Raw genomic sequence first — 144,179 nt, 5'->3', positions numbered from 1 at the left:
ACGGACGGATGCGCTTCCTGACGCCAGTCTTGTGTGGACGGATAAATTTGATATTGTGCGTTTCTGTGGCCTGGGGTAGTGAGGTGTGTTGTTTGTCTGAATATAACGAGGAGAGTTGTGGGACAAATACATACACTCATCCCTGAGCCAGAAGAACGAATCGAAAGCGATTAAAATCTCCCACCCTGTCGGGAATCGAATTCGGGACCCTTTGAATCGAAGGCCTCAACACTGATTATACAGCCAAGGAGTCGGATATTCAATACCTCTGCAACTACTATTGTTCCAATTTAGCCCACATGTGCACTGTTATGGAGTGTTTTGTACGATGTGAAGAGAACATTTTTATGTGCTTGGGGTTTCAAAATTCTGTTCCTATTTTTTAAACAATGTCCTTAAAAGAATGGCTAAGTATTTTTTTCACTTTTGAAAGCGGAGGTTTTTATCTAAAGTTTACCCTACCACGAAATTAATATATAATATTTTAAATATACCCGCCCCTTCTCTTCGTGTTCTTTTGATCAGGCTTCCACTCATGTCGAAGATAACATGGTGCTTACCCCATGGGTGTGGTGCGATCAATGGATAGTGGGAATATTCGCATTTTCGTTTTTAGGCATTGCCTAAATATAATAACGTCGGATTAACAAAAGTGAAGTAGGATGGGTAGAAACGAACTAGTTAAAATAAATTATAAGACAAAGATTAGATGTATTTGGAAAGATTTTCCCACATTCACTCAATGTTCAGGAGTAATATAATGAATATTACAGCGTGGGTGGACATGTGGAATTACAATAATGATTATGATAAGGACTAATAACAATAGAAAGATTGATTTGTTGTTCTCAACAGTCGCCATTTCCGAGGCCGGCTTCATGGCTGAATGGTTAGCGTGCTGGCTTTTGGTCACAGGGGTCCCGGGTTCGATTCTCGGCAGGGTCAGGAATTTTAACCATCATTGGTTAATTTCGCTGGAATGGGGCTGGGTGTACGTGTTGTCTTCATCATTATTTCATCCTCATCACGACACGCAAGTCGCCTACGGATGTCAACTTAAAAGACCTGCACCAGGCGAGCCGAACATGTCTTCGGACACTCCCGGCACAAAAAGCCATACGCCATTCCATTCCATTGCCATTTCCGAACTACATACCATGTTCAATAATGCGTGTGAACCTAACAATGGAGATTGTAGAATACCACATTTCTTCTAATTGTAAACATGGAAATAACTAACTTTCAAGTATTTAAATCCATCAAATTCTAATTAACATTGCCAATCACAAAAAAATACAATTTACTAGTATGTACAATACAAGCATTATCGTGGTATTCGGTTAAATGTTTTCTTTGCTTTGTTGTGCGAAATTGTACATAAATGGCCGCTCTTACGTCCCTTCATATTATTCCTCCGTTTTAAGTAACCTAGGGAGAGTCTCTACGATCATCTTTAGACGCTGGCAAAATGGGGGTGTGATGCGAATATAAGAACTCAACAAGAGACTCCGTGGTGCCCTACAGCCAGGGAAATTTTGCAATAATAGAAAGAGAAATGAATTCACATGATGTGGATATCCTTGGCCTTAGTAAGACTCATTGGAAAGGACATGGACATTTTGTAACTCATGGAAGGAATACTGTACACTTTTCGGGAACCGATGGTATGAGTCGAAATGGTGTTGCAATTGTTGTTCCTGTAAACTGAACAATACTGTCCTAGGCTATGAACCCATCAGTGATAGAATCATTACAATCAAAATGAATGCTTCTCCTTGCAGGATTAATATTATCCAGGTCTATGTTCCCACAGCTGCAGCATCAGATGCTGAGATAGAGGAGTTCTATGAACTAGAACATACCATCTATCTGTTTGCAAATAGGGAAATAGTAATAATCCAATGTGACTTCAGTGCTAGGTTGGGGAAACTACTAGAGACAATGACACCAGATCTGTGATTGGTCGTTATGGCATAGGCGAAAGGAATGAACGAGGAAACCAGCTACTGGAGTTTTGTGTTGACAATGACATGGTAGTTTGCAACACCCTCTTCTGGCATCACCCAAGGTGTCTGTGCACTTGGATATCGCCTGGTGATAGAGTCAGGAATCAGATTGATTTCATCTTCGAGAGACAACGTTGGAAGACATATGTTCTAGATTGTAAGACCTTTCCTGGAGCGCAATGTGGCAGTGACCATAATCTGTTGTCCATGAAAATACGGCTAGAACTAAACGTCACCAGAAAGATAAGAGCAAGACAGTTTAGACTCACTAACCACGAATCTCTTGCACGCTTCGGGCAACTTGTACGGCCAAAGCTCCCAGATTTGCTACTAAAGGAAGAAGAATTACACGTGATCAGACGTGGGACAGAATAAAAGAGATTGCCTTCTTCATCTCTCCCAGAGCCAGCTAGGAGGACATCGAGTGCAAAACATCCCTGGATATCAGACAAGACTTTGAAACATTGAAGAAGTAGTCTGAAGAAAGATGGTATCCAATCCATTCGGGATGAAAATAGATACAGGATCCTGTGTAGAGAGATAAAGCGTAATTGTAGGAATGATAAATCACAGTTCATTCACAGCGTTTGCGAGGAAATAGAACAAAACCAAACAAAGGATCTCTTCAACAAAATCAATAGTATTACTCGTCAATTTAAACCACACACATGGTGTATAGAAGACGAGAATAGACGCCTAATTAGAGACAAAAAAGAAGCGCTAGAGAGGTGGAAACAATATTGTGAGAAGCTGTACTCTGGAAGAAATGATGATGTAGAAGTCCAGAAACCAGGAAGACCTTCTGCGTTGGAAGCTTCCATTCGACAAAGTGAAATCAAGAACGCCATTAACCATTTGAAAAGAAACAAATCCCCTTGACTGGATGGTATTCTGGAGAGATGCTTAAAGAAATGGGTGAAGAAGGCTTATACGTGATGCATTCATTGTATAATGGTATATGGACGACAAGAGAATGGCCAAAAGATTGGACAAGCTGTATCTTAACCCCTTGCACAAGAAAGCGTTAGTCAGGAAGTGTTCCAACTATCGTACAATTGCTCTGATATTTCATGCAAGTAAGATTTTATGGTACATCATAAACCAGTGCTTCAATTCTTACATAATGCCTCACTTATCTGTTGAGCAAGCAGGATTTGTTGCAGGAAAAGGAACACGGGAACATATCTTTAATATGAGGCAAATAATTGAAAAATATCGTGAGTTCTGTGTTCCTGTGCTGATATGCTTCCTTGACTAAAATAAAGCTTTTGATTGTGTTGTCTGGAATAAACTGTCGCAGGTTCTTGGTGTATTTGGCATTCCACAACATCTAATATCATTACTGAAAAGTATGTATGGAAACAATATTGCAACTATAAATGTAGATGGCGACATTTCAGAATTTTTCAGTATTTCGCAGGGTGTCCGACAGGGCTGCATATTATATCCTATTCTATATAATATCTATGCTGAATATGTGATGAAGAAAGCCCTCAATAACTGGACTGGAGGCATATCAATTGGTGGACGAAAAATCAGAAACCTGCGCTTTGCCGATGACACCACTCTCCTTGCCAGCAGTGAAGATGAAGTTGCAGAATTACTGGCAACGGTAAGCGATGCAAGTTTAGAATATGGGCTAGAGATCAACGTGAGCAAGTCCAAACTAATGGTAATTGACAGAGTGGCACACATACAGCTGACAGGTCAATTAAGGGAACTGGAAATGGTAAATGACTTTATATACCTTGGGTCGACCATCTGTGATACTGGAAGTTCTGCCATGAGCAAACTCACAAAAATATGGCAGAGCAGAGCACTCACAAACGGTACAAAGATTAGATTAGTTGATTCTCTTGCGTTATCTGTCTTCCTTTATGGTTCCGAGACCTGAACCCTCCAGGCAAGATATAAGTACCATATCGACGCCTTTCAGACGTGGTGTTGGATAAGGACTCTCCGCGTACCTTGGACGGAAAGAAGAACTAATGCATCTATTATTCAAGAACTTAATATCTCCGAACGTCTCTCCTCTCGCGTCATAAGGAGAATCGTTCAATTCTTCGGACATATTGTAAGACGGGATTGTGAGAATCTGGAGAAGTGTATCATGGAAGGCAAAGTTGTCGGCAGAAGACCACGAGGAAGAACATCGAGCAGGTGAATTGATCAGGTTTTGCGTACCCCCGGTCTGAACATCGTCAAAGGTGGCGCCGCTTAATCAAGAATATTGTGTGAAGTCAAATGGGGTCACGACGCTCAGCAATGAGTTACACGACTCATGATGATGAAGTAAAATGAAATCAAATCCTATTAAACAATAAAAAATATCAACTTAATGGCCTGAGTGGATAAAGCAACCAAGAAATCAAACATCAACAACGTAGAAAGTCAGAAACAACAACATATCACAAACATGCTTCGAAACTCCAAATCGGTCCATTTCACCAATCTCTCGTGGTTGAAGCTGCAAAGAACATACATCTACGTATACCAAATCACAGATTCCCTTACGTAACATGCAAGTAAGTATCTACAGTAGGGCAGCAAGTAACTATCTCATCATATAATCGATTTGAAGAAATATGACACTAGCTGAAGTACCCGTGCTTCGCTACGGAATTCTACATTGAATACAGAATTCTGGTTAGGTAGTGCACACGTTGTTAGCAAGATTGAATTACATTGCATAGCTCTTAACGTTACCCTAGAAATGCGACGTGGAAGTCACCAAACGTCTTTTCTCATATGAAGACTGGGTTAGAGAATATTTCATTGTAATGGTAGGCCACTTGCCTGCCATCAGTCACAATCAGGTTGGAGAGTTTTCATTATAATGGCAGGCACTCACTCTCCATCTGCCTTTTTACTTCCTCAGTAAAACTATCTTCGTGGTTTTCTCAACTGAAGTGAACATAGGCCATTTCAATGACGTCAGTAGGAATGGCGCGATAAAGCAATGCTTTCATATGAAATACTTGATCAATTGAAAAACCACACATTTTCTCACTTTTAACGAACAGTACTACACTGCCGATTTAACAGTCCAAAGGTCCAGAGCTGGAATGACCAGGCCGGAGAGAGCCGTAATTCGTGAACACTCTTCGTCTTTCTTCGGCGGGGCGGGGAGTGGAGGAGAGTCGAATAGTGGAGAGTCCCAGGACGAAAACTATGCCCTTAGAATCTGTTTCTCAGGAGTACCCGATGAGTAGAAAATTCTCAATACGCAACACTGGCGGCGGAACAATCTATCTGACTTGGAGGCAAATTTTTCCTCCAGGGCAGAAGAGAAACGCCCTCTTCACTGCTAATGTGGAATAAAATGAATGTAGAATTGAATGAAAGTTCATAGAAAGGAGCTTTTCTTAAGAAACGGCTCTATTGAAGGTTGAAGTTTAAGTTATTTGGTGAACTGTGGTGCAATAATTTGGATTAGGCCTAAATAGTAATTCCAGACCAGTTCATACTACTACGCCTACTACTACTACTACTAACTGAGCCTCTGACTTAAGTGCGTACACTGCTCATTCAAAACAGCACGTCAGAGTAGGGATCGAATAGCTGGAATACTATGATGAACCAGTGTGTTACGTAGCAGCAGTATCAGAAAATGTATGAACCAGAGGATAGGCATGCTAAAGAAGAAAGTTTTCTAACTCCCCAGCTATTTCCCGCCAATATTCAGTCACGCTGTTATACTCGGTACACAACAGTAATCCCATCTATCGGAGTTGAGTGGCAGCATAAGTATATGTCGGGCCCATCCTGCTGTATGGTTGTGCGGCCTGGAGCTATGTTCCTAAAACTCCTCTTTCTAAATTATAAACCTTTCAGAATAAAACACTCAGAATGACATCTAATAGGTGGATACGAAATAAACTTCGCATCACGCTTATTAGGACTCAGAAAATAGTTAGTATGATCAAATCTAGAATCCTCCATAGTCACTCAACCGACCTTGGCATCATACTTTTAAAATGGGTCGTACGGAATAAGAAGACGAACACACGCTTGAAGCACCACGGCCCTTGCCCCACTTACGACCTGTTTTAATAGGAAATCGAAATTCTTTCGGCTTTTTCCCGTTTCAAACATATCTCTCACAATATGTCTCAAAATTAAACTCCTGAAAGGGGTCGTTTCTTAAGAAGGGAGGCACTTCCCCTCATACCTCACAGTAGCTCACCGACTCAAAATCTTAACGCAATGCTCAGCCAAGAGGGAGTTTCTTCTCTGACGAGAGGCAAATACCGCCCCTTAGCCAGGTTGATTTCCTCCCGCCAGTACAAATCAGTAGTTTTTCCGACTCATCGGCACTTCTCGGAAACAGACGAGTAAAAGGGCATAGTTTTCTCCCTGAGACTCTCACTTACTCGCCTTCAACAAAAATATAAAAAATGGAGGAATGAAAACATTTGAACAGTAATTCATAAAGTAATAAATTCACTTGCACCGCATCTTTCTAATAATATATTTTTGGGAGGCTGAATGAGATGATACCACGATTTTTATGAAACGAAGGCGTAGGTAAGCAGACGCAGCGTTCGGGAGACCATTGAAGTGCCGTCTACGTAACAGTGACATGACCTTGGTTCGAGACTATTTAGAGTCGTGATGGTAATTGTCACGTACAGTTTCAAGTCGTCCTTTTGTAATTTTCATTCATTTCTCACAAAATATTTCTTTAAAAGTTTACAAATGTTAATTACCAAATTAATCTCGACTTCTGTGTTATGTCATTCGAAGTATGCGGCATAGAAGTCGGAACTGCCGGATTCAATTACTGGTTCGTTACACAGAGTCTACCCATTTAGAATAATCAGGACGAATTTATTATCTCTTGAGTTTAATGTTTTTAAAATATAGCTCTGATTGTTACTTCATCCGTACATTTGCTAAGATATACCCTAGAATTTGCACGCAAATAAGACTGTCAATTTAGTACTTTATGACTGGGGTCCGGATTCTTATGTAATTACTAGCTGACGTACCCGTGCTTCGCTACGGAACTCTACATTGCATACAGAATTCTAAGTTAGGTAGTGTACACGTTGTGAGTAAGATTGTATTAAATTACATAGCTCTTAACGTTACCCCAGACATGTGACGGGAAAGTCTCCATACGTCTTTTCTCATGTGAAGGCAGGGTTAGGGAATTTTCAATTGTAACGGTAGGTCCTCTCGCCTACCATCGGTTACAATCAAGTTGGGGAGTTTTCATTATAACAGCAGACACTCACTCTCCACCTGCACTTTTTACATCCTCAGAAAGACTGTCGCAGTGGTTTTCTCAACTGAAGTCAACACATGTCACTACAATGGCGTCAGTAGGAATGTCGCGATTAAAAGCAATGCAATCATATGAAATACTCGATCAAATGATAAACCCCACATTTTCTCACTTTTTTACGAATAGTACTACGTTGCCAATATAACAGTCTACAGTTCCAGAGCTGGTATGACCAGACCACAGGCAGCCGTGAACACGCCTCTACTACTACTTCTCCTAAATGTTTTCATTCCTCCCTGCCATTACTTCATTAAGTTTGCACACTGCTCATTCCAATCAGCTCCTCAGATTAGGAATCGAACAGCTGAACCAGTGTGTTACGTATCAGTAGTATCAGAAAATGTATGAACGAGAGGAATGATATGCTAAAGAAGAAAGCTATCTAATTCCCCAGCTATTTCCCACCAATATTTACGGAGGCTTTTATACTCGGTACGCAGTAGTAATCCCATCTATCGGAGATTTAGTGGCCCTACAGGAATTACTCCTCTTGGTTATTAATTTGAATAAAACCATTCCATGGTCACGATGTAAAGAACAAAATAACAAAGAACATCACAACAAATAATGGTCAATGCAATGTTATTGTTGATCAGTTTTATGAGCTTTCGATATTGTAGGCCTTGACATGTAATTTTGATCTGACTCTGAAGTACTACTCTTATAATAGTCGGTAGGGCAAAACTGAATAAAACATAAATGAACGGAAATAGTTTCCTCCACAGCTCTTGTTATGTAGTACTTTTGGATAGGATCAATACATAGGCATTTAAAATTAAATTCTAGTCACCTTCCCCTAAATTACCTTTTTATCCCGGGTGAATACAATTATTTATAGCCTATACTATAGTTCCTGATTCTCCGACTCTACATACCAATTTTCATTAAATTCTGTTTACCCATTTGCTCGTGGCTCGGCGTTGATATGGATTTAGCAACAACAATACTAATTCATGAACATCTCTCTTATCATAGCTGGTACGGTAAAACTGTATAAGATATAAAAAATCGGAAATTTAATTCTTTATAATTTTAGTTATGTAGTATTTATCGAGAGGACCACTAATAACATAAATATTTCAGAATTCAACTTTAGACCTTCCCCTAAACGACCATTTCACTCTGCAAGAATAAAATAATGTATAGCCTAGATTGTAGTGGCTCATTCCCTGACTTTACAAACCGATTTTCATTAAATTTTCTTCAGGCATGTTCTCGAGATTCGCGCACGTACAGACAGACAGACAGACAGACAGACAGACAGACAGACAGACAGACAGACAGCTGACGTAAAATTAAAAAGTACGTTTCCTTGTAATTATGGAGACAACCGATAAAGAAATACCATTCTATTTAAATTCTGAGCAATGTACAGACAAAACTCTTTTATTTTACATGTATAGATATATTCCATCCTTTTACCTGTACACAGCTGAAAGTGAAAAATATCGGGGAATTTTGGTTGTGATATGGTTATACACTTACGAAAATGGAAATTGCAACATCATGAAGGCATTGGTCGTTTGTGTTGAGTTTCAAGATATGGAACGACGCCATGGAGTTATGTAAACGATCAAAGTTTCAGACCCATTGGATTGTTGCTACAGGTCTACCCACGTGATTGGTCGCGGAGGAATCAACTCCAGTATACGGACTCTGGTGTAGCGTAGTTGACTTGCGGTCTGTGCAGTGAAGTGTTCCCCATCAAACATGCCTCGACGACAGAGAAGAGCACGCTATCAACAACTGTCGCCGTTTGAGAGGGCTCGGATAATTGGGCTGTGTGAGGCTGGATTATCGCTAAGAACTGTCGCTGCACGTGTTGGTCGACAGGCATCTACGGTATAACGTGTATGGCAGCAGGATTCTGTCCAAACTTGGTGATTCATTCATGGGATGGAGACGTTAAGCCTTGAGCAGACCCTTCGGTGCTATTTGACAGGAGCAGGCTATGTGCAGGCACCGGGCTTCACCCGCTCCCTTTCTACAAACCTATCTCACGTCATTCATTTCATCTCATTAACTCCTCCACCCTAGGGGTGGGGCCGGTAGAATAAATCCACGGAATCCCTGCCTGTCGCAAGAAGTGACTAAAAGGGGACCCAGGGGCTCTTAACTTCGGAGCGTGGGTCGGTGTCGGTGACCACGGTGCCCTTAGCTGAGTCCTGGCATAGCTTCCAATTACTCCTGCCAGGCTCCTCACTTTCATCTATCCTACTGGCCTTCCTTGGTCAACTCTTGTTCTTTTCCGACCCCGACGGTATTCATTCGAGCATTCATTTCCACGCCCTTGGTAGCCCTTCTCTTTTTTGGCCGATATCTTCATTTTTCGACGTGTCGAACATTTTTTTCCTTCTGATAAGTGTTGATAGAGAATGGCTGTCCAGTTGTACTTTCTATTAAAACAGAAATCATCACCACCACCTCTAACAAGGAAGGAATGGCATTCGGCGGTAAAAACTCGCTACGAAGATTCATCCGACTTCATACCCCGACCCCGTAGAAAAACCAGTCAAAGGTTGGACAAACGCCAAACACTGATATTTACTACATTTTTATGTACATATTTCGCACTTTAATATTACATATAGGCCTAAATCCGGGCCCTAATTATGACACAAGACGTCTGTTTTGGCCTAATGTGACTATTCCGTATGCATTTTCCTTTACTCGTATGCGTTCCAGTCTAAGTAAAGATCTTGTGGTCCGCCATTTTCTGTCCAGTAATAAGCGATACTTCACTATTTTTCGTCGACAAAATAAAATTGTATATCCTCAAAACAGTATTTGATAATCTTGCATCCAGAAATCGATGAGCGTTTATCATTTCACGTCACATACACATGCACACACACACACATATCTGGCGGCCATGATCGTTCATCTATATGGTCTGAGCCGGTTCGAGTCTCGTTGGTGGAAAGAAATTCTCACCATCAGAATGTTGACCGGCAGGGTAGGAGTGGTGGTGGTGGTGGTGGTTTAACCCTTTCAGACTGAGTACGCACAATTGTGCGGGTTCGTATTTTAGTTATCCTTGACCGTATTTGATGTTTTTTCGGCGCTACACCGGACTGCAGTGATTGTGCAGGACACGTGGCATGTATTTCAATTGATTTTAGTATGCGCTTGACCGCCAGGGGGAAGGAAGAAGAGTTTAAAAAGCACAGTTGATCGGCGAGATGGCAGGAAGCAGTAGTGCCGAAAGTAAGTATTTATTTACTGCGTTTATATTAATCTAGAAGCTTTACTGAATACCGGAATATATTCAATGAAGTGTGTACATTGGTTAGTGAACGTAAATTTTGAAGCTACACCATCGTACGTGATACAACGAGGTTTTGAATTTTGATACGCACAATTGTGTGGGTCCTGTTTTTAGGATGTTAGTTTTTATTTTGTAAAATAAACTATTAATATGTGTATTGAGCAGCATTTTAGTCAGTTCTTGACGTACAAACAAAAATTCACACCTCCAGTTTTCTTTCAGGTCTGAAAGGGATACAATTTTTAATCACTGGATTGCGTGCCAAAAGCCTGTATTTAATTCAAAACATCTCCGTAGTGGTCATATGTAGTGGGAATATGGTGTTGTTGATGGTGATTCGTCCGTCGGATGGAGACGTTAAGCCTTGAGCAGATCCCTTGATGTTATTTGACAGGAGAACGCACAGCAGCCTGTTTGCAACATTGCGGTTTACCTGGAACGGCCCACATGTCACAAAGGTAGTCACGTAACGCCACGTTCATCATGGCAACGATAATTTTACACTGATGGACTATAGGGAGTGTGAAAGGCCGCTCCTAGTGCCTCTAGCGGAAGAAATCGGCAGGTTCCGGATGATCTAGTATTTAGCGGTCAGTCCAGGCGGTGTAACTGTGGAAGTGGAATTGTGATCGTATGCCTAAATCAAATGTACAATTTTATGCAGTGAATTTCCACAACGCTCAAATAAGCACATGAATATAGAACTACAATTCATAGATTTCTTGGTCGTCCACAATGGAAATTTACAGAACATGAAGTGTTACAAAATCAGAGTGTCGAAAGTGTGTTAATTCATGCTGAAGGCTGCGTAGAGAGAGTGAATATTTTTCAAAGTCTTGAAACACATTCCTAGAGATCTGTTCCCGTATATCAACGGAATTATTTACGTAGCTTGTGAAATAGTTAATTTCTTACCACGAGTAATATAGAACTTAGAACTGTAACCCTTGTACACAATACACTCATATACATCTAGCTTCTCAGTACTTCACTTAGCAATATGATGAAAGAGTCCTCTACTTATTTCAACTGACTGAATTCCTGTTTATACGCTTACCAGATGTTGCCTGTCAAAAGCACACTCAATTCCACCGGAAATCTCACTCGCAAAATTTAAGTTTCCACAAGCGTTGCTTTCTTACATAGATTTGAGGTAGCTCCAATGGTCTTTAATTTCTTCTTCGTCTTTTTCTCCTTCTTCTTTGAGTAATTAAGTGTAATGACTGGTTTGCCCCTACGATGAGTCTTCTCCAGCTGGGTCGATCCTGTGCAGTACTGGTACGTTTTTCGTCTGCATAGCTCCTGCATCCTGAGTTCACAAGAAATGCCGTCATGAATATCTTTCTAGGTCTTCCACGAGGGCGTTTCCCTGGTATTTTGTCTTACAAAATTTCTATCAACACATTCCTATGTCGAAGCCTGTATCCCATCCAAGAAAGTTATCTCTTCCTAATCTGACTCAACAGCTGTTTCTTTTCTTGGACAATATTCAATATATCAATGCTGGTCTTCCTCTCCACCCGACTTATCCGTTGCACCCGACGCCAACACCGCATCTCAAAGGCTTCTAGAGTCCTGGTTAACGTCCACGTCTCAGCACAATACAGCGCAACAGACCTAACATAAGATTTCATTATTCTTTTACGTAAGGTGAGGTACATTGTTTTCTGACATAGAAGGGACTATTTATCTCTGAAGGCTTGCTTTGCTATTGCTATTCAAGTTTTTATTTCAGTGACACTGACAGATTTCTGTTATGATCTGGCCAAGGTATTTGAACTGTGCTGCATGTTGTACAGGCGCACTACTGATTATCACGTGCAATGGACGTGGAATCCTACTATACATTACGACTTTTGCTTTATTAATATTGATTTTCATGCCAAATTCCTTAGCTTTTTCATTCAACTTTTGCACCATTTTGGATACAGTTCTTGGACTACCCACAACTAGGCTAGAGCTTGATCATCGGCAAATTTGATGGTCTGCATTAGTCTTCCTCCTATTTTCACCCCAAGCTTGGTTTTTGTTATAGATTCATTGATGATTTTCTCAGCAGAGACATTAAACAGAAATGTTTGAAAGCAGACAGTCTTGTCTCCGCCTTTCACTATCTGTACAGGGGCTGTTAATTCGTTGCCAAACCTGATAACACTCCTTTTGATGTTTATATAAATTGTATAACAGCTGTATGTGACAACAATATCAGGTATAAAAGTTTATTTTTGTATGTTCACTACCTTTTGCTACCTAAGTTACAATGTATTATTATATTTTGACTTTCACTCTTCATGTTTGTTGCACTGTTAATTCAACAGTAATTTACTAATCTTATGGTTTCATCTTTTGCACAGTACCTGCCACTGACTGTGATATATCTGGCTATTTTTCAGTCTCAAATTACCACCTTAGTCTCTCTGCAAATATTTACGGTGTCAAGAGGTTCAATTATTGATCTGACATTTCATGAAACCGGACACTTGATTTTTAGAACCTTGGAAATACGTCCATCCTTTCCCAGAACCAACCCATCCGGAGTAGCATAAACACAGGGTGCGTACGGTTCATTACCTCCGAGGTTAGACTTTCCAATGTTGTTAAAGCGGTGTTACTGATTCAGCTCCTTTCTAATAATTTTATCCCAAGGCGAATTATAGAGATCAGATTTTTCCACTTCATCTATGGTAATAACAGTACTCTTATTAATTCTCGCCTTCTTGAGAAAGCGATATTCACCTTTCTTCCGTTTTACGGACCCTGGAACATATAAAATCCACACCGTATTAATCATATTGTGACCATTTCAATTTATTACATAATTAACAGGGACAATATTAAGCTACATACCAGCTATTTTCAAATATGGTTTCCCTCATACTAAATCCTGAATCAGAACTGCAATATTGTATAATGGACATGGTACATACATGCTTACAGTGCCCTCCGGCACCAAGCCATACACAAACTATTTGAATCAATACAGTTTCGTTGATTGTCTAGGTGTAAAAGAAAATCGAAATCTTTAGATTTCACAGATTCACATAAAATTGAAATGTAAAATATACTACGTTTAACATAAGTGAGCTAACATAATTACCTAAATCTTAATCTTGTAAGGGTTGTCCTTGGACACTCCCGGCACTAAAAGCCATACGCCATTTCATTTCGTTTCACAAGTACCGTGCTCGCTCCCTAGGCCATCATTTCCCTAGGTCAAATGGCATTACTGCTGAAGGTATTATGTAAATGCGTTACCTAAAACTACACAAAGGTACCCATTCAATTGCTAGTAAATAAATAAAAAAATATACATTTACCATATAGATACACAGTTTTCTTCAATTGAACTAGCATTTCACTTTTTTTTTCATATAACTCTCCCAGATCATTCAGCCAGAGACTGAGCGTTCTACCGCCTTACCGACTATCAGCAGTAGAAGTTAAACATGGACAAGAAAATTAAGTCAATAGACACCAAAATCATTAATGTTAAACACTTACCGTTACATAGGTTTACCCAACAGTTACCCAGAGACCATGAACCGAAAACTACCCTTGGTATGGCAATAAGTTGTTTCAACACTACTAAAGAAAACAAGATGTTCTTTGAGAACAAGATACCAAATATTTTATTTAATAAATAAATAAGGGTAAAAGTAGTCATAATTAGTATAACCTGAATAGATGAACGCCCTCGAAAAGAAACTATAATCTACATAAAACGCAAGGGTGAAGTTAAAATATAAAATGTTCGGCCGAACGAAAAGAAAATAATATACCTTCAATATTCCATAAAAACCTCCCAGAAATTGAGGACTTAGTAACCAGTTCACACTTCAACAGAGACCATTTCTTTGCCTAAATTATCCTCTTAATAGTTTCCAATAATTTAATTTTCTTTCATTATAATAATTATTATCAATTTGAATAGCACCAACTACAATCCAGAGATTCCACCAGAAATCAGTACATATCTCACTGCCCGAAAAGGTAATAAATCATACCACCCAGGGAGAGCGTAGAATAAAACAATTCCCAGAGAAAAATAAGAAGGGAAATAAAGAAGGAAAAGGCAAGTAAAACAAGATAATACCCCACCAGGATGTAGAGTCAACCCAAGACATATAATTAGAAAACGACGTAAGGACAGAAACCCACCCGTGAAAATAATAATAAAACAGCAGCAGAGAACAACCCAACCGGTTACTATGGAAACGTAAACATACCATGCGTCCATAGCAACCACCAAAAACAAACCAGAGCAACAATGGTACAAATACAGGAGGGAAAGAAACCCCAAAAACATAATTAAAAAGAACCCAGGAGAATAAATAAAATTAACCAGAATTAGAAGGTGGCAGAAAAACATTTCACTGAAATTCAGGTGAAACCTCTCGTGCTCTATAGTTTATAAACAGCGTAGTTACCTTTCCAATTACACATAACTTTCCGAAAACGTTAGATAAATATAAACCAATTTGCCTTTACAAATTAGAAGAAATATGAAAACATAATTCTTTTTGGAAGTAACCTTAAATTTCACTACCCACGCCTTTCAGAAATAGATAGGCGACATTACCAAAATACAATAGGGAACCCGAATTAAAGAATGCCCTAACTAAAATCAAAGAAGATGAGGATGGACGGTTTTAGAAGTTTCACACACCAGGAATCTTGAGACACACAGTTTGTACACCACCTTCGATAGAATCCAGAGGCCAAAGGAAAAGAATTTATGAAGAGACTTACATGTTGGTTGAAGCTGCAGAAACACGTTACTTACATAGAGGTTCAAGTACATTACACATTATTAGAAAACTAAATAGCTCAGAGGACGTTCAGTAGAAAAGTGGTTGAGAAGATTTTTGAGGGCAAGCCCTCAATACCAAGCCATCTATCCAGGCTTCATGTCGTTTTCAGAAACCAAATGCCGGAGCGGAGTAAACACACGTCCTTCCTCCATCATACTCAAGGCAAGACTCCTGGCGGACCACACCGATAATAAGCATGGCCCCACAGAACGGAAAGCGAAAGTCATAGACTCGCCCACCAACTTAGGGCGCGTAATTTTACCAGACCAAAATTAAGGATTGCAAGAGAAAACATTACAGCAACATAATCTCATGATGACAATGACGAAGATGGTATCAATTAAATAAAGTGGGCAAGGCCACGTAGAAGGTACTTGTAGAATACAAGATTGAAATAATTTTGATTGACACAATTTTAAAGAAACACAAATGCAGGTTTCGAAATATGGTTGGGGAGAGCTAATACTCGTCACCAACGTCACAGCGTAACCTTCTAAGTAGCCTTCAGCCTTAATTTGGAAATGCAGTAATTTCATGTGATATTCGCTGGGCAAATTTTAAAAATCTGGTTTAATTTCCTCCAAATGGGAGAATTTTGATGAAACTGAAGACAGTTTAGAACTGACGAGCCCACTGCTACACTGGGGCGAAAAGCTGGTTGGAAAGCCCCAAAGAGCTTGAATGTTTTGGAGTTTAAAACTTGATCGTTTTCTAATCAGCGACCGGGCGAGTTGGCTGCGCGCGTAGAGGCGCGCGGCTGTGACCTTGCATCCGGGAGATAGTAGGTTCGAATCCCACTATCGGCAGCCCTGAAGATGGTTTTCCGTGGTTTCCCATTTTCACACCAGGCAAATGCTGGGGCTGTACCTTAATTAAGGCCACGGCCGCTTCCTTCCAACTCCTAGGCCTTTCCTATCCCATCGTCGCCATAAGACCTATCTGTGTCGGTGCGACGTAAAGCCCCTAGCAAATAAAAAAAACCTAATCAGCGAGATAGTTAATATGTTTCTTGTCTTTACGTGAAGGTTGGTGGTAAATACCCATAACATATTTTACGCTTTCTTTCAAAGCGGAAGAGAAACTTATGAAAAATATATCTTGTTAAGTGTCGTAAAAGTACATTTTATGAAGCAAGTCGTGTAAGACTTTCTACATCAGTTATGTAATAATAAATAATTGTACAGCAGTAAATCTTAAGTTACGTCTACCCAAGAAGTGCAAGATCGTTGGAGTTAAATCGTTAACGCTGAATGCAACCCACTTTGATCGCTCAGAGCCGCCAGTTAAGCACTTTACTGCACCCCATATGACGTGAAATAAAGAGGAGTATTAGATAGCCATGATTCCTTTTGTTCTCTGCAATCAACGATCCTTTTCTCGGAAAGTTTCGTATATGATAAAAGATGTGTTACCTTCTTTCATTACCAAGAAATTAAATTTGCTCCAAGATGATACCTTTGAGGTTCGAATCTCAGCGATAACAGAAGATGTTCTGGTAGGCATTCTTTTCTCAAGGTATTTTGCCTCAAACTTCACAGGGAAAATACCTCATACTAAGATCGATACAAATGCCCTATTGTTAAATAATTCGATTTATGCATAATACAAAAATTTTCACAACAGCATAGGCTATCAACGGCTCTGGTTCCGACTGAGATGACAGAATAGAAAACATGTATGAAACCCCTGAAGTAAGTCAAAAATGTGGCAATGAGACCAAAATCCTTGAGGGAATGGAAAAGTAAAGTAGTGTTGTATCCACAACCATGACACGCTAAGGGATTGACCTAACCGCTTTTTCTCCACGAAATAATATGTTATTCATTTCTGTTGTAGGTAGGTAGGTTGTAGGCAGTGGTTATTCCGAAATGACAGTTATGTCACTAATTTCCCTGAACGTCCCGGAAGGGAATAGAAATAGTTCACAACAAGAAGTGCCAACTGTATCTCTGCCATCCGACTAGTCAGTCCTTCAAATGTGGTTGATAAAATAAACCCCACTGATCCGTTTTATAGGAGCTTATCGTAACGACACAGCTCCATGTTTACCATTATATTAGATACAGACATCTGAAATTAAAATTCTGTGTACTGAAGTATTACAATGAGACACATGGGATGAATTATTATCTGGTAGGTCATACGGACAGCTAAGGGAAGATGCATTCTTACACCTCCTTGGAGTAAATTTTACCTCTAATTATTTCATAAACCAGGGTAGCTTTTCGGTTATAATTCCTATCCCGTTTCCAGTCTATAAGAGTCCACAAAGTGTGCAGTAGGGAATATTTACAACTGGATTAGCAACAGCTGAAACTATATAGCTAGTTCTACTCAGATGACGACAAGGTTTTATATTTTGAATAAAATGTATATATTGAACAAACAAAAGTTATTGCAAAAGGAATAACCTGTTAATAATGTTTGATACACAAGACAACTCCATTGCCTATATCACATATTCTAAAACTGGACTTAAAAATTAAAGAGTCGCAAATGAACTTGTAAAAATTCCTTTCATCCTCCATTATTAGGTCATTTTAAGTTTTCATCGCAGAAGACGGTTTTCCGTAGTTTCCAAGTTTCGCACCAAGCAAATAATGGGGCTGTCCACCCGTTCGTCACAGAAAAACTATCTTAGTGTGACATTAAATTGTTAGGAGCTGGGGCTGTACTTTAGTTACGGCCACGGCCGCCTCCTTCCCACTCCTAGCCCTTTCCTGTCCCATCGTCACCATAAGACCTATCTGTGTCGGTGCAACGTATAGAAACTTGTAAAACCAAAACAAAAAATCTTGGGAAAAGAACAAAATATATTTCATCTTTTCCAATATCGAGTAACAATTCAAATGTTTAAAAGCAAACTTGTAGTTTTATAGGAGTGTCAATATTGTGATCATAACCACAGGACCCCCGTTTTTACGTGGAGGAACCATAAAGATAAATACAGTCAACTGATTCGGTTTTTTTTAAATAATAAACTCAATATTGATAATTTATTCATGGTCAATTTGTCAACAGATTACTGTATAATATTCTCACACTATTTGCTTTACGACGATGAGATAGGAAAGGCTTAGGAATGGGAAGGAAGCGGCCGTGGCCTTAATTAAGGTACAGCTGCAGGATTTTCCTGGTGTGAGAATAGGAAACCATGGAAAATCATCTTCAGGGCTGCTGGTAGTGGGGTTCGAACCATTAGTAGGTACTGTTCGAAACCACTATCTCCGGTACGTAAGCTCACAGCTGCGCGATCCTAACCTCACGGCCAATAACATTCTACTTACTTCTTACATAATTCCAGCAAAATTCAGTTGATATAGATATACCTTTTAATTAATCACACACCGGGCGAGTTAGCCGAGCAGTTAGGGGCGCGCAGCTGTGAGCTTGCATTCGGGAGATAGTGAGTTTGAGCCCCACTGTCGGCAGCTCTGAAGATGGTTTTCCGTGGTGTATAGCGTTCATTCAAATCTACAACAGAAACAAGACGAGTTTTCTACAGATTATCTTCAAATGATTTCCATAACCATTTATATCATGTTACACGCTTAAATTTGATTAGGGTTCATTCATTCATTCATTCATTCATTCATTAATTCATTCATTCATTCATTTCGTTTCAGCCAACTAAATACCACGTTATTTCAACTATCTCCTTGCCAGGGCTTTAACATTTGAATGAAAATGAAAATCCACAGCCTGTTTCAAGTCATTCGACCGGGTCAGGAAAGGAATGAATGAAGCCCCCATCTAGCGACGAGGATAGGAAATGTTGCCGGCTATCGAAGCCTGTTGCACTCCAGTGGGTCAAAGATTAATGACTGACTGATGAAATGAAATGATATTGGAGAGCGTTGCTGGAATGAAAGATGGCAGGGAAAACCGGAGTACCATGAGAAAAACCTGTCCCACACAAATCTCACTTGGAGTGACCAGGATTTGAACTACGGAAGCCGGTTGTGAGAGGCCGGCGTGCTGCCATTTGGCTCATGGAGGCTTTAACATTTGATTAAGGTTATTAATTCATATGTGGGAACGAAGAAGTTTCAAAATATATACTAAGCCTATTCCATGAATGTCTATGAATCGTGTAAATTATTTTATTTGGATTCTACCAGTAAGCTAAAGCTAGCCGTTGCGAAGATTCAATACCGTTAATGTGAGCAATGAATCAATCAGGAAAATGAAATGTCGTATGGCTTTTAGTGCCGGGATATCCCAGGACGGGTTCGGCTCGCCAGGTGCGGGCCATTGGAATTAACCAATTAAGGTTAAAATCCCCGACTCGGCCGGGAATCGAACCCGGGACCCTCTGAACCGAAGGCCAGTACGCTGACCGTTCAGCCAACGAGTCGGACAATCAATCAGGTGATCTCATTTAATCCTGATGTGGTACTAAATGTGCAGATTTAGAAAGGTCCTCTAACCTTGATCATGGTTTTCGCTACAATAAACTCTTCGCAGAGAGTTTTTTTTTTTTTTTTTTTTTTTTTTTTTTTTTTTTTTTTTTTTTTTTGCTATTTGCTTTACGTCGCACCGACACAGATATGTCTTATGGCGACGATGGGATAGGAAAGGCCTAGGAATTGGAAGGAAGCGGCCGTGGCCTTAATTAAGGTACAGCCCCGGCATTTGCCTGGTGTGAAAATGGGAAACCATGGAAAACCATCTTCAGGGCTGCCGACAGTGGGGCTCGAACCCACGATCTCCCGATTACTGGATACTGGCCGCACTTAAGCGACTGCAGCTATCGAGCTCGGTCGCAGAGAGTTTATTCTCCTGTAAATATTTAATTTATTATGTATCTATTTCCTAGTATTAATAGAAATGAGATTGTGTACCGGGTGAGTTGGTCATGCGGTTAGGGGCGCGCAGCTGTGAGCTTGCATGTGGGAGATAGCGGGCTCGAATCCCACTGTCAGCAGCCCTGAAGATGGTTTTCCGTGGTTCCCCATTTTACCAGGAGAATGCTGATGCTGTACCTTAATTAAGGCCACGGCCCCTTCCTTCCCATTATTAAGCTTTTGCTATCCCATCGTCGCCATAAGATCTATTTGTGTCGGTGCGACGCAAAGCAAATTTTAAAAAAATTGGTGTCGAATAGTTTGTTCCTGAAAGGCTCGAAATCTACTGGACCGACTGATATGAAATTTGGTAAGGATGTGGCTTGACATCCCGAATTACGCAAGGGACACTTTTGATTCTGGTATATTGCACCGTATTATACCGCATTATAAGCCAAATTTGGACAATTTTCGTAATACATAAATTAAAATAACGGGTAAACGATTTTCCCTATCGGAAAAATGAAGTGCACTATGTGGCCTTAAAATTAAATTCTACAAGAAAATTCATAAGCAGTTTTTTGTAAAACTAACAGTTCGAGAAAATTCATCATGATGTGAGATTTGATCTTCATCATCATTACTATTATTATTGCCGCTGCAAGGCTTAGGCATAATACAACCTTCACTAATTTCACGTGTTTATAGGGGTCACGTTGTAACCGTCCAGGCTTCTCGAGCCCTACTAATCTATATATATAAAATAACTTGTCCTGGCTGACTGACTGACTGACTGACTGACTGACTGACTGACTGACTGATTCATCATCGCCGAGCCAAAACTACTGGACATAAAGAAATGAAATTTTGGGGATATATTCATATTAAGATGTAGGTGCTCGCTAAGAGAGGACTTTTTGATATTCCGTCGCTAAGGGGGTGAAAAGGGGGGTGAAATTTTAAAAAGAGTGTATCTATATCTCAAAACTTTAAAAGTTTACAGATGTAAAAATTGGTATTTAGAATCTTCTTTTAAAATAAGGATACACGTATTTTTTTGTTTTCTGAAAACCCCAGTAGGAGGGGTGAAAAAGGGTGAAAATGGGGACAAATGGGTTGAATGCCTTCAGTCAGGATACCGGTACTTATATCTCAGAAACTGAAGACATTACAGACCTGAAAATTGGTACTTTTGATCTCTTTTAAAAATAAAGAAATACGTATTATTTTGTTTTTGGAAAATCCAATTAATGGGAGGGTGAAAAGGGGGTGAATTTTTAAAATGAGTGAATCTCTATCTCCAAACTTTTAAAGTTTCCAGATGTAAAAACTGGTATTTAGAATCTTCATTAAAAATAAAGAAACACGTATTTTTCTGTTTTCGGAAAATCGCAATAGAAGGAGTGAAAAGGGGTGGAAAATGGGTTGAATGCCTTTAATGAGGTTACTTATATCTCAGAAACTGAAGATATTACAGACCTGAAAATCGGTGTTTGGGATCTCCTTTAAAAATAAAGAAACACGTATGTTTTTGTTTCTGGAAAATCCAATTAAGGGAGGGGGTGAAAAGGGGGTAATATTTTAAAATGAGTGTATCTATATCTCAAAACTTTTAAAGGTTATAGATGTGAAAATTGGTATTTAGAATCTCCTTTAAAAATAAAGAAACACGTATATTTTGTTTTCGGAAAATCCAATTAATGGCGGTTAAACAGGAGTGACAAATTGGGGTGAATTTTTGAAAGACTATATCTACAGAATATCTTGGAAACGTAAAATGTTACAGACGTAAAAAGTGGGTGTTTGGAATCTCCTGTAAATGTAAAGAAACATAGGTGATTTGTTTTTGGAAACTCCACTTAAGGGGAACTCAAAAGGGGTGAAATTTTGAAATGAGAATGTTTACAGTATATCTAAAAAACTCAACATGTTACAGAAGTGAAAAATGGTATTTTTTATCTCTATTAAATATAAAGAAACGTGTATTTTTAGTTTTTGGAAATATCACCTGGGTGGAGGGGGGGGGGTTAAAGTGACTGAAAATGGTGTTGAATTCTTTTAATTAGGCTACTGATATATCAAAAATGAAGATTTTACAGACGTGAAATTTGATATTTTCAATCTGCTTTAAAAGTAAAAATAAAATCCAATGAAGCGGGAGGGGGGGGGGGGGTGAAAGAATTGAAAAATAAATTGGCTTAATTGTATGAGAATACATACATCTAATAAAAACTAAAGTTATTACAGATGTGAAAATTCGTATTTGGATCTCCTTTAAAAACAAAGAAAAACGCGGTTTGGGCGGGAGTGTAAAGGAGTTGAATTCCTTTCATGAGGACACATAAATAAAAAACTGAAGAAGTTAGAGTCGTGATAATTGGTATTTAGAAGATCCTTTACTATTAAAGAAACAAGTATTTTTTTCGGGAAAGTTCATTTAGGGGGGGGGGAGTGTGAAATGAAGTGAAAAAAGTAAATTACTTTTATGGGGATACTTATATCTCAAAACTGAAGGTAAGAGACGTGAACATTGGTGTTTGGAATCTCCCTTAAACATAAAGAAACACGCCTTCTTTTCATTTCTTTTTGTGGGGGGGGGGGGGGTTGGCGGTAAATAAACTTAACGGCGGTGGGGTGTAGAAGGAGGTGAGACCAATTGATTTTACTGTTATTAATGTTCTTACAAGGATCCTCCGTTGCTCAGGCGGCACCGCGCCGGCCTCTCAAAGCTGGGTTCCGTGGTTCAAATCCCGGTCACTCCATGTGACATTCGTGCTGGACAAAACGGAGGCGGGACAGGTTTTTCTCCGGATACTCCGGTTTTCCCTGTCATCAGCCATTCCAGCAACACATAATAATAATAATAATAATAATAATAATAATAATAATAATAATAATAATAATAATAATAATAATAATAATAATAATAATAATAATAATAATAATAATAATAATGTTCCGGACCGTCGTCAAATGTGCGGACCGCGCTGGCAACGGCTCCTGGACGGGTAATGACTAAGAATGCAGTCCGGCCGCGGGTTCAGTGCCGCCATATCACCCAATATGACACCACGCCGGATCTCCTGAAGGATTTTATCCACATTAAAAATGATTAAAGGAAAAGATGGCAAAGATTTACGGACCCAACTGACCAGGAGGAATACCTGAGCCTAGCCCGGGAAGTACGAAATCGATTGCTGGAAAGGAATATTGAAAAATGGGAGGAAACGTGCTGTAAAATAATAGAAAACTAGTCAGATCGCGAATTTCGGCGGATTATATATCTAAAACAATAAGCATTCAATTATAAATTTCAGTATAATACCGTAGCGAAGCACGGGTATCTTGCTAGTTTGATATAATATAATTTTACGCGATATCATTTGATATCAAGTTTATCCGCCATCGGCAATTATTCGTAATAACATATTTATTCTACGTCAAGCATTTGTAAATAAGGTTTTAGCAATCATATATATATATTATAACATCATTTATTATTTATTATTATATTATGAAAGATAGGAATTTATTATGTATTGGATTTGGTTGATATGTTGAAATATAGTTGTTGTCATTTCATCTCATATTTGTGTTTACGGAAAAGGTTATTCTTGAGCGTGGAAAGTTACATGACTCACTGGGTTTAACTCATGAGCCAAGGCTAGTAAACAGCGACCCGCGCGAGGCTTGGAAGCTGGTCAGCTACATCATCGCCATGCCTACTGGACTTGTCAAGAAAGAAGAGAAGGGGAGTTGATAACTCGATCTACAAATCAGATAGTTCGTTGTAGGCCTATATGAGTTTTGAGATTGAACTGTTACCAAGAGTGGGGGTGAGCCCGGATATATAGAGATTCTCACCACGAGAACGGGATCCTAACTACCACTTCTACTGTGATCCTAACTACTATTAGAACTTCTACTGTGAACATCTACTTTGAACGACGTTATTGATTTTGAGACGGTATGTGCTCGCTTCGAGACATTGAGTGGTCGCTTCGCGACATAATTATTTTTGTACAATGTGTTATCGCTTCGATACAGTACTTAGCTGCGGTTATGTTATCGGTTCTGCGTGAGACGAAACAAGCTTACGGCTTGTGTTATATTTAGTAAATCTTCTGGACGAAGAACTATGTTTAGTTCAAGTCTACGGAATTTGGTACAAGTCTGTACCGTATAAATAGTATAGCTCAGTTGGATTGAGATTTCTACTAATATGGAAAAATTCATATCTCTGAATTTTCTCCTCTTACGATCAACGCTGATCAGTTTTTACAAGTATAGGGCCAATGTATAATTTAATGACTAGGCAATTAGGGAGTGCTAGTCCAGATAGCCCGTACCACATCAGAGAAGGAAGGAAGGAAGGATGTCCATGGAGCCAATTCTACATCGAGAAGAAGAGAACGAGTAACCACGGAAACCCGATGACTTCAACGAAAGCTGCAATTGGTGAGCTTCAGTTAGATAAAGCAAGCAATTTGTAAATTCAATAACGTAAATTCTAAATCCCTCCACGCTTTAAGGAACTTTTCCGATTCATCTCATATTATTTGTATAATAAATTCATTTGTATTTTATATTGCGTTAATTTTCTTTCTTAAAAGATACTTAATGGTTAATTATTTAAAATCCTACCCCTGTGATTTAAGTATAAGTCTCTATGCTAGTAAATATAAATTTTGGTTTACAGTTTTGTTTAAAACTGTAACCCTGGCGCCCAAACATCACATAGAGAAATGGAAAACCATGGAATGTTAATTGTTTCTATTTGCGTGGCAATTTGCGGGCAAGCCACAAATAGTTTATTTGATATTCATGTGTCCCAAGTAATCTTTCATCTCCCCAAGTATCTTGATGAGGGGAGCGAACAGTTACAACGTGAAGTCGTGTTAAGTCGTCGCGAGCTGAAGAATGCAGAAAACGATTGGAGGCTACAGTTATCTTTTTGAGCATGCTAAGCGTGCTTATCCATATTTGAGAACTGCTGTGGGCAGTAGTTCATTTATTCGGCCATTTTCATTATCATTGTACTACATTTATATTCCGCGTTTTTATCTTTTTAATATTGTGTAGGTTTACCTGAAGGTAGTAGGACTGCTTCTACTGTAGATAACTAGTGCTTAAGTCACGGCCAGCTTTACGTGGCATGCTCTCGACGGTCGAGTCGGCATAACCTATTATATTTACTGTATCCGATGACTAGGACGTAAATATTGTCTACAAGAAATTGTTGTAAGACACGCATGCACTTGCGGGCCACCTTAATTTAACCACGTTAATACTTTCCTATAAATCCGAACGAAGAACGAGTAAACTCTCTCCGCAATAGTTACAGGCTGCCCAAGGACAAAGAGTGCCTGGAGAACAAGAGAATGGTTGAGTATGGCATATATGAGATTGCATGCAGTTACAAATGCCGATAAATCTAATGAAGCACGTCAAACGCTTACTTGAAGTCCATAGGTATGATTCTTGAAGATCATGATGGAATTCTTGAGAGTAGTCATGGCAACCTTCTTCTTCTTCTTCTACTTCTTTTTCTGCCCCTTTTCTCCACATCTGTGGGGTCGTAGGTGCGATCTGTGTCGCACATGTGGATTTGGCCCTGTCTTACAACCAGATGCCCTTCCTGACGTCAACCCTATATAGAGGGATGTAATCACGATTGCTTGTTTCTGTGGTGGTTGGTAGTGTGGTGTGTTGTCTGAATATGAAGAGGAAATTGTTGGAACAAACACAAACACCCAGTCTCCGGGTCAAAAGAATTAATCAGATGCAATTAAAATCCCCGACCCGGCCGGGAATCGAACCCGGGACTCTCTGAACAGAAGGCCTCAACGCTGACCATTCAGCGATTGAGTCGGACAGAGTACTTATGGCAATGTTGTTGATGAAATTTCTAATAAATCCAGAGGTGTTGCAAAAGTTAACAAAAAAGAAAATAGGCAAGAAGCCTCGGACACCTAACATCAACCCAACTGCTGAGATCGATGTGAGCTTTTATTTTTGCTTGTAGTAGTCTTCTTTTTCCCCTTCGTCGATCACTTCTGGCTTATTTTCGGTGGTTTAAAATCTAATGGTGGGATCCAGACCTTCAGAACGGGATGGCTTAAAAGCAATAATGTCAGTACTTCAGTTGCTGCCATTGTTGGTGAGACCGTACTTCCTCAAGAGCATTATAACCTCGTGTACTTAATGTGGTAGCTATCACTGATCTGGTTGCATGATGGTGTGGGTTGCGTAGAAAATCACCATGAGGACAGGCTCTCAGAACTTGTGAAACATATTCGAAATCTCTCTGGCAACTGTGGCCCTGTGATCTGCCAGGTACAGCACTTAACGCAGAGACAATGCCATTCAACTTTATTGTCTCACGCTATATTGGAAGACAAGCTTTTATGATTACGAATCAATGTATTCTCTGGGGTATACTGTTTAAACGGGACTACATGTTTGCCCTTATGATATTTGTTGCTCCAATATTCAAAAACTCTTCTTTTCAATTCGAGTCAAGCTTTTCATGTATCTACAAAACAATGGCCTTTATTTCGAATAGATTCAGTTTCTGGTATAGGGCCTATTCAATGTAGCTAGTCTCGAGCTGATTTCTTGAGTGAAGTTTATCGTCAAGTGTAAGTAGGCATTATTCGAGTAGTACAAAATATTCCATGTGTTAATGTGCTGCAAATAGATATCCCTTGACACACACAATAAAATCAGACCTTACGATCGACTACTTACGGAACTGAAGCAGAAAAGAGAAGACATTTGGTTAGATTTCTATGCAACAGATGCTATGACAACGCGGGGATGGATGGAAGCGAACTACGAATTAAGACATATTGTAATTAGATTGGCTGTTCATGGCTTTCACTTTAAGCTTTGCAAAACCAAAACATTTCATGAACCTGAATTCGGATGCATGTGTAAATTGTGCGATTGCGAATGTGATAGATACCACGTCTTAACATGTCCTAATAGAGGGAAAGCATTGACTAAATTCTCTTCAGAAGAATGAGACCTATGTGGCTTGGAAATGTTAGAATTAATGGACTTACATGGCCATTTGGCTGCAATAAAACTCTTATTATTATTAAATTTAATATCAGCATATCATTCGGAACATCCATGAGAAGTTGTAAAATTTCTTTAATTCCCCAATAACCATAACAACGGCGTCATTTATTTGTCTGGATCTTTTGTGGTGGTAGTTTCTGAAATGTTTATAGACCTACTAAACTGGAACAGATTGATTGTGTTCATGATTACAAACTTTAGGTCAGATTGCAAAAGCGGCGAAAAAGTGAGAAGCTGCAGGGTGGTTTATAGCTTATTTCAGACCTCGACGAACCAGAAAGAAATCTTTCGAGAAAATTAAAGCCAGATAATTAATAAGTTCTCGTTTCTTCAGACACGATATATGTCTTTCATTTGCAATAATAGCTTTTCTTATGATACGTGTCCATGTTTAATGAATATTCCTTCATATTTGTCAATAATGATGTTCAGATCAGTTTCTTGGAATTGATGTACCGTGGCATGAACATGTAATAAAGATGAGTAGATTTTTTCCGATAACTAAATCATCAGCAAAACTTAACACTCGTATGCGCTAATGCGACTATCAGCACTCTCGAAATCCCCCTCCGTAGTACCTGGAAGGGATGAGGAAGTCAAGCTAGGGAGCACCCGACCGGCCTGCGGACATGTAACAGCCCCTGCTTCTGTTGTTCGTTTCGTCTGGTGTCACCGTGATTTTTTCTGGAAGGCCGCACCCCGGAGATACTAGATCTTTGTAACCAAGTGCATAAAAGCAGGCTCATCTCGAACAAGAGAAACTTAGTTGGTGCTTTGTTGTGTTATGTGGAGTGTTGAGTAGTCAGTCACGCGTCGTGAGCTGAGAGTTCTGTGCGTGGAGTGATCATGTGAGTCGATTTTGAGAGTTATCAGTCTTATCTGGAGTCGATAATTTTGGTAACAGTCAGTAATTAGTGAAGTGTTGTCATTCATTGTCGAGTAATATTCTGTGTTCCTACTGGGTCATCCTATGTTAAATGAGTTCAATACAGCTGTTTTATTCGTAGCAATACTGTTAGAACTTTAGATTCGGATTCAATTGAAAGCCATACTGAGTAGATTTCGATGTTTCGCTGAGGTCCTACAGAATATGGTTGATGGCGAGATTAAGTAGGGTTGGTGATAGAGGAGAAACTTGCACAATTCCCCAAGTTATCTAGAGATATTTCGTTTTGCTTCTATGCGTCTGAATTTCTGTGATATTTTCTGTTTGTTAATTTACCAAGTGAGATATTTGATAACTATCCAACTTCTTTGAAATTATTTAAGAAAAGACTAATTAAACAACTGATAGGGAATCTGTCACCTGGGTGAAAACCCTAAATGCAAATCAGTGAAGATTGACAGATCATGAAAAGAATCGTGAGTTTAGTTGTTATTGATTACACCTTGTGTGTCTCGCTTAAATGGGCATCCAACGTCGTCAAAAGCTTTCTGTATATCTAAAAAAATAGAAGTCTGATTTCACCTTCACGGAAAATTATTTTTATTATTATTATTATTATTATTATTATTATTATTATTATTATTATTATTATTATTATTATTAGATGCGAAAAAGACCAGAAAACTGATCACGCAAAGCTCACCTTTGCCAGGCAGATTTTTCTCTCATCGTGTTCTTCGTTCTTCTGTCCACTTAGCTCCTGTCTCCTTCTTGTAGTTTGTCTCTGACTCTACTTCCCACTTGTTGATTTTCGTTCTGTAGCAGGTTCGGTCAGCGATGTCGGCCACTTTGATTCCTGATTTTTCCGGGTCTTGGCAGATTTCCATTGTCCACCTATTTGTTTTGATGTTTTCTGTTGCCTCAAGCAAGATTCTTGTCAGTCTGTTTTCTGGAAGGCGTTTGATGTGTCCGTAAAATTTCAGGCGTCTTTTTCTGATGTCGGTCGCAAGGTTTGAGAGCTCCTCGGTTTTTTTTACGAGATTGCAGTCTATATTCTTCGTCAGTCAGTTTTGGGCCGAGAATTTTTCTGATGATTTTACGTTCCTCTTTCAGGAAGTCTTCGAGTACTGTTTTTCTGTGGAGATCCAGTGTTTCACTCGCGTATAGTATTCCAGGATTGATCACAGTGTTGTAATGTCGAATTTTGGTGAAGACTGAAAGGCTTTGTTGTAAATGTTTTGCGTTCGGCCGAGGGCTCTCTTCATTTTCTGGATGCGGACCTCGAGTGCCTTCTGCTCTTTTCCTGTTGGTACTATAATTTCTCCGTAATGTCGGAACTCAGTTACTTTTCGATTGTGCCAAATTTCGTGTTCAAATTCTGGAGGCTGCAGTGGTTGCACATGACCTTGGTTTTTGAGAAGGAGATTTGTAGGCCGATTTTTTCTGAGCATTTCTTGAGGGTTTCGATTTGGCTGATTACCTGTTGTTCGTTTGTTGCGAGGATCGCGAGATCATCTGCGAAAGCGAGACAGGAGATTTTTACATGTTTTCTTGGTTGCTAATTTCCTTGAGCTTTTAGAGCTTGTTCCCAATCTCTCATGATTTTGTGCAGGGCTATGTTAAAGAGTATTGGAGAAAGTCCATCTCCTTGTCGGACACCGGTTTTTATTTGAAATTTTTCAGATATATTTCCCATGAATTTTACTTTGGGGGTTGTGTTGGTGAGAGTTAGTCTGATGATTTTTTGAGTTTTGTTGTCCAGTCCGTATTCACTCAGTGTTTGGAAGAGGGATTGGCGGTCAATGGAGTCGTATGCTTTCTGGAAGTCTACGAAGGTGTAGATTGTGGGTTGTTTTCTTGTGTGTCGTAGTTTCAAGATGGTTTTCAGATTGAGTATCTGTTCTGCACAGGATCTGTGGGGCCTGAAGCCCTCTTGGTATTCGCCTATGAGTTGTTCTAGTTGTTCCTGTGTTCTATGGAGGAGGGCTGCGGGGAAGATTTTGTATGTGACTTGCACCAGGGAAATTCCCCTGTAATTGTTCACATCTGTTCGGTCACCCTTTTTGTAAAGTGGAGCAAGGAGGGCGTTTGGGCGTTTGTCAAATTTTCTGGTAGTATTTCCGTTGTCCAAATTTATTGTATTATTTGTGTGAGTTCTTGGAGAGAATTCTTTCCTAGATGTTTAAGAAGCTCTGCTACGATGCCGTCGTCTCCGGATGCCTTGTTGTATTTCAGTCGTTGTATGTGTCGGTGTATTTCCTCTTGTGTAGGTGGGGATGAGTCTGGGTTTGGGTTCGGGTGGGGTTTATGTGGAAACCTTTACATTGGTTCTGGGCACTTGAGTAGTGACTCGAAGTATCTCGCGAGTTCCTTGGCGTTTTCGTCATCTGTGAGTGCCAATTTTCCTTTTTGTTTTCTGAAGCAGAGGTTCTTGGGCGTGTACCCATTTAATCTGTTGCGGAAGACGCTGTAAAAATCTCTTGTGCTGTAGTTGCGGAAGTCCTATTCGGCCGATTTCAGTTGGTCCTCCAGGTATTTCCTCTTGGTTTGCCTGATGAGTTTAGAGGTCTGTCGGCGGACTTCGCGGAATTTTTCTTCGTTTTCAGGTGTACGGTTGCTGATGAACTTCTGTTATGAGTTTTTTCTATTCAATATGGCTTGGTCACATTCGGTGTTCCAAAACGGGTGTCTGCTCTTTTACTGTAGTAGGATTTGCTCTGATGCACTCTTCGTGATTTTGTCGTGGAATTCGTTCCAAGTTTTGGGTGGGATTTTTCCCACGTTTCCCTGAGATTTGATGTTTTTATTTGTGTTCTGTCCAATTTTTTGTTTGCCTTGGATTCCTGGTATAAGTGTTTTGGGGTAAATTTCACTTTGATTCTCGTTAGATGATGGTCCGAGTCAATGTTGGCTCCTCTGCGGACTTGGACGTTGTGTACTTCTTTTTGTGGTGGGAAGGAGACGGCGACATGATCGATCTGGTGTTTGCCGTAGCAGGTGTTGGGTGATTCCCATGTGAAGAGCTTATTGGGGTTTTTCCTTAGGGATGTTGACATGATTTTTAGGTCGTGTTGTCGACAGAGCTCGATGAGGCGTTTGCCGTTTTTGTTGGTCTTTTCGTGTGCTGAGAATCTTCCTGCGGTTTTTCTGTAGCACTTTTCTGTACCAATTTTACCGTTGAAATCGCCGAGGAGAATGATTGTGTCTTTTTCAGGCATTTTGAATAATAATAATTATAAACTACAGGGACGTGATGAGCTCAGTGGCTTAGCTGCTGTCTTTCTGCCCAGAAGGCCGAGGTTTGAATCCCGGTCGATCCGGACTTGAGATCTTCATCTCAAAAATTAAGTGGTGTCATGAAGGACAATTGGCTTTAAAACTAAAACCAAAACAAGCCTGCTAAACTGAAGAAAGTTTAATTATTATAATAATGAAATGCTGCTTTCAGTGTGATTAAATAAAATCACCATAATTACCATAGGCATTTATTCACTGGCGAGTTTAACAATTTTGTCATCCAAAAATACATCAGTACTGACGAGTATGTGCTCTTAGATGGTGAATGAACCTGCTTTTTTTTGCTAGTTGCTTTACATCCCACCGACACAGATAGGTCTTATGGCGACGATGGGAGAGGAAAGGAAGGAAGCGGTCGTGGCCTTATTTAAGGCATAGCCCCAGCATTTGCCTGGTGTGAAAATGGGAAACCACGGAAAACCATCTTCAGGGCTGCAGACAGTGGGGTTCGAACCTACTATCTTCCGAATACTGGATATTTAACCTTTTTCTTGAACCACAAGTTATTCCGCAATGCTGGCACATCAAATCTACTAAAACTCATTGTATTTTAGAGCATGAAGGTTGTTTCTTTTCTGATTTTCTCACTTCTTCTACGAATCCTTTTACCTGAACCGTGTCTTCGTCGCGTTGTTCAAAATGCTGTGGACCTTCGTGGACACAATGGCCGATCAGTCACGTCATCACTTGCCATTTCCAATTTAGCACTTCTATATTATATTCGAATTTAGAATGAATTTGTTATCGTTGGTGCTGTCCTCCCTGTTTACGTTGTCCATCCTTGAAATGAGAAACGTCGCTCCCTTAGAAAGGAATGTGTTGAGCATGCAGTTGACGTGGCCAGCCCCACAAAGTTGATGCTTTATAAGGATAATCCCAATCCTTGTAGTATTGGCCTCTTCAGAGATACTGACGTTTGTACTACATAGAATTTTCCAAACACTTTACGTAGCATTTGTAAGTTGTTCAAATCTCGCGGTGATGTCACTGTGGCACTGTAAACATAATAATTGGCGAAAAACCATTTTAAGGAGATGACCAAATGCCGCACTGCCGAATCCGACGCGATAATGTATTTGAACGCCTAGGAGTTCGGTGCAGGTTGGTAAAACAGTTGTGTTTCGTTAATGTTTTAATCCGATACTATACACTTGGCTAAATAAATTCAAAATAATAATTACGTTGGTCACATGAGCATACGAATAAAGATGCTAGTTTAAGCATAATTCCATCGCATCATTACCTCGTCGCGTCATCTCTGTCTCCACAATTAATAAATAACATTATCAGGATTATTAACTGAGTGCTAAGCAAACATTTTATGGTTACAGGGAAAGCTATTACGTATTAAGGAGCGATCGTCTTTATGTCTCCATATCGTTCTCCAAATGCTTTGATGGGCCTTATGCAAATGCGTTGTAAAGCTATGAGTCCGTGATTATTACTTCATGATATAATAAAGTTCATGTTCTGCTTTTATCTAAATAAGAATTTCTTGACAATAAAATTATGATTATTATAACGTTAGTATTTAAATGAAAACTCATCACGGAATGCATAGGAAAAGGAGGATATGCATATGTAATATATGTCAAGAGACTTCCGACGGAGGATAGGCTCAGGAACTTACAAGAAACGTCTACAACATTCCGAGAAGAAGCTATGGAAGAACAAAGAGTGCAAGGTTACGCTTTCATGAAGAAGGAATCTAAATCCTCCCTGGGAAAAAAGTGTACTCCTGTAAATCATGTAACAGTGCGTTTTCGCGATATATTTATATCTCGAAAAACACAATTGCATCCACTCAGGGGAGAGACTACACAAATGTGCAATATGCAGTGGTACGTTTTCATGAAACAAACTAGGAATTAACCAACATAATAATGCTCTTCAGGACCAGTTCACCTGATGAGTTAAACTGAGCACTGTCCCTGCATTGCAGGAGGCCATAGCCGTTAGGGGATTCACACGGCTTATTTATTTATTTATTTATTTATTTATTTATTTATTTATTTATTTATTTATTTATTTATTTATGAATTTATTTATTTATTTATGAATTTATTTATTTATTTATTTATTTACTTATTTATTTATTTATTTATTTATTTAAAAGATAATTGAGGGCCTCGTGCATAAATCATGGTAAATATTTTTACTTGCCAGTTATGTCTTAACGTACTGTAGTAGGCCCTACGTGCTATTTTCATAAGCTCCACGCCCGACTGTGTGGTTCAGACGATTGAGTGCTGGTTTACTGACCCAAACATGGCAGATTCGATCCCGTTTCAGTCCAGTGGTATTTGCAGTTGCTTAAATATGGTCAGACTCGTGTCTGTAGATTTACTAGCACGTAAAAGAGCTTCTGTACGACAAAATTCTGGCACCTTGCTGGCTCCTAAAACCGTTAGTTACTGAGATGTTAACAAGGATTTTTTGCTAGAGATGTAACGTCGCACTAACACATCAAAGGTTTTCGGCGACGCAAGGATGAAAAAGAGCTACGATTGGGAAGGAAGAGGCCTTGGCCTTAATTAAGGTACAGTCCCAGCATTTGCCTGGCGTGAAAATGGGGAACCATGGTAAACCATCTTCAAAGCTGCCGACAGTGCAATTCGAACCCACCATCTCCGCAATGCAAGCTCACAGCTACGCGACCCTAACCGCTTGGCAAATTCGCTCGGTCAACGAAGAAATGATGATAATGATGATGATGATGATGATGATGATGATGATGATGATGATGATGATGCATGGTTTTTAAAGGGGCCTAAAATCTAGGTCATCGACATAAGACGAAATGTAATGAAAAATTAAAGTCCAAAATCCTACACTGATCAGAATTCAAAACGCGAGGACGAAGAATGAATGGATGGGAATGAATTTAAAACTATCAGTGGATGCGACCCACAGTGCCACACATTCACACAAACTGGCATAAAACAAAAGTATTACTGACCAAGGGACTGCTTCTATAGCATATTACTGAATCGATGATGCTTGCAGTCTAATGGGGTCCAAAATCCAAGTCATCGGCCCCTCATAATGGTACTTATCACTAGGAAAGTAGAACCATGGTATTTGTCATGTTGCGGTACTAATCAAAAGAAGCGTAGACTCGCGGTATTCCACACATTGTGGTACTACTCACAGGTAATGAAATTCGCACATGTAACACAGACCTATGGTGTTTCGCACATTGCGGCGCCATTTACAGGCAACCCAAACCTATGGTATTCATCACAGAAGTGGACTAACCACAGGGATTCGTACTATCCCGTGGTGTTCCTCATAGAGTGGTTACTAATCATAGCAAGCCAGAACCATGGTGTTGCCCACCCATGGTATCGCTCATATATTGGTACTAATCACAGGTACTGTAAAAGCCGGAAGCGCACTCTGTTGCTACTAATCACAAACCTATTGTGTACCTAACATAGTGGTACGACGCGCAAGTAAAAGCGACCCATGGTGTTCCCCGCGTGGTGGTATTAATTACAAGTAGTCTCATGGTTCTAATTCGATCACCACTTGGTCGCCTCTTTTAGTCACCTCTTACGACAAGCAGGGAATACCGTGGGTGTATTCTTCGTCTGCGTCCCCCAACGAAGTAAAGATGATCTACGAACCCAACAACCCTTTCTACCAACAGAAGTACGGATTAGGAAATATCGAAGTGACTCGGCCGATTGAAGCAAAGGGAACGATACCGTAAAACCTTGTGCTTTTCTGACAACAAATTGACCTGCATCTGTCCATAATACAGAAATGAATCCTGTAAGTTATTCTTGGGAAAGATCACTGTCCATTCTGCGACATCATCTATCTTCGTAGTGTCAACTATACCTAATAAACAAGCATTATATATTATTGTGTAGTTGACCTGTAAATATTTAGATGTTCCTGGCTTGGCAGATATGCCTTTAGTTCAGTTCTGAATACATTTATATGTAATAACATTATAAGCTACATCAGTTAAATTTACGAAGTCGCAGGATAGAGCATCAGTGTATGGATATGAAATACCTGGTGAGTGCTGTCAGTTGCTGTACAACAGTGTACGAGGGTGAAAATGAAGCGTTGTTTAGATTTTGAAAGGAATATAGAATCAAATAACATTTTTTCTTGGAGAGCGTGATAAACTGATGGTTATTGTGAGGACTTTATTGAAGATCCAGATTACCAGACAGATAAAGATCACTAACTATAAAAACTCCAATGTAAATAATTAAAATGTGATTAAAATATTCTAACCTTAAACCAATTTAATCACGTATAACTTGGAGTTACCATATTTTACTTGCTATGCATGTGAAATTAATAATTAATGTCACTTTTTCTACGTCCCACTAACTACTATTGATGATTTTTGGAGACGTCGAGGTGCCGGAATGTTGTTCCACAGGAGTTCTCTTACGTGCCATAAATCTACCAACACGAGGCTGAAGTATTTCAGCACCTTCAAATACCATCGGAATGAGCCAGGATCGAACCTACTAAGTTGGGTTCAGAAAGCCAGAGCTAAACCGTCTGAGCCTTTCAGCCCGGCACATCTGAAATTTTTAACTTCAAGCTGCAAGAGTACTTAATAACAGGTAAATAATTTACATTCAGCTTACGTTAATGACCTCAGTTTGTAACAATAGGTTGTAACAATAATAATGCCGCGTGGCCTCTGCTTAATAAGTGAAAGACTTAAGTTGTGTTCTGAAAGGATTTCGTGATAAGTAAACATAATTGACATCAGCTGTGTTACAGTAATGGAAAATAATTTATATGTAGCGTTAAGTATTCTTGACTCACAAACACAGTACATTACCACTACATCCTAGTTTCTCAAGTATTGTCTTACAACTCATTAAAAAGCATGGTTGTAGGGTTATATTTTCTATGTGGGTTCCTACACAAGCAGATCGCCATGGAAATAGCTACTAAGCAGGTTACTTCATTAAATAATTTTGGACAAAGGAGGAGTACTATCACAATACTGTACTTCGTACAAGAAATATAAGCTTTGTACCACTTGACAAAACTACGAGATAATTGCGTAGCAGTTTCTCATAGCTCATAATTCCGAGAATCTTAATATATTTTATTTAGGTGTCCTTTTGTACCAAGATATACAGAACAAGAGCATAACGACAGTTACCGTTTGTTCTAGGTGTGTATGTGTGGTCCTTTCATGGCGGTTTAAACTGTACACAAACTGCTACGGTATCTCAGGTGAGAGATCTCGCTTTGTGTTTTATGTACCGTGAAATAACCTGCTTGTTTCGTAATTACAACTGTAAAGTTCCTCCATTTCATAATTATACCTTTATGTCTGAATGTTGTACGAAATGGTGTCAGGCGTCGCACGAGTTGTGTTGACATAACTTTCAGCGACGGATTATGAACTACTTAAACCTGCACCTTACATGTGCTAGTGGAAATTCACATATCAAAATGAACGCATTTCTTAGTTATTGCTAAATCGATTATAAAATGCTTTCGGGAATAGTTACAAGTATGGTTAATAATACAGTAGAGAGATCCCACTGCCCATTTAAATAGACTGCCAATTCTATCTGCCGGCCCCATGGTGTAGGGGTAGCGTGCCTGCCTCTTACCCGGACGCCCCGGGTTCGATTCCCGGCCAGGTCAGGGATTTTTACCTGGACCTGAGGGCTGGTTCCAGGTCCACTCAGCCTACGTGATTAGAATTGAGGAGCTATCTGACGGTGAGATGGCGGCCCCGGTCTAGAAAGCCAAGAATAACGGCCGAGAGGATTCGTCGTGCTGACCACACGACACCTCGTAATCTACAGGCGTTCGGGCTGAGCAGCGGTCGCTTGATAGGCCAAGGCCCTTCAAGGGCTGTAGTGCCATGGGGTTTGGTTTGGTTTGGCCAACTCTCTCTAAAACAACTTCCGAAACCTTTGCATAGTTCACGGTGGCGTTACTAAAAAAGATTGAGAACGAGATTAAAACATGCGTAATAGGTAATTATATCTTGCTAGTGTCCGCCTCTGTGGTGTAGTGGTTAGCGTGATTAGCTGCCACCCCCGGAGGCCCGGGTTCGATTCCCGCCACTGGCACGAAATTTGAAAAGTTGTGCGAGGGCTGGAACGGGGCCCACTCAGCCTCGGGAAGTCACTGAGTAGAGGGGCTTCGATTCCCACCTCAGCCATCCTTGATGTGGTTTTCCGTGGTTTCCCACTTCTCCTCCAGGCACCTGCCGGGATGATACAGTACCTAACTTAAGACCATGACCTCTTCCTTGTCAGTCCCTTCCGATCTATCCACCCCCTACGAGGCCCCTGTTCATTATAGCAGCTGCGGCCGTCTGAGCGAGGTACTGATCCTTCTTCTCAGTTGTATCCCTTCGACTCAAAGTCGCACGCTCCAGGACACTGGAGGTGGGATCCCCTCGCTGAGTCCGAGAGATAAACCTACTCTGGAGTGCAAACGGATTAATAAAGAAGAAGAAAGAATATATTCCTAGTGCGATTAGATAACTTCGATACAAATTACTGGAACCACACTGAACGATTGCACCATCGAACAAATTCAACTAACCAATATTTATGGAGCAGATGAACCTGTTTTTAACTGGCGATTTTCTCAAATTATTCAAACTGAACACAGCCATTCTCTTGTTCTTCTCTATATTGACATTTACTCTGTATCATCGCGACCACCAATGCCTAGCTTCGTACAAATAAGCAGTCGTAAATTGAATTGAAATTCGTTGGTCTTTACTTCTTAGAAAGGAACATTCATCTGTTATTAATGAAGAACTACAGTACATTTCAAACAACAACTACCATACGTTCACGATATTTATGGCTCTTCGCGAAATGCTCATTGGTTGACGACGTTCCCTCCTTATGTCACTATCACAACAATTATTACTGCTCAATAATAAACAGTCCATTTTAATAATAAACATAAACATCCTCAAGATTTATTTAGCTAGATATTTAATAAAAAACATCACCCAGTTGATTTGATGTCCGAACACTAACTCTTTTTTTGCAAGTTGCTTTACGTCGCACCGACACAGAAAGGTCTTATGGCGACGATGGGACAGGAAAGGGCTAGGAATGCGAAGGAAGCGGCCGTGGCCTTAATTAAGGTACAGCCCCAGTATTTGCCTGGTGTGAAAATGGGAAACCACGGAAAACCATCTTCAGGGCTGCCGACAGTGGGGTTCGAACCCACTATCTCCCGAATACTGGATACTGGCCGCACTTAAGCGACTGCAGCTATCGAGCTCGGTAACACTAACTCTAAACCGCGCGAAACTGACATGACAAACACAACGAACATGTATAGAATTATATTTTATACTAGCTGATGTACCTGCGCTTCGCTACAGAATTCTACATTGTATACAACATTCTAGGTTATGTAGTGTATACGTTGTGAGCAAGATTGTAATAGATTGCATAGCTCTTAATGTTACCTTAGTAACGTGATGGGGAAGTCACCAAACGTCCTTTTTATGTGAAGACTGGGTTAGGGAATTTTCATTATAAAGGTAGGCCATCTTGCCTACCATCAGTCACAATCAATATGGGGAACTTTTATTATAATGGCAGACTCTCAATCTCCACCTGCCTTTTTACATCCACAGAAAGACTGCCTTGTTGATTTTCCCAACTGAAATCAACATAGGTCGTTACAATGACGCCAGTAGGAATGTCGCGATTGAAAGCTGCAACCTTACCAATTAGTAAACCAAACATTCAAAAGAAAAGCACAAACATCAAGAAGAAAACAAGCACAATACTTACCGAAAGGCAGTAGCATAAAATATGAAGCGTGGAGGGCAAAAGCGAGAATAAAAAGGCCAGGGTCTTACATAACTTTGACAGGTTGCCAGGTAAATATTGCTAGCTACTAAATGACACACCAGATAAATTTAAAATGAAGAAAATTTACTAAGCAAATGTAATTTGAAAATGGTATAAAATAAGAACAATATATATATATATATCTTTTTCTAAAATTTAAAAATGCAATCAAACTAGATGAGAAAAACAGTATTTTAAAATAAAGTTGAAATTAAGGAGAAATGAAGCTCACATTAACATAGGCTTCCGTCGAAATTAAGGTTTGAAAATTCATTAATAACTCATTACCTTACATGCAGAAAATAATATTATTTAAAAATTGGTTGCAACCGATATGCGGGCCCGCGATATAAAATCACTTTAAAATTGAAATTTGCTACACTACTAAAATACTAAATTACAAGACGCACACAAGGACACACGAAAAAGAAGAAAAATTAGTGGCTCCAACCGCGAATAAACATTACACCAAAGAAACGAGCTAGATGAAAACACAATAAAATAATAGCGCACAGCAACCCCAACAAAATGAAGTATATTAAAGGAAATTTACAATTAACGGTGCGCTCATAAAAATAATTAAAGAACACTGAAGCACCCAACAGGAGCTACCCGTTACCGACGCGAAGCCAAGATCCCATAATAATCACCAAAGCCACCCAAAAAATAGCGTATCTTCAAATTAGATAAGAAGGGGTGACATGACGTAATAAAGACAAAAGCAAGGAACCCAAACAAAGGGAGACACGTAATAAGACAACCAAAGAAAGCCCCCAAATTAAACTTAATTTCGACCAGCAAATTTCAATTTTAAGATTTTAAGTTATTAAAATAATAATTATTATTATTATTTATCCAAGAGGTGATAGTACCAGTTTACATTAGCTTTAGTTAATCAATTTACCAGCGGTTTACATACTTTAGAACAGAGGGGGCCTTGGAATGCGCTACGATGCGAATATGAGGTGTCATTAACGCCCGTAACAATGCAATAATAATCACGTACAAATAATCAGCCACGAAGGCAATAGGACAAAATCAGACACCAAATACCACAGACCAGGAAAAAAATTAAGGGAGAAAACACGCACCGAAATGAATTACAAAAATAAAAGTAATAATAATAATAATAATATTCATCATCATTATGAACATCAAGAAAAACAGTTGGCAATAATGCACACCGACAAAAACGTAAGATAAAATCACTTACACAAAATACCACCTCATAGATGCATAACTAGCGATCCCGAGCTCCCTACATTACATTAATTTTCTTTTTCCAACGGATTCAGTTCAAATATATATCAAATTTTGCTTACAAGGTTACACTATACCAAAATTGCCGTTTATAATGTTGCTTATGTCCACGATGAAATTACTCACACTAGTGCCTGAACGAACGGGATCCCTTCAATAAGTTATAATTTTCAGTACTTACTTGGAGTTAAGATATCCAACTTACGAGACACTTGAAACTTTTCATACCGATAACGGTTAACTCATAGCACCAAGTTTACATGTTACATTAAGAAAATATTAAGGTTGGAGCACACTGGGTAACTTTCAAAGGATAACAGGGCCTAGCCCTCACATTATTCTTTAACCGCCGGAGTCAAGCTCCATTATAATAGCTTTCCCTTCTTGCCAAGCCGTCCACTTGGGAGCTTCACACAACACAGCCATCTTGGAGAGTAACGGCGAGCAGACTGCTACAGACTACTGAGCTCACACCGAGCTAGGCGAGTAGCCAGTCCCATAATTCAACGCGTGCACCGCGAAGGTGCGCAGAAGTTACAAATGATAATTCACCGCATCACATAGTCCAGTCAAATGCCTGACAATAATGGATAGATAACTTGAATTAAATTGGTCTGGTAACTTCCACAGTTAGGAAACAGTTCCAACAATAGCCGATAATATAGATAACGGCTGGATACACAAGTCGACATGACAGATGAATAAATAAATACTCTTAGATGCTTTGATGTAATAATTCAGTTATGTCCAGTAAATATTAGTTCCCATTTTCACATTACAAAAGCAATGCTACTGTTACGTGCTCAAGCGACCGTCAGCCTTGTCGGAGCCCTTTCGGTATTGCCTGAAAGGGGATGACTAAGGTAGCTCGGGGAACTTTCCAGCCCGCCCGAAGACATGCCGCGGTCCTTCCTCTATTGTTCTCTTCATCTAGATTCTCCATGTGATTTCTGGAAGATAGGACGGGAAGGTTCGATCTCCAGCCGAACCCTGAATGTTCTAGTTGCCCAACATCCATGTATAAATACATGGCCCCTGAGAGCAAGTGAGTGTGAGGATAATTGGACGTGTGTTAATATTCGCTGTTGTGAGTATCGTCCTGCTGTTGGATACTGTTGAGCTGTTGCTGATTGTTGTTCACTTCATCTGACTGTGTGAAGTAGGCCTACCGGACTATCATTGGAGTTGAACCGACGAACCGTCGTCCTGTGTTGTATAGCCAGGGGCACTGTGTTCAAATCCAGCTGTCTACACACAGCGTCTGTATGAGTTGATTGACTGAACTTGGGCAAGTGAAAGTGAGGCTTAGGCGTCCGCAGGTAGACGAGTGGGCTGGACCTCCTACGGTGTGTACAGAAGAGAGATTTGTAAATAGACTGGTAATTAATATTGTGGCCATTCATAACTGGTTAGGATTGCTTATGTTTAAATATATGTGTGTGTGTGTGTGTATTTATTTGGCCATCCTGAAATAAATTAGAGTTATGAAACAGATGGAATTTTATTCGTAACACTAGCATATGAAATACTCTATAAAATGAAAAACCACACATTTTCTCATTATTAACAACAATAGTACGCTGCCGATCTAACAGTCCAAAGTTCCAGAGCTGGAATGACCAGGGCGCAGACAGCCGGGAGCTGCGAAGAGCTTTTATTTTTGAGGGGGAGAGGGGAGGGGGCAAATAGTGTAGAGTCCCAGGGAAAAACTATGCTCTTTTACTCTCTGTTTCCTAGGAGTACCCGATGAGTTGGAAAATCTCAATTCACTACACTGGTGGAGGAAATTTATTTGACTTGGAGGAGAAACCCTCTCTTGGCTGCTAATTTGGAATAAAATTAATGTAGAATTTAATAAAAGTGAAGAGGAAGAAGATTTTCTTAAGAAACGGCTATTTTCAGGGTTGAATTTTGAGTTATTTAGTGAATTGTAGTGCTATAATTTGGAATAGGCCTAAATTGTTATTCTAGACCAGGTACTACTACTACTACTACTACTACTACTAATGAGAGCCTCTGCCTTAAGGTTGCACACTGCTCATTCAAAACAGAGCGTCGGAGTAGGGATCGAATAAATGGAATACTGTGACGAACCATTGTGTTACATACCAGCAGTATCAGAAAATGTATGAACCAGGGGAATGGCATGCTAAAGAAGAATGTTTTCTAACTCCCAGCTATTTTCCGCCAATATTCAGTCAGGCTATTATACTCGGTACGCAGCAGTAATCACATCTATCGGAGTTGGGAGGCAGCATAAGAGACAAACAACATCACAATAAACAATGGTCAATGCAATGTTATTATTGATCAATGTTATGCGCTTTCGATATTGTAGGCCTTCGCATTTAATTTTCTTCCGATTCTGAAATACCACTCATCTTAATCGGTACGGTAAAACTGAATAGAACATAAATGATCAGAAATTGTATTCTGTGTAAATTTTGTTATGTAGTACATTTCGACAGGACCAAAAACATAGGTACGGTATTGAAAAATTACATTTTAGGCGCCTTCCCCTAAATTACAATTTCATCCAGGGTGAATCAAATTGTTCATAGCTTAGACTGTAGTTTCTTATTCCTCGACTCTATATACCGATTTTCATTAAATTCTGTTTACCCATTTTCTCGTGGCTAGGCGCCGATGTGGACTTAGCAACAAAAATACAAATTCATGAATATCTCTGTTATCATAGCCGGCACGGTAAAAATGTATAAGTAATAAAAGGTCGGAAATTTAATTCTATATAACTTTGGTTATGTAGTATTTATCGATACGACCACTTATAATATAAATATTTGAGGATTAAATTTTAGGCCTTCTCCTAAACTGCCATTTCGTTCAGCGTGAATAAAATGATTTATAGCCTAGATTGTAGTGACTCATACTCCAAATTTGTATACCAGTTTTCAATGGGGCAGGATCACTAATGACGTAAATATTTAAAAATTAAATTTTAGGCATACCCCTGTACTACCATCTCATTCAGCGTGAATAAAATGATTTATAGCCTAGATTGTAATGACTTATTCCTCGACTTTGTATACCAATTTTTATTAAGATAGGACCGCTAATAAATATTTGAAAATTAAATTTTAGGCCTTCCCCTAAACTACCATTTCCATCAACGTGAATAAAACTAATTATGGCTTAGATTTTAGTGACTTATTCCCCGACTTTGCATACAGATTTTCATTAAATTCTCTTCAGTCGTTTTCTAGTGATGCGTGTACATACATACATACATACATACATACATACATACATACATACATACATTACGAAAAAATAAAAAGTGCATTTCCTTGTTAATGTGGACATGGCCGATACAGAAATACCATTTTTCTTTCAAATTCTGATCAATGGACAGGCAAAACTGCTATTATATATATATATATATATATAGATTATATTTACTTTTAATTTTAAAGAGTTACAGTGTTCAATATATTCTGTTTATGGAGGTGTATAATTATATTGTTTGGTATAACACCAGGCTTCATAGGTGGAGCCCGCCATGTATAGAAAGGAATAAATAAATAAATAAATAAATAAATAAATAAATAAACTGATGAAATAAATATTATGAATACAAGGGTCGACAGCCATAATTACTACAGCAGAGGATGTTAACGTTGTTACTTGTATCAAAACAACAATTTTACCTCATTACACTAAATAACATACATTTTACTGAGAAGGAATCAATCGTGCAGAATTCCACCTTAAAAACTAACCCCATGGTACGACAGCCCTGAAGGGCCTTGGCCTATCAAGCGACCGCTGCTCCACCTTGACGAATCATATTTCTACCTACAACGAAACATCTACGATCAATATTGGTCAGGTACCGTTCCCCAAACTCCGCGGTAGAAATTCTATCTCGTGGTTATAGAAAAACGTAATGTCGCTTCGTACGGCAGAACGGTGAGGATTCAATCACTACACTGATAAAGGGTATATCACTGAAGTGTTCAAATAAGGTAAATCCGGGACAGATGCCGCCCCGGTAGAGATGCCGCATACACTGTAGCTAAAGGTTCCCATCGTTACAGCTAGATGGCAATATGTGTGGTTTTTCAGTTTCTAAGGAAGAACTACTGTCTGCGAGTGTGACGAAATTTGCTCGTATATTACGCCAATTATAGCCGATATCATGAGGCGAGTACATGTTTCCTCCTGACAAAGTTTTTGCGTGTATTAATTTATTGTATATTAAGTTGGCTTCAAATGCTTAAATCAGACGTTTTTAGTACAGTAGACGTCAGAAACATAACTGTAGTTGAGAGTAAGCTAATTTTGGGCCATGATAGCCTTGAGGTATGAAAACAGCAGGGTGCGGCGTCTCTCCCTGATAGTTGGGAGAGTTACCGCACAACAATCCGGCTGAGATGCCTCATTGCTATCAGATTCTACAAGCGATCTGGAAACATTCAATACTATTCAGAGTGTACCGGTATTTTATTCGAATATTTTATCGTCTCACGATTCTTGATATACATAATCTATTTTTATTAATTTCATCGGTAACATTATTTTATTATATAAAATTATATTATTTTTAGCAATAAAAATTTGCGACATGCCTGCTCAGTATAAAAGTAAGGGCACTGTTAAAAGACCTCAATGGACACAGGAAAATTTAAGAGAGGCTGTTAAAAGACTGAAAGCCAAGGAAATACTGATCAGGGAGGCAGAATGATACTACAGAATTCCGGAACGAACACTGAAACTTAGAATGCAGTCACGAAATCTGGAAAAGGGCTCTCTGGGTCCAGCAGGTATAGCTACTTCAATAATCACCGAAGTCAAAATGATATTCAAAAAGGGATAACTGTATCCAGTGTTTGAGTTACAAACAGTGACTACAAGAATCTTGCTCTACATATAACGACTGTTGCAGCAAAATTGCTCGAGAACAAAGTTTTAAGAAACAATCTGTAAAAACTTGTAAGAGGATAAACATCAGTTTTTGATTCAAGAATCCTGCCTTAGACATGTTTCCAAATTACTGTGTCAGGACAGAATTATATTCATTATGATTTTGATGTTTCCTTTATATAACACGAGGGTCCCGTGGTGTGGGGATAGCGTGCCTGTCTCTCGCCCGGAGGCTCCGGGTTCGATTCCCGGACAGGTCAGGGTTTTTCTCTCGACCTGAGGGCTGGTTCGAGGTCCACTCAGCCTACTTGATTGGAATTGAGAATCTATCTGACGGTGACATGGCGGCCCCGGTCTCGGAAGCCCACAATAACGGCCGGGAGGATGCGTCGTGATGACCACACGGCTCCTCGTAATCTGCAGGCCTTCGGGCTGAGCAGCGGTCGCTGTGCAAGCCAGAGCCCTTTCCAGGGTGTTAAGTGCAGTGGGTTTTTATATAACACAGTGAAGAATCTATTGCACATGCACATTTATAGTAAATCGAAATTAAAATGTGATTAATTTAATGTTGTAAATTATCAGATAGATTTTTTCCATTGAATGATTATATTATGTGGATATAATTGTCTTGTAGTACGTTCTAGTGTTCAGTTATATTAAAGTTGAAGAAATTGGCTTAAATTTGATTTTGTCATTAATTATTTTACTTGCGGCATCTCTCCCGACCAAAGTCGGCATCTATACCGGGATCCAGGGAGAGACGCCGCAGATGCAACAATTCCTTTGTTCCCTCCGTTCTCCCATTTACTTTCAATTGCCAATATTTTGTTCATCCCTGATCAAATGTACATGTTTTCAAGTTATGCTCTATGAATTTGCAACAATTTTTAAAGTAAATATACCGAGATATAACAAAAGACATAAAAAGTGCGGCAACTCTCCCGGAATTACCCTACATTGTAGTGTTTTTGTAACCTACAGTATATCTGGTGCCAATATCAGTTAGCGTCATTCTAGATGTAGTTCTATTATAGTTGGCCGTGCTCAGAGATTCTCGTTCGAACATGACAATAATAATAATAATAATCGTATGGCCTCAGCTACCGTGTGCAGACATTTCAATTTGACGATAGAAGGAGATATGCAGAGCTATCAACGTCAAAATGGCGAAGATGATACAATCACTTCGCTCACAGAAACGTATTTTTTCTTTAAAAATAGTTACCACTTTCTTGTAAAGGCGTGGTAAACTATATCTGGTGGTAACTTCAGCTGTTGAAACGTTCCCGTGTTATCAGTATCCCTGCGAAAGACAAGACAGGAATATATGGATAGAAGAAGATAGACTGAAGAAAATGTGCTTTGAAAAATAAGAGTATTTGCAAATTAAAGGGAAAATCACGAGAGGGAGTTAAAATTTAAGTTGTGTCTTGGTCTAATAAAATGAATAATACTGGTATCCATGGAAGAAAACAGGAGAAGATTTTAGCAACAATAAATGTTTAGATATATATCAAGTAGGTTTTAAATGCATTTTTGAAATGAGAAAATACAATCCTAAATTTTAGCACGAGAGACAAAAATGAGGGGAATGCAATTGTGTTGTCAAAAGCCTCATGGGTATGACGTGGGTCTGTAGTTTGTCGGCAGTTACTGAAAGCCCCGGTGTACAACAATCTACTATGAGTCGTAACTGAAATAATCACTTATTTGTAGACATGATACTGAATAGGCTTTTGGGCTTATGCCGCGTCAAGAAAAAGAAGGTGAGATTCTTTACGTTTCGCAGAGAACTATGCTCGACTGTTCACGAAAAAGGCTTCTTATACAGTTCTCTGCGAAGAAGTACGGGCAGTGAAAGCATCAGTGGCAACAATAACTTATTTGTTGGCGATAAAGATACCCAAATTTTAGAATTCTTCTGATACGGTGACATTGTTTTCACTGTGTCAATTAAATATTTATTGAATTGTTAGTTCGTAGTAATGGCGTAGTTCCCAGAGCATATTAATTAACAGCACGCCTGGTGGCCATGATCGTTTAGGCTTCATATCTCTATGGTCTGACACCGTGATTAGCCCGTTCGAGCACCGTTGGTTGAAACAAAAAATCAGCATCAGAATGTTGGCTTGCAGGGTAGGGGAGATGGTGGTATACAATTTCTAAACACTAGAATGCGTAGCAAAATCCTGGAATCAATTCCAAATCTCTCCGCAGTGTTCATATGGAGTGAGGGCATGTGGCGCTGTTGATGGTGATTCGTCTGTCGGATGGGGGGGTTAAGCCTTAAGCAGACTCTTTGGTGTTATTCGACAGGAGTAGGCCTAGCTATGTGCCGAATGCATGTTTCAACCTCTTCCTTCCTTCTGTCATATATCACGTCATTCATTTCATCTCATTAACTCCCCTGATGAGGTTGATATCAGAAGGGCATCCGGTCGTAAAAACTCGCTACAAAGATTCATCTCACTTTATACGCGACCCCGTGCAGCAAGGGAATACGTGTTGGGCATACATATATTTGATTGTGAATTAACGCCTGAATTAATATTGTCAAGTTTAATGGAATACTGTGTTCTAAGATAGGATTTTATTTTAGTGGAAGGTTATGGCTGTTTCTCGTTTATGTGACCCATATTTTTTCATTTATATGCAATGCTTAATTGTAAATAAACAATTATTTTGGATTCTAATGTAATATTTCATATTTGCTTTAACAGAGCTGAGATTTTTATCGCCATTGGACACTGTTATCTTCAACTTCGTGTGTATGTGTATGCATTTTTTTAAAAATATCCGTGAAAAATTGTGCTATTGCGGTTTATATACTGTCTGCTGTCACTCGGAGACAGCGTATACGGTAGGAGTTTGTGAGTCGGTAATTCGGACGTTGAAAACTATTCTCTACAGAGCGTTCAAATTCAGTGGTATATTTTGAAATTATACAACTTTCAGTAAGCAAATATCAAGACATCTTTCTTCAGCTCTATACTGCTTGTGTGCCTATATTTACTTATTACGAAAAGTGCAGTATTTAATGTCTGCGATGTTTCGTAGTAGAAACAAAAATTCCCTGAGATATTGAGGAATTTCCCCCGAAAGATACTGTGAACTATTTGAATAATTCTCACTTATTTTTCTTTCCCTTAAAACATTGATCAGTACCACCACAAATCATCACCTATATCCACTAGAAATAATTATAAATAAGTTCCTACTTGTAAATTATGTTATCACTTTTTAAGATAGGTTTTATTCCAGAATTATTTAGGACTTATGAAGGATTAACAGATGGTCATTTAAATGGGTAATGAGTAACTATATTATGATCCATGATCGTTGAATTTGCTTTCACCTAATTGTTTTGTACATCAGCACTAATCAAATTGACATAGTATATTTTATTGGAAATTAAATAAATCAAAAAGCAACCCTATTTTATTTCCTGGGAAGCAATATAGTGTTTTCTTCTTCATAGCCTTCTTCCTGTTGTGGTCGGCTACAGCAATGACGGCCCCTGGCCGCGCAGAGAGCGAGCGATGATACGGAACACAGCATTGCCACAAACGGCAGTCATTTCCGCCACTTGTAACACCCAACATCAAGTATCACGAGCACTCGGATAAGTTTTTACAGTAGACACACTGCATGGGGTTAGGGTGAAAGCAAACGTTTTATGAATTTATACAAACAAAAATCACACCTCTACCCAATCTTGTTCGCGTTTTATGGTCTGTTAACAAGCTTGAGCCTTAACGATAAATAACTCATGATATAGCATTTTAGGCTCTCCTAACCACCCACAGAATCCGGATATGATGGTCCGTCCAATGTTAAGATATAGGGAAAATTGTATGAACATCGGTGAACCTGAAATTATGATAAGTTAGACTAAGCTTCTAGCTTGACGTGACTCTTGATATCGTGATTACAGCCAGGAGACCTCCAGTTTTACGTAGAATCCGAACCACAGGGACGTGGCTTTTTCATTTCAAAAATCCCACATGCATTACCCGGGATTCGAACCGCGGCCATCTCAGCACGAAGCCAGTAGCTACGACACTCGGCTACAGCGTCCTTGTAATTATGACCCCGTTCCTCCTATCACCTAAACACAATAATGAACCAAATGAAATTAAATAAAAAACTTTTTCTTTGTAGACGAAATTCATGCCTTTCAACGTAACATATGTAAGTCTAAACCCAAACTCCATGTTGCGAAAGCCCCGAAAGACCATAGCCTACCAAACGACCGCTGATCAATTCGAAGGCGTTTCGTTTTGTCAGCACGACGAATACTCTCGGCCATTATTCTTGGCTTTCTAGACCGGGGCCGCTATATCACGGTCAGATAGAACCTAATTTGTACCCATGTAACTGAGTGGACCTCGAACCCGCCCTCAGATACAGGTAAAAGTCCGTGACCAGCCCGGGAATGGAACCCGAGGCCTCAGGTTAAGAAGCAGGCACGCTATCCCTATATCGCAAGGCCGCCATAAGTAAATCTACCATACACAATAGGCCTGGATCGCTCTTTCACACACTCTTCCACTCCCTAACATCAACAACTTCGTAGTGTAACGGTCAGTAGCTACGTGTTAGGCTCGTAGTATTTAGATTTTACTTCTTATACAGAAGTGAGCATATCGTCATATATATTGTAAAACGGAGTCATGGTAACCTAACACTTTAGTTCAAAAATGTTCTAATCTATGTCAGGGTATGCAGGCATTCTTTTTACATTTATATTTGTGAATATTTCGCTTTTAACTTTTAACCTACACATATACATACGCATCATGATATGTACTATGCGATGGGTAATATATATTATTGAACAACTTAATCAACATAAATACGTGCCTGGTTCCTTCGAAGTCATAACTGTCAGAATCATTGAATTCAGGACCAGAACTTGAACTGCCGGATGTTCCCGCCACATTGATGATTATCGACTCTATTAATTGTCTTCCTCTAGTTCTTCACGAAAATTGTCCTCCTGCAATTTATCCGTGCGACGTAGTAGGCTTCCCAATCTGCAGGGTATCGTTTCGTCAGTTATCCTTTTAGTATTTTAAATGTGATGTTCTTGTCTGCCATATACCCGTTCACTTGTCCCTATAAAAACACAATAGGGTTATATTGACAGTGGTAAGGTGGTAATCGTAACCCTGTGACGTTTTTGCTGAGCTATGGTGCCAAGTTCATATGTTTTTCCATTGCCTCCTGCCTTCTTCTTACGTGTGAACTTTAGTGTTAATTGGACATAAAATATATAGTATTGACTAGGAGGATTAAATAGCTTTTTGTACAATTTTGTAAGAAACTCATCTCTCTCATAAAACTCGAATATTTTAGGTGGTTAAAACATTTTAATCAAAATCTTCAGTTTCTGTTTCTCGTTACCATGTGTGTTTTCCCTGGAGATCGAAACTGAACACTTCCATTAGCCCGCTCAGATAATTTGGCCTCTTGAACTATTCATTTCGCATTCCGTACTTCTATACCACCGAATGTAAGTTTCGTGCACTTCTGAGCCTTGGCAACGTCGCACGATGGAATCCCAGCGTCTGTTTCCCGTTTGAAGAACGAGTACACTTCGTAAAATAACTCTCTGACTTTCTTTTTTTTTTTTATGAAATACTTCCTGCCGTTTCACTGGTTCAGCCATTGTACAAACACACTAGATATACACAAAAGTGCACAATAATAATTCTAATACAATATTATGATTATTATGTAAATAAACACACTCGCATTGCAGTGAGGTTCGTACAGCTACGAACGGCAAAGCGCGACTGGTTGATTGGTTGCGACGTGGGTAGGCTGTTGCTCATCTATGGCCAAGGCAGCATTAACGTTGTTTCCGAGCATAGCAATAACGGTAGCCAAGGTCATATTTTTAAAATAGTGATATTCTGCTGTTGGATTTTACTCAGACAGATCATATAACGACGATGGCATAAGTAGGGCTAGGAATGGGAAGGAAGCAACCGTGGACTTGACCAAGGTGCAGCTCCAGCTTTTGCCTGTTGAGAAACTACGGAAAGTTTAATTTCAGGGCTACCGACAGTGGGGTTCAAACCGATCATGCCCTGAATACAAGCTAACAGCTACACGGCCCGAACTCCACAGTCAACTCGTACGATTTTTATTACTCCTACTACTATTTCATTCAGCCGAACTGTGAGAAAGCTTGGAGTGACAATGAACGAAACATTCAATTTAAGTCTGAATATATTCAAAGTGTTTATAAAAAATATGTTCGATTCTTCATTCTCATAAAAGAAATAGCAATATTTTGTCATGTAATCTGAGAATCAAACTCATACAATTACTAGTGCTTCCCATCCTCGACTACTGTGACGTTATTTTTGTAGTCGCAACAAAAGAGCAGACTTCGAAACTACACAGAGCGCTTAAGTGTTTCCTTATGTTTATTTATAGTCTGAATTATGAATTATAATCATTATAAAATATCAAAGCCATTTTAGTTATTTTATTATTATTATTGTTATTATTATTTATTATATACAGTCGTGTGTGCTGATACGACTGTATATAATTAATAATAATAATAATAATAATAATAATAATAATAATAATAATAATATTAATAATAATAAAATCTGAATTATGATGCACATGTCACCCCGTACTGTCATACAATTTCGTGGCTGAAACCTGATAAACGACGAACGTATCACATACTGATACGGGTATACCGACTGCCCACTGAAGGCAGACCACTATACATCTCATCCCAGCTTAAGTATTTGTCCTCCTTTCACAGCAGTAATATCCACTCTGGTTCCTTACTCTCTGTTCCTATTCACCGATCCTCTATACATAACAATTTTGTTGTTGTGACGGGTTCCAGACTTTGGAATTCCCTGCCTGTCAATGTCAGAAATACTACTTCATTACTTAAATTTAAGACTGCTTTCCGAGACTACCTGCTGAATACAGCTGACTAATTTGTATGACTGGATTAGTGAATGACTGTTAGTTAGAAGAGTGGAATGTATTATTGTGTAGATTTTTATTTACTACTAGCTGTAATACCTGGCGTTGCCCGGATAGTTCCTGAATGTTTACCTTAAAGATGTATTTACTAGCTAGTTATGTGTGAAGAGAATTTTTATAGAATTCCTTTTTGACACGTTGATTGTTATATCTATTATGTAGTTTTAGAGTTATTTAGATGTGTTTGATTTCAAGTTTTAAATTATTTAAACATCGAGTGGTAGCTTCAACTGACTGGGAAGTATTTGATCCTGTCAGAAAAATAATGTGAAACTGTGTGTACTTATCCGTCCCACTATATATGTGATGTATACGCTTTCAAATGTCATTGAGACTGTCACCAATCGGCCGTGTGACCCCAAAAGCAGTGCCTCAACACTAATCTAGGTTATTTTAGACTATTTACTTTTAAAACCATTTCAGCCCCACGTCCCAATTGGGGGCTGAATGTGGACTTAAACGGTATCCAGAGCGTCACAATTCATCTCAGCGACACAGAAACATTGGATTCAATTTTTTTTTTTTTTTTTTTTGGTAGCTGCTTAACGTCGCACCGACATAGATAGGTCTTATGGTGACGATGGGACAGGAAAGGCCTAGGAATGGGAAGGAAGCGGCCGTGGCCTTAATTAAGGTACAGCCCCAGCAATTGCCTGGTGTGAAAATGGGAAACCACGGAAAACCATCTTCAGGTCTGCCGACAGTGGGGTTCGAACCCACTATCTCCCGGATGCGAGCTCACAGCTGCGCGCTCCTTACCGCACGGCCAACTCGCCCGGTGGATTCTATATTAATATAGGTTACTTTCCATTATTTTTACATGTCAACCCCTCTCATTCCCCACCCCGTTGAGGGGTTGGGATGTTCCATCTTCATAGTATTTCTTTTTCCAGACTGTAAGTGATATGTGTACCAGGTTTCATTGAGAGCTATTCTAGAACATACCCACACAATCCATAACCTCGTGCATTTCCCCTTCTCTACCTCCATTCCGATTGAGGCTGAAGTATGACTTAACCAGCATCCAGTGTGTCACAGTTCAATTCAGCGACCTCGCAAAAATTGATTCGACATTAATATCAGTCGTTTTCGTTTATTTTTATATCTCACCCCCTCCCCTAAGAATGCTAGGTGTATCTTACCCCACGCGGTTAGTCTCCCGATAGTAAGTCATAAGTGTACCAAGATTGGTTCAAATCGCGTGGTAGTCCTAAAACTATGGATTCGACACTACTATTGGTCGATTTTAGTTAAATTGATATTTCGCTCCCTCCCCTATAGGGTTTTAGAGGCGTCTTGCGCTCACAGCGTTCTTCACACATAGTAAGTAATATTTGTGCCAAATTTAGTTGACAGCTATGCTGGAAAATACGCACATACGAGTACATCCATATTCTCAGTCATTTTATTTTTTTCACCCTTTCTCACCCAAGGTGCCAAAGGGGGCTGAAATTTGATTTTAAAAATATCCGGAGTGTTATTATTCATCTCAGCGAGCCCAAAAACTATGGATTCGACACTATTTTCGATTATTTTTATATCTCACCCCTTCACCCCCCACCACTAAGGGTGCTAAGGGTGTCTTAACCCTCGCGATGTTAGTCCTCTAATAGAAAGTCATATGCGTACCACGTTTGGCAATATCACGGTTTCGGTTTCGTATAAACCCTCAGTAAATTAAGGTATTCAGAAATAATATTGGCCCTAAAACCTACCCGAGGCCAGGTGGATTCTAAATTTCAAGGTTGGTAGAAACATATCGCGTAGTTTTCACGTTATAAGAATTCAAACAAACAAACAAACAGACAGACACCAAAGCAAAAAAAAACATGTAGGTGGTCATTACTACACCTGAAATGGATAAATGAACGAAAATTTCGCAAAAATATACAGTGTACAGACACACGGTCGTTACGATTTTATTTATGTTGATAGATATATTATTATGTACTCTTCAGCTTTGCTCCCAATGATGTATCACTGTAGTGGGTAACTGAAAGAGAGGGCCAAGAGCCCTAAACTTCGCCACCTGCAAAGTAATAAATAAATAAATAAATAAATAAATAAATAAATAAATAAATAAATAAATAAATAAATAAATAAATAAATAAATAAATAAATACTGGGCATACTACTACTACTACTACTACTACTACTACTACTACTACTACTAATAATAATAATAATAATAATAATAATAATAATAATAATAATAATAATAATAATAATAATAATAATAATAATAATAATAATAATAATAATAATAATAATAATAATAATAATAATAATAACTAACCGAGGAACACGGTGTTGAACTATATGCATCTCAATATCAGACAAAAACAGCAGCAAGAAAAAGACTTTCCCCAAGATTTATATAGTGTATTTTGTTACCACTGTGGTGCTCCGAAGTTTCACTGCAATAGAACTACGCGGTCAGAGTCTGAAGTCGTCCTCGAGCACATTGCTATTGGTAAGTGGAGGTCCAGTGACTGACAAGGACAGTTTTCAGTACTGTAACAAAAGGGTCAAGCAGGGGGCACATTAGTAGATTAGTGAGGTGTAGTCAGTACCTACTACATTAGCAGATTAGCAAAGTGTCGCCGGGCTAAACCAGGGGGGAGTGCTACGTGCGGTTGCTATGACACTTTGTTGTCTCCACGCGAACTCACACTCTTGTGTACAAGTGTGTGTGTGTGTGTGTGTGTGTGTGTGTGTGTGTGTGTGTGTGTGTGTGTGTGTGTGTGGCGCTAGCATTAGCATAGCCGCTGGTCGATACCAGCGGTCCACTCACCTCTGCCTGCCAACTCACACTACCTTCCATTTAAGAATCCACCACCCAACTTCGATTTCGAAAGTTAGGTGGAGTGAGGAATAGCTTGTGCTGGTTTCCACCCAACGCAGTTTAACCGCTGAACTGAGTGACAATGGAACTGTAGAACAATTACAAACCGATGCTAAGACAATAAAAAGAACTGCTTACTAGATGGTAAGCCGGCCCCGTGGTGTAGGGGTAACGTGCCTGCCTTTTTACCCGGAGGCCCCGGGTTCGATTCCCGGCCAGGCCAGGGATTTTTACCTGGATCTGAGGGCTAGTTCGAGGTCCACTCAGCCTACATGATTACAATTGAGGAGCTATACGACGGTGATATAGCGGCTCCGGTCTCGAGAGCCAAGAATAACGGCCGAGAGGATTTGTCGTGCTGACCACATGACACCTCGTAATCTGCAGGCCTTCGGGTTGAGCAGCGGTCGCTTGGTAGGCTAAGGCCCTCCCAGGGCTGTTGTGCTATGGGGTTTGGTTTGGTTTTGCTTACTAGATGGCGGTACTATTTTTTATAATTACAATTTATTTTCTTTACTCAGATAGGTCTTACGGTAGCGCTGGGACAGGAAAGGGCTAGAGTGGGAAAGGACTCGACCATGGCCTTAATTGAGGTACATCCGCAGTATCTGTCTGGTGTGAAAATGGAAAATCACGGGAAACCATCTCCGAATGTTGGTACTATTAGTGCTGGATATTATAATAATAATGATATTTGTAACTCATAACGATACTGCTGAATCGGAAGATAGCGCGGACAGACTTGCTCTACTTTATTCTCCCAGTCTGTCTTGTAATTAGTGCTTCATCATCTGCTCTGGCTAAATAAAATTATCTTCTGTACAGGGAAAGAATGACCCTGGAGAAGTGATGTCCATGGGGAAGTGACGTCCATGCGCGTACCGCCATGTTTAGGGCACTTCTGAGCTCGCCGAGGAGATCGTAGTGCGAAATACATGCATGACCTACATTTACACACGCATGAAAACACCTGTCGATGTTGTTATTTCTATGGCACGAGATAATACTGTAAAAACGAATGTTAATGAGGTACATCGAACATATTTTAAAACGGGACCGCAATAGGAAACAGAAGATCCCTACGGATACTCTCATCAGTTCGCAAATCAAAAAACACTGTGCTGCTCATTTTAAATCGAATGCCAGCCAGGTAAGTAATCCGAGGTCTGAAGTGGTAAAAGTGGACCGTGAAATATGAAAGTCTGTGTGTTCTTTCACACTGATTCTTGGTAAATGTCCGACAATATCAATCAATCAATCAATCAATCAATCAATCAATCAATCAATCAATCAATCAATCAATCAATCAATCAATACTGACCTGCACTTAGAGCAGTCGCCCAGGTGGCAGATTCCCTATCTGTTGTTATCCTAGCCATTTCTTAAATGATTTCAAAAAATTGGAAATTTATTAAACATTTCCCTTGGTAAGTTATTCCAATCCCTCACTCCCCTTCCCATAAATGAATACTTGCCCCAATTTGTCCTCCTGAATTCCAACTTTATCTTCATATTGTGATCTTTCCTACTTTTAAAGACGACACTCAAACTTATTCGTCTACTAATATCATTCCACGCCATCTCTCCACTGACAGCTCGGAACATAGGCCTACCACTTAGTCGAACAGCTCGTCTTCTTTCTCTCCGTTCTTCCCAGCCCAACCTTTGCAACATTTTTGTAACGCTACTCTTTTGTCGGAAATCACCCAGAACAAGTCGAGCTGCTTTTCTTTGGATTTTTCCAGTTCTTGAATCCGGTAATCCTGGTGAGGGTCCCATACACTGGAACCATACTCTAGTTGGGGTCTTATCAGAGACGTATATGCCCTCTCCTTTACATCCTTATTACAATTGTAAGGTAAGGAAAGATCGTTACATAAAAGAGTTCGACACGAGATGCTTTCGAATGAGCTGAAACGAAATGGATGGGCCTTTCTGGGAGTCAAAGATGAGGTCGCAACCACTGCTCACCCTGCTCAACATGCAGGAGTCTGGTGCTATCAGGGGGTGCCACATTCGCTTTCCTGCTCCAATATTACTCTCGTAACGAGTTTCGGCCTATGACCTCACCGAGAATACACTCCTCTCTCGTGTTCCAGGCGATAACGTGAGGGACTGGTCTCTGGTCGGCTGTTTCAGTGTTCATTACGTGTTTTTAAAGTAAATTAGTCATTTAAGGCGGTAATACGTGCTGACTTTTAATGCAAGCAGCATGCAAATTGAGTAAAAGCTGGAGTAATTACTGTTGCGGAGTATAAAAATGAGTCCTATGAAACTGAGAATATCACTGAGAATCACAGCTTTCTGGCATAAAGGGTATTGCGGTGTAAAAGACTGATAAAAACCAACGTTAATCACGAAATAATTTGTTTCGCGAATTTTCTCCCACATGACTCTGAAGGAGACTTGAAAAAATATATATTTCTGAGCTTGCCATTAAAAAGAAAATTAAAAGCAGATCCTGTAACTTCCCAAAATATTCCTTTCTGGAATAAAATGGCATCGGTGCTACACGTTTTCAAAAAAATAATAGTGTCCATATAACCAAGTTTGAACCATTATTATTACCATTATTTTTATTATTATTATTATTATTATTATTATTATTATTATTATTATTATTATTATTATTATTATTATTATTATTATTAAACATGAGTATTGATATTCTGAACGATTTTTTCTTCTGCGGTGATTGTCAACAGGTTATTCCTGTCCTGTCTCCATGTTTGCATGTTTTTAAACAGAAAATATGAGTATGATTTTTTACTTTACGTCTACACGGAAATTAATACATCCTTATTATTATTGCTATTATTATCTATAGGCAATGCGAGACCGACATCGGAGAGGTCAGAACATAATCGTCCTCAAAAATGGCATTCTTTACAATGGCAAAACTGTTTCTCAAGAAACTAAAACTTCAATCCAATTAGTGTTTTATTTCATGAGCGGAATATATTAGAATTATGTTAGATTAATTCAAAGAATACTTGGCTAACTGTTACTTATAAAACTCAAGCTGTTTGATCTGTCGGTAGTACCACTGCCTTCGTGATGTACAAGCCGTACTGTAGCTCTGATGACGTCACGCTTTGGGTGGGTTTTTGAAGGCGATACGCATCCGCTTCGCTTGAATAACATACTCGTTTAAATTACTTAAGAAACTGTTAACACCTTATAAAACCAAAAAAAAAAATACTCATAAATGTTTAATAATTCTGACATACAATGCATATCCTTCCCCGTAACATTCTATTTCTCGCGTATATCCGTTCGTTTTCGTGAGTACAGGCTAACACTTGAGACATATTCTTGCGATTTCTATTCATTTTCTAGTCAGCTGGAACATCACATCATACACACTGATAGAAAACATACAACCAGTACAATACAATACAATACAATACAATACAATACAATACAATACAATACAATACAATACAATACAATACAATACAATACAATACAATACAATACAATATACAAATGTAAATTATTTCTGTACTACCAATTCAGTACCTACAAGAAGGATTACGAGTAAGCTAACCTCCAACAATAACAAAACATTTACTATTTTACTGTCACTGTCATGAAATTCATTTATCGTAAAAAAAATTAAACAGCAAATAATGCCTATACAATTATTTTCAAATGAATTTTTCAAGGAATACCCCAGTTCCATTGCCTATGATATGAAGTTGATAGGAAAAATCTCAGCAGTCTTATTTCACAATACATTTCTAAAACACATAAATTGGACTTGAATATTTAAATAGACCGAATTTAAATAAGCCGTAAGTCTGATTACATAAAAATATACTTAATGTTACCCATGTTTGACAAAAGAAGTTTTAGTTTACCATCTGAATGAGATACTGTTATTTCCCTCAGGATTTAGTCTTCAGGAAAGTGGTTGATACAACTGTGTGGTGATTACCTATTAATTTCTCCCTAGGAATAGCCTTCTTCCATAAGTTCTCTCTTTGTTCGTCAGAAGGAAACACAAATACTGGAGTGTACTCTCCTCGTTCATAATTGGCTTTGCAGCCAGGCACACAGCAACAGCATGGAGATTTATCTCGCTGATAACCTTAATTCAAGTATATACACATAATAAAAGACTGAATATACTCAATTAATTTTACACTATGGATATAACATTTCACCAGTAAACTACAACATTAATGCAGAGCGATATTACACGCTCACACTGTTTTCTTCACTAATTAAGGACTTTTCACTTAATAGTGTAGTCGATGACGACTCATTCTGATATACGAACTGAGTAAACATGCAGCTAGCGTTAAACATTTCAATAAAACAGCGAAGAATTGACATGTAACTCAACTAACTAACGTGCTGAATTTCTCCCATAACGATCACTGATTGCTTTCCCGCGCTCGCTACAGTACGGCCTGTACATCACGAAGGCACTGTATTCGCGGTGACGTCCGGTGCATCAGCCATTGACAGTTCAACTTTCGGGAATAGTATGCCTGTGAGTTATTCTAGCTACATTGACTGCTGTATTCTCGGAAATACATGAGTAAAAGCGTTGCCTACGAGATATACAAGGCCGGGACATAGCTACTAATTTGCCGCTGAAAAGATGGCCCGACCGTGTTCACGGTTTGGCCGCTAGATGTCAGGTTTCTGTTCTGCCCTTGGCGGACTTTAACATTGTGATGTTGTGATGTACGGAGTAATTGTGATGTTATGTTGATTTTATGCAATTTATTGTGCGTATTGTTTCTTTCGGTGAGTGTCCGTGAGGTTGAAAAGCATGGTGCACTGTTGTGTATCTCTATGTACTTCGGATACAGCTGAAAAGCAAGAAAATGTGACTTCCATAATTTTCCTTCGGAGTGCGGTTTAAGAGAGAAATGCATGCAAGCTATTTCGAGGCACGAGTATGTAGCTTGCATTTTAATACATCAGATTTCAGTGTAAGCATATCAATCAAACGAAATCTCCCCAACGAAGTTCCTTCTGTTTTAGTGTATATCCTATTCACAACAGAAAAGTGTCAAACGCAGGAAGGCTCCATCTCCAAGAAATGACGTATTGCCATCAAAATTTAGTCAAATTTCCGATTCAGATATCGGTGAACATACCATATCTTCAGCATATAAATGATCTACGTCACCCACAAACAAAAAAGAAGTACCTACAAGAATCGTTTCCATGTCAAGGAAAGGCTACGAGTATCTATGTTAAATCTAAATATATATTGATGAGATTTCAGATGCCAGATTACTGAAAACAGCCTTTATATTGAGAAGTAGGATACGGTAATGAAATCAAAAAAATGATTTAAGGTATCTGAACTTGACCAAAATGTAAACCAAATTGAAAATAATTGTATAAATGATCATTTAGGAGCTTTATTCCTGTTAGAACAAACTGAATCTTTCGGGAAGAAAGAGCGAAATACGGAGAAACGACGCTAAAAATTTGCGTCCTCTGGCATAGGAAAGCACCTACCGGCTACAGAGTTGAGATCCTTGCACTGCCTAACTGTACCACATCAGAAGATGCAGAAAAATGATATAGGAATTTCTAGTGGTGAAACGGGCACAACATCGTTCTCCAAACAGCGGCTTCAATACGAATGTCGCAACATCAGATATGTGGAAGAAAAGGTACAATAGTTGATAATTTATAAGATGGTGATTAAACCCAAAGTTATTTATGACCGCAATCTCGATCAGTTTATCGGATACACTGAGGCAAAATTGAAGTAAACGGAGAGAAGTGACGAACTCGCTAATAGACTTCTCTGCTTATTTCTTGAATTATTTCGTTTAAGCAAAGTGTAAGAAATACGTTGTAGAATGTAAGTCATACAACTGCTCTTGGTCTGTTTTTTAATTTCACATCTCTTTGGTGTCTTGTGAAATTGCTACTTTTAATACATTTTTATACGTTTTCGTACTGGAACGTGTTGCAATGAGCGGACGAGACAGCTCAGTAAAGAGAACTTCAGCAGCGCTTGTCGAAATTATCTCGAGGCTGAGTCTAGTGTGCTGTATTTTCCGGCCTTATGTATCTCGTAGGCAACGGTTGAAGGGCATAGTTTTCACCCTGAAACTCTCATGTAGGGCCTACTTGTTGTCAAAAACAACAAAAAACTTTAGAAAATGTCTGTGGATGGGTGAAGGACCGAAGAACTCGAAGATCCTACAGCACATGCTTAAAATGGATATGTCCAGAACACACCAATGCTACGAGCTACCATTGTCTGACTAACCAAGTGGAAAACACCCCCGACCTCTCCCGATTTCATATCACGAATGGGCCGTAATAACTGAAATAAAGTTATAGTAATTATATACAGTAGAAGTCCGATAGTCCGGCACGTTCGGGAGCGGCCCGGTGCCGGATTACCGAAAGTGCCGGACTATCGAGCGGTACCTCTTACTACGATATAGGTTAAGGCGTACAGCGAATACAGCTGTAACACGGCGTTTTGCAGTCAAATGTTGATCAGCAGAATCATTAGTTTAATAACACACTCCGCTTTTCAAACGTGTTATTCTTATTGCCATTTCATAATAATGCCAGAATTCATCGATGTTTTTATCTGTAAGTCTTCCTTTAACATTTAGAGTCTTTCCATCTACAACTTTTCTTTTCCTTCTGTCCGCTTCAATTTTTGAATGTATGTTCCTACCCTTTTTTGAACGTGACCCATACATTCAAATTTTTAAATGTGTTTTTTATCATATGGTTGGCTTTCCATTACTCAGTATAGCACACAGCCTTCTAGGCTGAATATTTCCAGAGATACTGTAGATGCATAACAAATGGATTGTATCAGATACATTTGCACTATTAACTTAGAAATAATAAAAAATACACTTCGATTGGTTTTGACAAATAATGCATCAAATTGTTCACGAGAGATCATTATTAAGAGATAACAACATTTAAGAATCCTGGAATGGTGCCGGACCATCGGGCGTTCCGGACTGTTGGATGCCGGACTAATGGAATTCTACTGTAGTTTTCCTATTTCACATTCTTCTTGCCGTTGACTGTATAATTTTTTTCGAAAAATGAAGCTGATGTCCTGGAAACTACAGAATAGTTATTCACGCAATAACCACAGAACGTGACGAGTTAGGTGTTTACGCCTGAGTGAATTTACTTATTCTAAATCAACTTAATTATAAATCATTTTGATTCGTCACGACGCAAATCGTCCATGTTTGATCCATGCATAGACGTTTTCGTGTCTTGTCGTTCGTGTTTTGCTATGAAAGGTACAAGAGGTGTGTAAATGAGGTTATGTTGTAATAAAACATACAAATTAATTTGAAACAACGAACAGTCCACTAAGCTACCAGAGTCTTAATTAAACATGGTCCTCTGGTCCTGGATTAACTTTATGACATAGTATGATATATGCGATATTTATCTGTTGAAAATGGATTAACTGATACATGTCATTATTGTGATGGCGGCAGATTACTTGAGCTGGAAATGCAGAAACGCCATTTTAGTGCAGATGAGTACGGAACCACAGTGCTGCAATCAGGCGGAGAAACAATGCAACAGGGTTAAATTTGGTGTTCTTTGATTCATGATCCCTCTGACTATCCGTGTTTACATTACTGTAAAGCGGAGCTCAACCAGTGAGAGGCGATTTGTAATAAAACAGTACGGTAAAGTGTCATTTTCCATACTCTTTTGAGTACGGGAAGGCAATTACGTCATACTATGAAATAAAGTACGATTCTGTAACACTTTCACAACCTTTAATCCACGACGGTGACCTGTAGTTAGCTCCTTTACCGGCCTTCACAAACGGCTCCCCGCATTGTAATTAGACTATTTTCATAGCTCGCCACGAGGTGCTGTACGCCAAGGATTGTGCAGGGGGAAGCGAATATTCCACTTTGGAAAATATATTGACTTTGATTTTCGTTTTATTATAATTTACAGCTATAGCGTTTGTTGTACAGGTTAATATTTTTTTTTGAAAAAATGACTTGTAAAGCCTACTTTAATTAGTATAGGCTCAAATGCTAAGACATCGGGACTATACGTAGCAGTCTAGCTAACATTCCACCGGCGAGTTGGCCGTGCGGTTAGGGGCGCGCAGCTGTTAGCTCACATCCGGGAGATAGTGGTTCGAACCCCATTGTCGGCAGCCCTGAAGATGGTTTTCCGTGTTTTCCCAAATGCTGGGGCTGTACCTTGATTAAGGCCATGGCCGGTTCCTTCCTTTTCCTAGGCCTTTCCTGTCGCATCGTCGTCCTAAGACATATCTGTGTCTGTTCGACGTAAAACAATTAGCAAAAAAAAAAAAAAAAAAAAGAAAAGAAGCTTTCCTGAACTGTGATTAGCAATAGCAATCACTTAATTACCTACAGTACGTAGATAAATAATATAATTAACCATAAAGATATTGCTCAATACGTTTCTAGGTCTTCTCACTTCCTCAATATTTGAGGCATAAGTCAGGATGTACATGTGGCTTATGTTAATTTTAGACTGAAAATTGACTGTACTCATTGTTGGATGTTGAATAACTTGCAACGAGCTTTCTAAAATCATAAGCAGCTTCAACGTTTTGCGTTTCTTGCGTTAGGATGGTGCGTTATTTTTAATTATTCTCCGGGGACTCTTGGTTCTAGTCACATTATATCTAGAATGGTTAGGAAACGATGTTACAGACAAATTTTGTGTCCCTTAAGTTTTCCTGTAATTAAATAAAAATAAATCTTTTTTGAAAGCAGAAGAAGGACAATTACTGCTTGGGACAAATTTATAGTTTAACTAACAACTGAAGAGCCCAACTTAGCACATGAGGGCGAAACGCAGGCAACCAAGAATGAGTTAGCTGGAAAATTTATAATGTCCAGTAACGGACCATTATATTGGTATTAACAACTCTCAACAGAAAATAAAATTATGGTTATGAACCCATAACTTTAAATAATAATAATAATGAGTGCCGCAAGGAGGTGCGGTTGAAAACGTGTCCTGAAGTGGGGAAAATTGCCATGAAAAATAGATAGAGTAATAGAGAATGTCATTTATTCTACAGAACAGAAATTCAATTTATAAATTTAATTCTAATGATTTATTTATTTACTTTTATTGTTTATTTGGCAAGTGGCTTTTAGTCCTTGTCCTTTCCTTTTATGATTGTTGCTAAAAGACCTAACTGAATCGCTGTGACGTTAAAAATCACCAGAAATAAAAATTAAAAGTGAGTATTCTGAGGCCGTAGGTTATCTCTATTGAGAGACAGCAGCATAGAAACTGTTTTTAGCTATACCTCCTGTTTTGACAGACAATCCACTCTGACGTGTACCGTTACTTGATATCTTAAGTACAACTATAGAACTAGGCCACAGTGGCTAAGAAGTAGAGATGAAGTCGTCGGGACGGCTATGTTTCATGTCCGACTTGACCCCGCCCCCGTACTGCGGTCGGTATGCGTCCCACCTCCTCCCTGTCGCCACTTTGCAATTTACTGCTCGTAGGGGACGGGGTGTGCAGCCGCAACTACGTCCAGCGTTCCGATACAGCGACCAAAGCAACATCCTCCATTTTATTTCACCAGACTTACCGACGCCGACTACATGCAATTGCTCTTTAAGGATGTGGAAAAAAACTTTTGAAAAACCTTCGGAACGGATCGAAATCATTAGAATTATAATAATTGGTTTGTTCCTCTAACTTTGGTCATTAGAACTTCACGTGGACATAATATAGTGCAATTGAATCCTTCCTGTAACTATATTCACATCAGTGGTATAGCCTACACGGATCACAGGGAGATATTGTTTCCGGTAAGCTCTCAGCTTTTAGTTATCCGACTCTGTTATTCTTAATGAGGACAGTCAAGTCACTCCACAGTAGAAAACTGTCACGCTGATCTATTCAATTCTTATACGTTCTAGAATATCTAGTGTTTTCTGGAACCCGTTAAGTATAAGCAGATGATTGAAACTGACCAGAGATGATTTCAGAAATGTATACATAACAAAATAAATAGTAGTTACCCCTATCTATATATATAAAATAAGAGTTTTGTCTGTACATTGCTCAGAATTTGAAAAAAATGGTATTTCTGTCTGTCTGTCTGTCTGTCTGTCTGTCTGTCTGTCTGTACACGCATCACGAGAAAACGGTTGAAGAGAATTTAATGAAAATCGGTATGTGAAGTCGGGGGATGAGCCTCTACCATCTAGGCTATAAATCATTTTGCTCACGCTGAGTGAAATGGTAGTTTAGGGGAAGGCCTAAAATTGAATTCTCAACTATTAATGTTATTAGTGGTCTAATGAAAATCGGTATGTGAAGTCGGGGGATGAGCCTCTACAATCTAGGCTATAAATCATTTTACTCACGCTGAGTGAATGGTAGTTTAGGGGAAGGCCTAAAATTGAATTCTCAACTATTTATGTTATTAGTGGTCGTATTTTAAACAAAGTGGGTATGCAAAGTTGGGGAATAAGTTGCTATAATCTAGGCTATCAATAATTGTATTCACGCTGAGAAAAATGGTAGTTTAGTGGAAGGCCTAAAATTTAATTCCCAAATATTGTTGTTATTAGTAGTCCTATCTTGATGAAAATCGGTATGCAAAATCAGGAAATAAGTCGCTATAGTCAAGGCTGTAAATTATTTTATTCACGCTGAGTGAAATGGTAATTTAGGGGAAGGCCTAAAATGTAATTCTGAAATATTTCTTATTAGAGGTGTAATCGATGAATGCTACATAACTACGGTTATATAGTATCAAATTTCCTATTATTCATGTCTTATACATTGTTACCGTACTGGCTATGATCACAAAGATATTTATGAATTTGGAGTTTTGTTACTAAGTCCATATCAGCGCCGAGTAATGAGAAAATGGGTAAACAGCATTTAATGAAAATCGGTATGTAAAGTCGGAGAATAAGAAACTACAATTTATGGTTTACAAATCAAAGGGTCGAAAGAAAACTGAATGTGAAGGCCTACAATATAGAAAGCTCATAACATTGATCAACAATAACATTACATTGACCATTGTTTGTCGTGATGTGCTTTGTGTCTTCTGTTGCCCCTCATCTCCGGTAGATAGGATTACTGCTGCGTACAGAGTATTTTTATTTGATTTACGTTTCACCGACATAGATAGGTTTTATGGCGACGATGGGATAGGAAAGGGCTAGGAGTGCTTTAGGCCTTAATTAAGGTACAGGCCCAGCATTTGACTGGTGTGAAAGTGGGAAACCACGGAATACCATCTTCAGCGCTGCCGACAATGGGGTTCGAATCCACTATCTCACGGATGAAAGCTCACAGCTGCGCACCGCTAACCACACGGTAAACTCGCCCAGTCGTACAGAGTGTAACAACCTGTCTGAATATTGATGGGAAGTAGCTGGGGAGTTAGATAACTTTCTTCTTTAGCATGCCATTCCCCTGGTTTATAAATTTTCTGATACAACTGGTACGTAACACACTGGATCATCATAGCATTCGGGCTATTCAATCCCTAATCTGAGGCACTGATTGGAATGAACAGTGTGCATATTTAGCGGAATAATGGCAGATGAGTGTTCATGGCAGTCTGCGGCCTGGTCATCCCAGCTCTAGAACTTTGGACTATTAGTTTGGCACCGCAATCTAACCACAGCTCTATTCGTTAAAAGTGATAAAACGTGCGGCTTTCCATTTGATCGAGTATTTTATATGATAGCATTGCTTTTAATCGCTACATTCATACTTACGTTTTTGTAATGACCTATGTTGATTTCAGGTTAGGAAAACCACAAAGTCAGTCTTTCTGAGAATCCCGTAGCGAAGCACGGGTACATCAGCTAGTATAATATAATTTTATAGATTACTGATAGATTTTGGATCTGACACGCTGAAATACAAGTGGATTTTTTTTTTTTTTTTTTTTGCTACTTGCTTTACGTCGCACCGACACAGATAGGTCTTATGGCGACGATGGGAGGGGAAAGGGCTAGGAGTGGGAAGGATTCGGCCGTGGCCTTAATTAAGGTACAGCCCCAGCATTTGCCTGGTGTGAAAATGGGAAACCAAGGAAAACCGTCTTCAGGGCAGCCGACAGTGGGGTTCGAACCCACTATCTCCCGGATGCAAGTTCACAGCTGCGCGCTCCTAACCGCACGGTCAACTCGCCCGATGGGAAAATTAGTGATATCAAATTTCTACCCGAAATAAGTAATAACTCATGTGGAGAGTTCTGAGTTTAAATTCAATGTACCATATACTAATTCCTTACAACATCCGAATTTCAGGAATAATTGTGTAGAAAGAGTAAAGTGCATTAATTCACAGCTTATCACAATGTGTAATACAAACAATGCTACTGACGCACAGGTAAGAGAGAAAGTTTTTCGCTAATAGCTTCATAACTTTATTTTAAATGATGTCATGATTACCTTGTTATAGAAATGTATGTATTTAGTATATTTTTATAAGAAACTTGTATATGCATGCTGTAACTGGGGCACGTCCCTGATGTATACTACATTAAACAATTAAATACATATATAAAAATAAATTATTCCTCTTCCCAAGCTTTATACTCTAAATATACCGCACAAGTGAATTTCTAATCTGAAACCGAGCGAGTTATCTATGCGTGTAGCTGTAAGCTTGCATTTAAGATGTGATGGGTTTGAGCCCTACAATCGGCACCTTTGAAAGTAGATTTCCGTGGTTTCCCATTTTCACAGTTGGCAAGTGTCGGAGCTGTTCCTTTAATAACATCACTGCTGCTACCTTCTTAGTTCTAGTTCTTTCCTCTTGCAGCGTCACTGGAGACCTACTTGCTTTAGGGAGACTTTACACGTATAGTAGAAGAACATACAAGCTCACTTACGTGAGATCAGCTGTCATTTCCTATGAACTACACGACTAAAGAGTGCGCACAAAGTGCGTATGCCCCTAATTATCATTTACTTCTATTGTCAGATACCCATTGTTATCGCCTTCGATTGTTGACAGCAGTTGTGCCAAGATATTGAAAGAATGGCTGATACAAGTGATTATACGATTGAGGAACGTTTGTTAGCCGCTGTATGGATTCATAAGCATAAAATCAATTAAAAATGTGAGGGACGATTTCGTTACGCGGTTTGTGAAAGGAGCACCGACAAAGAAGACGTTGTTAGCATGGGAAAATAAAATCTTTTTAACGGGCAGTGTTTGCGACGCGCTGAGAAGTGGATGACCATCCACCAGACTTGAACTTTGTGCTGACGTAGAAAAATCTATCGAAAAATCTCCGGTCAAATCCATACGGAAACGTGAGTCAGAGTTGGAGATACTGGAATCAATCATAAGGAAACGCACCAAAGAGGATCTGAAAATGAGGTGTTGGCGTCCAGTGAGTGCCAGTGAATTATCAGATGATGATTTGAAGAGACGTGTTAATGCTTGTGGTCGGATGCTGCAACAATTTCAAACAATGGCTCAGAAGGCAGAAGTCATGTTCACTGACGAATGCGTGTTCTATCGCAGCTCCTGTAATCGCAATATTTACTTTTGGGGAAAATAAAATCAACATTTTCTTCCAAGAAATCGAGCAAAAACAAGCTCACGTCATGACACAAACATATCTGTTTCACCCATATTTTTTTGATCGTTCTGTTAATCAGAACAGTTACCTCTAGATGATTAATGACGGGCTCATCCCGCAGCTGCAAAATGCATGAATCTTAGACGTTGTTTGGTTTCAGCACAATAGGGCGCCGCCTCACTTCACAGTGGTTGTTCTTCCACGGCCACCTGATCGAGTAACACCCGATAACGCACTCTGGGGTTACATCAAGGAACAGGTGAGGAAGCAGCAGTATATTGGAACTGATGATCTGAAAAATGCGGTGCGCGAAGCTTTCCCGACAGTGACCCCTAGGATGTTGCTTAAAATGAGCATTAGAACATGGCAGCGTATTCAGCTGTGCAGAGACCATGGGGCGACACATACGGATCTTTCAGATTCCTAAGACGTAAGATGTAAGGTAAGGGTGTATTCTGCCCGAAGGCAGGTCCGAACCTCCGCAGAGGTGTGCCTGAGCCGGAGTTTACGTACGGTAGGGTGGCCAGTTCCTTTCCGCTCCTTCATTTCCTTACCCCCACCAACAGCGCGTGGCAACCCATCCAAATCTTGACCACGTCCAATGTTCCTTAACTTCGGAGATCTCACGGGATCCGGTGTTTCAACACGGGTACGGCCGTACGTAAGATGTAAGTAGAAATAAATAATGAGTATATGTAATTTTATATCATGTCAGTTTGAATTTAGTTTAAAGTTTAATATAAGGGTATACGGACTTTGTACGCATCCTGTACTTGTACGCCACTATGTACACAACTGGTGAAGCAGCGGGTGTGAAAATTGTCGCACATTTGATCCTCTTTTACGGTGGATGCCTCATCTAACATCTACCCTATGCTGAGGGATGTATTCTCAATTATGTTTTTCTGTGATGGTTGATAGTGCGGTGTGAACGTTGTGTATGGGTAAAGAAGTCACGACCTTGATTATAAAGTTAAGCTAGTATTAATTATATTCCAAATTAACCTATAATTAAGTTCCAGCTGCCTAAAAATATGAAGCTTCACTTTCTGTATGAACGTCTGACTTTTGAATCAACCTGTGATGCATGTACAATATTGTCAAGAGCAAGGAATGCAAGCAAATTATCGAATCCGTTTTGTCAGAGATTATAAAACACCCTCAAGTTGACGGTGCTCATAATGGGATCGTGTCGACTCTAAATTGAACGCGGAGCGAGCAATTTGCAATACAGATTTAATAAAAGGAATGCCATATATCACGGGCGCCGGGGAAGCGAGAGAGTCGCAGATAGATGGCTCTGCCATCACTCCCGCACCGTCTGTATGCTATATTGTTATTTCATCGGGTTAAGACTTTCTAGCAATGCTATGTACCAGCTTGACGACGTCGGAAACAGGGACCCTTCTCATTAACCCCACGGAATTAAACGTGATAAATAAATAAATAAATAAATAAATAAATAAATAAATAAATAAATAAATAAATAATAAGAGTTTTGTCTATACATTGCTCAGAATTTAAAAAAGAAGGTATTTATCTATCGGTCAAGTCCACGGTAACAAGGAAACTTTTTACTGTTCCGTAATTTCTGTCTGTCTTTCTGTCTGTCTGTCTGTCTGTATGTATGTATGTATGTATGTATGTATGTATGTATGTATGTACGTCACGAAAAAACGGCTGAAGAGAATTTAATGAAAATCGATATTTACTGTAAAGTCGGGGAATGTGTCACTACAATCTAGGTTAAAAATTATTTTATTCACGCTGAGTGAAATGGTAGTTTAGGCAATAACTAAATTTTAATTCTCAGATATTTATGTTATTAGTGGTCCTATTGGTAAATACTACATAACTAAAGTTATATAGAATAAAATTTCCGATCATTCATCCCTTATACATTTTTGCCGTACCGGCTATAACAGTGATATTCATGAATTTGTATTTTTCTCGCGTAAGTCCACATCGACGCCGAGCCACGAGAAAATGGGTAAAAAGAATTTAATAAAAATCGGTATATAGAGCCGGGGAATAAGAAACAACAGCCTAACTATAAGCAATTTTATTCACCATGGATGAAATGGTAGTTTATGGGAAGGCGCCTAAAATTTAATTTTTAAATATATGTGTTATTGGTCCTATCGGAAAGTACTTCGTAACAAAAGTTATAGGGAATACAATTTCCATTAACTTATGACCAAAATACGGCTTCCGATTGAGATTGAAATACCACTCTTATCATAGTCGGTAGTCTGAGTCGGAAGGAAACTAAATGTGAAGGCCTACAATATCAAAACCTCACAAAATTATTTGCTGTGATTTTCTTTGTCTCTTATACTTATGCTGGCAGAAAATAGCTGGAAAGTTAGATAACTGTCATCTTTAGCATGCCATTCCTCTGGTTCATATATTTTCTGATACTGCTGGTACGTAACACACTGATTCATCATAGTATTCCAACTATTCGACCCCTACTCTGGCACGCTGATTGGAATGATCAGTGTGCACACTTAGCAGCTCGTTTTGTTCTGGGTGATTTCCGACAAAAGAGTAGTGTTACAAAAATTTTGCAAAGTTTGGGCTGGGAAGACTTGGGAGAAAGGAGACGCGCTCCTCGATTTAGTGGTATGTTCTGAGCTGTCAGTGGAGAGATCGCGTGGAATGACATCAATATATGAATACATTTGAGTGGTGTCTTTAAAAGTAGGAAAGATCACAATATTATGATAAAGCTGGAATTCAAGAGGACAAATTGGGGCAAATATTCGTTTATAGGAAGGGAAGTTATGGATTGGAATAACTTACCAACGGAGATGTTCAATAAATTTCCGATTTCTTTGAAATCATTTAAGAAAATGCTAGGAAAACAACAGATAGGTAATCTGCCACCTGGGCGACTGCCCTAAATGCACATCAGTAGTGATTGATTGATAATGCCATTTACGTCATCATTCCTGTAAACTCATGGCTGTTCGTTGAGCAGAAGGCGAGAGAGGCGCCAAGCTGCACTTTAGCGGGATATTTGCCGAACCGTTGGAGGTTACAATCATCTTCGAATAGTGCTGTGCGTGATTGTTAATATTTCAACATAAATGCGGGGTCCAGTCCATTATTTCACACTGTAAGTTGCTTTTCCGTCATTTGCTATAGGCCTACTGTAGTTTTCTTCTAATTCCGTTTCCTGCTTTAATGTCTTGCCTCTGCCTTGCATCTTTAAGCTTAAGTGATTTCATCTGAATACTTAATATTCCCTGTTCGCCATAAGACCTATCTGTGTCGGTGCGACGTAAAGCAAAATTGCAAAAAAAAAATAAAATATATATATATATATATATATATATTCCCTGCGGCTAAATTTCTCCTGTGTTAGGTCTTTCAAAAATCCGTAACTCATATGATCAGAATTTAGTGAGGGACATTTCATTTTTCCAATACATCCACGTGGTATTTACCTATTTGTCCTATCCGGCTGTCTTCAAACATGATCCTGTCTCCAATTATTGTCAACTTTCTTAACTGCTTTAATTTCTCCTTGTGTATGGTAGTGCAATCCCAAAATCTGGAAACTCCTCTCTTTGATATTATGCACTATTTCTTTCGTGTGTTTTTCCTTCGGAATCTGTGGTTTCGCTGATTAAGTCGCATAACGGTAACGTTAACTGAAACTTAAGAGTCAGTTGATAGGTTAGTCCGACTAGTTGACTGAATGGTCCAGGGGCTGGGTGTTTGTGCTGTCGCCAACATCCCTGAAACTCACACACCACACATACCACTATCGTCCACAACAAGAAGGCCGGCCGCAAAATGAGACGCAGGTCCGTGAGGTGACGCAGGGTGACTCACGTCGAATTCTTCACGGCAGAGTGAGTCACGGCGACAATCGTCGCAAGTTGGATCGCAGTTTCAGTACGCAGTTTATGACCTGTCTGTGTCGGTGCGACGTAAGGCAACTTGTAAAAAGAAAAAAAAATACTCGTAATTACTTCCTTCTCTCATACCCCCTCGTCTTGACTTCGTCACATTATTTCTTACTTATTTTCCTCACTAAAACGCACTTTTTGGTGTATGGAAAAAAAGTTGTTTTCAATGTGTATATCTCAGCTTAGCCATTACAAATAATTTGTATTTGTCACATGAGTTTATTTTTGGAATTTCTCATTTCAAAACAATTATTTTTGCATTCATCAATAGATAAAACATTTAACTGCAATAAATTGGTATCCTGTTGCTTTATATTGTACATTAATTCTTCCTCAAAACACAGTATATAGTTTATGGTGGTTTAGATAAAAAAAATACATTTCATATGATATTTCAGAAAGAATTCCTGAGTCAGAAAAATGGTTTATCAATAATATGAACAACCAAAATCACCGTGAGTCTTGCAGGAAACTGCGGAAGAGAGACTGCGTTCCGCAAGGTCACCACGGGCAGCAATGTGCCGTAACATGCGCGGGTCCAGTCAGTTCTGTGGTTCGTAGAAACTCACCGTGAGTCATCCTGCGTCACCTCACGGACCTGCGTCTCATTTTGCGGCCGGCCTAACACGCAGTTACCCACACATGACAGATGCCGCCCACATTCATCGGAGGGTCTGCCTTACAAGGGCAGCACTCGGCTAGAAATAGCCACACGAAATTATTCTTAGTGGGTGGGTTGTGACACTTTTGAGATGGTGTCTTTTACTATGGCAACCGAAAACGAGATTTCCTTGTAAAGTCATCGTCCAAAGTTTTAAAGCAACAGTCCACGTCTAGGAAGTCCGAAAATGCTTTAGAACGTGGGGCCGATTTGCATGATGATACAATGAGGTAGACATTGGGAAAGTGATGGTGATGGCTGAGAACGTCACTGTAAATTTAGGGCGTCTGTCTGTCTGTCTGTCTGTCTGTCTGTCTGTCTGTCTGTCTGTCTGTCTGTCTGTCTGTCTGTCTGTCTGTCTGTCTGTTAGGTCATCAGCCCGGAGGCTGGTTGGATCCTCAAACAGCACCACCAAAGGTTATGCGGTTATAAGGAAACCCCAAAAACCAATGGCAGCACCAAAATGAGGCGTACTAGGCAAGATGAGGAGTGAGGTAGTTTGCCATTGCTTTCCTCACTGGGTCAGAAAGTACTATTGCAGCACGACTGAGCCTATGAGCAGCACCTTTCATAACACTCAGATGCACTAGTCATGCTCTGAATGTCATTACTCAGCACTACCCATACCCCAGCAACTTCCATATTGTCACAGCCATGGATGTTGACTGGGACTTCGGTGGAAGCTACACAATACTTTACTCTGGCCTGTGCCAAGAGATGGATGCAAAAGTACTGTATCCACCAAGAAATGACAGCAGGCTTTAGGGCGTCTGATGCTACATTTAATAATGTTGTTTTAAGTCCCAAGGTTCTCGAAGATGCCGAGAAGCCGGATGTTTTGTGCCGCAAGAGTTCATTTATGTACAGGTAAATCTACCGACGCGAGGTTAGCAAATTTCAATCTTTCTACGAGTGCCACCTCTTCACTCACCATCGAACTGAGGCGGGATAAAACTCGTGACCTTGGGACAGTTAGCCAGCGCTCTACTATCTTACCCATTCAGCACAGCAAGACTGCTTAGCGCGAGGCCAGGCTTTCGGCCCAGAGATTTAAGATGAATGCTTCTCGATATTCAATATATGGTGCTGATCGTGAGCTAAAGTTCTTCTCTCAGAGTATTAGATAACACCATTTAAGTGAAACATCGCTGGAAGATCCAATAAAACTGGTAGAATGGTCATTTCGTTTAGACGAGAAAACACAACCCCTGAGGAATATTTACAGACGTCGGCAAAATGATGAACTTACTATACGTCGTCAACGAAATATGGATTGCTCAGTAGAAACAGGAAAGCCGGCCAGCTGACTAACACAGATCAGAGACAACTGATGATCACAAACGCTTAAAAAGATTAAAGCAAGACTTACAATTGTTAGAGAATTAAGCTCAACCTCAACTGAAACTAGATATTGTACTGTTCCATGAAGTAAAAGGCAGCAAAGTGCATTAGCATATAACCCTCTTGACGATTGTATTCAGTACCTCAAAGTAGATCTCAAATGGAAATGCAAATGAGAAGAAATTTCCTATTGAAAAGGAAAAAAATGAAAACCTACAACCTGTTTTCCAGTCATTGACCGGGTCAGGGATGTAATGAATGAACCATATATAGGCTGTTATTACAATGGGGTCGCCACTCCCAAGGTGATTTATTAATGAGTGATGAATGCTATGAAATGATAATGGAGAGTGTTGCTGGAATGAAAGATGACTGGGAAAACCGGAGTACCCGGAGAAAAACCTGTCCCGCCTCCGCTTTGTCCAGCACAAATCTCACATGGAGTGACCGGGATTTGAACCACGGTATCCAGCTGTGAGGCGCCGACGCGCTGCCGTCTGAGCCACAGAGGCTCTTAAATTTCCTATTCGTATGACAAAATTAATTGAACCCATGGTTTATTCATCAGAATCTCACATTTCTCTATCTAAACGGACACATGCCAACTTGGAACATTTCGTTTAGTCTATGAGATCTTGTAATTGTACTTTCCAGTCCACTGACTGTCCGCATATGAAGGAGCTCAGAATGGACTAGAAGGCATGCTGGATCCTCAAGATTGTTATTGAGGCTACTATAACCAGTCGACAACGGACAATGAAAGTCGTATCGCTGGCGTGAAAGGAATGTGACAAGCTAGACTTTCCAGAGAGCGAAAACGAATCTAAAGAAATTATATGTTCTTACAAATTATGTTAAGGCAAAGAGAAAGGAACTACTGCCATTATTTTGAACTGTCTGATCAGTTATGAGAATATGTGTTTACGAAGATAGAGACACTAAGGTACTGAAAGAACTCACGAAAATGACCCTCACCTTATACATATCATAATTTAGGACAAGACAGCTTTTTTTTCAAGACGGTAGAATATCTCCACGGTATCCTCAGCCTGTCGTAAGAGGAAACTAAAAGAAAACCGAGGGACTCTTAACTTGGGAGCGTGGGTTGGTGACCACGGGACTCTTAGCCGATTCCTGGCATAGCTTCCACTTACTTGCGACAGGCTCCTCACTTTCATCTATCCTATCCGACCTTTCTTGTCAAAACTTGTTCTTTTCCAACTCCGACGGTATAACGTATTCGTAGCCTAGGGAGTCTTTCATATTCACGCTTTGCGGGGCCCTTTTCTTTTTTTGTCCGATACTATCATTATTTAAAATGTTGGATCCCTTCCACTTTTCCCCTCCGATTAGTGTTAATAGAGGGTAGTTCCCTAGTTGTATTTCCCCATAAAGTAATAATCAGCACCACCATTCAATTATCGAATATGACAAGCAATTCTGATATCAAATATTGTTCCGTTTAGACCCTACATGAAAGTAGGGAGCTTCCATGGACCGAGCTCGATACCTGCAGTCGCTTAAGTGCGGCCAGTATCCAGTATTCGGGAGACAGTAGGTTCGAACCCCACTGTCGGTAGCCCTGAAAATGGTTTTCCGCGGTTTCCCATTTTCACACCAGGCAAATGCTGGGGCTGTACCGTAATTAAGGCCACAGCCGCTTCCTTCCCACTCCTAGCCCTTTCCTATCCCATCGTCGTCGTAAGACCTATCTGTGTCGGTGCGACGTAAAACAAGTAGCAAAAAAAAAAAAAAGAGCTTCCATGGCTCAGGCGGCAGCGCACCGGCTTCTCATTACTGGTCCCGCTATAGGTGGAAGCGTAGAATAACATGCATGGTATCCCCTGCCTGTCATAAGAGGTGACTAAAAGGAGCCCCAGGGGCTCTGAACTTGGGAGCGTAGGTTGGCGACCATGGGACTCTTAGATGAGTCATTACTTCAAATTACTTGTGCCAGGCTCGTCACTTTCATCTGTCCCATCTGACCTCCCTTGGTCAATTTACGGAGGCTAGGGAGGAGTCTCGTTTTCACACCCTTCGTGGCCCTCGTCTTTCTTTGGCCGATAGCTTCATTTTTTGAAGTCTCGGATCCCTTCAATTTTTCCTCTCTGATTAGTGTTGTATAGATGATGGTTAACTAGTTGTACTTCCTCTAACAAAAATCACCACCACCACCACCACCACCTCTCACCAGTGGATTACGTGGTTCAAATCCCGGTCACTCCATGTGAGATTTGTGCTGGACAAAGCGGAGGAGGGACAGGTTTTTCTCCGGCTATTCCAGTTTTCCCAGTCATCTTTCATTCCAGAAACACTCTCCAATATCATTTCATTTCATCTGTCAACCGGCAACCGGCACAGATCCTATCCTGGCCAATGGATGGCGCTTCATTCATTCCATTCCTGACCCGGTCAAATTACTGGAAACCTGCTGTTAATTTTCATACAAAGAGGTATTGTAAATTGTTCACATTAATTAACTCTCTTTGGTATTTTGTGTATACACTTTGCTGAGTATTCAATTTCAACGGACTAAATTCCTTTTTTGTGGGGGAGGAGGGGGGGGGGGAGGTGCATGGAAGTGTTGAATGTGCGAAATCTTAGCACGGGTTTACTGGTCGTGTTTAAATACAGTTCCAAACTGTACAAAAGTTAACATGGGCGCCCGCAGAATCTTTTCCAGGGGGGGGGGGGCACATTAACAATTTTCTTGAATATAAAAACAAATATAACGTCAGCAACATTAAATTGTTTACAGAAACTTGCAGTTATAACATATGCTAGATGACTGTCAGTAATTTCAGTTTATGAAATAATCTGGTATGATATTAAACAATTGAACATCAACATCTTTAGAATTCCAGGGGGGGCAAGTGCCCCCCTTGCCCCCCCCCCCTTGCGGGCGCCCATGAAAGTTAACTAAGTGGAAATGGATGGGAAGATTGAAAGTGAGGAATTTGCTGTAAGTAAGAAGAAGAATTCCTATGATCTGCTAGGAACCCCTTAGTCGTTACTTCTTGCTCCCAATGTTACACATGACGTTTCTTGCTTATTTATGGTAATATATTCTGACCCAGGTCGTTCGTTGTGATGTCTTGTAGGACTCTCCTTCATAAAATGTCTGATTATATATTTGCCAGTTCGTATTTTGACTTGTATGTTACGGTCTTTTATGTTCTGTGTAATACAAGTGTAGCAAAATTACGGGGCACAATTTCAGCAATGGATTCTGATGTAACAGCCCTTGAACTTCAATGTTAGTGTTTTTCAATATATAGTTATTTGCTGGAATTATGTTACACTCTGTTATATTACTGTACTTCAAATGGAATGTTCATAAGGTGAAAATAGTACCTAAATGCAGGCTCAGGTCGTCGTATCGTATAGTTACGAACACATTCCAACATTACTGTATGTTATCTGAGAGTTTCTGTAACATTGCTCAGTTTAGCCAAGCTTGGCTCACACTTATTTTGTATCATACAGTCGTTTGTTTTATTAAATTGGACTGCATATAGAGTGGCGCTAAAATCACACATGGATTTGAAACATTTGTAACTCCTATTTAAATAAATATCCGTTGCAGCATTTCAATTAGGACAAGTCCTCTTTTTAAAATGACCAGCTTTTGTTTCCTCACAAGGACGGACCCATTTCAGATGATTTTTCATAACTTTCTCAAAAGTTTCTGACCGTAAATTATTAATTTACGCAGGAATATTGTCTTTCAGCTCCTCAACGGTTGACATAGGCACATTGTTTGAAATGACCCTACAGAAATAACTAGAGCTCTCAAATCTGGGGATAAGTGGGAAATAATGAACTGCTGATTTGCAATCAATCCATTTCATCCACTGATGTAACAGACCTTCAACTTCAGTCTTAGCGTATTCCAATACGTGGTGCTCCATATCTCCATGGTCAATTTTCCGAAGTCCTTTAGATATCCGCAGAAGGAAAAGAGAATATCATTGTAGTAACGGAAGTATTTCAACCAATGCTTGACACCTGCGCCACCCTGTATATACAAATGTGTGTTAACCATTGAAATTACCGGGAAGACGAAAGGCTTCTTACATCAATAGTTTTCAACCCTAGAGTTCTATTTGCACAGCGAAAGTCTACTGCATATGAGACTAATGCCATCTTGAAAGGTATAGTTAAATATGCACTCGACGGTTAGTATGTGTTTGATTGGCTCTCGAGTAAGTTTTATTTATTGTATCACCTGGTCTTTGTAGGTGGGATATGGCGACTCATTCTAGAGCAATTTAAAGCTTTAAAAACAGTCTTATCAATTTCAAACTACCAGCAAAATCAAGCAAGCTTCTAGTTTTACGAAACTTGATAGCGCGATCGAAGCAACTGGACCTTCAAATTTAGGCGGAATCCTAACCACAGACACGCGACGTTTTTCAAAATTTCGTTATCATTGTCTTGGATACGAACGGAAGACGCCTTGGTAAAAAGCCAGTGATGACACTATTCGTCTATCACGCCCTCTTCCAGCGACTACAGATATTTGAAACCCAGATCGTGCTTGGACCTACGTGCTTTACGCAGGGATAGTTATGGTATTTCTTATTAGGTCATCTAAAAAACAGTATTATTTTCGAGAAGGACCTTTGACTATTTGCCAATTTCTGCCCATTTCTTAATTTGTTAAGAAGGAAGCCAAACTTTCCAGTTTGTTCACATTTGTTCATAGTTTTTTTCTTTTGGTAATATCTCTCTTTTCAGTTCAGACACAGTTAATTTCTAACTGTTAGATTCTTCAGTCTGCCGAATCTAATTATGAGTAGTAAATTTATAAACAACCTGAAAAATAAAACATTTGGTAACAGCATTATACTTGCAAAATTAAGTTGCTTATTTTTCAAGTATAGGTTAATACTGTTACTGTATGTTTTATTTTGCAGGTGCTTGTTTTTGATGTCAAATATAATACTGTTATAATATAAGTTACTTCCTTTTCAGATGGTTTATATATTTATTACTCAAAATTAGTTTCGGCAGACTGAAGAATCTAACAGATATAAAAATAACTTTATGCTCGACGATGCCGAAATATAAATATTATATGCCAGAAAACTGAATCTTAATCAGGCTCATTATAGTTCAAGTTTCATTATGATACAGGTTCTCCAACAATCATAGTTCAGATTTTCATAATGCTACAGGTTCCCCACCTATCAGAGTTCAGATTTTCATTATGATACAACTGTTTGACCAATTAGGTTAGAATAGCATCGCACCTACGCTCAACGCACTAGCTTCGCACTTGTTTCCAAAATCAAACATGTCGGACACACATATTAACATTGTAATAGTTTTCCTAAGTCGCTGACTAACTTTACAAATATTATAAAACTGCATTTAACTTGAAAAATCTGAATATCTGCATTTAAAATGGAAAATCTGAAAATTAACATTCATTAAATAAAATACACACTGGTCGTACCTTGTACTCACACTTACTTGTTACCTGCTTACTTACACATACGTTATTTGAAGGGCGCCAGCTGCCACTCAGTACAGCAATAATAGAATGAGACTCTTGACTATCTCTAGGGTGTGGGGTAATAAGCTTACTTTTGACAACATACCATATAAGTTCTGGGAAAAGGAGATTGGCGTTCGGTTTCCCCATTAATTTTGAGGTTAAGACATTTTACTGTCATTGAAATAAAACTATGAATTCGTTTGATAGAAAAAAATATATTCTTTAAATAACATATAAAAAATAGTGAGTCTTGTTGCGATAAAACAGATGAGAACATGAAATTATGACATTGCAACTGAAAGAAATTAGGCATGAATTTGAATTCTTCTTGACCGGACATTTAAAAATTTATACGAAATATTTCCCTCACTGATTCACTTGACTGTACCTTTAACACTTTTAGTGTAATTACGACGTATTCGTTTGATCTGGTGTTTACTGTAGATGTGTCACGCCTAACTTGGTGATACATCCTTGTGACTGCTTCTTCTCCATATCATCTGACTTCTTTGTAAGTCAATATGGTATTACCTCTTGGCAGGTCCAGGGTTGCCCTCTCTGACTCCATGGTAAGCCCTTGCGTCCGTGTCTTCAACTAAGTGACCGACCAACCTTTGGCCTCACTCTCTCAATGACCAATGATTAATGGCTCACTGAGTCTTCTCCATCTCTCGTTCACACTCGTTGACTGACCGACTGAGGCCTCTTCATCTAGTAGACTACTTCACTGTTCAGCTTCCGTTTAACTAATGACTTATGACCGACTGAGGCCTCTCCTTCCAGTAGACTGACGCTATAAGGCGCTGGTCCTCGTATTTATAACCATTGGTTGACACACCGACGCAATCTCCAGAAATAACAATGACATACTCCCACAACGCCTCAAACCGTTGCATGTAATGGTGAAATCCCCTGGGGCGGCTGAGCCTCTGAGCCAAATTTCTAAAAGCTCAGGATGACGTAGCCATGACGTGGCAATGACTTGGCAGAATCGCCAGTAGTGCAATATAACGACGTCACATCCACATCTGATACATCAAAACTCTCACTGTACAGGTATTTAATGTTAATCTACATATACGTATATATGCATACACTCAATTACAAATACGCATACGAGAAGCATGGCATAATGGAATTGAATAATAATTATAACAAAATAATAGTAATCTCATAGATAAAATAATAATAATAATAATAATAATAATAATAATAATATACATATTATCTTGTAACGGGATTTGAACCGTTACAACAGCAATGCACCTTCTACTTCCAATATTCTACAACCACACGGCACATTCCCGCAAATTCACTTCACCTACTGTACAATAAATAATTTGTATTTGAAATAAAGCTAGGTTACGATAACCTTCTAGCAAAGCTTTGAAAGCAAATGACATTGTCAAGGTCTCTGATCCACTCACGGAAAATCAATAACCCAGCGCATGCGCTCTGCACTCTGTTCAGTAAACTTAACTGTCAAGCGACATCTCGACAGGAATTAATGAATATTAAAAAATAGAGTTATTATTATCGTCGAGCGTAAACAGTCGTATGCAACTCGCTTATAATGGCAAGTAAGATACTCGCATGGAAATAATAAAACTCGCTTCGCTCGTTTTATAAACATACTCTTGTCTTAATTATTGCCATTATAGGCATGTTGCATAATGTACTAAGAACACATTAATGCAATAGCATCACCAATTCATAATCGTTGACTAGTTTATAGTGTTACCGTACATAGGCCTATTATATTTTGAACTTGCGTGTTCGGGAGACTGAAAAGCTTTCAAGTTACAATTTCTACCCATTAATGGTCCCTTAGGTTAAATACTTTATTGTGATACCATACTTTGAATAGCCGAGCTGAGAGATTGGATGGTAGAGAGCTGGTTTTCTGAGCCATAGTTGCTGGTTTCGATCCTTGTTCAGCCCCGTGGTCTCATGTGGATATTTTACCGATATGTAATAGAACTCCTGTGGAGCGGAATTTCCGACATCTCCGCAAACCGCAAAAAGTAGTTGGAATGTAAAACCAATAACACTAATTAATCTTCCACCTTTGTTGTTCATAGTTTATGTGGATCATCTACTGAAAGGTATAAAGTGGCAGGGAGGGATTCAGTTAGGTGGAAATGTAGTAAGCAATTCGGCCTATGCCGAAGACTTTGTCTTCATGGCAGACTGTGCTTAAAGTTTGCAGTTTTAATGTGAAAATAGGTGCAATATATATGATATGAAAATTAGCCTTTCGAAGACTAAATTGATGTCAGTAAGTAAGAAATCTAAGAGAACTGAATGTCAGGTAGGGAATACAAAGCTGGAACAGGTGGATAATTTCAAGTATTATCATGTGCATTCTCCCAGGATGGTAGTATTGTGAGATTGAATCAGGGTGCAGCAAAGCTACTATAGTGAGCTCGCAGTTGCGATCAACACCATTCTGTAAGAAGGAAGTCAGCTCCCAAACGAAACTATGTTTACACTGGCCTGTTTATAGACCAGCTTTGCTTTACGGGAGTGAAACCAGGGTGGACTCACGTTATCTTATGTATAGGTTAGAAGTAACACGAATTTAAGTAGCGAGAATGATCGCTGGTACAAATGAGTAGGAACAATAACAGTAGGTAGGCCTACTCGGAATAAGGAGATAAAGGCTAAGATAAGAACTCGATTGATGAAGCTGTACGCATAAACCAGCTTTGGTGGTGGGGTCAAGTGCCGCGAATGAAGACGGATATGTTACCTAGTAGAATAATGGGCTCGGTCATTGAGGGTAAGAGAAGTAGAGGGAGACCGAGGCGGCGATGATTAGACTCAGTTTGTAGTGATTTAAGATAAGAGGTATATTACTAAACAACGCCACAGAGCTACTTACAAATAGAGGATTGTGGCGGCGTTTAATAAATTCACAGTGGCTTGCAGACTGAATGCTAAAAAGGCATAACAGTCTAGTCTATAATGAAGGTGTATGTATGTATGTATGTATGTATGTATGTATGTATGTATGTATGTATGTATGTATGTATGTATGTATGTGTGTGTGTATGTATGTATGTATGTATGTATGTATGTATGTATGTATGCATTATTTTTACTTAATAAGCTCAATGTGCCCACAGTCACACACTAATTTAACACTTATATGTACAGGTTTAATCAGGTCGTGCTATAACCACAAAGCGTCCGGCTCCATGGCTAAATGGATAGCGTGATCGACTCTAGGCCGGGTCGGGGATTTTAAAATTCATTGGTTAATTCCGATGGTTCGGGGGCTGGATGTGTGTGCCGGCTTTAACATTATAATTCATCATAGGGCCCCAACTCACACACGCGCAGATCGCCTATAGACGTCAACTCAAAAGACCTTTGCTAGGCCTCTCCGGAGGCCACACTCCACTATTATACCACAAAGTGGTAGTATCCCGTTCACACAGTCTTTGAGGGAGTTGACCCTTGTAGGTACCGCTTGGATGTGATAGCGAGTTGATGTGGAACCTGTGAGCAGCGAGGGATGTGATAGCGAGTTGATGTGGAACCTGTGAGCAGTGAGGGATGTGATAGCGAGTTGATGTGGAACCTGTGAGCAGTGAGGGGTGTGTCAGCGAGTTGATGTGGAACCTGTGAGCAGTGAGGGATGTGATAGCGAGTTGATGTGGAACCTGTGAGCAGTGAGGGGTGTGATAGCGAGTTGATGTGGAACCTGTGAGCAGTGAGGGATATGACAGCGAGTTGATGTGGAACCTGTGAGCAGCGAGGGGTGTGATAGCGAGTTGATGTGGAACCTGTGAGCAGTGAACCCTGTACTAATGTGGTGCAGTTGGATGCTGGGGCCTGTCCATATGTTTTTCCTGGCTTTGGTGACCCATATACCGGTATTTGGTCTACTTTATTCTCCTTCCGTTTAATACTTTGCGGGATGCCATGTTGTCTTGAAGGTCAAAGGTTGACTTCCAGGGAAAATGTTATGTTGGTCCTTATGCCAGCCTTCATTCAATGAATTTAAATGTCTAAAGGATTCTCTTTAGATATCGTGCTTTTATACGTTTTCTAATTTGCTTTGATTTGCCTGGGATAGTTTGTACCAGATAAGCTGTATGTCATACGTTGCAACTGGTGCTGCCCTCATATTCATAAGAACAAGATAGATACATTCTGTATTACATCTGATAAATTTGGAATGGATATTGGAAGTTGGAGATACTTGTTCCCTTCCACTTAAACAAGTCCATTGTTCCGCCTGAGTTCATCCGATCATCTGATATCGAACGTTGACCCGGCTAAGATGAAAGGAGATTATTACACTTCCCGATCTCCTAACTTGAAGATATAATTCTGTCGGTCAGGCGAAAGGTCATATAAGAGGTATGTGTTCTGAGTTCTGAGACCGGTAGCACCGCCTAGCGGCGGCTGCCGTCGTTACTCAACGCTCCGACGGGGCGTGAAATTGAACGCGAGTTTCGGCTTCCCCTTTCCCTCTCTCCTCCCGTCCACCCAGCTCCTTCAGTTTATCTTAAAGCTGTAGCATTATATTGCTCGAATGGCCCTCCTTAACCAACCAGCCCGCTAGTCGAGCTACAGAAAAAGAAGAGAGAAGGTATTGACGATAACAAGCAAAGTGATCAATTGACAGACAACCTTAATGCAATGCCGATACAAAATAGAAGATGTGGCTCTAACATTACTCCCTCAGTCAACCTGTCAATGGTGCAGAACACACCAGCGGGTGGTAAAGAGTTGTACTACGCTTCTTGGATTCACATCAGTGAAAACTTGAGATGATGGGAAATTGATACAATATGTGGATCATCAAACAGACTTAGGATCATTACACTCATCCAGACTGAGGAAATAACAATTGTAATATTGTGGTTACTTCCAGAAACCTCACGTAACCAAGCCGATTGCCGTACATTACATGGATTAGTGCATCTGCCAACCTCGGCTTTTAGGCAAGGGCTGCAACAACAGCTCTTTTAAATCACCTTCCTAAAATTATTAAGTATGTATGTCTGAAGTTCTAAATCAATATTCTTAGGTTAAAATGATAAAGTAATTGAGCAATACAAATAAATACACCAAGAAGCATTCCTATTCTTATTTCGCTCATAAAAATGCATTTTAAGTGAGTTTTGACCGAAAACATCGGCTAAAAATAAAACAAGTTCACAAGACATTTGTGTTGATTTATGGAACACATTCCCTTTCCTCATTAGTATTCATTGAAAATAATTTCATATTTGTAATATTAATATTTGTCCGTCAGTCCTCGAATTAGCAGTATCATGCGACACAATGGCAATATAATTCTGATATTTCTCCCGTACCTTCTCCTTACAACAGCGGTAAGCATTTTTTTAAAAATAAAATCTTTACCACACGGAAGATCACCACCTCCCACAGCGCGATGGCGTAACCATTCCATGAAGGCAAGGAAATATGTTCTGTCAACTCGAATGTCGTTTTTGGTTGCAAAATACATTTTAGCGGTCTATAAACAATCAAAATCAAATACATGAAAATTATACATTTCTGTGTCTCACTACTTGTAGGCCAAAGCATATATTAATTAAGAGCCTTCTCCTACCGGTCTTAAAAGTGATTGGATACTATACTTCATCAATGTTACAATTGAATTAGGTAGGCATTATGCATATGGTTAACCAATTTTTATTTTCCGAAGTATGGATAATACGAGATCGAATGTTGTTATAAATTTTTCAGCCACATTTTCAAACATTTAAAGTTTAGTTAACACTCAGATGTCATGTCACGTAATCACAAGCATTGATAATACAACACATAACGGCGTATAAGTAAGTTTATATACTTTAGGCTAATTCTGAACCTTTAGAAATTCTTAGAGCAGAGTTGATTATGTATTTATTACGTCATTTTACTTTTTGCCTTTGTATGTGAATAAGTTAGAGCTCACAGTCCTCTATTATATTTAACGAGATAACTGGTGAGGTAATTTGAAAATTATTATATAAGACTGTATACAGTATCTACAAAACACTTAAAATAACGGAATAAAATAGTATTAAAATAGTTGTTTTTTGAATGCTCAATATTCTCTATCTACATTTTAACGTAACGATAGCTCTACAACTTTCACATTACCAATCATACAAGCTGTTCACGTATTCACGAGGAAAATACTGCTTAAATGAGGCTACTGAAGAGCTATTTCGTGTAGTGACAGGGAGAGAATTCCATAGCCTTGACACCTGTAAGGAGTGGCTGTTTATCATTTAAGTTAACTGAATTAAAATTATGTACAATTTATAGTTCAACTAATTGTAAGATCAAAGTTGTATTTTCTACTAGAAGGCATGTTTAGGGAAATAATATTACGTGTGTATAATTCAAGAACTAGGGGACTGTTTACTATGATTTTAGTTTTATTGCTTGCGTTAATTATTATAACTTCCGTAAATCTTGGACTATTACCAGCTTAGTACTTGTACTTCGTTACAGGGACAAATTACGCTGAAAATATCAAATGCTAGAAACTGAGATCGAAGTAATTTAAGATGAAAGCTCATGCAGCCATGCCCTGAATTACGAACCAAATAACCAACTCTATGTAGCCATACTTGTGATATCAATGCTACCAAAATAATTAATGGAATATTCTGCACAAGTCGTGTGGTTTTGGAAACACTTAAATTTTATTAGAAATTCGTCAACAAGAAATTCCCTTCTCTTAATAAAGGTCAAAAAGAAATCACGATTCATAAATGAGTTTCATAATAAGTTGCATCAGAACAGTTTTAAATTATTTTCTTTAGTGGAAATGGAAAATAAATTTAAATGTTTTTATTTTCAGCACTAAAACTCACCGTAAGAGATGGCTGAAAAGCATAATTTCACTCTCAATAGGGTTCGTTATTGTGTCAGTAAATCTGATTACATGTATTTCCCACATTTCTTAGACGAAAATCGGCAGTGCCAGGATTGGGCTCCTCAGTCTTGAACACAGAAGGTGAAACCAACATTTCTACACAGATTGTTATACTGATATAGTTGACAACACAGTGCTTAAACAAATGATAACAGAAAATGCAAGGAACAAATGTTTTCGTTCTGTGTAAGTGAGGCTACTGGTATCAGAAAGTGCTACCTCCTGTTACCTAAAATTTCAGAACGGATACGTTTATTTTACTGCATTTCTAAATACAATAAACTTATAATTCTAAACGTTGAGTTAATATATTGCATGAAAATAGCCAAACATGAAAATAGCCAAGCCTTGTTAATGTAGCATTAATGGTTTCTTTGTTAGTTGAGATATCAGGTTCGAGTTTCTTATTCTTCACATTAAATGTTACAATTTTGTGGATATTGCGTCTCATCTCAATTGAATGCTTGACAACAACGGTGGCAAGTACATTGAAGTACATTGATTCTGCAAGCATATACAGATATCATTTATACATTCGAGAAATTTTTCTAAACTATCATGCGTGTCGTATTCTGAATATGCCATAGATATTTTAATCAAATAAAGAAATGTAAACCACATCGAGTAAATCTTTTCTACCTGCCTGGCTGCTGGGTTCCTTTCTAAGGTTTTGTACTGTAGGAGAGACTTGTATTAAATTGTTGAAATGCTGTACCCATAACTGAGATGTTTAAGGAAAATAACCACTTGTGCTAATATAAATATATATCACCCCTCTTATCACAATTAATTTGACTGAAAATATATTACCAACTGAATATTTTTTTAAATCAGTGGTTACACGACGAGAATGGGAGCAGATTTTTAGATTATTATCTTACGAAATTATTTTGTTTGATTTCAACAGAGTAAGGAGATTGTGTTATTTAAATCCAACTGAAATTTTAAAGCTTTAAAAATAGTGAGATTTTGTCTTCTTTGAAACCAATACACAAAAAAGATTTGTGGAGGGCTTTTAGTGGGATTCAAATCTGTTAACGTCTTAATTTAGGAAACAAGTGTATTTTTTTCCTTTTGATACAAACAGCCACAATTATTATATTTTTGTTTCACTAGGTTATATCTTATAACTAAAGCTCCACGCAGTTTTTAGCGCATAACTTTGCACTAAATTTGGAAGTCCTGCGGACAACGTTATCAGCATATGAGAATATCAGGAGACTAAATGTAAACCTTTGTTATCATTATAAAGATCTAGAGATGTGCTGTTGGAAGTCTTTGTTCGTGGAGTTCACGGAACGGTTAGTGCTGGCACCATAACACTTTCTTGAAACTAATGACGCTGTTAAGTTGACAAGTCTGCAGGAAGGAAACTGACCCGAGCAGTGGAAGTCAAGTATCTAGTGTAACATCTGCAAGATAAGCAAGTGCTCTCCGTTATTACTCTAGAGAGCTAAAGAACATGTCCAGAACCGAGAAGAATTCTGTAAAGGAATCTTACTTCTGAGGCAGTACGTATAAATACTTTCAAACATGTATAGACTAAATAAAAATTAGACAGTTATTCAGCTTCTGTATCATTTGTACGCACTCTGAAGACTTGAAATATTAATGAAAGGGTCTACGCCATCAGTTTCATGAGCGTACGTTAATTACTGTATCGAAAGAGCACTGGCAAAATGGAAACGAAATTGTAGGAATCCATGGCATGGCGACCTTTGGTTGACGTTCTGAATTTAACACTGTTTCTTTTCAACACCGTAGATTATAAGGAATAGAAAATATAATTTCAAATTTGCGGTCACACCTGGAAACCACTCCAGTGTTTAGGAATTACTCGGATGTTATGTCACAAAGTCACGGGAATTTGTATCACAACACACACTGGTTTTTAATGAAAGGTTTCACGTATTTCGTGTGCAATAAGTTATGATCAGTGATAATATGCAGCTCCTATAATTAAGTAACCGTTCAGGTACGTATTTTTGCTTACTAATGGAACTGTCACTTTCCTTTACCTTCCACGATGACTCAATGGCAAAAGTTTTAGCTTGCCAGTCTATGCCTGTTATAACTCACATTTGTTCCTAAATGAGTATTGGCGGGAATTTCTCCAACAGAAGAGTCACCTTCAGTAATAGTAGGTTCAGAAGCAATGTTAACAACACTCCCTCTGCGCCGAAAGTCCTTTAAGAGAGGAGTCTTCCTCCAAGTTTCATCGGTAAGCAAATTTCTATTTTCGCCTGTGGGGATTTTCCCTGGCTGTTCATCACCGTCACCTGCGAACACTTAGGCTGATTCTCCACGAGCAGGTAAAACGCCGCTGTTCGCCCGCTACAAAACCGCATGCGGAACAGAACTATGGGGTATTTGCAGAGCTGTCTACACGGGCGGTTTGCACGCCGCGGGTGGACGCGTCCATGAGCGGGCAGGCGGGTATAACGCCAGCAGAGGCGTCATTCCCGCTAGCGGTAGAACAGCGAGTCATACTCCACGAGGCGGCAATGAGCAGTTCACCCGCCTCTGTCGCACGATAGGAACTGCCTGAAGTGTAGTATATTCTTTACTAGCTGATGTACCTGTGCTTCGCTACGGAATTCTACATATACAGAAGTATAGGTTAGGTAGTGTACACGTTGTGAGCAAGATTGTATCAAATTCCATAGCTCCTAACGTTACCCTAGAAACGCGACGGGAAAGTCACCAAACGTCTTTTCTCATATGAAGGCTCGGTTAGGGAATATTCATTGTAACGATAGGCCCGCTTGCCTACCATCAGTCACAATCAGGTTGGGGAGTTTAGATTATAATGGCAGACACTGCCTTTTTACATCCTCAGAAAGACTGTCTTAGTCATTTTCCCAACTGAAATGAACATAGGTCATTACAATGATGTCAGTAGGAATGGCGCGATTAAAAGCAATGTTTTCATATGAAATACTCGATCAAATGAAAAACCACGCATTTTCTCACTTTTAACGAACAGTACTACGCTGCCGATCAAACAATCCAAATTTTCAGAGCCTGAATGACCAAGCCGCAGACAGCCGTGATCCGTGAACACTCTTCGTCTTTTTTTCGGCGGGGATGGGGGAGGGTCGAATAGTGGAGAGTTCCAGGGCAAAAACTATGCCCTTTAACTAATCTGTTTCCTAGGAATACACGATGAATCGGAAAATCTTAATTCATTACACTGGCGGGGGAAGAAGCTATCCGACTTGGAGGCAAATTCTTCCTCAAAGCCAGAGGAGAAAGCCGCTCTTCACGGCTAATTTGGAATAAAATGAATATAGTTTTAATAAAAGTGAAGCAGAAGAAGCTTTTCTTACGAAACGGCTCTTTTCAGGGTTGAATTTTGAATTATTTAGTGAATTGTGGTTCTATAATTTGGAGTAGGCCTAAACTGTAATTCTTTGCTTTTGTTTTTGTTTTGCAAGTTGCTTTACGTCGCACCGACACAGATAGGTTTTATGGCGACGATGGGACAGGAAAGGGCTAGGAGTGGGAAGGAAGCGGCCGTGGCCTTAATTAAAGTACAGCCCCAGCAAATTGTAATCCTAGACCAGGTCATACTACTACTACTACTACTACTACTACTACTACTACTACTACTACTACTACTAAGTGAGCCTCTAACTTAAATTGTCGAGTGGTGAGCCGATTCGATAACTCAGGTTGAGTCCACCAACGTCTTTTCTTACAGGTTCATTTTTTAATATTGCTAATAACTGTAGGTGAACAGCTCCGACAACACAACCTATTCGTACGACATCCATCATTATAGTATGGCAGGTTTATCGCTGGTGGAGAATGGCTGCGTGTGTCGCCGGCGTTTTTGGCGCTGTTTACAGGCGTCAATTCAACCGCTCGTGTAGAATAGGCAAAAAGTTTGAGCGGTCAGGCGGGCGAACAGCGGCGTTTTACCTGCTCGTGGAGAATCAGCCTAATTCCTGCCTGGTAACTTGATTAGCATGAGAACAGGGGTATAATGCTTCAAAAAAGCACGAACATCTTTCACTCTCAGATGTCTTTAATCTTAAAACTAACGGCACATACGAGGCGGTATAGATTGTGTATACCACCACGCGGGGACTGTGGCCTCGAGGACTTCCCCGATAAAGAATTATTATCTCCTAGAATAGTGCGCCATCTACTATTTTCAAATAAAAATTGCCAGTAGTATCATACTCAAATCTTGAGATTAGACTTCCTGCGAAAAAAGTATTCATAAAATCTTTTGAAGTGTGAGGTGCAGTTCGAAGTCTGACCATTTCGGAATCACGACTCTCGAACTGACTGTCTCTGGGCCCTTGTTGAAGTTAGTCATATTTGTTACGTATCTGAAGAGGACAGAAGTAAAGCATCATGCAATACGTGGGGGAAGAAGACTATGAGCGGACAGTCTTCTATCTCTCCATTATTATTATTATTATTATTATTATTATTATTATTATTATTAACGAATACATTGCAATTAGGATAGCAATGATCACTTACGATGGTGTGATAACAAAGCATAAAGTTTAAACACAATTACACAACAACAACAACAACAACAACAACAACAACAACAACAACTATTACTACTACTACTACTACTACTACTACTACTACTACTACTACTACTACTACTACTACTACTACAAGAGTACAACAAGCAATTCCATGGAAAGAAAATATTGCAAGAAATACTAGAAATTAAATATTCTAAATCCAGCATCATCACATACAAATTCACACACAATTCAAGTATTTCCAGGGCTTGACACTACGGCTTACGATACTATAGGTTCAGCTGAGTACTAGCTTAACATTACAACACCGTCACATACAAATTCACACTTAGTTTAAGTATTTCAAAATTTTACACTATGACTTAAGTAGATAGAGCGGTCCAATTACTATTATCTTAGCATTGTAAATACAGTACGTTCATATACAAATTCATACATACCTTTAATAATTCAGATGCCTTAATACTACAATTTACATTGGGTTGAGCGTTGCATTGAAATATGACACCACCGGGCGAGTTGGCTGTGCGGTTAGTGGCGCACAGCTGTGAGTTTACAACCGGGAGATAGTAGGTTCGAAACCCACTGTCGCCTCGCTGAAAATGGTTTTCCGCAATTTCCCGTTTTCACACGAGACAAATGCTGAGGCTGTACCTTAATTAAGGCCACGGCCGCTTCCTTCCAACTCCTAGGTCTTTCCTATCCCATCGTCGCCATAAGACCTATCTGTGTCGGTGCGACGTAAAGCCCCTAGCAAAAAAAAAAAAAAAAAACTTCCCACTACTATTCTATCTCATCGTCGCCATAAGACCTATCTGTGTCCTGCGACGTAAAGCAAATTAAAAAATGAAGACAACATGACATAGTGGCTCAGACGGTTGAGGCGCTGGCCTTCTGACCCCAACTTGGCAGGTTCAATCCTGGCTCAGTCCGGTGCTTAAATATGTCAGCCTCGTGTCTGGCACGTAAAATTTCGGCACCTCGGCGTCTGCAAAAACCGTAAAACTAGTTAGTGGGACCTAAAGCAAATAACGTTATGATTATTAATGCTGGAGTATATTCATGAAGCATCTTATATTTTTAGGAAAATGCTCTAAGACTTCTGCACTGCAGCAGCAGTTCTGGAGAAAGATTTCATATTTCGTAAGTCACCGTATTAAGGTGTTGATTCATGTCGGACTTAGTTACTTCCTTATTCTGCTGGGAGCTCTGATGAACGACTGAGCTAGGACTTAATAAATAAAGTAAGCTGTTGGCAGGAGAGCAAGTGAATTACTTGTTCACGTTCGTTCTCTGCGTCACGCTTTGAATGTGACATAATACGCATGCCAGGAAACAACATGACTATTTTACTCCGTAAAACAAAATACAAACAGTAAGGGTTGCAGGTACATTTTAAAATTGAAGTGTAGGTACCTACTTTCTGCTATAAACTTACTGTTTGTTTATTTAATAGCTAGTATCGTAGAAGTATTCATCGCTGTGTACTGTACTGGGAAAATCAAATGCAAATTTCTAAATATTTCTGCGTTAGTATTTCGAAAAGCCCACGATATATCTTAGATTTGAAGCTTCCCACGGTCTGTTAATTTACTATTCACTCCTTTCTTTCCTGGTTGAATCGTGTGGGGTTTTGTTTTGTACCTTATGAACTGTTTGCTGAAATTTTGAATAAATTGTTATACAAGTCAATGGCAGAGTTATAGCGGAGATGGGGTGAGGAAAGTACAACTTAATCCTGCAAAAGTTCATGGATAACAAATTTCTATGGCTTAATCATAGGAGACAATTCCTAGTCTGTAAAGTTATCATAACATTCCTACGTTTTCTTGTTAAAAAACTTTAAACAACTTTGAAAATATTTGAAGAGTGCAGCTGCAAGGTAACAATCTCAACCTTAGACACATTAATCCTTACACATCAGAAAAAGCACTATGATTTTGATACTGACCATGTAGATAAAGTGATCCAGTTCACGGCGACTGTCCTAAAATTTGACTAATACGAAGATTATTCAACACACTTTAAATATACTTCGAATTTATAGGATTCGATATCATAGAACTTTCAGTGTGGGTAAATTTTGAATGGAACAATATTTGTGCATAGTTTAATAAACATAATAATTATAATTTTGTGTGGCTATTTCTAGCCGAGTGCACCGCTTGTAAGGCAGACCCTCTGATGAGGGTGGGCGGCATCTGCTATGTATATGTAACTGCGTGTTATTGTGGTGGAGGATAGTGCTTTTATGTGTGAGTTTCAGGGATGTTTGGGACAGTACAAACACCCCACTCCCGAGCCAATAGAATTAACCAATGAAGGTTAAAGTCCCCGACCCGGACGGGAATCGAACCAGGGACCCTCTGAACCGAAGGCCAGTACGCTGACCATTCAGCCAACGGGTCGGCAATTGATTTGATGATCTTAAAAGATATTCAGGTGAGATTTATTGACAAGAATTACTTGTCTCACTATCGATAGCATAGTCGACTAGTGAGTTATTCGTTAAGATTTAAGGACTTTTTACGACATTCTAGAAATACATTCAATGAGGTTTAGTTACGATCTGATGGAGAGATAATACGGTGGACGATATTACCTATGAAATTTCAAGTTACCACTACTGTATTTCCTGTTTTACGAAGACGACATTCTATTAGACATTGAAATGCACAATCGTATGATTCCGTTTTTAATTAATTAAAGAAATTTACACACAAAGCCATGACCAACTTCATAAGTGTTAAATTTCAGAAATATAAAAATCGACAGAAAATAATATGAATGTGTGCTGAGTACGGTTGAATACTGATCGGATTTCTCAAGCTGATCACGAGACACTCAGTGCAGCCATCTGCCTGTTGAGCATGGTTATAGGACCATCAGTTCATAATCCTTCGATTCACACAGGATAAAATAATAATGCGGTTTTTTCATAACTAAGATCCATATAACCAACTTTTGGGCAATAAATAGAGACAGATAGGCAGTACACACGGATATATGTAAAAACTATCATTGTCTGAATAATTCAAAATTTGACTCATAACTGCATCGTAGTTGAAAGTAGGTTACGTTCATTTTTTTCCGTCTGCCTCTTTATTTGGTTGGTTTGTTGGTAGGTTGTAACATGAAATCACCCTATAATGATAGGTCACGGTACGCTGGTTCTTTCCTTTTACAATAAATTGTTGGAACATCATCGTGACGCGTATTGTCTGGAATTTATTTTAAAACTTTCATGTTTCTGTAACGCTTAGGGGCCCAATACTGTTCTTAACTATAGGTTTATACTATAACATAGAAGATATAACCCGTCAACAATGGGTACAACAGCTGGTAATTAATTAAATTCAAGTCTTGGCAAAACACATTATTTTCTCATATTTGCACGGTACAATGGCCATTTGTCCTAGAAAGCATGCCAGGCATTGCACATGGACACAGCACGAGATTTGTTGGGCAGATACCAAGAGCAGGGCGATGGGACTGAATTAGTGTATCAAGAACCATGGAGAAAGGATGTGACGATGCAAGAACAGAGTGGGACGTACTGGAAAACCCGCCATACTCACCGGACCTGTCTCAGTGCGACTTTGATCTCATCTAGAAAGTGACATTGTCACATTGTCAACATTGTCAAAGCTGTAAAATATAACAATGCAAAATTCACACATGATGAGGCGACTGATATCCGACGTCCCCCGCATCGTTGGCAACGTGTTGTAGAAAATATAGGGGATTACCTTGAGAGTTTACTGTAAAAGTTACTATACTCTCTGAGAATAAACACTATATAGCACGAGGATTTCATTGCAGAGAGTTTCGACATTATCCATCCATTCCACAGCACCTTACGCTCCGCATTACCATCTGTACATTTCCATTTGCCGGTAGATTCCGCATTCGTAAGACAAAAAACGTTGCCATGACTTATGCCCCAGTCCTCGTAATTTCAAATTTATTTATTTATTTATTTATTTATTTATTTATTTATTTATTTATTTACTCTTCTTCTTCTTCCTCTTTCGAATGGGCCACCAGAGGACCACGTGCCAATTTCAATTCCTTCTTCTTTGTTCTTTCCTTTCCTTCCAGTACGTTTTCATCTGTTCACTATGTTTCTTCTTTCTGTCCTCAGACCACTTTGAACCAGTCTTTTTTACTTTCCTACCTTGGAATCCTTCTATTTTCAATACTTTTTCCCGAAAGCCTTCTCTATTATTTATTTCTTCTGTTGTTATATTGTTTATATTTATTTATTTATTTATTTATTTATTTATTTATTTATTTATTTATTTATTTATTTATTTATTTATTTATTTATTTGGGATCAACAAGAGCATAACACTGAATTAGAGAGATCCGTAATATGTACAATAGTTACTAATCTAAAATGAAAACTATACAAATATTTTAATTTACTTCCATGATAAAAGAAGCAGAGAAATATTTTTGCAAGGTAGGTTCCAAGATAATAATTATTGTTGAATTCGGAGTTTGCAGGCTTAATGTATACCATTTCAGGTGCCCCTAACTATTGAGTAAAGTACCAATGATTCCAATAGTTGAGTTACTTTTGTTCTCCCACTCTGTGGTAGTGATTTTTAATTTCTCTGCAGAATAATTTGAGCCTGTTGTAATAATTGAGCTTCACTCATGCCAGTATTGTAATTGCAAATAATACCGGGGAAATCAGCGCAATTCATTGAACTCATTAGAAGAAGATTAATTCAGAACTTATATATGGCATGATCATATTATTGTATTTAGCGTTTAATCAGTTACCGAGGTTGATCCAAGCTCTCCGCTATACCAATGTACATAACGAGATGGAATTATGTGGAGAAAATAGGTTTCGAGGTAATCACCGTTGAAAGCTGCGGTTGGTTATCATACTGACGCAAAGGTTAAAGTGTGTGTGTGTGAGAGAGATCAAATTTTATATGTTCTATGGAACGAAATTGTTCAAAATGTGGTCAGATTACTCGGCTTTAAACTTGTGCTAAAGGACAATGAAGCTTCGAAGGGTGTATTGCATATCTCATATATCTCATAGAGGAGAAAGGGTATTTTAGAAGCATAATATCCAGTTTTATATCGCTCAAATTCTGAATAAATTCCATTTACAACGGTCAGTGTGGTAATTCGGTTCTCAGATACCCTTCGTGGGTAATTAAATTAATAATGTTAAATATTCTGGGAAATTAGAGAATAAAGCGTAATGTAAAATTAAGTTTGTACTTACACACTTCTCGTAATGGACGAAGTAAATTAATGCTGATGAGCATCAGCTAGAAGACCACAATCTGCATTGTATGAAGAGTCGATTTCTTTACGCTTTGTTCCCTAGGAGGGGACAAATCGGGGCGTGTTTTGAAACCAGTGCAGTGCTGTGGATGCCACTGGCTTTCCGACCTCATTAATCATAGTTCATCAGATTTTAGCACAGCAGAGTTTAAAAGAGACGGTTCACTTTCGATATCATCCAATCAAGAATATTTGCAAAATGAATGGCGGTCGTGAAAATAAGAAACTGAACAATTTCTAGGATTACGCAACAAGTATTATTCCTACGTTGACTGAGCTACATGAAGATGAGTTAGAGAACGAACAGAAGCGGATGTTGATAAGAAAATGAGTGTTACTTATGGAGGCTCAACTGCACTTCAACGAGAATTGGAAGGTGATAATTTCAAGAAATATAGCATGCTCATGAAAATGCTATTTTCTTTTTTTTTGCTAGTGGCTTTACGTCTCACAAACACGGATAGGTCTTATGGCGATGATGGGAGGGGAAAAGGCTAGGAGTTGGAAGGAAGCAGCCGTGGCCTTAATTAAGGTACAGCCCCAGCATTTGCCTGGTGTGAAAATGGAGAACCACAGAAAACCTTCTTCAGGGCTTCTGACAGTGGGATTCTAACCCACTATCTCCCGAATGCAAGCTCACAGCTGCGCTGTCCTAACCGCACGGCCAACTCGCCCGATCTCATGAAAATTAATAGGGAACAATTTGATGTGTTGTTTAAAAATGTAGGTAAAAAAGTTCAACGACGAGACATCGTTAAGAGAGAAGATGTAACAGCGAGAGTGAGGTTACAAGTGAATCTTTACTTTTGTAACCGTTGTTACGCAGTCCCACTTCGAGGCTATTTACGTGCCCACTTCAAAAATCTACCACGAAACACACGAAATATTTTGCACACGGTCTTGGCATTTGCCAACAAGCAACTGTTCGGACAGGCCAAAGACACCAACAAGAGTTGGGAATGGTGGGACTATCGACTCCCCCCCCCCCCAAAAAAAAGGTATGAACTCTATTCACTTACTAGCTAATTTTCTTTCACACTGAAGATATGTTCGGCCGAGTTCAGTATTTCATCAGGTGTAAAGTAGGCTTGAGATTTCTCTTTAGCTCAGGTCATCTTTTTTTTTTTTTTGCTAGGGGCTTTACGTCGCACCGACACAGATAGGTCTTATGGCGACGACAGGTCATCTTCAGTGATGTCCTTTGAACATCCCTCTGTCCTGGATGCTGCCCCCAAAATGGCCTGTGTTGTATCCTGTTTCCTGTTCTCGTCTATACCGCAAACATGGATAAATCATTCCAATATCTTCATCAATATTACTTCTCAAATTGTTGGCTAGTCATCTCGTTGTTTCTGGGTGGCTTGACGGAAGAATCTCATCTGGAGGGCTTCCAAATTTTCATTTCGAAAGGGTCCGTATCTCGAAACCATACAGCAGGACAGGTAGAATATGCGTACGAAAGAGGAGGCTCTTAGTATTAAGCCTGATGTTCTTCCAAAACCACCACCTCGTGAAGTGAATGCTCCCATTGCCTGCTCAATAATAATAATAATAATAATAATAATAATAATAATAATAATAATAATAATAATAATAATAATAATAATAATTTCCACAAGAGTGAAAATCATGGGAGAAATCTCAGACTATTTCCTGATAAAAAATGGTGTCACCCCTCCTCTTCAACCTCGTCCTAGATAAGGTGATGAAGGAATGGGAAAAAGAACTGAAAGTGCAAAATACCTGGAACCTAGTAAATATTGGGACACAAAATTCAAGCTTGAAACTCCATGTTTAGCCTTCACGGATGACCTGGCCCTTTTGTCTAGCGGTGAAGTCACAGCGATAAAGCAAGTTGAAATCAAGCCAAAAAGGTCGGACTTCATATCTCCTTCCAGAAAACTGATGTTTTTCTGTTCATTATTAGACATCCATAGTCTCAATACGAAATGCGGACAAATCAACAGAGTCCCTCACTGGGCAAAACAACCGGACAAGAAAAAATAGCTCAAAACAACAGTGTCCACAAACTCAGAAGAGCATATGGGATAACATGAGAAATCTACAACAAAAATGTATGCATCTCTATGTTAAGATTAAACATTACAATACTGTAATCAAACCTGTGGCTTTACGTGCAGGGGAAACTCTAATGCTTCATAAAAAGGGCTAGCTCGAAAATATCCTAAAAGAAGAGTGAAAAATCACGAGGAGAATTTTAGGACCACGACACACGGAAGAAGGTTACAGCCTCCAATCCCAGAAATCCACAGAAAATTTTCTAGTATTGCGGCAGACCTCAAGAAAATAAGGCTAAACTTGTATAGACATGTTAAGAGGTTTCCAGAAACCAGACTAACCCACCAAATTCTTGAAAGAGTTGATAAACTGAAGAATTTCCCTTGAACACAACAAACAAAAGTGGACATGAAGAACGCACAAATTCAACCTGAAGACATTTTGAATCGAAATATATATAGAAAAAATTGACAAGTTGGAAGCTACTCCAGAGAATGAAGTACCAAAAAGAGCAGGTGGACGGAAGAAAGAAGAGAATCGTTAGTGAACATATGAAATTATCCTGGATAATCTGCAAACGAAATCATAAATAAAGCTCCGTGTGTTCCGAAAGGGACCCTCCACGCATAATAATGATGATAATAATAGTAATAATAATAATAATAATTTCCAAATTGGAAAGGACGAGGTGATACCAGTGAGTGTCTGAACTAGACTGATTCGTTTATAAAACCATACCATGAGGATCTTTGAGCGTACACTGGACTCACGCATCTTTAAAATAGTCTAATCAATGCTTTTTACAATTCAATTTGAAATTTTGAATCGAAATATATATCGCACGGCCGCGGAACAATTGATGCACCTTTACACCTTTACAATACATATCTTTATTTCCACCATAGCACATACCATCGGTTATGTAATGAAGATAAAAACAACTACTGCCCCCTAAGTTTATTATCTATTAAATGTACTGTACTCTGTAACATCCCACACATGCACGGATATCCAGCATCACATTTAAGATGCTACCTTAAATACAAGCTACACTAACATCCTAACTAGCTTATTGTACTGCCTAAGACTAAATTAAAAGAACTGGGTGGCCGTGGTATCCCCCCTGGTAAGGAAAATAACAACTGATGCCATTCATTCTGCTCGCAGTTTGATAGGAAGACACTATTAAAAGAGGCAAATGGTACACATGGCACTTTTAGATGTTGAAAAATCCTTCGATAGAGTGCCTCATGATCTCACATGGTATCATTAAGATCTCATAATGTGCCAGAGGTATATGTCAGGCGGAGTCAGCTTGTCTATATCTACCTTAATGCCAGCAGTTCGGTTCGCTGTGTAGCAGGAAACTCTCATCTATTCAATAACCATGTGGTTGCCCAACAAGACTATGCCTTATCACCTTATTCATGGACACGGTCACCAAAGATTTACAAACACTGCATCCCTAGTTCTTGTTGTACGCTGACGTGATCGTGGGATCCCAGTTAAGACCTACATTTGAGCGATTAGCTCATACGTGGAAAGACCACCTTAATGAATATGGATTGTGTACACACATCAAGAAGACAGAATATTTTGAGTGTAAATAGAAAACAGAGGGAACATTATATATTAATGGTTGCGAAATTAGCGAAATGTCTGGTTTTCGCCATTTTGGCTCGCATTTCACATATGACTTTAGAACCTTGACGGACACCCAGCATAGGATCACTTTCACGTCGATGAAATGGCGTAAGTTACAGAGGTTCTGTGTGACCACATTATGCCTGTTTACCCCAAGTCTTAGACTTACCAGAGCGTGGTGCGACTTGTGCTGCTGTATGGTACTGCATATTGGCCCACTGCTGGAAAGCAAGAACAGAATATTCGTGTCGACGAAATGACGATACTACGTTGGAAATTTGACCACATAAGATACAAAGAGATTCGGAAGAAAACGCGAGAAAAACGCGTACGATCCATGTAATCCGAATGCTCGTCAATTATTCTGTTATTAAAGCTGTGCTCAATCTCTCTCCTCCAGGGTACCGACATAGTGCACAGCCATACAAACGAAGGATGGATATTATCAAAGACGATATGATCAGATTCAGAGTGACACCTGAAGACACTGAAGATCATGTGAAGATCGTCGTCATCATCATCATCATCATCATCATCATCATCATCATCATCAACATCAACATGCTTTCGTCACGATGGTTCAGGCTTTCTGAAGTAATGCCTCTTAGGTGGTCTGTGTTCTAATCTCGATGTTCTGATAGCATTTCCATCGAGCACATATTACACGGCTTTAAGAACTTATTTAGTTCTGTTGAGTGGACACCGTGATTAATAACATGCCAACAATTTTGTCATAGAATGCCAAACTGCTTGCCCATCCTTCAAGGTTTACGATAATCGACCCTGCGATCTTGGAATCATGAGTCAGACACTTTATGTCTCATTCCCTGAAGAAATGTATTTAAACAGAGAAGTGTAGAGACGAAGAGGGCATGAAATTAGGTTTCAAGATCCGATGTCAAAGACATGTAGCCTATCAGTATCCAGCAGATTATTAACATGTTCCCATGCGTTTGCAGCAACTTTGCTAGCCTGTTTGTTACTATTGTGTGACTTAATGTCCAAACAAATAACTCCTTCCCTAACTCCTGAGAGTTCCAGCGCACATTCATTATAATTAAATTTGGCTTCTCTGTTGGAATTGGTAACAAACTGACACTGCACGGGAGTTCCTGACTAGAAGTTAGATTGAAGTATCCCTCGATCGTGACCAGATTAGAATTCCATTTACCACGTGCAGTCTTGGAAAGTCTTGAAACTTCCGTAAGTTCACGTCTTAGCTATCAGTACGTGATAATCACATGCTGTACCTATGTTCAGAAATTAGTCCTTTGTACTTGGATATGCACTCATCTGACTGCAAAAAGCCCTTTGACTGTACGCTGTGGACGTGTGTTCTGGAAGAAACGGGTATACTGACAGTTCACTTACCCGAGTTCAGTGATAAATGACGCCATGTGACAGTGGAAAAGTGAAGGGAAGACGAATTCAGCTAGGATATGCGGCCATGGAAAAAATAAAGTGAGTGTGGCAAAACAAAGCAATAACCGTAAGCATAAACAATTAGTCAATTCACTTATCTTTTCACTTTATCAGTATGGTTGTGAAACGTCAACAGTGAAGGATAAAGCCAACTCCATACAGGCCATGGAGGTTCTTAGAGAAGCGGAAAGTAAAGCCTTCCATTATCCATAATCCCAACACTAAGATAGAATGGTTAGCTTGATACTCACCTTTGGTGTAGAGTGAGTGAACCTCATGGCCATGTGGTGCCTCTTTAGACTGGGAACAGAACCGAGTAGAGGCAGCCCTTCAAGTCACACCAAAGATAGCGTAAAATGGCGTTGAAAGATGCCAACCGCGGTTCCGGTACCAGCGGGAATACCCTAGGAGAAAGGGAGAGGAAGAGGAGGTGAAGGAGAAGGAGGAAGAGGAGCAAAAACGTTTTCAGTTTCTAAGAAATTGCACCGATAATTTAATGGCCCGGCAGGCCATACACCTTTCAAGTTACGCCCATAGGTGACCTGCTGATCAGTGAAGATAGAGCCCTACCTACCTACGATGAGATTTTGATGACGGCACACACACCCTGTCACCGAGCCAGAGTAATCAACCAATGGAGGATGAAAGTGGTGGTGGTGGTGGTGATAATTGTTTTAAGCGGGAGTACAACTAGGCAGCCATCCTCTATACAACACAAATCACAGAGAGAAAATGGAAGAGATCCGACACTTTGAAGAATGGTATCGGCCAAAGAAAGACAAGGGACACGAAGGGCGTGAAAACGAAAGACACCCTAGCCCTTGAATGCTCTACTAACGCCGGGGTCAGAAAAGAACAAGAGTTGACCGAGGGAGGTCAGATAGGATGTATGAGAGTGAGGAGCCTGGCACAAGTAAGTGGAAGCTATGCGAGGACTCAGCCCACGTTTCGAATTTAAGAGCTCCTGGCCCCCTTTTAGTCGCCTCTTACGACAGGCAGGGTATACAGTGGGAGTTATACTACCGCCGACACCCACAGGAGATTGAAGGTTGAAATCACCGACCCAGCCGGAATCGAACCCAGAACTTCTTAGACCAAAGGTTAGCATGTTAGCCAGTTAGCCACAGAGCCGGAAAAAATCATGTCTTCGTCGTCAGGTGGTACAGCTCTTTCAAGGTACGTCTCCAATAGAGGCGAGCTCCAGCTGCCTTCTTGACCACATACTAGCCCTCCTGTCATTCTTTAATTTCTGAGGGTACCGGGAATAGGACCCAGGCCTCCGAGGACGGCAGCTAATAGCTAATCGTTACGCTACGGAGGTGGACGTTGTACAGATTAGTGCCGTCGATGAAGCTTTTCCTTGGCACAAACGGTCCCCAACTTACTAACATATTCGTCAGTGAGAGGTATGGTAGCTTCTTACGACATAACATCTTCAAGCAGTAAAGTTGGTTCACATTTATTGTCTTCTTCAGTCCTTCAGTGGATGGGTTATTATGGAATAACTCACGGCACAATAACTCAGGGAGACGTTATTCATATCCAAGTACGAGTTGAACATTGAAATAAAATTTAATGAAGAGTCTGTTGATTACAGAGCGTACAGCTATCACTAGCATGCTCAAAGAAGAAAGTTGAGAGGGGAAATTGAACTCATCTTCCATGAGTGCACTAGATCCTGAGGAGAAGTGAAGGCTTTGATAACTCGCTGGGGGGCGTTAGTTATGAAAGACGACAGCTGAGTCACAATCGATTCGAACTCCGCAGCTTCCTCTTTCTGAAAGTCTTGTTCTCCACAAAACTTTGACTTAAATTGAATGCTGCTGTCTGATCTCTTAAGACCGGCACCAATACATATGCCCACGTCATGCTTATGTGAAGAATAGCGAATAAAGCCACGGTAAGTTAGCAGCTGCAGGATATGTTCTTCCTCATTTGCTTTGAGGTCGTTTCTATGGCATGAACGGTGCCTGCTTTACGAAATGCATATGTAAAAGGTGAAATGAAAGCTTGAAGACATCTGATATTCAATATACTTTCAAATATAAAGCGGAAATTCTTTCGTTTCTGAGAAAATTCACTTCACTTGTGACACAGTCGGGAAGGGCAAATGTTGGAAGCTTCGTGTTCTTTTGTCAACAGACATCACTGGATTATTTAAAACTGGATTGATGAAGTTAAGGAAGATTCAATTTCAACATGAGTTGTTGATGATGATGATAACAACAAAACAATCCATATATCTTCACTATAGCCTGTTAAGCCTTCCAAGGTTCAATCTGTTCGTCCCCGTCACAAAGTGCCTTCACAATCCTCAGTTTGAGACTAAGACATTGGATTCAGTTTCACATTAACTGACAAATTGAATGCTGCTGCCTGATATCTAAAGACCAGCACCAATATACATGCCCACATCATACCAAATACGAGCCACTTCGCGAAAAAACGCTAGACTTTGTTTGCCAGCGCACCTAGCGTGACGACCTTGAAACTGAGTGCAGTACACTATACACCAGTGGTCCTTTAAGTGGGGGTCACGCCCCCTTAGGGGGGCGCTAGCTCTAATTGAAATATTTATATTTCATATCCTGTAACAAGAGTCTCCGTGGCTCAGACGGTAGCGCGTCGGCCTCTCACCACTGGATACCGTGGTTCAAATCCCGGTCACTCCATGTGAGATTTATGCTGGACAAAGCGGAGGCGGGACAGGCTTTTCTCCGAGTACTCTGGTTTTCCCTGTCATCTTTCATTCCAGCAACACTCTCCATTCTCATTTCATAGCATCCATCAGTCATTAATAAATCACTTTGGGAGTGGCGACCCCATCGTACTAATAGCCTATATCTGCTTCATTCATTCCATCCCTGACCCGGTCAATGACTGGAAAACAGGTTGTAGGCTTTCATCCTGTAACAAATATTGCTATCCTCAGATTCTCACATCCATGAACGTAGGCAAGAAGCTCTCCACAGCTATTCAAGACTAATAAACTCGTACTTTTGCTGTCTTATTTCACAAGAACTGACCGGTAGATCCTGCCAGCACGTATTCTGAGATATTCCTCATTTGGGTCCGAATAATATGAATTTTGATGGAATATACTTATATACTATTATTTCGTACAAATTGTTTACAGCGGTATATTTCTTAAACATATCGGTACAGGCAGGTAGTAATTTCAGAGTTCAGTATAATATAATAGTTCTTCCAAATGCAATAGTTACATTTTGCACTGCAAGTTACATTTTCTGGAAGTTCCGTTGCCATTCTCATTACTTTATGGCTAAGGTTGTGTGGAAGACACTGAGTTATGGGTGCTCCTACGTACCGAAGTCCAGAACACGACTAGTGCATCTGCTTGCCATGAATAGAGTTACTCATGCTTAAACAGCACATTCTGTCTCAGTGAGGAGAGGAATGGCGAAATACCTCAGTCCTCAGTTTGTCTGGTATTACACATTCAAAATACTATAGCACTTGAGCGAAGTGTGCTAGTGTTTGTTTAGCGCACTTGGTACAGGACAGCGGGGCGAACAATGGGTACGTTTGTGGACCGAGTACAGCACCGCACAATTTTTGAACAAGATGAATTATAGAGAAGAATTTGTGGGTGTTACAAATGCAAAAGCAATGAGGCGAACTCAGAATGGAATGTATGTTGATCGTTCAGAGTCTAGCGACGTTAGAGCTAAAGGAACCAATGTACCGCCAATGACTGCCCGACTAATTATTTATCTGAGCTGACTTAGATTTAGTACACTACTTTACGTGGTGAGAGAGCCGGATGACAGATTAGTGATAGAGGGTGGTTGCCAAGATGTACTTCCTCTTGAAACAACAATCACCACCACCACTATCACCACCACCATCACCACCACCACCACCATCACTTTCATAATGCTTTTTATAATTTCACATGCAAGATAGTGATACGACCGTGTTCCAAACAATAGGTACAGTCGCCCCAAAAAAAATAGCGCATGCTATTGTGCAGGTTCCTCGAAGGCATACTTTCTTCATAAACAATTGAACCTATAGATATAATCTTTGTTGTAGATATCCATAGAGTTTGTATCTACATGTAGGTAAATTATATTTTGATAATAATTAAATCTGATAAATTGTTAGATCCGAGGAACATGCAATACGATACGCTCATCCTTTTCTTGAGTGTCTATATATTTATAGTGAGCACAGTGAACAAGACGTGTCACCTTTGGAGTACTGTTATGAGGTATTCACCGGCCACACATTTTGGTCACTGTGTGACGGATTAGCAGTATTCATATGTGCTGCATTTTTGGAAGGTGCCCTTGTGATATTTTACTGGAAGCCACACTTTATTCTTGCATGTGCCAAAATAATGCATCCATCATAAAATAGCAATAGGTGAATCATTTCGGCAAGTTTGATGTCTTCTAGTGTGTAATGATGCTCGGATTTATATTGATAGCTCTGTGATAGTTGAAAAAGAAGTATATTGCCTGGATAAATAATCCTTAAGTCATTACCGGGGAGAGGCTGAACGTATGAAACATCTTCTTCTTCTTCTTCTTCTTCTTCTCAATTAACAATACACGTTCCTCGGATTTAATAATTTATCAGATTTAATTATTGTTTATTGTTTTTGTTTTTCTTCTCAACATTTGTTGAGCTTCCCTCCTTGCGCAATAGTTCTTCATTTTCATCGTTTTTTGCAATTTCTGTTCATGCGATCAAGTACGTCGAGTTGGTTTCCTCTCGTCTCCCTCAAATCCCCTTGTGTGAACAAATTTTCTGATTACATTTCTATCCTGCAGAACTGGTGATCCTAATTCAGTGAGGTATTTCTCCTGATGTTTGTACCATTTTGATCTCGTACGTTTGATTTGCAAATAATTGTGTATTTGATAAGTAAGTCTGTTGTTATTTATTCTTTCCAAAATGGCTTATAAATTGAATTCGCTGAAGTCTCATTGTATTAGTAAGTTTAGATATTTTAAAATATATTTCCGAGTTGGGTTTGGGGTAATGTATTCTATTTTCAATTCTTGGTCTTTTCTTATGATTTTCCTTTCCTTATTCTCTAATTGTTCCTTTAAATATTTATGATGAAAATTGAGCGTGATTTTATAGTGGTATAATGAGGAAGTTGAGTATAATACGATTGTCCTATTTTGGATAAAGTGTTCGCAACAAATTTGGAGAAATAAAACTGTCCTTTAATTCGCCCTGCAAGTTACAACCACTAAAATAGAAAGCGCGTTGTCAATTATCGATTAGTGTCCGCTCACACAGTCTGCTTGATGTGGCTGTCCTGGCTTTTGATATTTAGCGGTCGGCAAGAATCACTCTGATGAAGAATCTAACATGCCATTACCTTTTTTATTAGAAGCAGACACACGTCGATAAAAGTTTTAAGCTTTTGAAGTGAATCGTTTCGTTTGACTTGAGCCCCATAAAAGGGTAATCGCTTCCTTTGATAGCTCTATAGCTGTTTCGCTTCGACTTGTGTGCTCTAGCCTGTAAGTGCTGCCTATGAATCAATGCCTGGACAGGTTAAGAGGTTATAATACCATAATAACATGAATAGGATATACATTTAATTTAAGCCAATCTCTCTCATTAATTCATGAAATGGTTTGCGGATCCAGAAAATACGTTTCGAGGACGCCGAGGTGTTGGAGTTTTGACCCATAGGAGTTCTTTAATATTCCAGAAAATCTACTGATACCCTGTGGGTAATGACTTTAGAATACATAAAATAATATGGTATTCCCTGCCTGTCGTAGGAGTAAGCTCAGGGCCTCACAAGTTGGAAGCCTGGCTTGGTAACCAGGGGCCCCTAGCGTAGTTCTGCATTCTTGCCACTTACCTCTGGTACGCTTCTCACTCATTCCTTTACCGACCTCCTTTCGTCGGCTCAGGTATTAAATTTGCGAGGCCTGGAGAGTATTTCATTTTCGTATCGTTCGTTGCCCCTCCCTTTATTTTGGCGATACATTCATTGTTCAAAGTGTCGCACCTCTTCCCAATGTTGCAATAAATTGGTTACCCAGTTGTACTAATTCCTAAAACAATAACCACTATCACCACCACCTGATATACAGTATTTGGACACCTTCAAATGCCATTGGACCGACCCGTGATCAAACCTGCCAACTTGTGTTCCTAAGGCCAGTGTTCTACCCTCTGAGTCACTCATCCTGGCCAATTTATGGGAGAAATTATACTGAGGACGTGGTTTTGGCTCTAATCACTGCTATTTGGAACAGATATTGTCAGAATAAGACAAGATGCGGCTTGAAATACAAAATATTCATCACTGAAACAAAGGCTATGATTTGATTCAAACGATGATTTCCTTTAAGAGGAAACCTGCGTCCAGTTTTATTCGATAAAACAGAAGGCCGAATGTTAACTCCCTAGGATTTTAAATTATCCTTCTTGCTATTAATATTAAGGCCATAAGCGACCACGTCAAGTGCCTGGTAATACACTTACGGAAGCCTTTTTCGCATGCCAGATTTGCTGCATTTTTCCTCCGTGTCAATCCGCAACTCTTCTTGTGCCTTATAGAAGTCCTTGAAGTTTACCCGCAATCTATATGGTATCATTAAGCGGCTGACATATCAAACAAGGATCAAACAAAAACTGCAAATACAAAATACTCGTAAGTACATGATTTTCCAAAGAAAAAGAAATACTTAGGCTTGTTATGCGTAGAGAGAACACAGATCTAGATTCACTTGATCATATATTTCAACCTCTCTACAAACAGTGATCAAGTTTCGGCATGGTGGTCCTGAGTAGCATAATATGCGCGAGACGTTATTCGGTCGAGATGTGGCAAATTATTTGGAACTCTACTTCATAATCACATACTGAAGAAATTTTAAATCCTCTATGATGGAATATGAAGGCACATATTCCACAGTTATTGCTGAACGTGTTTAGAGACGTTCACGCTTTTCTTGGAAGCTCAAGACCAACTGGAACGCAGTTTGGATCGAAGAGATTGGATAACTGAGAAGCTTCATGATTCCACTGCTGTCTCCATTTTGCCGTTAGATAGAAACTAGATGAAACTGTTTTCATGGGAGATGTATTCAAATTGTTGGGCTTCAAACATTGTATGAACTATATCTGACGTAGTCGGTCGCGGTTTACTCCAGTTTGTCTCGTTCCTCGGGCCAATAATTCAAACGACTATCATGTCTGTTACTCTGGATAATTAAAGCATCAATTAATGTTTGTATTAGTGATTCACTTTTCACTAAAGCTCTCCGTAAGTCTACGCAAGTTGCAAGCAAACATTTAGATCGCCTTCCTTTCATACTTCGTCACTTCATGCAGAACAAGACAACTTGTTCCCAGGCATATTGAAACCCCACTCTAACGGTTACTAACACAGCGCATTTACACAGGATCAGTGAATAAATGGTGAACTTCTTGTCACTTTAATGGTGTGCTGAAATATCGTCCCTTCCCTTTACAGTCCAATGTAACATTTTCTAGGACACCGTGAAATGTAAATAATAACGTAAATATAATTTGTTCGTAATTAATAAACTGTCCTGACTAGATGTCAACTTTTACCGAGCTCGATAGATGCAGTCGCGTAAGTGCGGCCAGTATCCAGTATTCGGGAGATAGTAGGTTCGAACCCCACTGTCGGCAGCCCTGAAAATGGTCTTCCGTGGTTCCCCATTTTCACACGAGGCAAATGCTGGGGCTGTACCTTAATTAAGGCCATGGACGCTTCCTTCCCACTCCTAGCCCTTTCCTGTCCCATCATCGCCGTAAGACCTATTTGTGTCGGTGCGACGTAAAACAACTAGCAAAAAAAAAAAAAGATGTCCACTTTTCACATTCTTGCGCGTAGTATTTTAATACCACGTAGTATAGCAATGATTTGTGACAACTTTGATTCTTTCTCATCCCCGGCGTATAGTATGCTTGATTCAGAGCGGTTATGACTACTAGAGGGATAGTTAACAAATTAGTAAATGCAAGATTGTTCTTCGATATCTCCCCTCCCGTTACAGAATATTGCAGCTGTTTATATGCTGAAGCAATGCTACTCAGCTTTCCCTTTAATGCCGTTTATCTGAGTAAATCATTAAATCCGGAGTGACACTGGAAGGGATAATATCTGCTTTAACATACTCTTAACAAGATATCAGCATCTTACAAGAACCACCGTGGTATTTTTCCTGTAGGAATGCACAGGAAATGGTAAGTCAACGTAGAACAAAATGAATAAATTAGAACTGAAAATTTCTGATCCAGATGAAGCCAGGAACAGGATGATAATTAAGTGAGTTTCTGCTAAAGGAGTGCCTTTGTTTTCTTGGCATCGAATGATATAGTATCTGCATAATTGACCCCTAAGTATTTGACATATACGTCCCTCCATACCTTCTTCGACTGTAATGATCCCTTCGTTTATTTCTCCTTTATTGATATTAGCTTTAAGTCCGGTTCCATTGGTGAATGGTTAGCGTGCTGGCCTTTGGTCATAGGAGTCCCGGGTTCGATTCCCGGCAGAGTTGGGAATTTTAACCATAATTGGTTAATTTTCCTGGCACGGGGTCTGGATGGATGTGCGGTCTTCATCATCATTTCATCCTCATCACGACGCGCTGGTCGCCTACCGGCGTCAAATCAAAAGACCTGCACCAGGCCTCTCCGGAGGCCACAGGACATTAAAAATATTATTAATATTAGCTTTAGACTCGTCTGGGTTTACGACTAGATTAAGTTCACGAAATCTTTGTAAAGCTGGTTTAATTAGTTCTACTCCTGGGTCTAGAATTTTTCCTGCAATAAATGTGCCAATGCCAAATATTGCTAGAGTTTGAAGTCCGTCTGCAAAGAGAATAATCATGTATGTCGCATAATTCCTTCTCGAAAAATGTGGTCTGTGAGATTGTATAAAGCTATGACAATGGAGATCCTTGCATTACACCATGGTGTAATTCAATGTGGTTACTTTTCTTGAAATTTGCCTGGATTTGAGTTGCATTATTCTCCTGGCGCTTGTACCTATATTGCCCGGCTTACTTGGCGGAGTTGACACAGCTACCGGTAACGTTTTCCTTAAGCGCCAATGACCCACGTTGTCGAAAGCCTTGCTTATAAAAATGCCTAGGAAAACCAGGGTAACACCTTGTTTGTTGTGTTTTGCTGAGCTTAACACGTAGGCCTATCTCAGTAAAGCTGTGTTTATGATGGTGTCAGGTGATTTTATGAATCTCCTTTGATGTTTGCTAAATTGGATGTGAATCCGTTATTTTGCGTCCAAGACATTCTCAACGACATGACGAAGGACTGAACATGTAGTGATTGGCCTTGATTTTGACAATTCAGTAGGATTTCCATTTTTAGGTGATAAAATGGTGCGCACCTTTGTGAACAATTATGGAACATACCCAGACTTTAACAACATTATCGTAGCCATTCTGACTATGATAGTTGATGCAGTATCGTCTTCGATAGCCCTGACTAGAACTCTGTCGGGTCCGGCTGATGTGTCCACAGCAATTTTTTTCACAGCCAGGATTTCCTAGTCTTTGTACACTGTAATATCAAAGGTTTCGTCCTGTACAGCACGTTCGCTTTCGGTCAGTAGGTCGACGTTGTATCTTGTGCTCCGTGAAAAAACTATCGCGTTCACAGTTGTAAGATGTAGCAAAATCGGATGAAAAATGATTCTCAATATCCTCGATATTAGCTTTACAGTGAGTCGTTTGATCGTCCAGGGTGTTCTTGGCGGCTTTTATTCGCTGGGAGTAATAGAAATACTGCATTTGTTCATATCGGTGTTTATTATCTTTTCCTTTATCTCTGTTTTTTGCTCTGTGAGAATTTGAGAGCTGTTAGCTTTGCATCTCATTCTTTTCCTTGCTTCGAAGTATTTTATGCCGGGTGTTTAGGACCTGGTAGGAGATCAATGGGTTCTGCAAAACAAAAATATAGCAATTGAGTTTCACATAACGCTTACCGCAGTGGGGACAGCAGGCAGTGGGGGGGGGGGTAATTGTGGTGGTGGTGGTGGTTATTATTCTTTAAAGACGAAGTACAACTAGGCAACCATACTCTATTAACACTAATCAGAGGAGAAATAAATCGGAGTACACCACTTCGAAAAATGAAGGTATCGAAGAAAGATAAAGGCCACACAGGTCGTGAAAATGAAAAACTCCCTAGGATTCACAAACCTAATATCGTCGGGGTTAGAAAAGAACAAGAGTTCACCAAGGAAGGTTCGATGGGATAGATGAAAGTCAGGAGCCTGGCAAAAGAAAGTGGAAGCAATGTCAGAACTCAGCTGAGGAACTCGTGGCAGCCAACCCACTCTCCCAAATTAAAAGCCTCTGGGGCCCATTTTAGTCGTCTCTTACGACATGCAGGGGATACCGTGGGTGTAATTCTACCGCCCCTACCCTCAGGGGTGCAGTGGGGACAGGGTATTCGTGTTTTTCCATTCGAACTTAAGTTGTTACCGGAGCTGTTCGTTGCAATGTGATCTAAAACACTCGTAGAATCTGCTGCTTCTCTACTGGCTTTCGCGGATTTCATCTCTATATCATGACATATAATGCGATGTTAATAATCTTACTGAATCTTACATTTACATACGATTTATCTAATAATCTAAATTTGAGGGTGTGTCATAACTTCTTGAAGCCCATCTTCCAGTACGCTCTTTTCGATAGCTTTAGTTTATTTCTGTAATTTCATCCGGGTAGAGTTCCAGGAACATATGGACTCCGGTACAAATGCTTTGTGTTACTTCTGTGATGTGATGTGATGTGATGTGATGCGATGCGATGCGATGCGATGCGATGCGATGCGATGCGATGCGATGCGATGTGATGCGATGCGATGTGATGTGATGTGATGTGATGTGATGTGATGTGATGTGATGTGATGTGATGTGATGTGATGTGATGTGATGTGATATGATGTGATGTGATGTGATGTGATGTGATGTGATGTGATGTGTTTATAGGGAGTTTTAATGTGGCCAAATACAATATATAAGCAGACAGATTTTTGTTGGAGGAATCCTTATTAGTGCTACTGAATCGTATACAGTGCACATATCCAATAATCCTAACTGATCTGAATGCATTAGACATGCGGATAACCGATATGGTACAGTCACACCAACTCGAAGTAATGTGAACTGAGAGAGTGTCTTGTTACAAAAATGTCGAGTTTTACGGACTCATGGAAAGGTTACATAAAATTAATTTTACACTATAAAAGCTTTTAACTGATATAAACTATAAGCCTAATCAGAAGCAATTTAAAAATATAATAAGAAGACTGACATATACATTGAATTTTTATTCTTTAACGCATCAAGTTTCATTTCCATATTCATGTTGTTCTGTTTCCCCGTCTTCTCCCTCGACATTCACCCTCGTAAAACAACACAGCATTCAACTCGAAAACTTTCCCGTACAATGATTCAATTAGAAATGACAAGTCCAATCCAAGGAATGTTCTACTGAAAGAAATCCGTGGAGGTGCTGCATGCCATTCAATCTTTACGGTTTGTTTTTCAGTGGAAAGTTCGTCCCCATATATTAACCGGAATATAACAGAAAGAAATGGAATGAGTGATGAGTAATTGACGCGAGTTATTCAGAAGATTCTACCAGAGGAAAGGTAGGAATTTTGATGTACAAGTCACTTGTCACCAGAAGAATTTTTATACATTACAGAATGTTCGAAATATTACTGTCCCTAGTCATAACGTTCGACCAGTGTAAGTACAGAAATAAAATAGTAAAAAATAATTGAATGATTTATCCACAATGATAAAAGACAGAAACTTACGCGCACGTCGAATTTAAAGGAATGTTGAGTTGAGTTGAGTTCAGTTGAGTTCAGATGAGTTGAGTTGAGTTTCAAGAATTCTACTGTATTTAAGTAAAAAAATTGGCCATTTTTCTGATGTTAATCTGAAATTGCAATGCATTGTTTTAAATTACATTCAAGTTTACAGTTACAGATTTACAAGTTAGCTACACAAACATCAAAATTATTTGAATCTGCTTCCCCATGTTCGTTTCAACGACCATTGTTATATATGGGAGCTAATGAACTCAAAATGTATTGTTCATCACTCTAAACGTCTATTTATCCAGGATGAGAATAAAACAACCCTACTATTTAATGATATAATTTACTTGAGATACTATCGTGGAGAGTGTTATCCAGAAAACATTGCAATTTAGCACACAGCCCTTCGTTTTGACTGATTAATTATCTACTGGTTCCAGCACGATTAAATCCAGACATCCATCTTCTGCACCTCACAGGACTAATACAAGACTTTATAAAACACTACCTGTACGCACCCGGCGTTGCCCGGATAGTTTTTAATTTTACCTTTAAGATTTTTATTACTAGTTAGTTATGTGTGAAGTGTATTTTTATAGAATTCCTTCTGGAGATGTTGATTAATATTTTACGGGTCTATTATGTAGTTTTAGAGCTATTTACATGTGTTTGATTTCAAGTTTCAGATTATTTAATTTTCGAATAAAACTTTGTCCTTGTGGGAGCTCGAATTTACTGGGAAGTGTTTGGTCACTTAAAAAACAAACGTGGTACTTACATGTTGGCCTATTTACCCGTTGCGCTATTGATATGATGTACACGATTTCAACTGTCATTGAGACTGCCACCAATCAGCCTTGTTACCCCATAAGCAGTGGATTCAACACAAATCTCAATCATTTTAGACTATTGACTTTTAAACCCCTCTCGGCCCAACGTCACAATGGAGGCTGTACGTGGACTTAAACGGGTATCCAGAGTGTCACAATTCGGATCAGTGACACATAAACGACAGATTAGACATAAATATCAGTTATTTTCCATTATTTTTACACGTCATCCCCTCCCATTTCCCACCTAGTGGCAATCTATCATGTCCCAATAATAGTGCGGCTGTGCAATTACTCATCATCAAATAGCTACTCATCGATTTTCATTCAAACTACTTTCTAAATCCTCCCAGGAGTAATAAGAACAAATTGAGAAATTTTCACCGAAATCGGTCCAGTAGCTTTTGACTCCATTCGAGACATACAAACAAACAATCATTATATATATAAGATAGAAGATGATAAGAAGTTCTTGTTTAAATATATAAATGAGGCAAAAGAGATATTAATAACATGTCACTAAAATACGCACAGGCCAGAAGAATAAACTACCACGGATATCATACACCAATCATTTAAACGTAACAGGTTGGAGAGGAGCTATGTATTTTTATTGTGATTTGAGAAATACCAATTATATCAGAAGCAAAAAATATGAAATTAAAAATTACTTACGAGTAATGTAACAATAATTACAAGCAATCACACAGGAATTCACAGGAAAATCACACTGAAAATAACTCAATATTCCCTTATAAGTACATAACATGATTATAATGCATCCACTCAAGAACTCACAATTTACAGAATATAACTTTAAATATTCCATTACAAGTAATTGTAAGTGATTACTTCGTAATCACATATACATTCATAGATTTATAGCAGAATGAGCGGTACAATAATTTACAATGACATGCATTTCAAGTCATATTTAACACTTTAAGGACATTAACACACAAATAACTCAAATGGTAATAACACAGAAGCAACACATCAGTGTCAGCTGACGAATAACGATTCATCATAACTGGTGTCGAAGTTATGAATGTGGATTTCTTCATTTATCGTGTAACAAGTTATAAATTTCGTTCGAAATATTTCAGGGGTGTCATCATTAGACTGCATATCTGTAGACATAACATGCAAATTATTAATAATGCCTAGAATAATGTCCGTTGTCTATTGCACTTGTTAAGCAATTGTTGAATAATGTGAAAACAGGTTTGTACCTTTAAAGATGGTAAGGAATGGTTAAGACCCACTATATTATAACAGAGAAGTAAAGAGACAAAGAAGGAGGTGCATATTGGAAAGAAATAGCGTTAGAAATGGCTGTGGAAGTAAGGAGAAATTGAAGGAACTTACTAGGAAATCGAATCTAGCAAAGAAGTCAGCTAAGAATAACATGATGGCAAGCATAATTGGCAGTCATTCAAATTTAGTGAAAAAATGGAAGGATATGTATAGGCACTTTAAGGCAGAAACAGGTTCCAAGGAGGACATTCCAGGAATCAATTAACAAGGGGAGTGTGTATACGAGGATCTTCAAAAGGCAGAAGTATTCAGTCAGCAGTATGTAAAGATTGTTGGTTACAAGGATAATGTCCAGATAGAGGAGGGGACTAATGATAAAGAAGTATTAACATTTACATATGATAACAATGACATTTACAATAAGATACAAAATTTGAAAACTAGAAAAGTGGCTGAAATTGATAAGATTTCTGGGGATATACTAAAGACAATGTGTTGGGATATAGTACCATATCTGAAGTACTTATTTGATTATTGTTTGCTTGAAGAAGCTATACCAAATGAATAGCCAGTTGCTATAGTATCCCCTGTGTATAAAGGAAAGGGTGATGGACATAAAGCTGAAAATTACAGGCTAGTAAGTTTGACATGCGTTGCATGTAAACTTTGGGAAGGCATTCTTTCTAATTATATTAGACATGTTTGTGAAATGAATAACTGGCTCGATAGAAGGCAGTTCGGTTTTAGGAGAGGTTATTCCACTGAAGCTCAACCTATAGGATTCCAGGAAGTAATAGCATATATCTTGGATTCAGGAGGTCAAATGGACTGTATTGCGATTGAACTGTCTAAATCATTTGATAGGGTGGATCATGGGAGACTACTGGTAAAAATGAGTGCAATTGGACTAGACAAAAGAGTGACTGAATGGGTTGCTATATTTCTAGAAAGATCTCAGAGAATTAGAGTAGGCAAATCCTTATCTGACCCTGTTATAATTAAGAAGGGAATTCCTGAAGGCAGTAGTATTGTACCTTTATGTTTTCTTACATATAAAAATGATATGAGTACAGAAGTGGAATCAGAGACAAGGCTTTTTGCGGATGATGTTATTATGTATAGAATAATAAATGTTACAAGATTGTGCGCAACTGCCAAACGACCTCGATAATGTTGTGAGATGGACAGTGCGCAAGGGTATGATGATGAACGGGTTTTAAAAGTTAGGTTGTCAGTTTCACAAATAGGAAAAGTCCTCTCCGTTTTAATTACTGCGTTAATAGGGTGAATGCTCCTTATGGGAATCATTGTAAGTACCAAGGTGTTAATATATGGAAAGATCTTCATTGAAGTAATCACATAAATGGAACTGTAAATAATGGTTACAGAACTCTGCACATGGTTATGACGGTATTTAAGGGTTGTAGTAAGGATGTAAAGGAGAGGGCATATAAATCTCTAGTAAGACCCGGGATCATCTCCAGGATTACTTGATTTAAGAAATAGAAATAATCCACAGAAAAGCAGTTCGTTTTGTTCTGGGTGATTTCCGACAAATGAGTAGCGTTACAACAATGTTGCAAAGTATGGGGTGAGAAGACTTGGGAGAAAGGAGACGAACTGCTTGACTAAGTGGTTTTGAGCTGTCAGTGGCGAGATGGCGTGGAACGACATTAGTAGACGAATATGTTTGAGTGGTGTCTTAAAACGTAGAAAAGATCACAATATGAAGATAAAGTTGGAATTCAAGAGGACAAATTGGGGCAAATATTCATTCATAGGAAGAGGTGTTAGGGATTTGGAATAACTTACCAAGGGGAGATGTTCAATAAATTTCCAATTTCTTTGCAATCATTTAAGAAGAGGCTAGGAAAACAACAGCTAGGGAATCTGCCACTTGGGCGACTGCCCTAAATGCAGATCTGTAGTGATTGATTGGTTATTATTATTATTATTATTATTATTATTATTATTATTATTATTATTATTATTATTATTATTATTATTATTATTATTATTATTATTATTATTATTACAACTGTGTAAAGTTGTTAGGGAGACTGCGACTGCTTCTGCTATTCAATTTCCTCCTTAGTTGTGTCCTTACAGAACTCGCTTTCTGTGAAGACAGTAGCAATATTCTCTTTTAGCGTTTTCCTCACTTCTATCACCTCGATGGCTTACTCAACAACAGACATCAGCCGTAAAATACAGTAAGATGGGACAAAAGAAAAGGAAGAGAAGAAATAAATGTGCTGCATTGTTGAGCTCTTCACACTGTTTGGATGACGTCGTTAAAACCTGCATATACATAGCTGACGTAACCTGCATTTCACGTTTTTATCGTTTTTCATCCCTATGGAATTCTTTTCTGAAGTCAAAGAAGTGAAAATTAATTTATTTGCTTGTCATAAAACGACGAGATTTGTTTTGTTTTGTAATTTTTTTCTTCTTCAGCTCTTCTCGACTGCCTACAATATAAGTATTCTCGATTTTGTAAGAAGTTTGCAAAGCTAATAGAGAAGATTCCGTAACAAAAGGACAGCATTTGTTATCACCATAACTTCAGAAGAAAGAGGGCAGTGAAAAGAAAACCTGTATTATTCCTATTCTTGTTCATACTCATTTCTTTCCATTTATTATTAATTGTGTACGGTACCGAGCTCGATAGCTGCAGTCGGTTAAATGCGGCCAGTATTCAGTAATCGGGAGATAGTGGGTTCGAGCCCCACTTTCGGCAGCCCTGAAGATGGTTTTCCGTGGTTTCCCATTTTCACACCAGGCAAATGCCGGGGCTGTACCTTAATTAAGGCCACGGCCGCTTCCTTCCACTTCCTAGGCCTTTCCTCTCCCATCGTCGCCATAAGACATATCTGTGTCGGTGCGACGTAAAACAAAATAGCAAAAAAAAAAAAAAAAAATTGTGTACGGACTGATTGGGTAATGGAAGTTCGGTTTTATATTAGGTGTTGCTCATGGACAAAACTTTTCTGGCTTTCTCATTTAAAGTATTTCAAATATTTCATATTTAGTTTCTTTATAATATAATAAGGAAATAGCCAAAAATCATTCAGATTAAGATGAAAAATACATCATAGATAAGTTCAAAGCGTATCAGATATAAGGTATCTTCGTCGATATTTAGACATTTTATTTATATTGTTTTCCTGTAGTTGCCTGGAGTTTTAGTTTTGCACTCTCCCTTCTTTTCTTATTCTTCTTCTTTCATTCCTATGGAATTATTTTCTGAAGTCAAACAAGTGAATATTAATTTATTTGTTTGTCAATAAAACTATGAGATTTCTCATTTATCATTTGTTAAATGTTGTATCCAGGAGATTCTGTGCATTATCCTAAGAAGTGCTAGTCCAGAAGCATCGAAGAATTTTAGAGTGGTCTCTTTCATTATCAGAGCTTCAACTCAGAGTAGCACAGCGAATTTAAAGCGCCATCACACAATAACATCTTCATACTCTTAAAAGCTGAACTTCCAGTTTCTTCCTCTTCTTCTATGAGCCTTGTTCAGTTCCCACAGACGATGTTCGCCCTCTGCCTACTGATTGGTGCCCTTCAATTTTACCTTTCAGAATACGCAGAAATATTTAATGCTGTTGTCTGTGGTGCTCAGAGGCTGTAGTGCCACGTCATCGGTCGGTGAGTGGTCCACGTTTCGCCATCGTAGCGGAACACTTTATCAAGGGTGACTAATTAGCCTGATTAGTCTGTCAGACTAGGGCATTCAGCGACCAAGGATGCAGTACTATAGGCCAAAGCACTGCAGATAACAGTACAAGCTCCGGCCGAAGTTTAATATTTGATCACTATACAACGCATGTTCGACATTTGCAATCTTCCTTTAACTCATTGTCGTTAGCAGCTTTATTTTGCCATTTACCCTCGGCAATTCATCATTTGATAAGTGCTGTATCCAGAAGATTATGCGCATTATCCTAAGAAGTCATAGTTCAAAAGCATCGAAGAATTTCGGAGTGGTCTCTTTCAGTGTCAGAGACTCTACTCATAGTAGCACAGCAAATTTAATAATAATAATAATAATAATAATAACAATAATAATAATAATAATAATAATAATAATAATAATAATAATAATAATAATAATAATAATAATGTTATTTGCTTTACGTCCCACTAACTCCTTTTTAAGGACTTCGGAGAAGCGGAGGTGCCGGAATTTAGTCCCGCAGGAGTTATTTTACGTGCCAGTAAATCTACCGACACGGGGCTGTCGTATTTGAGCACCTTCAAATACCACCGGACTGAGCCAGGATCGAACCTGCCAAGTTGGGGTTAGAAGGCCAGCGCCTTAACCGTCTGAGCCACTCAGCCCGGTACACAGCAAATTTAAAACGCCATCAGTTTCTATTCGGCTTTTAATTTTGTAGATCCGGATTCAAGTCATCTGTCATCCAACAACCAGATATTTTAAACTGATCACTTGTTGGGTTCCTTGGCCTTTTGAATCTTAGAGTAACAGCATATCTATCCTTACTGGGGGAGTGATCAACTCAGTTGCTTAACGACTGGCTTATCACCTGCATGGCAGAGATTCCAATCCAGTTCGATCATGAACAGAGATTTTACCTCAAAAGTCACATGGCATCTGAGCGGACATCCTGCCTTAAATCTCCGGCAAGAACCAAAATGAGCCTAGATCACCACAGCGATCCGATAAATTCTAGGATAATTTGATCTGATTTGATTTGTTTACCGTCAACAGAGTCATTAATTCTCCAATTACAGCTGATATAATGAGAAAACGTAGCTATGCTGAATGCAGTGTTCGATCAGCAAAAGTAAATTACATTTATCATTTGTTAAATGTTGTATCCAGGAGATTCTGTGCATTATCCTAAGAAGCATCAGGAAAGAATAAGAGAGGGGTTAACGTAAAAGGAGTAGATACGTAATGGAATGGCGTAGAGCAGTGATATCCAAAATTTGGTACGTGTACCATAAGGTGTACGCTGGGTCGTCTCAAGGGGTACGCAAATTTTTCGTAGTTTCTAACTTTTTCAGGGAGCAAAAAGTTCAACCTTCCCCGTTTGCAATAAAATCTTGTTGTTATTTAGTGTTTTTTCCTGCCACTGCACGTTGTCCCCTTTCCGAACTACTGTATTTATTCAAGTGTCACTTTGTACCTCTCATTGACTAGGTATAAAAATGCTTACTCATGCTGCATTGCTCTTTTTAATTCTTTTGTTTCAAAATAGACCCATTCATTTCAAGTAGCCGTGTATATGGTAGAAGAGTAATTGTTGTATCGTTGCTAAGCACCTGCCTGCAGACGAGTAACGGAAACACGGATTCTCTTCCTGTTACGAGAAGTAGAACTAGGGCTAATCCTACATTTTGTGAATACATCTTTCTTTTTGTCCTACCGTTTTGAACACCTTTAACTGATATTACATTACTCCATCCCAATACTGTATATTAATATTCGAGGTCTCGGAGGATATTACGAATTACTTCAAATAGTTAAGATACACTTTCTTAACTCGTTCCTCATTACTGCGAGTCCCCCGGTGCAATTTCCGGCTAGGTAAGGGATTTTTACCTGGATCGTAGGGATGGTTCTAGGTCTGCACAGCTTGTGTGAGTATAAATGCCGTTAGCTGACGATGAATAACCTCCGCGGTCTACAAACCCAGGAATAATGGTCAAGAGGATTCGTCGCGCTAACCACGCGTCGCCTCGTCATCTGCCGCCTTCGGACTACTGCCCCTGTGGGTGGGGGCGGTAGAATAACACCCACGGTATCCCCTGCCTGTCGTAAGAGGCGACTAAAAGGGGCTCCAGGGGCTCTGAACTTTGGAGCGTGGGTTGGCGACCACGGGGCCTTTAGCTGAGTCCTGGCATTGCTTCCACTTACTTGTGCCTGGCTCCTCACTTTTATCTATCCTACCTGACCTTCCTTGGTCAACTCTTGTTCTTTTCAGACCCCGACGGTGTTACGTATGGATACCTAGGGAGTCTTTCATTTTCATGCCCTTCATGGCCTTTGTCCTCCTTTGGCCGATACCTTGATTTTTCGAAGTGTCGGACCCCTTTCATTTTTCTCTCTGATTAGTGTTATATAGAGGATGGTTGCCCAGTTGTACTTCCTCTTAAAACAATAATCACCACCACCACTACCACCACCTTCGTGCTACGCAGCGGTCACTTGGTAGTCATCCATCAGGACTGTGGGGCCACGGAAGTGGGGTGACTTTTTTAGATTAATATTACGTTCATGGGTAGCTTTGGTGTGTTTACAGACCAAGTTATCATCCGAAGACAAATTTTCCGATGTATATGTTACATCAAAAGTTAAGTGTCCTGCTACATGTCTAAGTATCCAGTGCCTTAGCCTTCAGTACTCGGGGTGCCGGGTTCCAATCCCGGGCGAATCGAACTATTTTAATCTATTAAACGGTTAATTTCCTTGGATTGGCAACTAGGTGTTTGTGTTGTCTGACGAGGTGGTGATGGTGACTATTGTTTTAAGAGGAAGTACAACGGAGCAACCGGCCAATGTACATAAGAAGAATTCTGTGGACTAGTGATTTATTGGTCCAGGGATCATGCTATTTTCGTTCGAACAAAAATAAAAAAATATTATTTGGTCAAGGAATCATGCTATTTTTCTTTTAACAAAAATAATTTTTGTGGTATTTGCGATATTTCTCTGTAATGTGCAGCACCAAGTTGTTGAATGCGTCCTTAGTTGTTTTTCCGTAGAGTTCCAGCCACATCACTATAACATGGTCATTTGCCTCATTGAAGAATGAAATAACATCGTGAATGCTGTTGATCTCCATTTTGCTGTTTGAACTGGCCACTCTAGTCATATGGACAAAGATAATGAGAGTCCACAAACATAGCACTCCCATTCCTCGGTGCTAGCCCTGGACCTCAAGAAATTAACAAAAGACTGCACCAGCAGCGGAATACGACATAAAGGAGTCCTGTCTGCAGGCCTTAAGTATGTATTCATATTTCTCTAATAAGGACGGTATTTCTTAATTTACCGCAGATTTTTCACTTCGTTTAAGTAAATGCAATTATTATGTTCCATTTGTGACAAGTTTTATAGTGACATTTCGTAGATAGGAATGCGCGATGTAACCCCATCCTCAATTAACACCAATCAGAGGGAAATAGTGGAAGGGATCTGCCCTTCGAGAAATGTAGGTCAAAGAAGAACAAAGGCCATGAAGGGCGTGAAAATGAAAAACTCTCCCAAGCCTAGAAGCTCTACTAAGCTTACTGCCCCGGTCCAAAAAGAGCAAGAGTTGACTAAGGGAGGTTGAATAGGAGTTAGTGGCACGAGTTAGTGGAAGCATTGCCAGGATTCAGCTAACGGCTCCGTGGTCACCAACCCACTCCCCCAAGTTAAGAGCATCTGGGGCTCCTTTTAGTCACCTCTTGCAACAGGCAGAGGATACCGTGGGTGTATTTTACCGCCCTCACCCACAGGGGGATGTCTAACAACGGTGGGCGGCGTCTGCCATATATATAAAATGTATGTTGGTGTGGCAGGGAATAGTGCCTTTTGTGCGAGAAAATTTGCAAGAATGTTGGGGACAGCATAAATACCCATCCCGTGATCTAAGGAAATGAAATTAAAATAAAAATCCCTCGAATGGCCGGGAATTGGATCCGGGGCCTGAGAACCAAAGGCCAAGACACTGAATACTAAGCTATAGAGTCGGAAGTTAGTAAGCGGTATTTCGTATCATCAGGAGAAAGAGAAAATAATTTGTCATTCTGTTTTTGATAGTGGTGATTATGAGGGCTAAGAGATCTGATAATTAAGCGTGTATTGAGCAGCCGCAGTGATTTTATTTTTACTGAAGGCAAAATATTGAAATTGAGGCAACTCTAGGAATTCCAACACAAATTATCCTATACGAACCTATAGGTTTATCATAACAATAAACTACATACGTAAAGAGAGGAATATAAAATCTGACTCAAATGCTTTTGGCTTCAAAACGCCATTTAAGACTTTCGGACCTGATTTTCCCCCTACTATTAAAATAATTTTAAAATTTGTTCTCCTAGAGGGACATGTCGTGTACGGCTGTATATTGTTCAGAAGACAACATATTGCAACGACATTTACTTACTCGTAACATTTGGAGGGATTTGGATCGTCTCAGCTGGCAACTGTTTAGTCATGCTTCCATCCTGCTGTCCTGTTACCAAACCTGAAAATAGAGAAGTCCATGAATCTGTAAACGACGTTTCATTAGTAGTGAATTGAGACGAAGCATTAGAGACCTTATGTGAATATTATAATGGGCAATGGATCTGATTGCGGTTAAAACTTTCTAGAATTAGTAACCTAAAATCTTTCATGTTCTTCTTATTCTCCTACTACAACTATTTTCCACACCGTGTGGGGTCGCGAATGCTAACTCTGTCACACATATGGGCTTGGCCCTGTTTTCCAGCCAGATGCCCTTCTTGACACCAATCCAATGTGGAAGGATGTAGTCAAATCACTATTGTGTGTTTCTGTAGTGGTTGGTAGTGTCGTGTGTTGTCTGAATATGAAGAGGGGAGTGTTAGCACAAACACAAACAACCGTTCTTCGAGCCAGAAGAATTAAACACACGCGAATAAAACCCCGACTTGGCCGGTAGTCGAACCCGGGACCCTCTAAACCAACGGCCTGAACGCTGACCATTCAGCCAAGGAGTCGGAAGAATTAGCAACCTAAAATATCAGTAAGTAATCATATTATTTAGTGTTCTCCCGTTTTAAACAATCTTATGCTATTGGGGTAAATCTATGGATTATACATTTAACAGCCGGAGGTAATGAAAGTCGATCATATAAATTTTAAAATCGAAACTGTACAAATGAAATGTCGTATGGCTTTTAGTGCCGGGATATCCCAGGACGGGTTCGGCTCGCCAGGTGCAGGTCTTTCTATTTTACTCCCGTAGGCGACCTGCGTGTCATGATGAGGATGAAATGATGATGAAGACAACACATACACCCAGTCCCCGTGTCTTTGGAATTAAGCAATTAAGGTTAAAATCTCCGACGCGGCCGGGAATCGAAGGCCAGTACGCTGACCGTTCTGCCAACGAGTCGGACACTATACAAATTAATTCCGATCATCGAGAGGAAAATTGTTGGGAAATACAGTTGTCTGAGCTGCTTTGATTTTATTTTTCGAATACACCATTTCAAAATACAAAATGTTTAATGTCTACATCCTGTTCTTATAAATCACAGAGCTCCGTAACAATCAAAGTGAAATTCAGAGGAAATAACAGATGACGACGTGCGTGTGCATTGGAGTGCGTGATGCCACTTAGCGAGGAGAAGTGCACAAGACTATTATTTAGCTGTTTACTACAGTCGCCTGGGACGAGATGTGACGCAAAAACAGAAATGGATGAGCATCTTCATTGAAACTGCATGTTATTATTGTTTTCCTTCTTTGGTGCTTCCCATTGTCTCTTGTCTCTCTGTTGCGGAAGATAAAATGGGCTATAGCTTTCACTGCTATGTAACAAGGATTGCACTTTATTCCAAACCAAAGATGAGATTATTTTTAATGCTAGGCACTGACAGTTCAGAAGACGAATATAAATAAAAAAAGATTAAGCTGTAATGAACTGTTATAAGTCCTTTATTAATCTGGAGGTCCAAGGCTATAAGAATACCTGTATTCTACTGATTTCCTTTGCTAGATATTCCCAACTTCAGAGGAGAAAGACATGAGAGAAAAGCGCTAGTACTGGGATAGAAACGGCCGTGCCTTAATTAAGACGCAGCACCATAATTTGACCATGGAAGACCACCTGCTGCGGTTCGAACCCACCATCTCTCCGAGGCAAGATGACAGATACACGACCCGTACAGCGCAAGAAACTCATTCTAGTACGGGAAAGGGTTAGGACTGGGTAGGAAGTAATAATAAATAATAATGTTATTTGCTTTACGTCCCACTAACAACTTTTACGATTTCCGGAGACGCCGAGGTACCGGAATTTATTCCCGCAGGAGTTCTGTTACATGCTAGTAAATTTGCTGACCGGAGGCTCACTTATTTGAGCAAACCCCTGTGGGTTGGGGTGGTAGAATAACACCCACGGTATCTCCTGCCTGTCGTAAGAGGCGACTAAAAGGGACCCCAAGGGCTCTGAACTTTGGAGCGTGGGCTAGCAGCCACGGGGCCCTCAGCGGAGTCCTGGCAATGCTTCCACTTACTTGTGTCAGACTCCTCACTTTCATCCATTCTTTCCGACCTCTCTTGGCCAACTCTTGTACTTTTCCGACCCCGACGCTATTAGGTTTGCGAGGGCTAGGGAGTCTTTCATTTTCACGCCCTTCATGGACCTTGTCTTCCTTTGGTTGATATTTCGAAGTGTCGGATCCCTTCCATTTTTTCCCTCTGATTAGTGTTATATAGAGGATAGTTGCCTAGCTGTACTTCCCCTTAAAACAATAATCACCACCACCACCACACATATTTGAGCACCTCCAAATACCACCGGACTGATCCAGGATCGAACCTGCCAAGTTGGGATCAGAAGGCCTGCGCCTCAGCGGTCTGAGCCACTCAGCCCTGCTGGGTAGGTAGTTTTTTTGCTATTTTGCTTTACGTCGCACCGACACAGATGGGTCTTATGGCGACGATGGGATAGGAAAGGCCTAGGAATGGGAAGGAAGCGGTCGTGGCCTTAATTAATGTACAGCCTGGTGTGAAAATGGGAAACCACAGAAAACCATCTTCAGGGCTGCCGACAGTGGGATTCGAACCCACTATCTCCCGGATGCAAGGTCATAGCTGCGCGCTCCTAAACTCACGGCCAACTCGCCCAGTGGGTAGTTAGTGGCCGTGGCCATAATCAAGGTATAGCCCCAGCATTTGACTGGCATGATAATGTGTAACCATTGAAAACCACCTTCAGGAATGCTGATGGCGAGGTTCGCATCTACCTTCTCCCGAATGCATGGTTACAGCAACACAAGCTGTACCTTTCAGCCATCTCGCCCACTTCCGTTGTTTACATCGATACAGATAGCTATGGGCTACGGCGACAGAAGTTACTTGCCATTTTTCTTTCGGAGGCTTTCACCTTTTTTACGTTTTAGCCAAAGGTCTTCAATTTCAGGTTTCCCTCCTATCGCTTTTCCACCGAGATGTTGCGCGGTATAGCAGGATGTCTCTCTGGATTCTCCCTCAAATTCGCAAGTTTCTTCCTTAATTTTCCTCTGGCTTGAATTTCTTTGGACCGAGCAGAGTGGCTCAGACGGTTGAGGCGCTGGCCTTCTGTTCCTCAACTTGGCAGGTTCGACCTGGCTGAGACCGGTGATATTTGATGGTGTACAGATACGCGCCTCGCGTCGGTAGATTTACTGGCACGTAAAAGTACTCCTGAGAGACTGAATTCCGGCACGTGGTCGTCTCCGGAAACCGTAAAATTAGTTAGTGAGACGTAAAGCCAAATAACATTATTATTGATTGTTGGTCGTTTTTATGACTCCTTCCTTTAGATCTTCGTGCACTTCTTTAAGCCGACGGGGATGAGTTTTCCATTTTTCCTGAAGAGCGAGTATTCCATTCGCCCATCTATCCGGGTTCCTTCTCTGTTGGTGTCCGTATATGGTCAGCCTCCTTTTTCCGATTGTTGTGGTAATCTTCTCTCATAGAATTCCTTATACCGAGCTCGATAGCTGCAGTCGCTTAATTGCGACCAGTATCCAGTATTCGGGAGATAGTGGGTTCCAACCCCACTGTCGGCAGCCCTGAAGATGGTTTTCTGTGGTTTCCCATTTCCACACCAGGCAAATGCTGGGGCTGTACCTTAATTAAGGCCACGGCCGCTTCCTTCCCAGTCCTAGCCCTTTCCTGTTCCAACGTCGCCATAAGACCTATCTGTGTCGGTGCGACATAAAGCCAATAGAAAAAAAGAAAAAATTCCTTATTGGATTTCAGATTTCCGACACTTTCTCGGGTCCAACAATTTTGCTGAGAACCATTCCTTTTTCTCAGTTGGGGGATCGTATATTTTGGCTGGTGTCTCTGAAGCGTAGAGCTGTTCTGGCTTGACTAATGTGCAGTAGTGCCTCAGTTTTGCCTAAAAGGAGATATCTGGACCTGTAGATATCATTGGACAGTAAAGTAAACGCATGTCCTTGCCCCGACGTAGTGCAGCTCTTTCCAGGCACAACCCCACTGGAAATGAGTTGCGTGTACCATTTTAACCAGTTGCCAGCCCTCCTGCCAATCTTAAATTTCTGGCAGTACCGCGCCAGTACATCTACCAACATGAAGCTGACGGATTTGAGCACATTCAGACACCACAGGACTGAGTCAAGATCAAACCTGGCAACTTGGGGTTAGAAGGCCAGCGCTCAACGGTCTGAGATATTTAGTCCGGCTTATAATAATAATAATAATAATAATAATAATAATAATAATAATAATAATAATAATAATAATAATAATAATAATAATAATAATAATATTCGGGGGATAGTGGGCTCGAACACCACTGTCGGCAGCCCTGAAGATGGTTTTCCGTGGTTTCCTATTTTAACACCAGGCAAATTCTTATTATTATTATTATTATTATTATTATTATTATTATTATTATTATTATTATTATTATTATTATTATTATTATAGGACTCGTTTAATATGCCTTTAACTGCTACAGATCTTAAGAGATGTTGGGGAATAGGGGTATTCTGCAGAAGTTATTTAGTATGCTTAAAGTCAACAATACGGAAGAGTTATATTTAAATACCCTTAAATGCATCCGACTTGTTGGTTGAATGGTCAGCATACTGGCCTTCGGTTCAGAGGGTCCCAGGTTGGGGATTTTATTCTTCATTGGTTAATTCCATTGGCCCGGAGGCTGGGTGTTTGTGCTGTCCCCAACATCCCTGCAACTCACACACCACATATAACACTACCCTCCACCACAATACCCCGCAGTTACCTACACATGGCAGATGCCGCCCACCCTCATCGGAGGATCTGCCTTACAAGTGCTCCACTCGGCTAGAAACAGCCACACGAAGTTATTATATTATTACCCTTAAATGCGATCTGCCTTCGCTGGGAATGAACCGTTTTTGTATAGATTTCGAATTCTGATTTCCTTCAATAAAAGTCTCAGTGAAGAAAAAGCACTTATACGCCACATTTGGAGGTACTAAAAATGTTTCAAAGAAGTAGATGGTATTCTAGTATCTTTCTTTTTCTTCCTTTTGATATTTGCTTACAGGAATAGATGAAATTAGACCTGAAATGGTGAAGTATAGTGGGAAGGCGGGGATGAAATGGCTTCATACAGTAGTAAGATTAGCATGGAGTATTGGTAAGGTTCCTTCAGATTGGACAAAAGCAGTAATTGCACCTATCTATAAGCAAGGGAACAGGAAGGATTGAAACAACTATCGAGGTATCTCATTGATTAGTATACCAGGCAAAGTATTCACTGGCATCTTGGAAGGCAGGGTGCGATCAGTAGTTGAGATGAAGTTCGATGAAAACCAGTGTGGTTTCAGACCACGGTGGGGCTGTCAGGATCACATTTTCAGTATGCGCCAGGTAATTGAAAAAGGCTACGACAGGAATAGGCAGTTGTGTTTATGTTTCGTAGATATAGAGAAAGCATGTAACAGGGTACCGAGGGAAAAGATGTTCGCCATAATGGAGGGCTATGGAATTAAAGGCAGATTATTAAAATCAATCAAAGGCATTTATGTTGACAATTGGGCTTCAGTGAGAATTGATGGTAGAATGAGTTCTTGGTTCAGGGTACGTACAGTGGTTAGACAAGGCTGTAATGATTCACCTTTGCTGTTTGCAGTTTACATCGGATCATCTGCTGAAAGGTATAAAATGCTATTTTGCTTTACGTCGCACCGACACAGATAGGTCTTACGGCGACGATGGGAGAGGAAAGGCCTAGGAAGTGGAAGGAAGCGGCCGTGGCTTTAATTAAGGTACATCCCCGGCATTTGCCTGGTGTGAAAATGGGAAACCACGGAAAACCATCTTCAGGGCTGCCGACAGTGGGGCTCGAACCCACTATCTCCCGATTACTGGATACTGGCCGCACTTAAGCGACTGCAGCTATCGAGCTCGGTAGGTATAAAATGGCAGGGAGGGATTCAGTTAGGTAGAAATTTAGTAAGCAGTCTGGCCTATGCTGACGACTTTGTCTTAATGGCAGATTGTGCTGAAAGCCTGCAGTCAAATAGTTTGGAACTTGGAAATAGGTGCAATGAGTATGGTATGAAAATTTGCCTTTCGAAGACTAAATTGATGTTGGCAGGTAAGAAATTAACAGAATTGAATGTCAGATTGGTGATGCAAAGCTAGAACAGGTCGATAATTTAAAGTATTTAGGTTGTGTGTTCTCCCAGGATGGTAATATAGTAAGTGAGATTGAATCAAGGTGTAGTAAAGCTAATGCAGTGAGCTCGCAGTTGCGATCAACAGTATTCTGTAAGAAGGAAGTCAGCTCCCAGACGAAACTACCTTTACATCGTTCTGTTTTCAGACCAACTTTGCTTTACGAGAGAGAAAGCTTGGTGGACTCACGATATCTTATTCATAAGTTAGAAGTAACAGACATGAAAGTAGCGAGAATGATTGCTGGTACAAACAGGCGGGAAAAATGGCAGGAGGGTACTCGGAATGAGGAGATAAAGGCTAATTTAGGAATGAACTCGATGGATGAAGCTGTACGCATAAACCGGCTTCGGTGGTGGGGTCATGTGAGGCGAATGGAGGAGGATAGGTTACCTAGGAGAATAATGGACTCTGTTATCTAGGGTAGGTAGACCATGACGGCGATGTTTGGACTCAGTTCTAACGATTTAAAGATAAGAGGTATAGAACTAAATGAGGCCACAGCACTAGTTGCAAAGAGAGGATTGTGGCGACGTTTAGTAAATTCGCAGAGATTTGCAGACTGAACGCTGAAAGGCATAACAGTTTATAATGAAACTGTATGTATGTATGTATGTATGTATGTATGTATGTATGTATGTATGTATGTATGTATGTATGCTATTTGCTTTACGTCGCACCGACACAGATATGTCTTATGGCGACGGTGGGATAGGAAAGGCCAAGGAATGGGAAGGAAGCGGCCGTGGCCTTAATTCAGGTACAGCCCCAGCATTTGCCTGGTGTGAAAGTGGGAAACCACTTAAAACCATCTTCAGGGCTGCCGACAGTGGGTTTCGAACCCACTATCTCCTGGATGCAAGCTGACAGCTGCGCGCCCCTAACCGCACGGCCAACTCGCCTGGTTTCTCTTATCTTAACAGCGAATTTATACGTAATATGGTATCAAGGTAACTTACTCAATATATAATCTATGAATTGCTTTAAGACTAATACTTAGCACTTTAACACTTTTCAATTTATCGTAACTAATATATTCCATTGAGATTCAACCTTTTCTGTACGTAGTTTAGCAAATTTGCCGCTATCTTAAGATCTGAATTTCAGTAAGTGATCTGTATGATTCATTATACCTCGCAAGGAAGCGTTTCTTGTAGTCATTATGTGGTCTACTTCCACACCTTAATATACTTCTAATGACCTCACGCATTAGTAAGTTAAAACACATCTCTGCTTTTACAGTTTGCTGCAAAGTTTCATCTTAAATGTACTGGTATTGTGTTTTCTGTCATCCTTGTACGTTTTGAGTTCACTACACGAGCGTTTACCTTAATTGCTGGTAGGATGAAAAAATGAAACTGCGTATGGCTTTTAGTGCCGGGAGTGTCCGAGGATATGTTTGGTTCGCCAGATGCAGGTCTTTCGATTTGACTCCCGTAGGCGACCTGCGCGTCATGATGAGGATGAAATGATGATGAAGACAACACATACACACAGCCCCCGTGCCAGTGAAATTAACCAATGATGGTTAAAATACCCGACCTCCCGGGAATCGAACCCGGGACCCCTGTGACTAAAGGCCAGCACGCTAACCATTTAACCATGGAGCCGGACGCTGGTAGGATAAGAGCACACTAGCGCTATTAAAATGTACGCGGCACATGTTACAATGTATTACGGGACTACCATAACATTTAATATGATTTTCGTGTACGAGGATATATTCGTAATAATAATGTTTTTAATAAGCACCCAAATATCTCCCGGATATATCGGTTATATCTAAAAATTGTACATGATCAAAGTTGTAGAAACTACAATTTTTGAAAAATCGTTTCACACATCTTTTACCATACGGGCTCTAGGAACAAGATAACGTCAATAATTATTTAGATTTTTGGAACCAAGACCATCAACGCCAAATATTGCTGGAAAGGGATTATTGTTCAACAGTTATGGTAAGGAATTAACTGACATGGTGGCCACTGTTGTCATGATTTTCGGAAAACCACGTGGTCATTAGCCTATATTATTTATTTATTTATTTATTTATGTATTTATTTATTTATTTATTTATTTATTTATTTATTTATTTATTTATTTATTTATTTATTTATCTCATGGCTTTTAGTGCCGGGAGTGTCCGAGGACATGTTCGACTCGTCTGGTGCAGGTCATTTTATTTGACACCCACAGGAAGCCTGCGCATGTGGATCTGGGATGATGATGATGATGTAGGAAAAGGGTGAAACCCGGTGTCGGCACATAGCCTACTCCTGTCGAATAACACCAAGGGGTCTGCACAAAGCTTTACGTCTGAATCCGACGGACGAATTACCAGCAACAGCGTCATACACCCTCACTCTGTATGAGCTGTGCGGAAATATTTGGAATTTAAACCAGGCTTTTGTCACGCAATCTAGTGATTATACACTGTATACCACCATCTTCCCTAACCTGAGGGCCAACATTCTGATGGTGAAAATTTTTTCGACCAACAGGACTCGAACCGGCTAACCACGTCCTTACATCACGTACAGATTCAGCAACGTGCCGAGCAGAGCCCATTTGAATTAGCCTGCGGAGTGATCTGATTGGCTAACTACAGTAGTTGATAAAATGACACGGTGCGAGATATCGAACTATTTCTTTCAAACTATTCATCAGCATTACCAACCCTCTAAGGCTCATATATCCGATTCACGTTGTTTCCGACCACCCTGTATATATCACTGTATTACATGTCATTCGAAAGCCTGGTTACTCAAACTCTTTCTATTTTTTTCTGTGATTATTATTATATGTAAGCGATGGAAATAAGGATGCAATAATGGATAATACAGGAGAGTCACATTAAATACTTCATATCAACCACAGCTGGTATGTCTGTTTCAAAGTTTGGATTTTATTGCATGGTATTAGCAACGTGGCATCCCGCGTTATAAATGGCCAAGTCTGTTATTTGTCACTTGCCTCCGTGTGCAACTGCAAGAACACCGTGTATTATTCGTTAGTACTTCTATTGGTAATCATAGACAAATATTTCAGAAGAGGAATGGAGAGAAACTTCATGATGCAAAAGAGGGTAGCGATAATTGCGTTCGTGATAATCATACAAGGCCCAATGAGAGTAAATCTACTCTAAATCAAAAGTAGTTCGACGGCGCGGTATTTATTACATGACTCCAGTAGTTTCCTGCCAACAAAATAACAGTGAAGCAGATTATGATTTCTTGCCAAAATTCCTGAACACCCGTCACTAACAAACAAACGTTTAGATACATGACTGGTTAACTTACAAACAATTGAAACGAACGATTTTGCAAGTTGTGCATAAGTGCTAACGGAACTTCAGGTTCTTTCAAAGAAAATGAATGGTGTTCGTATAATATTATGGCTTTTGGCGACAGTGACATGAAAATGCGTCAGGCAAGAAGGAAAAAAGAAAGATCTTCGATCACAAATTCCCACGCTGAAGGTCAGTGTTTCAAGATAGTTGAAGAGGCCAGTAAGCCGATCGTCGAAAACGCAATCGCCAAACAAGAAAGTGCTTACCAAGAAATTGCATGAAGAGTTCGTCGTACACTGCACAAATTTGCGAAGTTTGGTAGACCATTTTCCGATTTACCACGCTGGATTGACAAACAACGAGTAAAATGGTCTTGATGTTGGGCTAATCTCATATTACAGACACACTACTAATCTCATTGCTAAAGAGTCCGGCTCCTTGGCTGAGTGGTCAGCGTAGTTCCTTTCGGTTCAGAGGATCCCTGATTCGATTCCCGGTCAGGTCGGACATTTTAATCTTAAAACGGTTAATACTCTTGGTTTGAGACTAGATGTTTGTGTTGTCTCCAACATCCCTGTGATACATACACCACGTTTAACACTATCCTCCACCGCTATTACACCCAGTTTCCTACTTGGCAGATGGCACTCACCCTCCTCGGAGGGTCTACATTACACGGGTTGCACCAGACTAACAATAGACACACGAAATTATATATTATTATCGCCATAGATATGAAAAAAAACAGTTGTAAAGTAATTCTTTAAAATAACCTGAACATCGGTGTGATGGTGGACGAAACTACACATCAGTGAGTCAAATGTCTGTTATCTGTATTTGCCTGCGAGTACATTTTCATAATTCTGAGGAGGCAAGCAGTTTATTATTTCAGCAAGTTGAACTTCCTAATACCGCAGCTCAATGAATTTAATACTCCTTAAACACTTGTCTTCTTCACAAGAATTTCTAGTTTCAAATTTAATATTATTTGCTTGTGACGGAGCATTTCATATGCTGGGGAATGTTCGTCCATTCATGTGTGATAGGAATGTAAGAATGGTTGTAACAATGCTCTAACCTTTTTAAAATATTTTATATTGTAAAAAACTAACTGCATGTATTTTATTCTGTATATCATGATTACAATAAATGAATACTCTCTTCCCAGTTGGTTGTCATCCGTGACTGGGAGAGAAGAGTATTCAGTTCATTCATTCATTCATTCATTCATTCATATGCTGGGGAATGTACCAAGAGTGGCAGCAAGGCTCCAGTAACAATTTCACTAGCTGAGCATGTGGCACTGCGAATTACTTCCTTGAACCAACAGTTGTTGATACGTTTTCGAAGTCGACATAGATCAGACACATGAGGAACTTCGTCGATAAATTCCTTTTATCGTGCAAAACCAAAACAATAGGAACCAATTTCAAGAATGTGCTGCAAGGCCGATTGTTATAATGCAGGCAGTAGGAAGAGTTAGGTGAATTTCAAGTGACAAATCAATTAGGCCTATTTGGAAGAACTATTAAGCACTTAAAATTCATTTTAACTGTTCTATAGTTCAAACAAGAGACTCTGAGGAAAGAGCCATGTACAAATGAGTGATGGTTCGTTGAATTGATGTCAACTTTGTCCTGAATAAAGGTTTGATGATTGATGTTTTGAATGAAATAAAACACCTGTCACTCCAATTACAAAAAAAAAAAAAAAAAAAAGGGGGAGATACGCATTATTGAGTCTCACAAATTAGTCCTCCAGAAACTTCTAGTATTTAACTCTTTGCAGATCCGCCAGGAGAGAACATGGAGTTAGAGAAACTGCCGCTGAGTGAAAGAAAATTAATGGCGTGGACTTGCATGAAAATGGTAAACAAGTGTACAAGATTGATGGAGATGCTTTCAACAGTGAATTTGTGGAAGAAACGGAAAATTGAAAGCTAAGCAGCCAGTCCTCTAACCATTATGATTTTAAACCTTGCTTCGAGCTTGAAGAAACATTGTTGTATCCACCGCATAATGTGAACGTTCCTTCAGCGCAATGTATGTAATATATTAACTAGAAATAAATAAATTGCAAGAGAAAACTGTCAGATAGCTGGTGTTCCTGAAATTTCAAGCCTAATGAATATGTGAAGATACGGTTAGGAAAGGGACGTCGAAATGCTGATGAAAACAGCTGCATGAAACAAATGAAACAGAACCTGGACCTCCAGGATTAAAGCAAATCTGGAAGATATTAAATGAATGAGATGATCCTGAAATTTTGAAGATAAATCTTAATCATTATTCTTGATCATTTTATAGAGGTCTATTTTTGCTTATTTCCCTCACTGGATACCAGCCTCACAGGAATTTTAAGAAATTCGACTGCGATCGTTTTGGCACCTTGAAAGAAGACCTGGTATGCAGCGCACTGAATGGATCCGTTGAGAGTAGAATGTATGCTATCGCTAGGAAGACTTAAAGACGAAAAACTTGGATACAATCCAGGATTGATCCTATTAGAACTCAAGGTAGGAAATACAAGAGGAGAGTGATCCAGAAATATGACCCTGCCCGAGTAGTATAAGATTTGAAATAATAATAATAATAATAATAATAATAATAATAATAATAATAATAATAATAATAATAATTGTTACGGAGTTATCCGTGGAAGGCAGAGGTGAAAGAAGGTTCGGGCTGGAATGGGTCTAACTACAAGTTCGAAAGATTAATTAAAATTTCAACAAAGGTTATATTTTCAAAACTTAACAATGGTGACATAGAATTTGAAAACTTAACAAGTCAACAACAAGCCAAAATCAGATACAAAGAAATTACAAGTGTTAGGGGATTATTACAAGGTCTGGGCTTCGAGCCCCACAATCACAATCCTTGAGCTATTCTCCCAACTTTACTAAGGTGCAAAATTGAACAAAGGGGCAGAAAACCCCATTATGCCAAGGAGCACTTGCTCCTAATTATAATGTTAAGCCTCCTAGAGGCACACAGAGATCTAATTTAGGAAAGAGCAGACCCGCTCTCAAAGTTCAAACCTATCAGGAGGCCATAAGCAGACTTCACACTAACTGCCCTCAAGGCACACTTATAATGGTACAGGGGTACCTCGTACCCAATCTACTGGGCCTTCTCAGGAAGGAAAACAAAACGAGTTAAATAAATGGCCCAAAATACAAAATTGAATGGAGTCGATTACTTGCGCGATTACTTGCACTCCTACACGAAAGTTTTTTTTAAAAACCTATGTGGCGCTAGGCCGATAATACAGGGGCTAATCCCAAGCTAGGGAGGTGACTCGTATGAGAAAACTTTAATACATTAAGGAAGAGAAGAAACGGTTATGAAAACGTAGTCACCTCAATTTCAAAATGAAGGGGAGCTCGAGAGGGTAAATCACTCTCTATCCGCGCTTTACAGTAAAAGAGATTTGTAGATTTTACATAGACAGAAAAGGAACATTTTTAAAAAATGGGTTACATATTAAAGGATTCGAACCCTCCCGAGAGTTAGACTGCTGGGCTAGCAAGAAATAAAGATGTTAAAAGGCCATTACCTTGTAGAAGAACTGCTGCTTGAAGAAAGAGGCGCTTCCCGCCCCCTGCTACATATCCACACACTGAGTTAGATGTTATACTAGTGGCAGAAAATCAGCAGTTTTTATAGCCTCGTGGAAAATTCGAGACCTTTCAAGAATGAGTAGACACCCCCTCCCAACTTTATTGGATAGCTTAGAGCTACATATCCATATCGAAGAAGACATACATGATTGGCTGAGAATTAAAGAAATTCGGGATTGGCTAAGTTCAAACCTGGTGGAAGGAAGGATTAATATTGCCAACCCAAAAATAAAAGAACAAAATTTAGTAAACTTTTGAATACAAAATTTCTTAGAAGGTTCATTCCTTTACACCAGAGTGCATGATCATAGTTTTTTTTGTAGAGACATCTGGTAGAGAACGTCCACACTTCTTGATCAATGACAAACAAAAACACATCAAAATTCACACAGAGCCATCTTCGGAGAAACTGTTGAGTTAATACAGTTTTTCAAGGTTCGGGCTCTCTCCTGTAGAGGAGTTTCAATTGGCGCAATGTTTGAACAAGCGGCGTGGAGGTGTACCGCCCGGTACAATAATAATAATAATAATAATAATAATAATAATAATAATAATAATAATAATAATAATAATAATAATAATAATAATAATAATAATAATAATAATAATTGTTGTGATTTTATTATCGATTTCTATGGTTTACACATCCAGGCCAGCGGTGTTCCAGCACTCAGCAGCCTGTTTAAACTAATTGCCTGTTCGATGTGAAGGGGAGCCCCGTATTCCAGTAATCAAATTGCCGAGGTGGCTTCCTATTACTTTACACGCACTCTAACACTTGAACGAACAGTTCAATGTTTGTCAGTCAATCCCCTCATTTCATGCACCTGAGATCTTCATTCCGCTTCGAATCCCTAATGAGGAACTTGACTTTCCTTTTAGAAGTGTTTGTTTTGATCTGCTGTGCTACTGAAATAATTCATCCACAAACTTTCAGCTATAACGATTGTAATCAGGTACTTCTTTGTGCTCTATTTATGAGTTCGAATATAGTGATTATCTCGCCTGCGTACCTACATAAGCTGGGACATGAAAATCTGTCTGACAGAGCGAGCTAGCTGCGAGATTTGGGTCACGTAGTTATGAGGTTGTAAGATTGTGGGTTCGAACCCCGACGTCCGCAACGCTGAACATGGTTTTCCGTTGTTTCCTATTTTCACACCAGACACGAGCTAGGGCTGTATCTTAATTAAGGCCATGGCCGCGCTACCTTTCCATCCCTGCGTCGGTGAAAATTGTTCATATATTGGTGTGACATAAAGCCACTAGCGAAATGAAAAAGAAATCTGTTTTATGATATGTTGTTTTGCTGTGTAAACTGATGTTATGTTCATAGAAATTTAATAGTATGATTATTGGAAAATCTTATCAGTATTTGCGTGTTGCGGGTGTGTGTGAGATAGATAGAGAGAAAAAAATCGTTCTCACAAGGGACACCCTCGACTTCGAATATAGATCGTTCATCAACAAACAAACAAACAAAAAAAAGAAGAAAAGGTCTGAGTTATTCCTGCGCAAAACGATGCATTTTACCTCAAGAGACAACTAAATAATCTTCTATTCAAGTCCTGGGAATTTTTGGCAAAACAAGGAAACATACTATCAACGTAATAATAAGAAAACACACATAATTCGATGTCTTGAGTATGTTGTTACATTTTTGATCAACAATGTCAGAAACCCCCTGCTTGAAGTAATTACGATACGTAAAACACATTTGTTCTACGGACCTGATAGTGCTGTTAGTCTTCAAAGTACAGAGGTGGGATTTCAATGATGTGATTAAAGCAAAGTGGAAGAGACAACTATGAACATATCACTAAAGCCACATTTGTATATTCAACATCACTTTTGCATTCAAACAGTGCAATGTCAGAAGCCACACTAATTACATTTTCAACGATGAGAATGTCAATGACACAACCTGCCTTTTGTTAAGCATATTGCAACATAAGCGGTTCAAAATATACATTGCATATCACAAAGCACATTCTAATGATGAAATACCGATCATGAAACTTTACTTGTGGCTTTTCACATTGCAATCTTACAGAACTGATGATCCTTCTCAAACAAATCTTAAAATGCCAAAAGAAGTACGCATCAAGAGAATAGCAATATTTTGTTGTTTTCGGTCGCAGTACCTTAAGTATATCATCTTTGTTCGGAAAACTTGCATCTACAGTAAAATGGTACGATCTCTATGACCTCACCACCAATCGCACAAGTAATAGGCTCGTTTCACTTACATATTCACCAAGGATCGAAATAAAAAAAATGCTTCATACGCACTTTCATACTCTTTCCACTTTTGCTTACCTCCGTGTTCTTAGGATAATTCTCGAATGTTATCATTTGGTTTAAGTCTGACATAAATAAGATGATGTCTAAAGAATTCCCCAGGCCTAGAAAATAAACATAAATATAAGAATACATTATATGTAACATGAATTCGAACCACTGGGAGGTACCTCTCGAGTTCGAAAATCTCGCATGCTGTGGTTCAGGATCAGTGTAAAACTGGAAGTCCCATGGCTATGATCACGATATCGACGGCCACGTATACATGCACGTTTATTTCTTCTCTTTTTATATTCTTGTTTTTCATTTTACGTCCCTCTAATACTATTAAGATTTAACGGAAAAGCCATGGTGTGAATTTCTGTCCCGCAAGGCTTCTTTTACGAGCCATTAAATCTACCGACACGAAGCTGGCATATTTGAGCACTTTCAAATACCACCGAACTGAGCCACCATAGAACCTGTCATCTTGAGTTCATAAGGCCAGCACTCTACCGTCCGAGCTATTCAACCCGGCAAATGTTCATTTTATTCTCCTTCTCCAATTATTATTATTATTATTATTATTCGTTGGGGCCATTTATGACCACGTTAAGTCTCTTTACATTTCGCAGTTTGCTTCGCTTACTTTTGAGCCCAGAATTCCCTCATTTTCTGTGAGTGGGCCAGCTACCGTTCCTCTGTCCAGGTGGTACATTGTCTTCTTTCGGTTGCTTGTCTCGGTTTAGCCCATTCGTCAGTATCTTCAGATCTCTATTGAAGGCGTCTTTGGGTTTTATATGCAGCATTTGGAGGTCTTCTTTAGTGTTCATAAACCAGGGCATTGTGATTTTAGGTTTGGAGTCAAAATAGTGAAAGATCTGTTTAGTCATCCTGTATCCGTCCATACGTTTGAGATGACCATAATATCGTGCCCGTCGCTTATCGATTATTTCTGTAATTTTACTGTGCATTTCTGTTTTGGATTTTTATAATGGGTGCCATTCTTGAAATTGGATCTCATGATACTTCTGATGATTCTGCGCTCTTTTATCTCCAGTTCTTCCAGGGATATGGTTTCGACCGCATACATAACTACTGGCTTCAGAACAGTTTTTTAATGGTGTAGTTTAGTATTTTGGGACAGGCATTTTTTTTGTAGATTGAGCGCGACGTTTGATAGACTATTTCAAGTTTGTGTACTCGTTCCTTAAGTGCTTCTTTGTCCAGTTCATTTTTCATTATGATCTCACCCAGATATTTAAATTTTTCTACTCGGTTGATCTTCCCGTATTTTGTCTGGAGTTTTGCCAGAACATCTTTTATGTTAGTCGTTACTTAGATTTTTTTCAAATGATATCTGCAAGCCAGTTTGTTCAGCTATTTCTTTTAGAAGGTCGATTTGCATCCTAGCAGTTTCTACACCGTTTGACAGAATGGCGATGTCATCAGCAAACACTAGACAGTCGATCGTAACCCCCTTAGATTTTGTTCCCATTCTCAGAGGACTATAATCAGCTTCTAATAATTTTGTTCGCCAAGCCCTAATGATCTTTTCGAGCACCCAGTTGAAAAGCATCGGAAAGAGCCCATTACCTTGTCTGACTCCTGTTTTCACCTCGAAGGAATCTGATAGGCATCTAGGAACTTTACTTTGAATTTTGTGTCAGTCAGGGTGGTTCCAATTATTGCCAACAGTTTCAGGTCAACCCCGAAATAGTTGAGGATGTTTAGCAGAACCTCGCGGTCTATTGAATCGTAGGCCTTCTTAAAGTCCACAAATACTGACACGTACAGTTTGGACCTGAGGTTACAATACCTGATGATCGTTTTGAGGTTGTGGATCTGTTCAGCAGTTGAACGACCCTTCCTGAAGCCCCATTGGTATTCGCCTGTTTGATGCTCGACTTGGGCTTCTAGGATAGCAAGTGGGAGAATTTTGTACGTTACCGGTAGCAGGGATATTCCTCTGTAGTTGGTGACATTTTTTATGCTGCCTTTTTTGTGTAACGGATGGATCAAAGCCGTTTACCAGCCTTCGGGTGGGATTTCTTCTTTCCAAATATGTTCTAATTGTTTCTGCAAGATTTCAACTGCTTCTTCACGGGCACATTTCCTAAGTTATGCAATGACAGAGTCTTCTCCAGGCGCTTTGTTGTTTTCTGAATCAGACAATATGGCGCTTGATTTTTTCTTTGTCGGGTGGTCTCGACTCTGGGCATCTGAGTATGGGTTCTTCGGTATTCAAGGGATTTTTTGGTTGATCGTAATTTAGTAAGTTCTTAAAGTAGTTGGCGAGGATGGTACAGTTTCCTTCGTTTGGGGTCGCCAACGTACCGCCCTTTCGCTGAAGGCATAGCGACGGAGGTTTTATAGCCCGTAAGTTCCCTTCTGAACGTTCTGTAGTACTCTCTGGTTTCATTTCTCTTAAAGTCTTGGTCGATCTTCTCAATAAGTGACTTTTGCATATTTATTAATCTCAGCTCGCATCACTTTAGCTGCGTGGGCCAGTTGGGCTTTGTAGGTTTCCCAGTCAGTTTGCGATTGGGTTGAATAATATTCTTTCCATGCGTCGAGCCTTTCCTTGAGAACTGAAACACAGGTATCATTCCACCAGGCGTGTTTCTTGCTTCTTTTGATTTCAGCAACTTCTTTTGCAGCCTCAGTCAGGTAACATAATTTTATCCCACAAAACATTTTTAAGGCGTGGTTACCTAGTTGTATTTCCCTAAAACTATAATAACAACCAGTGTTCTTCAACATATTGTAAGCCAACATCTCGGAATCGCTACATTCAAACATCCTCAAATGCCAATGACTTCAAACGGTATCATACCCAATACCTGGGGAACAGGGGTTTAAGTCGGGCTGAGTGGCTCAGACGGTTGAGGCGCTGGCGTTCTCACCCCAACTTAGCAGGTTCGATCCTGGGGCAGTCCGGTGGTATTTGAAGCTGCTCAAATACATCAGCCTCGTGTCGGTAGATTTACTGGCACATAAAAGAACTCTTGCGGGGCTAAATTCCGACACCTCGGCGTCTCCGAAAACCGTAAAAGTAGTTAGTGGGAGATAGATCCAATAACATTATTATTAACAGAGGGTTGATGGTTGACCGATTGCACTACTGACGTCGACATAAATGTACTGCCTTAAGGTCTTCAGTTGATGTGTGGTTTAATTTGTTCTCTGTAAAAACACACTTTAAGATGTTCCACGAACAGGAAGTGCTACAGCATCAGTGCCCGTTCCTTTCTGTAGTCTACACATTAATTTAGCGGTATGTCTTGAGAGATATGATGATATAGTACCGTGGGAGAGAGTTTATGTAATGTTAGTCCATCAATATGAGCAAGCGAGTGAGCACGCAGTGTACTTGCAGTTCCCGACGGGACGGTGTGGTTCAGATTGCTACTCGTGTTTCCTGTTGGCATGGCAACCACGACACAGCCACAGAGAACTTTGTTAATACTACTGCTGTGCTGTATGCCACAACTCCAGAGAAGTGAACTTCCCTACCCATTCCCTTCCACAAAGCCACACAGTGTCACTTTCACGGTCGCAACAGAAACAAGTTACTGGAGCTTCTATTTTTATTCGTCCATTCCACTTGTCTACCCATACCTCTTCCAGCCTTATTCGTTTTGCTTGCTCGATTCCTGAAATGAACTGCAATTCTTACCACTAATACTATGTATCCAGCTCCTCACGATCATCGAACAATCTCTATTTTCAAACTTAATTAATTGCCTCGAATGTGGACACAGACGAGATGATTTAGTAAACTAAGTAGACTAAGCATAATCGCAATTTGTATATCCGAATGAGATTAATGGGGATGGTGATTGGTGGTTTAAAGGAATATATAATTAGACAATCCCCTCCTAAGGAACGGGCATTGATGCTGTGGCACTTCCTGTTCGTGGAACATCTTAAAAGTGTGTTTTTACCGAGAACAAATTAAACCACGTATCAACTAAAGACCTTAAGGAAAATTAGCAGGAGGTCTGACCCTCCGAAGAAAGAATCTATTAGAAGATAATGAAAATGAAAGTCCTCAGCCTGTTTTCAGTCGTTCGACCGGATCAGGAATTGAATGACTGAAGCCCCCGTCTAGCGACGAGGATAGGAATTGTGCCCGCTGTCGAAGCCTGTCGCATCCTCTGTGGAAATGATTAATGACTGATAGATGGAACGAAATTATATTGGAGAGTGTTTCTGGAATGGAGGATGACAGGAAAAACCGGAGTACACGGAGAAAAACCTGTCCCGCCTCCGCTTTGCCCAGCACAAATCTCACATTGAGTACCGGGATTTGAAGCACGGAACTCTTAGGTGAGAGCCGGCGCGTTGCCGCCTGAGCCACGGAGGCTCTATTAGGAGATAATAATACATTTGCTTTACGTCCCACTAACTACATTTACGGTTTAGGGAAACGTCGAAGGTGAGGAATTCCCACAGGAGTTCTTTAATGTGCCAGTAAATCTACCGACATGAAGCTGACGTATTTGAGGACCTTCAAATACCACCGGGTTCTAGGTTATTATTAGGCTAGATAATTTACCGAAAA

The sequence above is a fragment of the Anabrus simplex genome, chromosome 1 (assembly GCF_040414725.1).
Source record: "Anabrus simplex isolate iqAnaSimp1 chromosome 1, ASM4041472v1, whole genome shotgun sequence".
NCBI lineage: Eukaryota > Metazoa > Arthropoda > Insecta > Orthoptera > Tettigoniidae > Anabrus > Anabrus simplex.
The sequence above is the reverse complement of the archived record's forward strand: the minus strand, read 5'-3'. Positions refer to the sequence as shown.